At 39.0% G+C, this 144179-nt stretch overlaps 1 protein-coding gene and 1 long non-coding RNA gene across 2 annotated transcripts; one reads left to right on the forward strand and one right to left on the reverse strand.

Annotated features, from left to right (window-relative positions):
* Positions 1 to 11826: 11826 nt before the first annotated feature.
* On the forward strand, positions 11827 to 59148 carry LOC136374636 (uncharacterized). The gene is made up of 5 exons (XR_010745941.1): positions 11827 to 11970; positions 12616 to 12664; positions 41028 to 41164; positions 52824 to 53253; positions 59054 to 59148. It is a non-coding gene; the product is annotated as an uncharacterized lncRNA (long non-coding RNA).
* SLC28A3 (solute carrier family 28 member 3) lies at positions 37070 to 75569 on the reverse strand. Its single transcript, XM_066340049.1, has 18 exons — positions 75459 to 75569; positions 67860 to 67964; positions 63197 to 63279; positions 60571 to 60662; positions 59025 to 59214; positions 56965 to 57109; positions 55506 to 55619; positions 54028 to 54105; positions 49491 to 49571; positions 48396 to 48476; positions 47389 to 47514; positions 46936 to 47066; positions 46027 to 46195; positions 44314 to 44511; positions 41607 to 41688; positions 40696 to 40794; positions 38820 to 38943; positions 37070 to 37339 (listed from the first exon to the last, which is right to left on the reverse strand). The coding sequence occupies exons 1-18, from the start codon at positions 75513 to 75515 to the stop codon at positions 37237 to 37239; spliced, it is 2058 nt and encodes a 685-aa protein (XP_066196146.1). The 5' UTR covers positions 75516 to 75569; the 3' UTR covers positions 37070 to 37236.
* Positions 75570 to 144179: the final 68610 nt, after the last annotated feature.

Genomic DNA, 144179 nt, shown 5'->3' on the forward strand with positions numbered 1-144179 from the left:
ATACAACAAGAATCACACTTAAAAGATAGCCAACAGTGATACAACAAAAAACTTCAGCAAGATGCAGACTCTCTATTTTTAATTAATTAATTAATTAATTAACTGCTCAACCATTAAAAGGCTCTTTCAAAAGCTGTTATAGCTCCTGTCCAGACTCAATATGATTTGAGAAAGCTTGAAGTTCTGCTTTACTTTTACCAGAAGACTAATATATTAAGCCTTAATTTATTTCAGTGAGAAATGAGGAACAGCTTTCTGCTAAAAATATTAAACATTTCGAAAGAAAATAGTTTTATTCTCTTCCTTTTTCATGGATTACATAAATTCCAGGATTAGACTTGAATGTATTAGAAGCTAAGCAGCTATTAAGTAGTTTGTCATTGCAGTTTATTTATTTAACTTCTATGTCTACAAGAAATATGAAAAAAATCTAGACTTCATAATTTGGAAACAAGAACATTGTGCCTCCTGGCAACAGTGCATGCAAATGATAAGAACAGGCTGCCAGTGTACAATGATGACCTTGGCAGGTAATTTTTGTCTTCCTTTACAAGTAAGAGAGATTAAGAGTTTATGAATAATTGCACCTTCAGATCACGTACACCTTCTGTGACTAGAATGTGCAATAAAAAATGTAGATTAATTCCCACTTGCATAAACATACTGTATATGGGTAACTACTAAGGTATTTACTTAAGAATCATTGATTGCCTTCAACACATTTCTACTTTTAACAGTAGTCTGGCCCTCAGGGCAATCAATACTAATCAATAGTCAATACCTTGAGTGTGTGAGAACTCTCTTGTTTCGTGGCTTTTGCTAGTGTATGCCACACTCAACCTGGCTTGAAACACCAGATATGTATACAAATAGAGACAAACTGATGCTGATACATCATGTCCCTGGACACCACTCCTTCAGGTCAGAAGGAGTTTCCAAAGCTTTGTTTCCTCCTCTTCGAGCCCTAGCATCATTACACTCTAATGCCAGGCATCAGAAACCTAACAGACCTACCACTCTCCAGCTCTTATATTTTAATCTTTTCAGGGGTCATGACTGAACCCTCAGTTCAAATCAATTAATTTCCTTTATGAGCAGACCCAGCACCTTCAGCCTGGAAAGCATCATTTTCAGGTTACAAAAGTTGCCCCACCAGTAGCTTTGTTTAATTTCATTTAGTCTGGATCTCATGTTTCTGGTCTTGATTCCATAAGATTTGCTTTCAGTTGGATGGACACATAATAAGATTAAACTTTATGCAGCTACTAGCTTTGCATTAAGCTGGAGCTGCAAAACACAATTTTTTAGTAAGTATAGTGCTCAGAAAAATAACATGAGGATTTTGATTGTAGTCTGGATGCAAACTAATCCATTACTGAGGATGAGGAGAATTGGCCAAAGCAAGTCAAGATGAGCAATTGTGTAAGAGCATATTATAGTCCCTGAGGTACATCAAAGTGCACTTCTGAATATCATAGAGAACTTGTAATTACAGAGATATGAGATATTTTTCTTCTCTCGGCCTCATTTATCTAGAAAACAAATTAATATACATTTTGTTTGAGAGGTTTGCCTTATTTCACACAGTCCAGCTTTTGTTTCTGAACTTCAAAACAAAATATAGAGACAAGTTAATTCCCTCTGGTGGAGTTTAGCAGGTTTTGAGGTATGGGTCAGATTGGAAGCTTAAACAGCTAATGGTCAAAAGAAAGGCACAAGCCTTAACAGCTACAGTGTGGCAACCTCACACTGCAGCACTCAGGGCTGAGCTTCAGTATGTTTGTTTTTTGGAGAACAGGCGTTTGACCATGTGCTACTGACACAATCCTTTCAAACAAAAGGGTTTTTGCACAAATTACACAACCTTTGCCTTCAAGAAACTTGGGAGCTGAAGACCTGAAGCAAACTCTCTTTTGTACCACTTTCTTTAATTTCATGACAAGCATTTTTTAATACAGGAAAACTTTGAATGTACCTTTGTTTTGCCCATTTGCATTCAATTTCTATCAATGCCTGCCACCTCTATAGATTACACAACTAATAGTTTAGAATTCCAGAGTAGTCAATATTAATTAGGCCTTAAATTATTGTTTTAAAACAGCTTTTGTGATATGGAGGACAAGTTTTTCTGTCATCTGCTCAATATTTATTTTAAACATTTTAAACCACCTCAGAAATATTCAGTGCACAAAAACCTTTTAATGTTTGAATGGATTCAATCTTCAAGTCCAATTTAAGGCTATAAATTGCATTTACATAGTTCATTCTCCCCAAAGGGGAATGTGTTTTGCATGCGTAGCTTTTAATATATGCAAATGAAGATGAAAATACAACACACGTTGCTAATTTGGACAAAGCAGAGGTTTTAGACATTTTAACCCCAGGCTGATGATCTTCCTTTCAGTAGCTGTGTTTCACTATTAAGCAGCATGTACTTTTGTCCTCAAATAAAAAGGGTCATGTTAAGTAAACTCAGACCTCACTTTGGCTCTTAGGAATATAACAGTGCTATTATTATTATTTTATATTTTATCATAAATAAGAAAAGGCAGCATAATTTAACAGAGGGTTAGGCACTACCTTCTTTCCTTGTCGGTTTGAAACATCTGCAAGAAAAATAAAGCCAAGATCAAATACTAGTTAGTATTAGATTTGATTTTAAAAAAAACAAAAAGTTTCTTAGAGTTAACCAAAGCAGTTAACCATTTTGCCATGTTTCAAATTGGTAGAGTTTATGTGGATAAATCCATCTGTCATTTTGAAGTCACAAATCCCACTATAATTTTGAAACTATGAAGCAACTTGTACATTTGGAATGGTTGATGTTAGCAATTTGTTTTGCAAAACAGAAGAGCCTTAATATACCCTACTGCTTGGTTTTAGAAAACCTGCCTTGTGTCATACTAACAACAAATAGTGTTTGTAAGTATAAAGTATGGGCACTTGATAAGGTGTTTGATGGCCCAGTCTTAAGTGATTTGTGTTAATTTAGATGCACTTAAAAAAACAGATTCCCATTTTTTTCTCTTGGTAGCCAGTGCTAGCTTTTTAGGTCAAAGGAAACATTGGAATTATCTCCTTCCTTCTGCCTTTAACAGGTTTTTCATTGATTAAGAAGAGACACCAAATCAAAAAGTGCCTACAAGCACCTATCTGGCAGTCACATAAAGTAATTGTTGCCCAGGCATTATTGGAGAGAATTTGAAAGCAATATTTAAACCAGCTTATTTTTTTTTAAGGTTGATGTTCTCTGTCTCTTTCAGCACAACATATGTACACAAATTCAATAATCTGAAGATAAAATTATACCACTTTCTTCCTGATTTATATCTGATTAAGTCACACAGACACATAAATAAAACTTAAGATGTAAGTGGTCAAAATTTCTTGAACTGTAATTACTATTAGTATTATTATTTATTACCTGAGCACATAGTTCTAAAGTCTGAATACTCCTGCATTGCCTTGCTTCAGTTACAGGTCAGCTTTCATTTATTAGTGTCACCTCATTATATGTAATTTCAGCTTTCATTCCAAAAACTCCCTAAATGATCATGTCCCACTAAAATCAATGCATATTCACACCAAATTTATAAAAGAAAACAAATTTTTTAACAGTACACTGAGGACACAGGCTAGTACTTTGGCACAAACTTTTGTATCCTTGAATGCCCTTACACAACATTTTAAGTCCTTGCTACTGGGGCCCTTCTTGCAATGATGCTTACTCATTGGCCCTCATGGGAAACAGCTCTCATGTTTAAACACATTTCCACCCATGGCTTTGTAGGACCTCAAGTCAGCAACTATGTTCTCTTCTGGGTTTTGTCTTGGTTGGAAAGCAAGATGGGGACGACACTGATAACTTGTGCAGATATTAGCAACTTGGGGTTGTCTCAGAAAGTTAAACAGAAAGTAGATGTGCTTACCACCTGTTAGACTGTTCAGCAATGCCTGCCTTACGTCAGAGTCTACCTCCTCCAGGGAATGACATGGTGCTTTCTGAGTCTGGAGGAAATATTATCAGCAGAAACCATATTTCAATTTAAGTTTTTTGAGCTGATCAGGGCCAGCTGAGGGTTCATGCTCTGTACTCCAATCCCTTGCCCTCTGTGGAACTGTTGGTAGCTCTGAGTATGATGTGGAATTTACTGTTCATGGGCTTGGTTTTGTGGCTAGTGCAGGACTTGTGGCATACTTCTGGAGGGACCAAAGCAATTTTGTACTGCACTCCCCTTAATCAGAGAAAACATGATGGTGTCTCCCTTTTCAGCTGTGGAAAACCAGTCAAGGAAATTTGCAGTGTAGATAACAAAAAAACCCCCAAGAGTACTGGTTGGGATATAGTTAATTCTCTTGTAGCAGCTTGTACAGTGCTGTGTTCTAGATTTGTGGCCAATACAATACTGATAACACAGCTGTCTTGCCTGTCTTGCTGAACAGTGTTTTCCTGGCATCCAGGGCTTCTTTTTTTCTCCTGCTGCCACCCAGTGAGGGGGCTGGGGGCGGGCAGGATGTTGAGAGGGGACAAAACAAGGCAGATGAGCTGAGTTACCAAGGAGATACTGCACATCGTATCATGCCACAGGCAGTAATGAACAAAACAAAGAGGAGGAGGGGGTTTAGCCAACACAGGTTGGCTGTGTTTCGCTTCAGTCTGCTTGTGAGAGGTGGTCAGTGTTTTTGCACCACTCATTTTGTTTCAATGTATTTCTGTCTTCCACTCCTTCACTTAATGAACAATTTTAGCTGGATCTGAAAGGGTTTTTTGCCAATACATTTCCTTTGCTTCTCCCCCGTTCCACTGGAGGAAGAGGCAAAGTGAGAAAACAGCTGTGTGATACTTAACCGCCTGCCAGAGTTAATTCACATGATGGCAATTAATGTTTAAGGGGCTGAAGTTTCTGTTATTACTGAGAAGAGTTCACTACTAGCAGCATAAGTTATGAGAAATAAAAATGTTAAATCAATCCTTCTCATATTGAGTAATTTTATTAAATTCTGCTTTTTTCCCCTTAATTATATAGACATTATCCCTTCTTTTTCATAAATACTTGCAGTGTGAAGTGTATGAAAGTCATAGTTTGACAGACTTTAATGATTTTGATTACAATAATTTTAAAATAATGACTACAGAAAAGTCAAGGTACTCCTTCCACCCCACTTCTGGAAACATTTTCTCTGGTAATGAAAAAGACTGAGGTGTCACTGATGTTGCACAGAGATACACAGAGCATTGTAGAGGGTCCTAACTTGACAGACTGTAAGGTCAAGTGGAATGTCCTCACTGAAGAGTCAAGCAAGAGCTTTTTCTAATTCAGCTGCCCACTGGCATTTGTAAATCAGATGTTCTGATGCTTTAATAAATTTGGATGTTTTGTGATTCCTCCATGCTGACTCATAAAAGAACATGTTTCTTCTTTGGATGTGATGTGTGAGGCGCCAGAGGCCTACCCACATCTGACTGACATCAGCTGCAACCTCACTGCACCATGGAAGATTTACAAAGCTGAGCCCAAAACCTCATGCAGGGTTTAATACCTAGTCTAGAGAGCAAGCTAGCACATCTAGAGGGTCACAGAGAGGATGGACAAGGTTTTAGTTGGTAAAGAGGAAGATTTATGTCAACCATGCAGTAAATGCTCAATTTAGCCCTTTAGTAGATGTGTTTGCATTACACTATCTTGTGGGAAATTTTGCAACTGTTTAGACACAGAGAAGTGGACTTGGAAAGTACATTTAGGTCAGAAAATGTGAAGTGTTGTGAGCACATTGTCTGGCTCTGAGGAAAGTGCAACCTGGGGCTAACACACAGCACAGGATGTTCCAGCATGTCATAGGCACACATCAGAAAGATGTGTAAGGTCTCTCTACAGCTGTTGGAAAGGAGGGTTCAGCCAGGTGGAGGTCAGCCTCTTCTTCCAGGGAGCGACTGCCAGGACAAGAGGACACAGGCTTAAGCTGCATCAGGAGAACTTTAGGTTGGACATTATAAAAAAGTTCTTCACAGAGAGGGTGACTGGGCATTGGAATGGGCTACCCCAGGAGGCGGTGGTGTCACCATCCCTGGAGGTATTTAAGGAAAGACTGGATGTGGTACTCAGTGCCCTTGTCTAGATGACAAGGGAGAGCTGGGTCGTAGGTTGACGCAGTGATCCCATATATCTTTTCCAACCTAGTTAATTCTGTGGTTCTGTTTCCTCCTTCACTCCTGAGTTGAAGGACTGTTTGACTGAGGCTGGAGCTGTTCAAGGCCTTATTCAACAAGCTGTAACTAATAAGAGCATCTTTTACATTTTTAGAGCTTAAAAATATCCCATTGGAAAAAAGATGGTTACCAAGAAAATCATGCTTTCGTTCAACCTGTGCTGTCTCTCAAACTCCACTGAAAACACTGGCTGTGCTCTGAATGCCATTTGGTTCTCTGATCCCCTATGTCCTGCTGATGCAGTCGCTCTCTTTCTCTGTGCTGTAATATCAGATGGCTTCCACTCTCAGCAAAACTGCTGGCAGTCAGCCAGGAAAAGATAGCCACAGCATGAAGAAAGAGTCTTGCTCTGCTTAAAAAATGGATTTTATTGGACAAATAGCTATCAAAAGCTTGGATTTTCCTGGGAAGTGGAGTATTTTAAAGTGGTAGTTCCCTCTTTTTTTTTTTTTTTCTTTTATTTTTGCAATGTACTAAATGTTTAGTAATCTATTTTTCAGTCCCTCCTCAGTTTGCAAGTTCACTTAATAGAGCTTCACCTGCACCATGATTGTTACAAAATACTTGCATTCCAGAGAAAATAATCCCCATTTCATAAATAAACAGATACACAAAGGAGAAGCTTTCAGTCTTACAGTTCTTATAACATGGAATGAACAATGTCAATATTAATACTGGATGCAGCATAGAATAGCAGTTGAAAGAGAAGATAATCAGGGAGTGTAGAAACACTGAACCCTCAGGAGATAGCTGGAGATTTGCTCTTTGTTCTGTGTAATTTACATCCTGCAGCAAAGTTGCAGGAGCACAAGTACCAAAAGCAAATAAATTCACCAGGGAAAACTCAGTTCAGCATAAGGGCCACAGGAATTAGAAACAGCCATCAGCAATAGATATTAAAGGATAGTCTGTATTAGGGTAAAGCAAATATATTTGAGTGCAAAAGTGTGAATTTCCTGAACGTAGTCATTAAGTTCAGTTTAGCAAATATCCTCATTTCTTTCATTTGCTGACACCGCTCATCAACTGCTTTCTATTCCAGAACATGTTAAATCATTCAAAGTAAAGAAATACGACCATGAAATAAATTATTTAAGCCGGATCTTCCAAGTCTCCCACTCTTCAAAAAAGGACTTTTGTTTTCGGAGTCTCTGGACCCGGTTACTCATATTTTCAGCAGCTGCTTTCAAATCAAGGATTTAAACTAAAAAAGAGAAAACTTTTTCCCCTCCCTCTACCTTTAATTTTTTGGGTTTTTTGGGGTTTTTTTTTCAGCCAAATATTTTTTTTTCAGTGTATCAGGTTTCATTTGAAAGCTTCCAGTTGAACATTTGGAGCTTGAATAAATAAATGAAAATGCCAAGTAACTTAAAACTGCATCTAAAAAATAATGAAAGGAGCCAAATATCAGAAAACAACATGCATATTGCATTGGTATACTATAGACATAATGAGAAAGGTCTGTTAAAGGATTTTTGCTGAAATAATATGGTTCAAACAAATAACAAGCTTTCTTCCCCTAGAACTGCTTTTTCTTACTCTGCTACTATTGTATAATAACCCTGATCCAAAAACCTTAGCTCCCCATCTGACCCAGCTAAACCCCTTCTCTCCTTAAATCCCACAAATGAACCTCTTCAGTCTCCTTCTCCGGTGCTGTGCATGGACTGTAGACAACCACATCTGCATTTTCTGTTCCAGTCCCAGTACTGCAGCCAAAGTACTATGAGTTGCTTGTGGTGCTTTCAGTTTGAAAGTATATTCATAGAGTCCTGCATGTGGGAGAAAATAACACACCACAGTATTACTAACATTTTCAGAGCATTCTCAGGCATCTGCTCACAGGGATTTTTTTAAAGTGCTTTAAGTTCCTGAAATGCAGGTTGTTACAGAAATTCTGGCATTCATTGATCCATATCAAATTGTGATTTATGAAAAGTAAAACCCAAAGACACATTATTGTGGTGGAGGGACCACCATAAAATCTTCCATTTTACAGCCTTTACAGAAAAAATTGTCTCCAGTCCCAATGTAGAATATGTTGTACATTAGCATTTAAGAGAGCAGCACTGGAAGATAGAAAAGATACAATAAGTATCTGGAATGTATGCTTAGAAAATAAAGCAACCATAATAAAGCAAGGTCCATTTAAATTCAAGATAAAAGGAAATAACTTGAAGTAAACAAAAAGATAAAACCTTTAGGCAGGTCCCTGATGATATATACTTGAAAAATGACTGCTCCGATGCACATAAAAACAAAATTAATGCACTCCTTAACAGCCTCCAAGTGCCCCACATGCCTACATACACAAAGGGCTGATGTAAGAAAAGCATTAGTTGAGGAGACCATTATTTCACTGAATTATGGGAAAATAGCTGGATTGGATGTTTCCCCATATAAATTCTATACAATCTTTAATGAAGCTCTGAGTTCCATTTACTGCGCAACATTCACGGTGGTCTTGAACATGGTGACAAGCCAAGACACTTGGCATGATCCTGGTTGAGACGGTACATATCCAACATCCTGTCATCTATCTGCAAAGGCATTTCCAGAGGACTTAAATCTGTATTTCCCCATAACTGAAAACCACAACTAGATAAACTTTTTAAACAGACCTTATTTGTTGAATAATAAACACATGTATGGCTTTCCTGTATTAATTGGAGTAACAAGAATCATTACTCTTGAAGTCTATGAAGTATTTGGTTACAAAGTTTTAACTTCAAAATAGTGGCAGTTATAGTGGCAGCTTCAATGGATCGTTGGAATTATGCCAAAGAAATGTTTTAATGGACCTTAATCAATATGTTCCTAAGTTGAAGTGCAGGGCATCCAGACTGAACCCTTTCACTTTATTTCCCAGTTATACTTTAGAAAGATGCCTCCGTTACTCTGAGACAAACAGCTCCTTCTGGCCTTCTTACTTAGCAGATCTACAGATTGCTCATAGCAAAGGACTGAATGTTTTCATTCACATTGTGTAGGTCAGAACTGGTCCAAGATTTTCTTATTCTGGATCATCTGCTATCTTTTTGTCATTTTTTTCCTCATCAGGAAATATACCATAGAAAGAGGTTTAATGCATAGGGGAAAAAATTGGTAATTGTAATTGTGGCTTGAGTTTGTTTTCCTGGGGTTTTGAATTATTTGATGTCCTGATAGTTTTTTCTCTGATTTTTATTTCCACTTCATCATCCTGGTCCTATAAAAGTAATGCTCCTACTTGATTCTGCTACCTTTCTTTCACTCCTTCCACTTTGTTTCTTCCACTCACCCCTTTCTTTCTAATCCCTCCCCAAATGACAGCAGATTATTCAGTTTCTTTGGCAAGTAGAATTCAAGATGAAAGCAAAAGCAAATTACTGTAACACAAATGAATCAACCTGTGGAAATTATATCTACAGCTCACATTCTCATATTGGAGGGAAGAGGGTCAATGCGATTTTACGCCCAGCTGAAAATTTAGCACCACACAGGTACTCCCTCAACATCCATTCTCTCCTCCTCACCCTTCTCCTGTAAAATGGAGAGGCGAATCAAGGTAAGATTTGTAGGATGAGATAAGAACAGTTTAATGATTGAAAAAAAAATTGAAAATAGAATACAGTAATAATGGCAAATTAAAATAATATTAGTAAAAAAGGAAAAACCAAGTGATGCACAATGCAATTGCTCACTGCCCACTGAAGGATGCTGGACCCTGTTTCCACACCCAGATCAGATGTCGTTCCAGGTAACTCCCACCAGTTTATACACTGGGCATTACGTTCTGTGGTGTGGAATATCCCTTTGGCCAGTTGGGCTTGAAACAGGTATGTATCCATGGGCCAAGCACCGAAATAGTTGGCCATAGGTACATACGAGTTTCAAGCCTTTCTTTCTAGAGTGTTTAAGTCACTTGTCCCAGCTGTGCTCCCTCCAAGTTTCTTTTGTGTTCCTACTCATTGCCAGAGCATGAGACACTGAACAAATCCTTGACTCAGGATGAACATAACTTAGTAGAAAACCAAAACATCAGTGTATTATCTACATCACTCTCATTCTGAACCCACAACACAGCACTGTAACAGCTGCTGAGAAGAAATTAACTCTATCTCAACTGAAACCAAAACAGAAGAATGTTTATTTTTAAAGGATGACAACACTCACCAATCTGTGAACTGCACTGCCACTGAGGGTAATAACAAGCATTCATCCCCTCAGGGTTCCAGTGTGGCAAGCTGCTTGAGAGTCACTGATGATTGCCATGTCATCAACTCATCAATACAATTTTACATTACTACTGCTTCCAGTAATGATTTTTCTCTTTCAATAAAATATAACTAACCCTCTGGAAAAATTCCATTTCAAAATCCTTAGATAGACATTAGATAGACATCTCTTTACTTAAGCTTCAAAGGCTACATTGTTCAGATACTGATGTCATTCTTCGAGTTTCTTCAGGAAAAAAGAGGCAAAACCCAAAGGTTTTGTTCATTAATTTGGATGTAAATCAAGTAAGAGAATATGTTAGTTGTTTAGTCCTGTATAAGCACATATTTGCTGTGGATATTTTCAATCTCACTTCAGAGTGACCTTGGAAAGACTGCGTCAAACATCTAAGCCTATACAGTATCTGTTACATGCAATCTCCTTTCCATAATTTTTCCCTGACTGTGGCATCTCAAGAACCCATGTACAATATGTATTTTTCATTCATGTGCTTGCAGTTAAATGACAGGTAACTGAATCAATGTTTTCCACATACAGATCTACAACTTCACCATTTTACACTAACACATCACATCTCAGCTACAGTCAAACTCAAAAGTTCTCTGAAATTATTGTGACTTCTCTGACACTGTTGCATTTGGAACACTGCTGTGACTCTGTCACAGAGCAGTAGACAGGAAAACTTCTTAATTCCTGGCATGGCCTTCTCTCCCTTTTCATGGTCAGATATTAGTTACATGGACATTTAATTACATATATTTACAGCTGCTCCCCATTCAAAAATAGACTAGAAAAACAGGAGAAGGATGAAATTCAGCTGTGAGTGAGGGAAGCCAAAACCTAGGAATGACTGTGATTGGATGGTCCCAATGTGCTAATTGTCAGAAAGGCTGACCTATTCAACAGGTTTGTGAGAAGGGACTAGAAAATAGAATGCAATGTAGCTGATGGGCTCAGAAAAGCATTTTTTAAAGTGGGAAACTACAGAAACAGCACACAGCTGAGTCAGTAGGACATGAGTGGAACAAAGTCAGCTTTAATCCAGTGAAGAGGAGCAAGGAAGCAATAGTTCAAAAAAAGTGGAAATTTTAGAAAGTGGCAGAAGTTTTTAAAGTCGATGAATTTCCCATTATTGTCAGAGAATGAAGAGGTTAGAGATGAGTTTTCAATCAGTCAGAGATGATGAGGTGACAAAAGAGCAAACATGCCTCTGTGAAATTCTACACAAAATTCAGAGTGTCAGAATACTCCATTTTCACATGGAAGCTTAGAGTTTTCCAGATACAGTGCTTTAAGTAATAGGCCTATTTGGGCTCAAGAATGATTACTGCAGAAAACTCACTTGATGAAAAGTGAGTGCGCTTATTATTCTATCATCTTCTCTCAAATGTTGTGCTTGTCAGTTCTCTGATGCTTTGCAAACCTGAGCTTGGAAAACTTAAATAACAGGAAGCTCAAAGTGAGATCAGTCATTTCCACAAAGTGGTTGGCCCATGGATACATAACAGTTTCAAGCCTTTCTTTCCAGAGTGTTTCTCATCACAGTAAGTATACTCTAGCTGTGTGAAGACATACTGTGGTAGACAAAACAAAGAAACAAACAAACAAACAAACACCCATCCAGGAAGTAAAGAAGTTGACAAAATAAAAATTAATTCCAACTCTGAAAAAATTTCCAGTCATCCGTCTGTTTTAATTATTTAAAATTTAAAATTATTTTTTGGAAACTAGGTGACACAAGAACTGAAGAAAATAGCAAACAGCAAAATTAAACATATGCATCTATTAGATGTATTTCTCATTCACAATGAGAGATAGAAGAGTCAAATTTTCAATATTGATGGGTGTTATTACACATTTTTCTGGGCATGCATATTGTTTAAAATGTTGTCTGAAAGCCGGTTTTAAATTTAAGCCTTTGCCACCTTCTGTGTCAGGAAGAAGAACAGCTTTAAATAAATTGGTTGATTAGCAGCAACAAACCTGTCATATATTAGTTGTGTAACACGTAAGAATTGTGGCAGGTTGGGAAGTCCAAACACAGAACACTAACAAAAATGAGTGATGGGCTCAGCCATCATGTGGAAAATCAAAGTGTGTTCTGAAAAATCTGTCTCAGAAAATAATAGCTGCATGGAGCTATAGTACAGAGGTTTTAATTTCCCACTGCTTTGAATTTTGCTTTTCAGGTCCACTTCCAGGCTTTTATAACTGCTGTCATCTTTTACCTTTGGGCCGGTGAGAAATTTTAGATATTTCTGTGTATTCCCAGGGGAAACAGTACCAAAAATCCTATTGCGGTATGACAGTCCTGAGCTCATGAACAGTGTTAAGGTTCTTGTTTTGCAAAGGTGGCTTTGAAATTGAGTACTCCACATGTGGTCAAAGCCCTCGTTCCCCTCCCACCCCACACTGTGTGTCCCATGGCTCCTTTCTCTACACCCCCTCCCTCCTTGTGGTACCACTTTGCCCTCCTTCTTGTCCCCAGAGGGAAAGCAGTCAGCTGGGAGGCAGCAGCACACTCTGGCCTCTGAAAAGAGGGACAAGGAAACACAGAGAAGCACAGAGGAGAGAACAGAAAAGAGACAGAAAAGTATCAGAGGGAGATTGGAGAGAGGAACTGAGAAGTCCCCATTCCATGGATGCTGGGTAGAGATGTGAGCCCACTGACCTTTTGCAAGCTCTTTACCAAAAGAGTCACAGCAGATATGAAGGCCAGAAAAGAGGTTTGAAAAATCTAATAAAGGTGTCACAGACTTGAAGAAGTACCTGCCAAAACAACAAACTTCTCCAGTAGGAGAAGGCATCCACCATGGTTGGAGATGCACATTCTTCCCTGCCTCTCCACCTTCTCACTCCTCAGGGGAAGACTGAGGGTCAGAAGCTTTCACAACATATGCTACAACATAAGTCAGTGCCATTTGGATCATTACAATCTCACAGTGTAAACAGCATGCAGGGGATTTTTTAGATGTTAGTAGTAAATGATGGCTAGAAACAGCTTAAAAGCATACATATGATGGATTAGTAGTCAGAATCCTTCAGTCTGGAGATTTCAAACTTCTTTTTAATTGTAGCATTCATCTCTTGAGAGCATGTCATTACAATAAATTCCATGGCATAAAGCTTTGCATTTCTCCCAGAAATCCTGAGAATTGCTGCTTTGTCTTTGACTAAAGCTGAAATACGGGGGAATAAGAAGTACTCTCTGCCCAGAGTGGGAGGCATACCTCAGGATACTTTTGGATACTTTATTACTAATGGATGAGCTGTACGAAACCAGTCCCATGGACCACACAACTCGGGGATTGTTTCTCATTCAGTCCAGCGTGCCCCATGCCATCATTGCTGGTTGTTTACTATTCTCTAATATTATTTTCTTTCTTGACTTATTTTTATGAAAGAATCATAGGACTCCAATGCTCTGGCAGACTGAAGCAACCACAAAGCCATTTTTAAGTAGAAAAACACTGATGAGGAAGGTACATTTGGAAAAAACCTTGGCTGAGGGCAGAGACCCCCACAGCTCATAAGCCTAAACTCTGGAAAGTCTTCCTCTGACAAGCTTACCCAGGGAACACTGTTGATACACAATCAGTTTGGAAGGGCTGCAAATCCCATTCCACTACAAGACTCTGGATTTTGACCTCTCTGGCTATTCTGGCCATGTGTGCCAGGATGCAAAGTGCTTGATGATGAGCATGCAAAAGTTGCCTGTAAGTGAGACATGCTTGAAAAGCTGTCCTCAAACCCGGCTCTTCTAACATGTTCACAGCAGCAAGGCAGCTATGAGATTGGCCACTTCTATTGTTGTTGCACCCAAACTTCTTGGGAGCGGATCCCAAGTGGAGGCACAGGGCAGCTCTGGTGCCAGGGTGGTTGTAATGCCTAGGCAAGAGTGTTGATGATCTTCAGAGGTCCCTTCCAATCATCACAATTCTGCAATTCTGTGAGCTTGGTAGAAATGTGTACAGGAATAGAAACAAAGCCTGCCTCTGCAGATGTCTTTTTCCTTCTTTAGACTTTACCTGACAGGTTTTAGCTATTCAAGAACACATTGCAAGTCAGGTAGCTGAAATGAAAAAAAAAATTAACTTTATCATTAAAGATTCTTAGAGTTTATATCAGAAAAAACAGAATAGATTATGATTGCACTAACTAGAAGGGTCAGATTGGTTCATTTAGCCACTTTTTGTTAAATAATATTGTAGATGTTATATATACATATATCACATGTTAAATAATGCATTTCTAATGAGACAGAGGGCTAATATAAAGTGCAATATTTACATAAGTGTTGTTTATGTTATTTGTAATGCTTTATTAACAGACAGCGCTTGGAATTTGTTTATTGTTTTCTTTTTCATGTCCAGTCTGATGGGACATTCAGACCAATTCCATAACCTGAATTTTTTCCATAGCTGTACACAGTCTGTGGAGGTATTTTCATATACAAAATATGGACTTCAGTGGTGGGTCAGTTTTGGAGCTTGCTGTGTCTGACATGGGGCCAGCCCTTGTCTCTCCTCACTGAGGTCAAACATGCAGCTCCCCACTACCAAAACCTTGCCATATAAAAACAATGTACCATTTCCTGTGTGCTTGAGTGCTGAAGTGCTCCAACAAGAGCAGCTCCATAACTTCTGACCTTGATTCCATAAGAGCTCTAATGGTAACACTTATATTGGCTTACAGTGGAGATCTAGCACAGAGCCTTATCAGCCAGTCCTAGACCCAATGCAGTGCAGAGCTGAACAAGATAGTGCAAAATCAATATATTCTTTTACTTTTGGTAATCATCAAGCTGACTAGTTGTAAACTAAGTAAACAAAACCTCCAAATGAAATTTCTTCCCATCCTCTCACTTTAAAAACACTTAGGAAACATTTGTCTGTTCACAGTTTTTCAGCCCCACAGGCATTGCCAGTAGCATTATAAGAGACATGATGGTTCAGTCCTGGTCTAATCTAGACTTGAGCTGAAGTCCTTAACCAGGGCTAAGACTGGTTAAAAAAAGAATACCCTGTGTGGCGGTGCCTGTGTCACCAGTCTGGCCAGCCCTGGCACCACAGCAACACACTGGTCTTGGCTTGCCAGGAGTGAAGCGTGGCTGTGGCAGGAGGAACAAAAGGAGGGACTCTTGAGGAGTAGATCCAAACGAGTTTATTGGTGCTCCGGACGTGGAGTCCTCACCTCGGGACACCAGCCTCAGAGAGACCCTGAGGGTCTCTGTGCAGCAACTTTTAACAGGGGGTGTAACACAGGGGAGGGTTCAACCAGGGGCCAATGGGGCACAGTAAGGGTGTGGCTCTTAACATAAAAGACAGGTGAAACAATCATACAGGGGACAATGGGAGGGGGAGGCCTGGATCCAGCCCAATCACTCGATGCCTTCCCTGGAACTTTCTGGACACAAGGAGAGGCCCCAGAGTGACAGACAAGACCAGGAGGTTATATAACCAATGATTGACATATAACCGAGACTGGGGAAAACCACATAGGGAGGAACATGGGGGGTTACAAAAAACAAACCATTACAGAAAATCATATCTACAAATCATGAACATTAAACATAAATAAACACACCACCACATCTCCCCCTGTTTTATTAATTAAAAGGAGGAGAACTGTGTCTGGGGGCCCAAATACTCAGAATTTGGGTATAGGTTCCCAAACCATTGCTGATTGGGGGGCCAAAAAAAAAGGGCCCTGTCCTCAAAAGGGACAGGCCACTGTCCATCCTCCTCAGGTCACAGGAGTATAGACTTCATCCTCAGGTCCCTCAGGAGTATAGACTTCCTCCATCTCCATCATCTCCGGTGCTGAGGGGATCACAACGTGGCTGGCGTCAGGCGGTGTGGTAGAAACAGAAAGTAGTCTGTAAATCAGTCTCTTAATAAGTCCAAAAGCAATTAGAATGATGAGTATAATAAACAAAATCAAAAGTCCTGTTTTAATGACGGACCCAGTCCAGCTTGAAAGACCCCATTTTCCTAGAATTTGATCAAACCAGTCTCCTGCTTCTTTCTTTATTGTGCCAACCATGTCCTTGATCTTGTTGATCGACTTTCGGATGTCCTCAGCCTTGGATGATAAGTTGAAGCAACAAAGGCCCTTGAACTCCTCGGAGGAATGCTGATGTAAGAGCAGCAGATAATCTATCGCCGCCCTATTTTGGAGCGTCTCCTGCCTCGTTATTTCCTCGTCTGATAAGAGTGCTGACAAGGCATTGGAGGTTAAATTGGCTTGTTTAGCCACCCAGCACTCCAATCTGCCTAATTCACCCGTTGCTTTGGCCACCGAGACCCAGGGCAGGAAAACTGTAACAGCCGTGGCTTTGGCCCTGGACCAGTGGATAACGTCCGAATTGCAGTCCAGGTTGAGACTTGCCAAGTCCCTCTTTTGGACTGTTGCAGGTTTTGAAGTATTTTTGTAAGCCGAATCCATAATTTGGGTTTTATTGGGGGTAAACAGCCCCAACTTGCCAATTGTGCAAGGAACTCCGATCAGATGAGAGGGGATGCCTGGCCATGCCCGGTCGCCACAAATAAGGAAGACACCTTTGGGAAGGGAGAGGGGTTTAAAATCAAAGGTAATGCCATCTTCACATGGGTGATCCAGTCCACTTTTGAACAGGTAAACAGGAGTAAAAAATCTTTCCTGGCCCTCGGGCGGGGTAAAAACAAACTGCACGCAAAAGAAAGCTTTGGTAAAGCCCAGGAGTTCCAGCTCCTGTAGCTTCTCGGGGGCTGGATTTAAGCCTGGCACCCAATTGATCCAAAGGACCAGGGCGTTGGTTACAGGGAGGATGATCTTCCGGTCAAGACCGTTTTCAATAAAATTCCGCGGAGAACGACGAAAAGAACTATCGATAAGGGCACGGGCGACACGACCGGGGGCCTTACTGTTGTATTTGTTTCGCAATTGAAGGAGAGCATGGGGAAGCTCTCCCTCCTGGAAAGGGATACCCACGAGGCAGGACGACATGGGGTCTTGGACGGAGGCTTAAGACAGGCAGATGTGGTCCTGTCCCATTGCCTTTGCAAGGGTCTTCCAAAAGTTGGCCTTCGGCTGAGGAATGATCCACAAGTAGGTCAGCTGCAGGAGACTGGTGACCATTGCAGCCTGGAGGATGTATGCTGCTCTGGGGGTCTCCATCTGGCCTGGTACTGGTCTTGTCAACCTAAGAAAACTTAAAATAAACACAATTAGGGAAGAGCCACTTATGGGGGTCGGATAGGGCAAGGAAATCCTCACATTTGACTTGTCTCCTTTTTCCTCCTTCTCCAGAAGGCCACCGACACTTGTGACACCCATTTTCCAGGGGCCTTGGGGATGTAGGGCCTCACCCACTTTGAGGGGATCCACTGTAAACCGGCAGGTGTGGAGATGCAGGCATACCCACGCCCCTAGGTGACCAAATTGTGAGGTCCCTCCATTCCCGAGGTCTCCGGGTCACTGAGGAGGACCTTCGGCTTTTCTCAGAGAGCCAGTTGTCCGCTCCCTCCAAAGTGCTTGATGATCGGTGGATTCAGGGACTCAAAGGAACAGTTCAAGAAGTTCCGTAAACAAAGCCCGGGCAAGTTGCACTGAGGGAGGTTCGATCTTAAGAACCTGGTGCTGTTGACACAGGACTCTTTTCCGATTTAAAAGAATCCTTTCCACGATCGCCTGGCCTGTTGGGGAGTGGGGGATGCCTGTCTTATGTTCCACACCCCACTGCTGCAGGAAACTGCAGAATTCCCTGGACTTGTACACAGGGCCATTGTCGGTTTTCAAAGACTTTGGGAAGCCCAAGCAGGAGAAAGCCTGAATTAGATGCTTGATCGCATCAGCAGACTTCTCCCCTGTGTGGGCAGACGCGTAGACAGCACCTGAGAAAGTGTCCACAGAGACGTGCACATACTTCAACTTTCCGAACTGGGGGAAGTGTGTGACGTCCGTCTGCCACACGTCACAGCTGTTAAGTCCTCGGGGATTCACTCCCGCACTCATGGTGGGGAGGGCATGTTTTTGGCAGTTGGGACAGACGGCCACAATCGCCTTGGCCTGGTCTTGAGTCAGGCGAAAACGTTGAACCACACCTGGCACGTTCTGGTGGAAGAGCTGATGGCTGATCTTTGCTTGTTCAAAAACATTCGGCAGTGGAGCCATCTCAGCAAGGGCAGCGAGAGCATCTGCTCTCCTGTTTCCCTCTGCGATGAACCCTGGCAGATCCATGTGCGACCTGGTGTGCATCACATAAAATGGGTGCTCTCGGTGGGAGATCAGCTTGACCAATTTTGAGAGCAAGTCAAACAGTGTGATATTGGACACTTCTTGCAGAATAGATCTCTCTGCTCTGGACACTACTCCAGCTACATAGGCCAAATCAGTTACTTAGTTAAATGGTTCAAAGAACCTCTCGAAGGCCCTGATGACTGCGGCCAACTCAGCAACTTGAGACAATCCCTCAACTTCTGCAACATCTGACTCCCACTGCTGAGTTTGAGGATCCTTCCAAGTCATCACTGACTTGTGGGATCTTCCGGACATGTCTGTGAAAACAGTCAGGGCATCGAGGGGTCTTTTGCTCTGAACACTCTCTAGAGCCAATTTAAATTGAGCGTCCTGGTTAAAAATTTTATGGGCAGGCCGATGAATGGAAATTTGACCTGAGTAATTGTCCAGCGCAAACTGCAAAGTTTCATTCTCCTGAAGCAAGTGTTCCAGCATCGCCTTAGTAATTTGGCCCAATTTTAGCCCAGTTGCACATGAATGCACTCAAAATCACATCCAGCCAGTCCTCTAATCCAGACTCTAGCCTTCCAGATCAGATCTGCCATCAGTTCCTGTGGCCGCGTCATTCTTTTGGACCTTTGGTGGCTTAGAAAGACCCACTCTATTATCAAGAGAGGATCTTCTCCGCCTTGGTCCTTCCTGGGAATGGTGGGTATCTTCCCATCCCACTGGAATACCACCCCGTGGAGGTGTGGCAATTGTCCCAGGATGATGAAACGGAATGGCAGGTCAGGGTCACACCTACTGGCCTGCCTTGTGGACATGAGTGCTTGAACCCTTTCCAGGGCTTTCCTCGCCTCTGGAGTGAGTGACCTAGGGGAACTCAACCCCTCTCCCCCTTTCAATAAATTGAAGAGGGGGGCCAGGTCTTCGGTGGACAGACCCAGCCAAGGCCTCACCCAGTTTAAGGCCCCACACAGCTGATGGACATCTGCAAGAGTCTCAGTTTTGGTCTTAATATCCAATTTTTGTGGAACAATGGTCCGTTTGCCGATTTCAAGCTCTAAGTACTTCCAGGGTGACATCTTTTGAATCTTTGACTCTTGCAGCTTGAACCCTGCAGCAACCAGTGCAGTCACTGTCAAGTCAAGCGTGTGGGTCAACAGGTCGTTGGTTGGGGCACACACGAGCACATCATCCATGTAATGATGGATAATGGTCTCGTGTGCGGCTGGACGGACAGGGGACAGCAGGGAAGAGACATACCACTGGCAGATGACAGGGCTGTTCTTCATGCCTTGAGGCAAAACCTTCCAGTGGTATCTCTTCCGCGGGGCCTCTTGGTTAATGGTGGGGACCGAGAAAGCAAAGCGCGAGGCATCATCAGGGTGTAGAGGAATTTGAAAGAAACAATCTTTGATGTCTATTACAGCCAAATTCCAATCTCGGGGGAGCATGGCTGAGGAGGGCATTCCCGGTTGGAGGGAACCAATGTCTTCTAACACTTCATTAATTTTTCAGAGGTCATGGAGGAGGCGCCACCTGGTCCTATCAGACTTGAATGACGAACACCGGGAAGTTCCACGGGGAAGTGGTCTCGTCGATGTTGCCCTTTTTTAGCTGCTCCTCCATGAGCTCATTGAGCGCCTTCAATTTTTGACTTGATAGAGGCCACTGCTCCAGCCATACTGGGTCATTAGTTTTCCAATTCAGTTTTTGGATGGGGCGCCCCTCAGTGACCGCTGCCCAAAAATCCTTGGGAGTGTCGGGTGTGTCAATTGTGACCCCCCACTGGGCCATCAAGTCTCTCCCGCACAGGGGTGCCTCATAGTCCAAAACGAAAGGACGAAGGGTTGCCAATTGTCCTTTCGGCCCCTCAATTTGCACCATGCTCTTTGATTGTCGGGCCAGTTGCATACCCCCTACACCTTTGACGTGACCAGCCACACGTTGCAAAGCCCAATGTGATGGCCACAGTCTTTCAGGGAAAATTGTCACATCCTCCCCAGTGTCTAGGAGACCGTTAACCGTTGTGGTCTCCCCACCCACTGTGAGTTTACAGATTTCCTTAGGCTTGTCCTCCCCAATCGGCCTCACCGTGTTCACTTGTGGAATGGTTTCGGCATCTGCAGGAATGACCTGGGCTATAATTTGTCCTTTGGGAAGGAAGGTTGGTGGGTGTAGACAGTGCAGCCATAAAACAAAGTGCACAGGGTCGGATGTTAACAGCCCTGGAGTGACTTCAATCTCCTTTGCTGTATATTTGCAATCCCCAACAACAACAAATTTTCCCTTGATGCGATGCCACGTACCCTGTTCTTTAGACACCACTGCGGTGTGCCAGTCCTGATTCTGCAGATCGAGCGGCTCAACAAGGCTCAACCGAAATGGCTCGTATCAAGAGGTCATCATCAAGGTGGTTGATGGAGGTGGCAGAGTCAGGTGTCCTGTCGCGTCCAGTGGATCCTGGAGAGGATCTGTTGTCACAATCTGTTTAGAAGACATGTCCGGGATAATGTTATTTTCTTGTAATTGTTCCCTTTCTTCCCTTCCACCCCCCACCTCTTGGGTCGGGCCACCCGATTGTGGTCATCGCGCTGGGTGGTCCTGCGCTCGCCCCTTAGTGTTTTTGAATCCTTTGTGGATTCTTACCATCCCTCCCCTTTCCCTTCCCATCCCTGAACTCATCAAATTCCTTTTTGAGGGGACATTGTTGGCACCAATGCCCCCCTTTTCTGCACAAAGCACAGGGCCTATCAGCCTTCCCCCAAAAGAAGCGCTTCCTTTGGGCTGGAGTGTGGGAGGCTGGTGGAGCGTCTGATGTTCCGGTGTCCACAGCGGCACAGCAGGTCTCCTTCTCTGTTGGTCTCCCAATGGGCCTATTAGTGGAACTCTTTGCTCACAAACCTCGAGCATATCTTCAAGTGTGGGAGGAGGGTTCAGCGGCAACGTATGTATGGCCGCGCGACTCTTCTCGTTGGCATTCGCGAAGGCCAACTGTTCCAGAACCTCCTCCCTAGTTGCTTCTCGGTGCACTTGAAGCTCGACTGCTTTTGTGAGCCGTTCCACGAAGTGGATGAATGGTTCTGCTGGGCCCTGAAAAATCTTAGAATGGTGAGAGAGAGGACTCGCAGGCTGCATCTTTAAAAACGCTCTCTCGGCCGCCTCTGTTATTTTCTCAAGGACAGGGGATGGGATGTCTGAGGCCTGTGTCTTGGCATTTGCCCACTGACCCTCACCGCTCAGGTGGTCGAGGGTGAGTTCAACCCCTCTCTCATCCACCTCAGTTGCAGGATCTTCTAATAGACTCAGGAGGGTGTCCTTTAAAAAACGTTTCCACGATTTTTCCCAAACCCTATATTCCATGGTGTTCAGGAGACATCGGAAAAGGTATTTTAAATCAAAGGGGACAACTACACTCCCGGTTATCTGGGCATTTAATACTCCTCTGAAATATGGACTGTCACATCCGTATTCTTTGAGGGCCTTGCAGAGATCTTTTACTGCATTTTGTGAGAGGGGCTGCCAGGACGCAGTGGTGGCATTCCCACCTCTTGACTGTCGGTGTATGACTGGTGCAAGAGATGGGATTGGGTCCTGGCTTGGGTCTTCAGGTTCCAGCTCATCTTCTTCCAGGCTCCAATCGTGGGAACCGGAAGGAGGGGCGTGGGAACTGGAAGCTGGGCGTGGCTTTCGGCACTCAGGGGGAGTGGTCTGGCACTCTGATGACATCACTCAAGGGGTGGGTCGATAGGAGGGGCATGAGGGAGGAGACTGCCAAGGAGGAGGAGCTTGGGGGAAGGGCGGAGGCAAGTCTTGTGAGGAGGGAGGGGTTCCGGAGAGGAAGCGGTTGGTCGGGGAGAGAAAGGGATTAGGGGAAGAACAAGGAGAAAAGGCAGAAAAAGAGGAGAAGGAGGAGGACCTCGCCATGTGGCCTCCGCCATTTTGTGAACTGGGTCTGGGGGCACCATTTTGTGGCAACTCACCCCCAGCCAAACTAGAACGAACTCGGGGTTTATTAACTGGGTAAGATCGGGGTAGGGAAGAATCCTGAGCAGCCTGGCCAGGGCTACTGCGGGAATCCCAAGCAGCCTGGCCAGAACTGCCCGGAAGGGGGGACTTTGGCATTCTAGGGGAGCCAGGGCTGATGGATAAATACTCGCTTCCCCACTGCTCCCTTAAGGATGCCTGCCTGGGGACGAGGGGGTTTGGGACTGGGACAGGGAGAAGGGGAATTCAAACTAGCACTGAACTTGGGAGAACTGCAGCTCTGCCCTTTCTCCACTCCTCCGGCTTTCAAGAGAGCATTTTTAACTTGTTGAGGCCAAAACATAAATTTTGCTACTTTCACATCCCCTGACTGAGCCAATTCGATAAATTTAGAGCAGACAGCATTCCAAAAGGGAATGCTTCTGACGAGGTCAGAGGAGGTGTGAGGGAAGTGGAGGAAGAGCAACCAAACAAATCTCTTCAGTTCTCCTTCAGAAAACTTAGTATCACCAACTGTTAAAATTCCAACAACTTGATAAAAAAACCCTTTATGGGCAGTCGAGAGCTGTGCACCCATTGTGGCTCCATGTTATGCTTCGACTGACCCTTCAACAGAAACTGCCACAACAGAAATCTTAAATCAAAAGACAAAGCACCGAACACCTCAAAAAATGAGTCAGGCACTTAAAGTCCACGCCCTCGGGGTGTCACTCTCTAACAAAAAGCAAACAGGATCAGCAGCCAAACTCAAACCCAGAGCTACTGAACCCCCAAATCAAAATCAAACAAAACCAAAGCAAAAGAAAATTGCAACCAGAGGAAAACTTTCTGGAGAGGGTAAAGAGGGAAAGGTCTCTCCCCCCCTTTCCTCCCAGGGACCGCGCAGTCTGCCTCAAAAGGCTCACAGCTTTGAGGCTCCTCAAAAGGTGCACACCCTCCGTGGAGCTGCACACACTTACCTAAAATTCCGGTGTGCAGAGACAAAACGGCAGCTCTGGAGTTCTCCTGCCGAGGAAGACTCCTCCGGGCACTGAAGGAGCTCCCTTCCTCACCCACCAGGAGTGCACCCTATAAGGGCTGCTGCGCCTGGTGGTGCGCAGTGTGCCGATGGCTCTCTCCGGTCTGGGACAAATCCACTGACCCCTGGAGCCACTCCACAGGGTCCAGCAGTCTCTGGGCCAAACTGTGTCGGCCACTACGCTGCCACGCTGTCAGGAATTGCTCTCTGACAGCCCCACGTTGGGCACCAGCCTGCGGCAGTGCCTGTGTCACCAGTCTGGCCAGCCCTGGCACCACAGCAACACAGTGGTCTTGGCTTGCCAGGAGTGAAGCGTGGCTGTGGCAGGAGGAACAAAAGGAGGGACTCTCGAGGGGTAGATCCAAACGAGTTTATTGGTGCTCCGGATGTGGAGTCCTCACCTCGGGACACCAGCCTCAGAGAGACCCTGAGGGTCTCTGTGAGCAACTTTTAACAGGGGGTGTAACACAGGGGAGGGTTCAACCAGGGGCCAATGGGGCACAGTAAGGGTGTGGCTCTTAACATAAAAGACAGGTGAAACAATCATACAGGGGACAATGGGAGGGGGAGGCCTGGATCCAGCCCAATCACTCGATGCCTTCCCTGGAACTTTCTGGACACAAGGAGAGGCCCCAGAGTGACAAACAGGACCAGGAGGTTATATAACCAATGATTGACATATAACCGAGACTGGGGAAAACCACATAGGGAGGAACATGGGGGGTTACAAAAAACAAACCATTACAGAAAATCATATTCAACAAATCATGAACATTAAACATAAATAAACACACCACCACAACCCTGAATAATCTCACTGATTCTAGAGCAATATATGAGCTTCTTCATAAAACGCTAGTTTCAACCCACCAAGAGGCAGTGTTTTCCTGTGGTGCAAACAAAGCCCATGGGCCCACCTCTGATAATGGGAGACACCTTTGTCTCTTATACATTGCCAGCAATGGAACTGACCAATACAGATCTAGCAGTGGGCCACTAAATGTTGTCAAAAGTAGGAGATTATCTGATTGCAGTGTATGGTTTTACCAGCAGTTGAGAACTACATTTTAGAAATAATATACAAGTGTAATACATTCATACTCTTGCTTAGGAAAAAAGGCCTTGTCATATCTGTATTGTTCTCTATGTTGTACTGTTAGTGGCTGCTTAATTTGCACTGCCTTTATGGTAGCACTATCTTTATGGTAGTGCTACTATGATTATTGTTGCATGCAGCAGTGTCTGTTGTGGCCTTGATCATTACATATGTCCTTCTGTTTGCTCCATAAAAATTGAATCAAAATTTCTAATTTGTAATTTGATATACTTGTTTCCATAAAGTAGACTAAAAAGGAGGTTTATGCCTGTCCATTGTCCCTGATAAAATAATGTACTCAGAATTACATCTATTTTTTAAGAACATATTTTGCCAGAGACAGTGTCATCAGACACAACAGATCGACACAGTCTTATTTGGTCACAATCAGGAAAAAGACATCTAGTAGCAGGTGTTTAGATGTTTTGATTTTTTTCCCCATTTTTTGTGGCATTGTTGTAGTAAGCCCAGATGGAAACTAGGCACCTCAGCTTCTTTGCTCAACCCCTAACCTCTCCTTCTGCCATCCTGTTGAAATAGAGAAGACAATCAAAGTAAAGCTATAGGTTGAGATAAGAAGACCTTGATAATTGCAAATAAAGTAAAATGCAATCATAATGGTAAATAATAATCATAATAAAAAAGAGGAAAAACAAGTGACTCACAATACAATCCCTCACCAGCCACTGATGGATGTCAGACCCTATTCCCATACCCAGATCAGCTGCCCTTCCAGGTAACTCCCCCAGTTTATATACTGAGCATGATGGTCTGTGGTGTGGAATAGCCCTTGCATGAGTTCAGGCCACTTGTCCCAGTGTGCTCCCTCCCAGTTTCTTTTGTGCACGTCCTAACTGGCAGAGCATGAGACAAGAAAAAAAAGTCCTTTACTCAGATAAGCATGGCTTAGCAGAAATCCAAAACATCAGTGTGAATCTACACCATTCTTATTCTGACTCCAAGGCACAGCACTGTAACAGCTGTTGAGAAGAAACTGGCTCTGCTCTAGCTGAAACCACATCAGACATGTAAGTGCAAGAGGGTCTTCCAAGAATTCTAAGTGAGATCACTTTTACAAAGACAAGAGTGAAGGTTCCCAATGTCACCTGTTTCAGCACCTTAGGATTCAACTTTTTCTCTCTGAAATGTTTGTATTTGCAAAGAGAATCCTCAAGTGGGAGATTTCTTTTATTTTGAAAACTGGTTTCTTCCATCTCCCCCACCAAATAAACCAGGAGAAGAATTACCATTCTCTTCTGGTTTGGAAAGCATGATCAAGTTTGGTTCAATGGATGCTTTCTTTGATAGATTCATGCTTGTTAGGTAATATACTTGTTGGGGTTTTTTTTGTTGGTTTGTTTGTTTTGTTTTGTTGTTGTTGTTTTTTGTTTTTTTGTTTCCCTTGACTACCAATGCAACTAAATCAAATAATTCTCAGGTATTAGGCTAGCTCTCTCTTTGATGGCTAATGAGCAAACTACCTGACTGGATTTGTGTAGAACTATAACAAGTGTACGAGAAAAAGCATAAAGCATGAAAAGAATGCAGTTCACCAGCTGCAGCTACTTTATGTTGTTTTAGCTGGGAGTCAAAGAGATGGAAAAATACTTTTTGCCTAAGCACATGCAGGGAAATTAAACCTGACCTGAAATCTCAGACTAGGCTTTGCTGTGGTATTATTATGGCAGTTAAGTTGCTAAAGGACAAAGTGATAGCTGTGGGGAGATCTCTTATTTTTCCTATGATTGGTTTCTGGTGAAGCTAGGTCCCATAATCATTTTTGAATGGAAAATATGCATAGTACAGAGGGTATTTGACTTCAGCTGAGCTGTCTGCAAGAATGGCACAGAGCTTCAAGGATCGGTTCCTTTTTTGAAATGCCTGAGGATGATTATTCAAAAAACTGTGGAGGATGGATGTCTTCTTTGTGGTATTCCTGAACTGAAAATAGAGAAAGGACTTTTATTTTAGTGGCTCCTTTGGGAAGTAAGTGAGCCTAGTGCAGAAGCCATTTTTTTCCTGGTGTTTGCATTGTAGGATTTTGGGAGATGTTTGTACAGACCAAAGACCTTGTCTCAGAGAAGAAATAAATCTAGATGTAGCTGAAAACACCTACTGCTATTTTAGGGATTATTTAAAGAATAAGAAGGGAGTGAAGGTACCTTTTAATGCAAAACCAAATTTGGTACATTTTTAGCATCCTATTGAATCCATAAAGATCTGCAAAGGACAAGGTCTTTATAGATCATAATAGCAATGCTTAGATAAACATTTATATTTTCATAGTTACTGAAATACACTCAGAAGTGGAAAAGAATGTTCTTCCCTTTGGCATGAATATTTCGAAGGAACTCCAGGGAGCAAGCCTTATGGGAAGTAAAGCTACTTCTATTTAAAGTCTAGCATTTTCCTGTTAAAAAAAAAATAGAGAAAATACTGTGGTGGATAAGAACAACATTTTAGTTTTTTTTCCTTTTGACCATTATTTGACAAAGTCTTCTTTGGAAGCAGTCAGGGTGAGATCTCCAGGACAGAAATACACTTTTTGAAACTAGCTGAAATTATCTTTGGAGAACATGCTCTCTTTCATGTCCAAGTGAAAATGTTTTTATGAACAATTTTCCAGAAGAGCAAGCCCACCACCCATCCTGTACTGCCCTTGAGGGCTTCAGTTCATTCTGTTGACAAACACACACCAGGCTTTATAGAATGACATAAAGAAATACAAAGAAAAGCTAATGCAAGAAATCTATCTAAGCTCTCAACAGTACATTGAACCTGGCTTTGAACCCTTCAAGTTTTTTGAGAAGATTTTGTGGATCATTTCAGAAGGATAGGTGCTCATACCTTGTGTATGCCTTTCCTGAATTTCCCATTAACACAGTCATAGATCTGACAGATGAAGAACAGCACAAAGTCAGTAGCTGCTATCTCATATCGTTAGATGAAACATTTCACAGTTGGAGTAAAAGCAAAGGTGAGGCCTTCTTATTTAGGTATTGAGAATACTACACCCATCCAATCTCTTTTAAGGAGCCTTTTAAATTCTATTGAAGCTCTTGCAACTCACTGTGAGCAGGTAACTGCTCTGCAAAGTGGATTACTTTGCTGTATTTAGAAGTAAGCATTTAAGCTCTTGAACAGTGGTTCCAGTACCTCTGGAAAGCAAGGAAGGCTCATTGTTCTTCCCTCTTCCTTGTAAATAAAGAGTTTGCCAGACATTGCAACAATCAATACTCCAGAAACAAACCATTTACTTGAGTACATATCATAAGGATGTTTTGTCATTGTTTTCTCCACAACGAGCTTCCCTCTCCTTTTTCCAAGAGTACTGTTTTCTAGGACTTCTATTCAAGGTCATATCATTATTAGTATATTTGTCTTAACCCTCTTTCCCACAGTGAGATGATTCCTCCTGCTCCCCCTTACCTCTGCAAAGTAGCTGAGGAAAACTATACTGCTGCCTGGAATAAAGCACATATCTTTCTTAAACAGCATTCAAGTTGTAATATATAAGCAAATTCTTAATTGAAAGGCTTTTAAGGTGCTCAGTATGGTGGTATGCAAGCATGATAGAGTGTTTCTGCAATTTTTATAAGGTTAGTTTATTAGTATACCTATCAAATATTGTCCAGTTGGAAGAACAGTTGCTTAGGTAATTTTCCCCCATATTCTGCCACACTGTAGTTATTCCAGGGGCTTCTTTTTATGTCCTTAAACTTCTGGTGGAAAACAAAGTATCCTTGCTGGCCTGAAAAGCAAGACTAAGCTGAGTCCCAAGAAGCTAGCATAATATCTAGGAAAGTGCAGCTAGTGTGCTAAAGTGACAAAGAGTTAGAAACTATACAGATATATATTGAAATTTACAAAAACAAATTTATAAAAAGAAATACACCAAACACAAAAATCTTTAGGCATCAACATCGGCTTGCAAAAAGCCTTATCATGTCCAGCAATCCTGAAGGCAGAAGAAAAGCTGAGGTGGGCTGGTGATGGGGATTACAATAAAATAGACTTTGGCACTACTATTGCCGTTATGATTCTAGGCCATGCATATTTTTTAGAAATCTTTAGCCTCATATTACCTGCAGCTAAATAGAATGAGCAGGATACACAATGACCTTCTTCACACCTTCATCTATTTCGAGCTTTTTCAGCATCTAAATTTTATGTGTTCCATAATTCATTCTATTACTTTCTCTAAGGTTACTACAGACACTAATGCTTCACCACAACATACAATGGTGGTTAGAAAAGTAGGGGAACCAGCAGACATAATTTTAGGAAAAGATGATCTTCAGGAAAGCCTGTTTCTGGAGGAGGCGCTCTGGCAAGTGGAGCTATAAGGTGCCCAGAGTGGCTCCTTAAAAGCAAACCACCTTAGCCAAAACATATTTGCAATTTTTATGTAAAAAAAATCCTGAAAACAGGGTTAAAATAAATATTTAACACGAAATTTTGATCAACAAAAAACCACAAGTGGACCACATAATAAGTAAAAAGGCTAGATACTTGTATTCCCCCCTATTTTCTGGGGAAGAGCTTTTACTGAGTCTCTTCTGCCATCTAGTGACCCAACAAAAGAAAAATTCCAGCACCCCGTGATGGTGTATGAAATCAAAATAAAGACGATAAAAATCAGCAAGCACAGAAAGCAAGATGGGAAGAGTGTTTCTGTAAAGTCATGGAATGATCAGAGGAGAAAAGGATGAAGAGAGGGAAGCAAGATGCTTGGGAATTCAATAGTTAACCTGGGAAATGAAGCCTGACCTGAAATCTCAGTCTAGTCTCTGCTGTGGTTTTATTGTGGCAGTTAAATAGCATAAGGAGCAAAGTGAAAGTTATAGGGAGATCCCTTATTTTTCCTGTGTCTGGTTTACAGTGAAACCAGGTCTCATAATCACTTATGAATGGAAAATATACATAGTACAGAGGGTACCTTAGCTGACTTCATCTGAGCTGTCTGCAAGAATAGCACACATCTGCAAGGATATTAGTTTTTTGAAATGCCTGAGCATGATTATTCAGAAAACTGGGGAGGGTGGATGTCTTCTATGTGGTATTCCTGAACTGAAAATAGAGAAAGGCCTTTTTTTAGTGGCTCCTTTGGGATATACCTGTAATGAAGAAAGTATTCCAAACAAAGAGATCAGACACTTCAGAGATTTTACCTATGTAATAATTATTGTAACATGGTCACATAGCCAGCTAGAGGGAAATGAGAGTTTTGTAAGACAATTTCAGTCAGCAATTAATGAAACTTGGATTATTTAGGGCTATAAACAACCATGGAAGGTGGGATTGTGGGATATAACAGTAATGGTTTGGTATGGACACTAAACTTGTGTCCCTGCTGTTGCTTGAGCTAAGACGATGCAGCAGTGTGATTTTTTTCTTCGGAGAGAGGAAATAACACTGGTACAAACATATCCATAGTCTTGAACAAGAAACTAGAGCTGTTAGCTCAGGCAAAGTAGCATGCCAGTGAAGTTGTATCTGTTTTAATCGATGTATAAGAGACAGAAAGTGCGCATGTAATGTATAGTTTCTCCTTGCTTTCCAGCACAAAACCAGACAGATGGATTTCCTGAGTGCATAATCTCATACCTGCAAAAGTCCTACTCTCTCATTTTTGCTAAGAACTTTTGTTGTAACACAACTTCCAACAACACATCCATGTTATTGTTCATTTTACAGATCAGGAACAGAGATGAGCAATTTTCACAAGTGAACATGGCGTACAAAACTCATAACTGGACAAAATTCCAGGTTTATTATACTGGGTACAGGGCTATTTTCCCTAACACTGGGAGTCCAAATATTGTAATGCAATTGGTGCTGAGGTAGGAACACTTCCCTAGCAGGTGGAGAAAAAGTAAACAACGAAATTGAAATTTGATATTTCTTACCTAATTTAGTTCTGGTAACAAGCAAGATTTTGCATGTAAAAATTCAAAATTTTCTCATTTAATCTAGACAAATGTGATCCTTAGCTGCCATCTATATTCATAGTCAGGGAAAAAGCAGAATGTCATGTAGGGTGCTCCCATCTCCCTCATATTTCTAGCCACCTGACATCAAAGGCATCAATCAATACAGCAAAAATAAAATATTCACTGTGGCAACCATAGCAACATACGCATTCTGATCAATGCCTTAAGATGTAATGCACTTGTTGCTATAGTGAATCCCTATGCTGCAGAATACCATAGCAACAAGAAAATGCTTTGATTTTTTCCCTCCTCTATAAAACCATTAAGAGCAAAAGAGTGAACTGGTTTTCACCTGCCAGTTTTCTAGTTTTGTATTCTCATGTTCTAGTTTCATAGCTTCACAAAGCAAAACAGAAGCATGTGTACGGTTGTACACATACAATACACAATACTTTATTAAATTAAATACTTTCATTGGTTTCTGTGCACTGATAGACTTTAAAATCAACTTAAAGTCAAAATCAAACCCATGGAAGCAACTCCTGTCTAATGATTTACATTGTCATAAGCGTGTATGATAACTCCAGCTTCAGTGAAGGCCCACCAAGTTCAGACTGATGCAAATGGGAAGAGAATTTGATTCAGCCTCTCAAATATGAAAGTTTTGTGACTTGATGCTTGTTTTTATGTTGATACCAGAAAACAGCCTATGATTGCAGCAGACCCATTTATTTTGTGTGTCTGCTCACAGAATTGCAATGGTTCCACATGGACGAACTGTCCACAATTTTCAAACTTAGGGCTTCACACCAGCTGATCCCAGGGCAAATCCAGCTGTGCTGGTGACTGCCTAGCAGGGCTGTGCTCCCCATGCAAGGTAACTCATCCTCACAAGGACAGAGAGGTTCCCCTGCTCTGCCCTAATGCCCTCAGCACACATTTGTATTCTACAACTGCTGAAATTGAGGTTCAGATATACCTTCACACCTATATGGTACTGCTAAGCATTTAGTGCTAACTGTTCCTAGCTGAAATTAGGGAATCTGTTAGTGATCCACAGACTCAAAACTTTTGGGGAAAACGAATACACGGCACTGCATAGTGAGAAGTATACTGACCATAGCAAAAAACAGTTTCAGTCCATAGGAGAATTGGGATTAATATTCTATGTCCTTGGCATCTTGCCTCTCTCTATTCATGCCTTTTCTAAGGAACAGATGGTACCTGGTTTGGAGAACACTGTTTTGGCTCCATAACTTGCTGTGTATGAAATGCGTTTCCCATGTCCTCGTTTTGGCTGGGATAGAATTATTTCTCTTCCTAGTAGGTCCTTAAGTGCTGCGTTTTGGATTTAGGATGAAATTGATGTTGATAACACACTGATGTTTTGATTGTTAAGTAGTGCTTACCCCAAGTCAAGGACTTTAGCTTCTCACGCTGTCCCAAGAGTGAATAGGCTGGGGGAGAGCCCAAGCTTTTGGGAGAAAACAGTCCTGGTTCCAGACAGGAGGGGGTTAATTTTTGCTGTAGCCAGAACAGAGCCATAACAGAACCTGGAGGTTACTCTATACCAACTTACTATTCCATACCACCTCATTATTCGATATCACCTCAAATCACTGCTGAGGGACAGAGGAAGACAGTCTCTGCTGAGGTTCCTTTGGGTTGAGTAAGTGAGTGAGGAGTGGTAGGGTAATCCTGATATCCACACAGAGGGAAAAGTTGGGTGATTCTGGAGCAGTTGGGGCGGTGTCATTGCAGTCAGGTTGAGCTCTCTGGTGACAGCATTTTTGGATGTGAATCACTCTCCCTCTCTTTTGTACATTTTTGTCTTTACAATGCTGCTCTTACTGTTTGTTTTCTTATCTCATTGACGTCTCCAGTCAGTTGTTCTTATCTCAACCTGTGATCTTCACCTTTTGTGCCTCCAATTCCCTTCTCCAGCCACTCACAGGGGGAAGGGGGAGCCAGAGGGAAGTGAGCGATTTGTGGTGTGGTTTGGAGGGTCTCAGTGAGAGCACTGATTTGGGGAGTACCATTCCTAAACCATGACACATACAGAGTCAGAACAGCTGACACAAACTGCTTGAAAGGGTAACCATGCCCTGTGGTGTCATGCTCAGTTTATAAACTTGGGGGGAATGCTGGATGGGTGCTGCAGCCTAGGGCTTGAATGGTCAGTAGTCAGTAGATGGAAAACAATTGCCTTATTTATCACATCTTCTGTATATTTTTATTACTATCATTATTGGTATTATTATTAGTTATTATTGCCTCAAACTGTCTTTATCCCAAGATTTTTAAAAATTTTATTTATTTATTTTCTTTGAATTCTCTTCCCTGTCCCAGGTAGCAGCAGCAAGTAAGCAAGTGACTGAGTGGTGTTTAGCTGCCTACCAGATAAATCACAACATACAGTCAACTATTCACTTCTTCACAAAGGTCCATAGGTTGCAATGGCTGCTGTGATACATAGAATTGGGAAAAGTTTGTTTCTAAAATGTCCTTGTTTTTTTCCATCTACCTCTCATCTCAGCCAATTAAAATAGAAATATTCCTATTACCTGCCAGACATTCCTAATTTACATATTTCACTACTTTTCTAAACTGGGTTGAGAGAGAACTTTGTCTTACGTTAAGGGTAATTGTCATTGATGATACATGTTCTGAGTGTGATAAAGGCTATACCATAGATTTCCTGGAACTCTTGCACACAAAACTGCGTAAAAGTTTTCCTGGAATTATTACCATTGACTTTTAGTGACTAACACCCTGCAGAAGCTACAGCACAAAGCTATTAGATATGTACTGACATCCAGTGGGTAGCTTGTGAGGGTGAGAAATTGAGTCATGCCACTAATGCTTCATTCACTTGTCACCTTCATTAGTTGTAACCTGTTGTGCACTGCCATCCCAATACCTTTTAAGTCAATATTTTTTTCCAAGACCTTTGAAACAGAGCTACCTCCACATAGACTTCATCTGTAATTTATGAATTGATAAAAATGTTCACTTACATCTTTGAGTCTATAGGTATAGAGTGTGTACCGGGTTTACATGGCCAGGTTTTGGATGTGCAGGGGGAGAGGGGACCATGCTACAAGGTGGCTTCTTTGAGAAGTCACTGGAAACTTCCTCAATGTTCAATGGAGATAATACCAGCTGGCACAGAGATGGACTTGCCCCTGGTCAAAGCTGAGCCCACAAAAGACAGTGGTAGCACCTCTGTGATAACTACTCAAGAAATTGCAAAAAACCTGCTGCAGAAGAAGCAGCCAAAAGAAAATGTGAGAGGAAGTCTTCCAGGTCAGTGGAGAAGGAGGGGCTGGAGCTAGTACAAGTACAGAGCTGAGATTCCCTTGCAGCCTGTGATGCAGCCCATGGTGAGACAGCTGTGCCTCTGCAGCCCATGGAGGTTCATGAGGATGCAGAGATCCACCAGCAGCATGTGGAAAAGACCCCTCCAAGACCAAGTGGGTGCTCAAAGGAAGTTGTGACCCTGTGGGAAGCCCACATTGGAACAGGCTCCTGGCAAGACCCATGGCTCCATGGAAAGAGGAGTTGGTCCTGGAGCAGGGTCCTGGTTGGCCTGGAGGAAACTCCAGGTGGAGAGAGAAGCCCACACGGGAGCAGGTTTGCTGGCAGGACTTGTGACCCAGTTGGAGGTTTACACTGAAACAGCCTGTTTCTGAAGGGCTGCACCTTATAGAAGGGTCACATGCTGGAGCAGTTCATGAAAATCTACAACTCATGGCAGGATTCAAAAGACTCACAAAGGGGAAGTTTGTGGAAGACTGTCTGCTACAGCAGGGAACCCACAATGGAACACAGGAGGACTGCGAGGATTCCTCTTCCTGAGGAGAAAGGACAGACCAAGACAATGTGTGATGAACTGACCACAATCCCAATTCCTCATTGCTTTGAGCTGCTGAGTGGTGAGGATGGAGGTAGAGAAAATCACAGGTAAAACTGATCACAAGGCAGAGGGAGGTTGGCTACCATATTTTTAAGATTTGGTTTTGTTTCTCTGTATCCCACTCTGAATTGATCAGCAATAAATTAATCTTCCCCAAGTTGAGTCAGTTTTGCCTATGACAGTACTTGGTGAGTGATCTTTCCCCGTCCTTATCTCAAGCCATTAACCTTTCTTTTCCTCTTGCCTGTACAGCAGAGGAGTAGAAGGATAGAAACTTTGGTGGCACCTGTCATCCATCCCACCACAAGGTCAACCCATCACACATGCTAGCAAGCATTTGATTAAATCAAGTATTTGTTTTGAGGTCTGTGATGCAGATTTGTTGCTACTGGTATTGTCAGAAATGTGTTCTTGGGCACTGATAGTTCAGGGTCCAAGCTGCCAGGGTAACTCTCAGCTAGTGAAATGCACTTTTCTACTTTCATATTGAGAGAAGCACAAAGAGCTCTACACTGGGACTCCTGGCACCATCACAAGGACAGTGGGAAAATAGTCACGGGAACACATGATGGTACTTGGTAGCAATCCCCTCCTGCTGTCATTGCTTTCTGCTACACCTAAGATGTAATGTCCCATATATATTGTCTTTTGATTAAGCTGTCATCAAACTGGATGGGCAATCTCTTTGAGCAGATGTAGAGAAATATGATACATTTCAAAAATTGCCTTCCATCTAATCCAGCTACAGACGAGTCTTAGAAAGGAAAAGAAACACATCACATCTCTTCTGCAGGCTGCTACCTTCAGCTATATGAAAGGCTTTTTTAGCAGTTTATGCATGATTGTATTTATTATCCCAAGTAGTCCTTTTACCCAGCATCAAACTGTGAAATGGAAAGAGCAGCCATTTCAAAAAACGGATATTAAATACCATTTAATGGTAGGGAGTAGCAAAGAGAGTTCCAGAGATGATTTGTAAACAGAGCTTGTGGGGTGTGCTCTTCTGGAGAGCAAGAACTAATGTTTCTGATTAATTTTCCTTGAAATAATATATTACTCTATTTCAGACTCTAAACTTGATATCTAAACCTTGCTATAATCAGCATGCTGGATAAAAGTCATTGATCAAATCCATGCATTTTCTTTATCTGTCCTAATCAAGATTATCAACTTCCTTTAAAACCACTTTAAAAAAGGATGGCACGCAGTCTCCTAACCTAAGCGGATGAGGCCAAAGAAAAACACTTAACAATATAAAACCAGAGATAAAAAATCACAAGTAGTAGCAATACTGACATTCATAACTTTTCTGGGGATTAAGTTAATAAACTGATGCTTTACAGGAAACTAGCACTTTCACAGTAAGTTCAAATAAATACCCCTGGAAATAGCTGTACTGGCAGCTAGCTGTCTAAGCCAATGAACTTGGATTTCCTGGAAAAGATTATGTAGTAATTAATGGAAGACAGAAAAGTTAGTAATTGCTTTACCTGAATACACTATCTGCACAATTTTTATTTGCAGAATGTGTCAGAATTTCCCCATGTTTCTGTACTTTAGTTCTGACCTTTTTTCCCAAGCGTTTAGCATTAACAACGTAACAGGATAATAATCGCTCTCTCTCCCTCCCTCTCTCTGTCTCTGTACAAAACGTCTCAGTTTTCAAGTCCATGAAAGTTGTGAAGCTTAAAACCATAACATACTTTCTTCTTCAAGGGGATCCTGTAGAATCTCCTACATTAAGCTTGGTTGACAGGGAATGGTCATGGTATGGACCTGATTTTTCCTGCATTTGATAATGGTCAAATGCGTGTAAAAGTTCCTGGTTGGTGACTCCAGGATCAATTTTCAAAATGGTTAAAAACATAGATTTAGAATAATTAATACAGGAAACTTTACTTGGAATCTGGACAATTTCATTCATATGAGTTCACTCTAAACAGGGACCAATTTCCTGCACTCTCATTGGCAGAAGGAGGACTGGCATAGAGCGGCTAGCCCACAGTTTGGGTGCCTCAGTGGCCAAGCTGATGAGGGAGAACAGGTTTGCAGCTCAGTTCATGTGCAGCTATAGCTACCTAGGTATAGGTAGGGATATACATATATGTATATACCTGAATACGTGTATATATACGTAGTTATTGCTGAAGAAAATGCAAATTTCTGAGAAGACACATTTCTCTTCATGCTGTAAAGATTTCTTTGCCATCAAAAAAGGCAGAAATGCTATTAGAAATCAATGGCAACTCAGAATATTATTTCCAGTTCATAGCTTTCCTAAGTGGCAGCCAAATCTTCTGAATCTGGTTTTCTTCATGCCTATAGCAGTTTAATCTGGGAAATTAGTCAGTTTCAGGGTAGAAATAAAAGCAGGAGAATCAGGCTTAGAAATGTTCTTTCATTCTGATTTGTAGCAGGAGAAGAATTCTCCAAGAGATGTCTTCCATTTATCCCTGTTTAATTTATAAATAATTCCAAGCAAGTCAGAGGAATTGGCCTGGTAAGAGATGAAAAATAAAGATTGCATGAGGGAAATTCACACTCACTGGAGCAAAGGATTTTTTTAATTTTTCTTTCTTCCAAGGAACACAGTTCTTATTTATGATCTATCCTGTCAAAAAAAAATTAAAACTTAACCTAAGTGCAATGAAAAGCAGGTTGACCCAGAATTTGGCAACACATTTTCCAGGAATTCAGACTGTAGTTTCCTCCAGGAAAGATCTCCTCTGAACGATTTGCACTGGGGAAAAGAAATAAAGGAGAAATCACGTAAAACTCTTCACAGAATCACAGATTTTTGTCATGGGAATCTCTCTCTCCAGTATATGTACACATACACACACGCATACACATGGGAATACGCACTCTCTCCAAAGCAAGTTTAGATGTGTTAAAATTTTCACAAGAAACAATACACAGAGAAGACTTTCCAAACATCAGCTGAGTGCCATATCCAGATATTCTCCCTTTTTATCAGGATAATTTCTGGTTTTCTGTATAAAGTCCTCATACCTCTGGTATATCTCCCTAGATGACTGAAACGATTGAAAACTTCACTTCTCCATTCAATATTGTTACATTTTCAAAGCATCTGCTTAACATTGATTCTGCTGAAAATAGAGCAGGTTCTTGTCTTTGTAGCAACCTGATAGAGCTGAAACTAGTGTGATGAGCAAAAGTTGGAGTAATGAAGACATAAGAATGATTGAATGCACCCAGAGATGATTTTTGCTGTTCAAGTTCTATTTTCAATAACAAGGAACAAGGATAAATTAAGGGTATTTATTTCTAAAGCAATTAGTTGTGAAAATAGAAAAAACCAGCAACACTTTTGACAAATTTGAAAGGTCTTGCCATAACCTAAATACACAGATGTTGGGTTGTTTGTGAGATAGTGTTAAGTACCTCTGAATATATTCCTTATTTAGTATCAGTCCTTCTTTCTTCTCTACCCTGGATAGAGACTTCTGAAATACAATTTATCTTGAAATATTTTTCTGCTTTAAATGCATATAAAGTTTTCAATGTAAACAGGCCTCATTACTATTATCTTCAATCACATTACAGACAGAACAGGGAAGGGAGAGAAAGGCTCCTGACCTTTTTTTCAGCTATTGCTATCCTCAAACACCATGTTAACATTATATTAGTTCAAATATTTAATTTTTTCTTAGTATTTTAGATAAACTAAGAATCATTGAGTCCAACTGCTGGCCCTGCACAGCACCATCCCCGAGGGTCACACCATGTGCCTGACAGCATTGTCCAAACGCTTATTGAACTCTGTCAGGCTTGGTGCTGTGACCGTTTACCTGGGGAGCTGTTCCAGTGCCCAATCACCCTCTGGGGATAAAAACGTCTTTCTCATATCCAACCCAAACCTCTCCTGACAGCACTTCAGGCCTTTCCCTCAAGTGCTCTCATTGGTCACTGCAGAGGAGAGGTCAGTGCTGACCCTCCTCTCATGAGGAGGATTCAGCAAAAAGATATTTTGAATTGTCTGTTGGCTCTGTAGGTGTTTGTCATGCAAAAGAAAAATGCCCCAAGAAGAAGAAAAAAATTCGAGAGCACTAAAATACTGATTTTCTTAAAAGATACTAGTTCACTGAAAGCAGATGCCTAAAAAAAGCCAAATACAAAAAATAAAAATAAAATTAAGTTTTCAGAGAAGATATGAGCTCCCTAAATTTTACTCTCACATGACAGAGGGTTCTCAATACCTGGTGAAGAGATGCTGGCAACATTTAAGTAGCTCTGTGCTGTTGGCAGGGTAATCTGTTAAGCTGGAAGCATTTCCCAATAAGATGTGGCAAGGAACTTCCAGACCAGAGACAGTCAGCATTCCTGTGAAGTAAGTTACAATTTTCTTAATGAGTAATGAAGAGGAAGATAAGACTTGAGAATATGAGTCAAGGGGTCATGATCAAATACCAGGAACGATCCTGGCTGACGCAAAATCACCATTTGAGGTGGTTATGTAAAGGTACAAGGTCAAAAGCTTTGAACTGTGGGACTTCTAATCCGAATAATTTTAAAGAACTGAATTAAGGAGCAACCACAACAATTAATTTACTTTTTATATGTAGAAATTCAACTACAGCAACCTGTTACACCTAGATAATTTTGATTTTCTGTCCCTTTTAATGATATTAATATTGTGTAGTAATGCCTTTCCCATTCCTGGGTCAGGGTGTTTTCATTAACTAAAATAGAAGCCATGCTGTATTTATAGAAGTACAAGTAAAAACAGAACCTCTTATTTTGTTTTAAATTGAGCTTGCTTTGCTAGAAATTCTCTAAAATTTCCTACAAATACTAATGTCATCATTCACTGGAGTAATGGAGACACAAAAGTATGAAAGGGATAGCTCCTCCTATATGTAATGTTGTAGAACTTGGACACAATTTTAATATCTTCTCATCTTAACTGGGGTAATAGAAATTGCTTGGCTTTTCTACTTTCTACTGAGTGTAAGGAAAGCATTCGCCATGGCAGGAGTGGGTGGAATGCTATTTTCTTTCCAAAGCAGATTCTATTAGTTTGGAGAGATTTTCCCAGTGGCTGTTCACAATATTATTCTTAAGATCAGTATCGTGAAATGACACATTTTAGTAGGCTTCCTGGTTCCTTAGTTATGCAGAGTAGTGTCATGTATTAAAACATTATGGATGGCTGTGAGACTAATGTTATTTCAAGTATGCTGGTTCTGTAGCCTTCAGAAAATACTGTGGGCTTATCCTTAAAATGTGTATTCTGTTGCTGCCATGAACACAAAGGCATAGAGTGGTTTTAGTAGAAACAGACATAGTGGTTTTAGCTACAGAAAGTACCAAGATCTTTTTTCATTGTTGAAATATGAGTGCTTTTACCTTTGTCATACAATTTTGCGTATCATGTGCTCAGGAAAGAGCTGGAAAAGGGATTGATAAGTACTGAGGACAAAATTTACCTCCTGAAACATATCAATTAATTACTCTTTTGAATAATTAATTTGTTTTTTTAAATTTACTCCTTAAAATGACAGTTGCATTGTGATTCTGCACTCAGACTGAAGCTGCAATTTTGAAAATGACGATCAGCTTATGGAGTCCCATTTTAGGACCATTTCATGAGCCTAAGTGCTCTGTGGAAATAATATCCACTTATAATATTGACTTAACATTATGACAAAACAGTTGCTTAGATTCTCCCTCACTCTTTTTCTTTTACACTTTTTTATTCCACTTTTCTGTATCTTTTCCAAAATTAGTTCTCTATTCCTGTATCTAGTGCTGTGCAGGAGGGATGGCAATTCATCTATAACTTGCTTTGTTTATGGGTCATGTGTTCTAACTAAAAAACCCAAGAAAAATCTCCCCCATTAAAAACACCATACCCCCCTCCCAAACACACAGGAATAATGGAAGAACTAAAATTTTTACATCTTTTCATATTATAGTTTTCAATATCATATCTTTTGTATCATATCAACTTCTATCCTGCAAAGCACAGAAATACTTGTGTTTGAGTGAGAGGGTCAGCAGCCCAGGTGAATATGGCATGGTAGTGGTGCGCTGCCATGTGCATGCAGGGGACACCAAACCCGAGCACTGTACCTGCCACACAGGCTGTCATGAAACAGGCTGCAGTCCCTGCAATCATGGCTCTGAAAGCACTGTCAGCTATTTCCTTCTTTTTTGAGGGAGCCATGCTTGCTAGGAAGAAAAACAAAGCATATGTCAAACAGAAATGCATATAGGGAAGGTGAATCTGCCAGCTTTCACCCCCACAGGAGTAATTTCCCACCCTGCAGTTTAAACTAAGGGAAACATGGAGGGAAAATGGGACATTTTTAGTGGGTTATTTGAAAGCCAAGTGCCAAGTGTTGGCTCTCTGCGTTAAGTGGGTGGTTTATATATAAAATGATGACTTTTGTTTGCTTTGGTAGTTTGCATGTCTGTGCTGGATGATTGTGCCCTTCAGAAGAATCTGTTCCCATGTCTGGGTCTAGCTCCCCACTGCCAGCACTGCAGACCCCACTGTGGCTTCAGGGTAAAGAGGACTGCCAGCAATCTTGGCTGCCTGGTAAGGAACTTAAATGGTTTTTCAATTTTTCTTTTCCATTGAGATCTGAACACCTTTTTATTAATTCTTTCTCTCTAATCCTACTGCATACATGTATTTTTATAGGAAACGGCCGAATTCGTCTTACAAACCAGCATGCTAAGGAGCTGATCTGCTCCTCCTGAAGCTCATGGATAGTAGTAGCTCAGGCTCATGTTTGAAGGCTAAACAGGGAAAGCTATTGGAAGGGCTTGGTTCCTTCCCCTTGCCTTCAGCATCTTTCCCAGTACCTCCACATCAAAACCTGTAACCCTTCTCAGTGCCCTTCCATTCGCATTTCAATGTTAGGCCTTGGCAGAGGAGCTGCTCAGCCCTTAATGCTGCTAAGCTTCAACCCAGCCTGTTCCTTTGGATGCTTTCTTTGGGATTTGCTTGACAAATTGTCAGCGAGAGTGGTTCTTACTCAGGCCTCCTATTACCAGTCCCAGGGAGCCGAAGTTGGCAAACCCGCAGAGAGCATAGGTGGCAATGACTTCAGAGCGAACCTGAAAAGCAAAGACACATCCCCAGTGGTTTGAAACAGCTCATTGTGATTTTTAGGTCTGAAAACATGCCATTGTGTCTCTGAGCACAAAAAAAAATTGTTTTGCTTGGTTGCTGCCCAAGGTGTGGCTTTCAGAAAAGTAGACTTGCTCCACAGTGGGAAGTCACAGGCTTTTACACCCACTGCCCATGTTAGGACTCACAAGCCATGTGATGGTTTTACCTTTCATGTATATTGTTGCGCCTTTTTAAAGTGAGTACTAGTAATTAAAGACAAAAAAAAAAAATCTTATCTTACTCGTAGCAATTTAGCTGCTGTTTTCTGAAAGTATGAGTCAGAGAGTTATAACTCAATTTGTTTTTCACAGCTGGATGCCTCCATAAAACTCTTTTGAAACCTCAGGTTTCGGTATGCATTCCTGACTTCCTCATCCCCTAAAGAAACAGGGGACTCTATTCACAAAGCTGCTTTGTGCATGCTCCACCCTGGGCAAAAAAGCAAATTGGTCTCCTAGGAAGTGGGTACATGGATGTGTTCACAGGCAGAGAGGGACATTATGATTTTGGAATTCCCCTTAACAGCTTATTTCCATACTGACTTCTGCCACATTAGTTGGGTAACACCAACTAAGCCTGGACCTCAGAGCAGAGACAAGGTTGACCTTTGTCTCCATGGAGGGACCCCTCACAGAACATAAAATGACCTTAGGTGAATTCAGACAACAAATTTTGTAAGTCTTCAGACAAATGTAGTTCAAACATTTTGAGAAAGGAGGCAACATATCCTAGCAAATAGATTTTTGTCCCCCTGGCAGCTCTGAATTCCTATTTACTGGGGTTTAGGTTCAAGCTGAAAATGAGTGAGTGTTCTAGCAGGTTTCCTGTTTATTAGAAGTTCCTCTGGTTTAATTCCTCCTTTATGAACATCAATTTGTAGATACTTTCAATCAATCTGTACAAATGCAGGAAAATGTTTTTCAAGTACCCACTCTACCAGCTTTTCCTAGAAAAAGCTCTGTGTACTCTGATTTCCCTGCTTTCATTTGCACTTTCCTAGCTCTGAAAACAGGAATTAATGACTCAGGTAAGACACTTGTTTGCTCAGTCTGAGTGAGTATGTGTGTGTGGATGAATTAGAGAGCTCTGAAGCTGAAGAGAAATTAAAAATGGAAGCCAAGCACACCCTTACCTGAACTGTTGTGCCATAATTATAATGGTTACCAGCCAATTTTTACTAGCATTATGAATCAAAATTGTTTATGTTCCTCAGAGCTTTTCACCATGGACGCTAATACAGCTCTTTATAGGTATTAGAAGTGAATGTGAAGGTTCTCTATGGCATCTTATGTGGAGTGGGGGGAAGTGAAATAGAGTTCCTAGGATTTGTGTTTTAAGGCTGTATTCCATACTAAAGAAGCCCTTATTCACTCATGCAGGAATTCAGTGGCCTATTCACGTAGTAGACGGAAGCACAGCTAGAGCAGGGCACATCAAAGATCATTCCAGCCCAGGGTTTTAGTGCCAGGAATTTCAGGAACAGTGGTAATGGGTGCTCAGGCAAGGGCATGAATATTTGACAAGACCATCTGGCTTCCTACCTCCACATGTGAAATATGTTCTGTTAATCAGAAATGCAAGTGGTCAGGAATTTGGTTTTGTTTTTTAATATAAGAGGTATCTACAGTATCCCATCTGATTCAAAAAAGCTTATAACAGCTTTCTAATAATACTAAATACTAAAATACTAATACTATTTTCTAAAATACTTTTTTATTCAGGCTTTCTACAGTGTCAATCTATCTTGATTTGAGAAAGAAGGATCAATGGAGGTGTAAAGTTGGGTATCATGGTTTTCATTGCCTGTGCTCAGGACGAATTCAGCATGTGCTGTGCGTGAATGCTAGACAGTGGAGCCATCACAACCACAAAGGTCAGCTTTGATCACTGAATGACCTTGGCCCCATGCACACATGTAAGATGCCCTTAGCATTGCCCTGAGCATTTCTCAGGGCACTGTAGTAGGAGCTACACTTCTGTTGAGTAAACTGTGAATGAGAGGTGGGCAAGGCTGAAAAGCTGGATTGAGACAGACAGGTTGGACTCAGTGCAGCAAGGGACGTGTATGCCATGCAGATGTCTTTTATTACAGCTCTCTGCAAAGGGAACAATAGCCTACAGCAAAGGTGTGCCAGTAATGCCACCTGCTAGAGCCTGCTGGATGCCTCTCTTTAAGTTTAATGCTTGGACAAATCTCTGAGGATAGAAGGATCCTCAAGTTCTTCTTCATGGTTTTCTTGGGAGAGTAACTCATAGAAAAGTGCTGAGAATCAGGTAAGAAGAAACTTGCCTTGAAGACAGCCTCTGTCTTAAGTGTGGTGTCCTGAGGGACACTGCATGTTCCCCAAACCCACACCATTCTGTTTCTATGCTTGTTCAAGACAGCTAGGGCAATGACAGTCACAGCAACCACACAGAACAATGCTGCACTTCCATAATTGAACTCTGTTGCTCAAAGACACATCTTAGAGTAATATGCAACCACTATATGCCCATATTAGAAAATAAGTTGAGCTTCAACATTTAAGTATTTGATCAAATAAATCTGTAGAACAGAAAATGTTACTTACTGTCATATACTGTTTCACACCATTAATGTACATGCTTCCACCCTTTTCTCGGTTTTGAATCAGTTTTGAAAGGCGCTCATAAGCCAAAAATTCATTGAAGAAAGTTTTGTAACCTAGTAGTCCACCAACAATAAAACTGTCTTCCCAGTCTACTCCCATCATGAAAGAGAATGGCATGAAGACATAAGCACAAATATTCTGCAGAATGCATAAAGAAAAGCAGATCAAAAGATATGGTCAAAGAACAATGGCAGGCAATTAAGTTTTCTAAACTTAAAATAAGGATGGTTTTATTTTAGCAGAAAAAATTGGCCTTGAATTTTTGCTGCTATAAACTCTGGGAGAGTTTTTAATTGTAAGGCATGCTTAACTAACTTTTAAAACATTAATCCAGTCTCTAGATATAAAAAATATTGATATATATGCCTAATTTTACATCTAAAATAAAACAAAGGTTTCTGTGCCTTCTTTTCCCTCAATAATGGCTTTAAATTAGGCACAGTGTTTGCAAAGAAGAAGGAAGACTGAACTAAGAAGCTGATAAGAGAACTGAGGATTCTAATTCTTCTGCTGATTAAATCAAATGTGTTATTGAACACACTTAATTATCAGGTTATTGGACTCCAACTGGTGTAAACAAGAGAGTTGTCTCTGCATAAAAGCTGTGTATCTGACACAATTAAAGTGTACCTATTTTTTTCTTGGCATTGTAAGGTTCATGCAAATTGGAAAAGAAATCCCATATCACAGTATAGCTTGCTTCTATATGAGAGAAAATAGCTTAAACTGTGAAAAGATATAATCAAATTGTCCTTAGGGATTGTAACAGAGGTCTTTAAGCAGTTACTATTCCTGGCTGGTTTCTCTGCCAACAAAAGGTTACACGTTAGTGTCTCTCCTAAGTAAGATTGGCTGCATGCATCATGTCTGTGTGTCTCAATTCCTTGTGGACTATCTACCTGTCCAAATTTTACACCACTCAGAAGTTATGAAAATACCAACCCCTGCATAAGTATGACTAAAGCATGCATACTTGTGCCTTTCCTCAGCTGTGGTTGTCTGGGGTGCAGTCAGATATCTGTGAAAGCTCAGCAGGGTAATAACATAGTATTGATGAAGCCAAATCTGTTATGAGTGGCATATGTTATGAGTGCACAGAAGTCCTGTTTGAAACCCGTTTGCTCTGTTAAGTGATTTGGGTACAGTTTTACATTGTAACTGTATTGAGAACTAACTGATAAAGAGTAAGTCTGGTCTCAGACAAGCCCAGCCTTTCTCCAGTATCCCCATCTAAGTGAACCTAGCAAGTATTAAGGGTTTGATGGGACCTCTTGAAGCTAAAGCCACTTTTATGTTTAGTTAAAGGAGATGTTAATGGCTCAGCAAGTGTGTAACTGACAGGTGTGCTGCACTGCCAAATCAGAGAAAGCAAATGCTAGCCCACTCTGTATAAACATACACTGAGGGTTAGCAGGAACACCACAGAGGGAAACTCTATGCAGACTAATAGATACAGAAATACCTACATGACAAAAATTCTACTTCAACTGTTCAGAAATTTTTCAGAACATCCAAATAAAATATGGGTTTACATCACATTAAAACACAAAATGAGAACAAAAAACCAACTACAAACAAACCACATAAGGACTTAAATTTGAGAAAAACAAATTATGCACATATGTCAGCTCAATGAAGAACCTGAGACCATACCTCAAAGGTTAGCTGTGGATAGTCAAACAAGTCGCCCACCCAAGAAAGGGCTGAGTCAAGGAAGCTCAGCAGGGCAAGGAAGGAGACCACATTCACGGCGATGTTTGCCACCAGCCCAATGGAGGTAGAGGCACCCTGACTGGCTGCTTCCAGCAGATTCTTTGATTCACTTTGCCAATGAAGAGAAAACCAGAGTGTGAACATCTTTAAATTCAAGAACAAATAACTGAACTAAAAGGTATGTGCACTTGATTAGAATTCTAGTACAGAAGCTGTCTGTATGCTCATAGAGAAAATAATAAAGGGGAACGATGAGGTGAAGTAAACTTTTCCTGTCAATCCTCATGGCAGACACTTGAAGCATATGCTTGTGGTGCCCTGAGGATGTATTCTGGTACATTCAGGATTGGGCAAGACATGGATCAGATCTCAAAACTGTACCACTGCTAGGATTAGGCAGTGGTCACTGCTTTTCTTCCACACAGCCCTTGCAGAAAAGCTTGGGCCATTCAGGAACAGATACAAGCATTTTTCTTTGCCTGTCATTCTCAAGGGAAGTCTCCCTGCAGATGGGCAAAAAAATTTGCTGCTGTTGTTGAAATGACTGCTTTGCCTTTGCTTTTTACATGTTTCCATTTACAGATGGGAAAGCCTCCTGGCAGGTCACCTCAGGTAGGCATTTCCTTCTTTCTTTGGAGAGTTTACAATTTCATCTAGGTCCTTGGCATATGTTGGATTATAACTGGGGACACTCACCTAAATTCATAAATTAACCATTTTCAGTATTTAGTCTGTAATTAATTTATTGCTTGCACACCTACCATGTAATCCCCCTAAAATTTATATGTTGAGTTATTTTTCCAGGTATCACTTTTGCTGTAGTACTAACAGGCACCTAGATCAGCTTACCTTTTTGCCATTTTTATGCCACTCCTCAGAGTTACCAGAGGCTCTTCAGTTTCAGGCCAGAATAATTTGGAGACAGCTAATGATGCTGGTGCTGACATGACGGAAGCAGTTAGTAGGTGGGAGGGGGAAACCTAAAATTCCAGGCAACAGAAAATACTCCATGACAACCATATTATGCACAAACACATAGCAATATAATTAATTTTTCTAGTTGTTTGGATGATTTTTCTACAGGCTTTTAATGATTTTTCATTAAAAGCTCATATTGCTCATAAGGAAAAGAAGAGAATGAGCTATCAGAAGACCAAGAATTTTTGTGGCTAATTCCTTGAGAGAGAAAAAAACAAACAGTGGGAATGACTGAGGGATACTTTCAATGTGTTCTAGCTGGGCCAAATACTTGAAAGATTTCAGATAAACCTTGTATTTTTTAGTTCTCTCTCCCTGCCTTACCCCAAAAGAAATATATGCTCCTAAAACACTTCCAGCAATAGTTGAGAATCCTGCTGTCATGACTGCATGGAGTTCCGATTTGGTGATGTATGGTAAGTAGGGCCGTACCAGGAGAGGAGACTCTGTCTGGAAGTGAAAAACAAGCAAGAAATTAAGAAATCCCTAATAAAAGTTTAAAGATTTATTTTATTAAGGGCAGAAAAATTAGTGTCTGCATCATACTCTCTTAGATATCTTTGAGCAGTTAATCCTAGTGCTAACGAGTGCTCAAATTTCTATAGATTTGGTCTTTTTTATTCCAAAAAGAGAATGTCTGAAGACAATCGCAGTTGGTTTGCTCTCTCCCTGATAGCAAAATGAAACTGCCAAGAAATTCTATTCCAATTCTCAGTGACTTAGGGACAGCCACAGGTCTGAGCCACAGACAAACCTGTCAAGTGAAAGACACCCCTCTGGCATGTGTGTGAGCACATCCTGCAGGCAGTGTCATGCAAAGGAATACTTGAAATCTTGAAGCATTGTGATGTGGTGATGCACCACTGCTAAATATCATGCTAATCGTGCATTCAGGCTTGGATATTAGTTGTTGATCTTTCTACACTGCTTTTAAACTTGGGACGGGCATTGTTGTAAATGCAGGTTTAATGCATTTCCCATTAAAGTGGAAAGTTAGACGTTGTCCACTCTTTTTGTGAATAAGGCCTTACACTGCTAGCCCTGGATCTTAGTTTTCTTCATAGTCTCTCCTGCCCTTGCCTGCTTTCCGTGCCATCTTTTTATACTACTTGGCTTTTCAACTCAATAAGAATCCTGAAATTGTTATTTCTTCATAGCCAACATTTGAACATACTGCAGTTTTGGAAATCAATCATCAGACTTGCTGTAGTGGAATCCTAGCTTTGTAAGAGATTATTCTTTTAATACATGAATGCTCAATGAGCAGCATTATTTCCCAATACTCTGTAATATTGTCATATGTTAGCATGCTTTTCTGTGCTCCAACTCACCTGTCCCACAAATATGTTACCTGCAGCTACCAGAGACTCAACAGGAGTTGTCCCCATGAAGACGTGCATTACCCAACCAACCTAAGAAAAGAAAAAAAGAAACAAAAAAAAAGAAACAAAAATTGGTTTTGTCTGTTCCATGCCCTTCTTGAATTAATCATATAAATCTAAGACTTCAGAGACATGTTCCAGTACTTCCTGAGTTCATGGTTTCAGCTTAAAGGTATAGCACATTCATGTAAAGTTACATGCTAAAATAAGACACAGTAATTTAGCAAAATTGAAAGTACTCCAGGCTCCTTCTGGGCATAAAAATGTTAAACTTAATTAAACAAAACAGATATTTTCATGTGTTCTTATTACTTATCATCTTGTCCAAAAAGACTTGGACCATATGGAAGGAAAAAAAGGGAAATTTAGACTAAGGCTAAAAATGCCTCATTGCAATTTTAGCACACTAATGTCAGTTAGGTGTCACACTAATATCACACTAATGTTAGTTCATGGTGCTGTGTAACAATCCTGTGAATGTGAAGGGAAGTACTTTTAATTTAAGAATATCTTCAGATTAGGTTTAACTACCCACCATAGAGGAAGATCTTTTCCTTCATATGATAGGTTTATTGGACAGAGAGGACAGAAAGTGGACTTGATCTTATCTTAGTAGACATATATGCTGACAGAAATGAACGCTTAAGAGAGAGGTGAGGAACCTGCTTTGATCTTATCTGGGTATCTGTAATAGGAAGATATTTGTAATTGCTACTGAAATGCTTAGCAGAAATCCACTGTCTGTGGTTTAATCTCCATCCTGCACTTTGAGAAGGCAGAAGGGCAGGCAGAAGAGAAGATTTAAGCAAGTATGGCATCCAAGGGATGCTAAAGCTAGCCAGGCAAATCTAACAATTAATATGACACAAGCAATGAAACAAGGCTGAGAGAGGGAAAGCGTGTTATGTGAAGCCAATTAAGATTTTGCACACCTACCATGTAATGGTAACATTTGGAACAATTTCCAAGCTACAGTTCCTCTGCACACCTTCAAAACATTCCCCACACTAGCCAAATGGGCACCTAACTGGCAAAAATGCATACCTTTCCAATAAGCCACTGCATGAATCCAACGTGGTAAAGCATAGACATAACCGTACTGAAGAAAATCACAATTGGCAGTACCTGATTTGAAGACACAAAATCATTAAAACTTCTTGAGTGGTTACCTGTCCTTCAGGCTAATTATTCTTTGAAAAACAGAGCCAGGTTTTTGGAATTGTACTTACAGATACCAAAAACTTGCCATTAAGTTTAGACTTATGCTATAAAATTATTCACCTTCCTGTCTGTGCTGTAATTAAATAATTTTCATTTATCTACATAGTCTTCTAACACAACTGCAATTATTTGGAAGCTGTTTAGCTTAGCATAATAAACATTAGTTTATAGCCATGTTTAAATCAATTCAAACATTTACATCCTTTAAAAAGAATCTATTTAAAGATTAGGTTCACTTTTTGTATTTACTATACTTTTCTTAAAGAAAAGATTTACTTTTTGTATTTACTATATACTTAGTAAATACAAAAAGTGAATATAGGTATCTTACCGTGGGCACTGAAAAATACTTTCAACATAATTTGAAAGAATTGCATGAATGCCTAACCCACTCTCTAATGGGTTATTAAAACCACTCTCTGATTGGGTTTTCATCCTGAATAAAACTAATGTAACTTGATTCTCAAGTATATGAAGTATTCAGGACAGCACCAATTCTGTGCTGGAATATAACAAAGAAAAATTCCTCCCCCAAACCTGAAGATCCAAAATCAGTCAGACAGATTAGTTACAGCTAAAACAGTACCACTGTCATGTGAAAAGGGCGTCCTTGACCCTTAGCATAGAGAGACTTATTTGCCACTCAGTGTTTAATTTGTCTTTCAGTGTCCCAGGAAAGCCAAGACCCTTGTGCCTGATCAGTCTGTCAGCATTCCTTTAGGGGTACCTAAAGGGTATTCCTTTAAGTGAACAGTCCTGCTGGTTTGCAGGGTGGTTTGACTGTCTTATGGAAATACACCACCAGCATAAGGGGAGACCTCTCAGCAGGTCTTGCCCTATTAGAGTGTGTTACCTGCTGCCAGCTGCCAGTGTCCATAAAGGATTTACACTAATAATTTAAGGAATAACACTCTTATTAATGTAAAATTGTTACAGGTTCAGGTTCAGAGATTGTTGCTGATTGTATCTGACTGCAAAAATATACTTGAAGGAGCACACAGACAAGCTCTAATCCCCAGTATAAATATTCAGGGCACAAAGAGTCTGGTTCTTACCCAACAGGATTTCCTATGGGGGAGAAAACAGGTTCAGCCCACTGACTGATCCCAGCAGTTAAGATGGAGTCTTCCCTAACTTCCCCCTGTACTCAACTTACTTATGTACTAATTCTTTCTGTTTAAGTGGAGTTTAGTGACTCTAGTCACACATAACTTTGTTACTGGTTAGAGTAAAATGTTCTCCCTTTGCATTTAAAGATTCAGTCAAAAAGAATATAGAGCGCATTCCCTAAGGGGTGGTCCTACATCAGTAGTGGTAACTTTACATTAATATGTAAAGTTACATATGTATAAATGTCTACATTAATATTATTATTAGGCTTCTATGAAGCAATTTTGTCTAAGGAGAGGGATTTTGCCACAGTTGCTGGCTAAGTAGCAGGACATCTTCCCCTCTTTCCTTGGTTTATCAACTACAAAGTACCACCAAGTTCTCTTCCCTGCAAGTGCTTCTATGGAGCCTGGCAGTGGTGCCTCCACTCCACCCTCTATTCCATCTCCCTTAACAAGTGATGAGGAATCATCGTGGAAGAGGTTTCAAATCATGCACCAAGCATATTCCATCCATAAAGCAGCAACTGTGATTTACCCTGTATTATAATTCCTGTTAAAATGCAAATATAACCACTCAGTTTCCTCTAAGGGTATCCCCAGTTACCAGTCCACAGGGTCCGCAGTCATTTTCCCGTAACCACTAAGACTAGGAAGCTTTCATGTGTATTCACTAATTACATAATGCATTATTAATAAAATCAAGTAATAGAATGAAAAACAACAAACCACTTTGTTAGTTCTGATCCTTTCAGTACATAGACTCTGTGGCTTTCTAAAGAGAGTTGGTACTATCAACAATTTTGATAAACATTTAGAAACTCAATTTTGATTATCAGAACCTTTCACTTAAAGGACAGAGTGCAATTAACCTAATCTGTTGTGCTGTTCAACAAGTTAATATAATGCTGCTTTCTCTAGTTTTGTTCCTTGATCCTTTTCACAATTTTTGCCATGCAGTAACAGCAGACAGTTCAGTTTAGTAAAATTAGTATCTTTCTCCCCAGCCTCTTCTTTTGTTATTACTGTACAGAGCAGGAAGTTAAAATTCTTGGCTGCTCTCAACTCCCCTCCTATCTGTGGCTTTAACTTTTTCCCTATTTTTCTTCAAAGAAGGATGTTTAAGAAACATGATATTGATGTTTAAGAAACATCCCACTTTTTCATACACTCCTAAAGCTTGACCTTCAAATCAAAGCCTTTCGCAGGGAACCATAATTCTCCTGGTGTACTAAAGAAGCTACAGATTTAACAGAAGTCCAATTTCGTCCTTGGTCAAAGCAAACTTTGTCTTTTGTTGTCACCAGGACAGAAGACATAATACTAAAAGGTCTTTCCCATCTATTTAAGTACTTGGAAGTGCCTATTTACATGACCAAGTGGATTTTTTCACAACTCTGAAACTCTGCATCTACCTGCACAAATACACATTGAAAATATCTCAGTTTATGCATTCAAATTTGTTCATTTTTGACTGATTAGTGCTTCCAGAACTGTGTGCTCAAAGGCGCTGGGGGACTGGTGGGACTGGTGAGAACATATACAAGTGTGCATATGCACATATGGCATGTGTCTGCTCTGGTAATATGTCCATTTTACCTGGAAGAAAAGTAATCTGTCTCTGCATATTGCTAAGGATGCAGTATGGATACAACTGGACTGTGACAGTTTTCTGCAGACGTATCCTGTCCCTTGTCTAATCTCTCAGGAGCTAAGCACTGCCTTTTGGATGACACTTTGAAATACCTTGGGGCAAGATTTAGAGAGCTCATCACAACATTGAAAACCCCATAAAATATCTGAAAGACAGAAAAAAAAGCACTTTGGACCAGCTTAATGTCTAAATAAATGACAATCGTTTCAAGAGAGAACAGACTGGCTGTCACTCACTGTTGTTGGAAGACGGAATTCCCTGTCTAGAGGAGGAGGAGATGGAGCATGTTTTGATATTGCTGTATGCTTGCCTGCCACTCCGTCTACTATATATATGTATATATGCCTATATATATGCAGCTCTGAAAACCAACTTGTTTTCTTGTTTTTCAAGGTGAGAATAATATACTTGTTCCTGTTATCATCTTCTAGAAATTCCATGGTTTTGCTGGCTTGAACCCTAGGATAAGTCTGATGGACGTCTGCCTACACAGGAGCAAACTTCTGGCTCTCTAATCCCTGGTTATGGTTTTAGTAAGCAAAGTATTTTGCATCATTGGGGCGGGGGGCTGAGATCAAATAATTTCATCCCTGAAACATATAGGATCATGTTATTGATGAAATGCCTACATTGTTTTCCCTTCTAAGATGTTCTGACTCTTCTTAGTAGCAGACTATTTTACAGATAGCACCTTCTCTCTCAAGTAATGAAAGAGCTAAGTTTGCAGGATGTCTGGTTTGGAATATCACCTCAAGAAAAAATAAGACAAAAGGCATATAAGCCCGTGATCACATATTTGAAATATCAAAAGAATGGCATTTAAGTAAGTTCTGATACATTTATCATATTTGTTTGGGGTTTGTTTATTTGTTATTTGGGTTGGTTTGGGGTTTGGTGCTTCTTTTGCTTTGTATGTTCTTGATTCCAGCCTAAGCAGGAATTGTGGCATGAGCTATTTCTCAAAGCAAAACCAGGAAGGATGCTGGTGCAGACTAGAGAGTATAGAGCAGATAAACGGTATTCTAGCTGCCCAAAAAGGTCTCTTAAGAAAAAGATGGAAAATCTCCCTGTGATCTTATAAATTCAATAGTAATGCAATATCATGTAATTCTTCCTCCTTATGCACCTTCTAACTCTTCTCCCAGGCATGAATAAATACACATCTAGGCTCTCCATTTCTTCAGAGGGAAAGTCTGTGTAACAGTGGTCTGTACAGCACTTAAGGGTACAACAGCATAGCATGGCAGAGCACTTTTACTCATGGAGAGGTGGGGAAAATAGGCAGGAGATAGTATTTCTGTGGCCAGGTACAAATCTTTTAATCTATTCCTTGTAGAAAGATATTCCAAACTTTCGTTTACATGCAATATATGTTGTCACAATTAAAATAAATAAGCAAAATCCAACTCAGTGTATAGCAGTGAATGAAAGTGTTTCCTAATTTTCTATTCAGAATATCACATAATAAGGAATAGTTTACCTGTTGATTTCTCTGGTGACTACATAGGTATGATAAGACACACAATTTATTTTCCAGCTGTACTGTTCCTCTTAGCATTGTTTATCTGCCACATACAGCATATAACAAACATCTCACCTTAAAAGCAAAGAAATGATCGGTGTATTTGTCACCAAAAACAAACTTGGCACCTGTATCAGAGTACTCCAGAAAAGTCTAGGGACAGAAAGCAAAGTAAATTAGCCATAAGCTCTGAATACCTGTCAAAACCCAACAAAATATTGCTAGTTGTCTTGCAGAGATATGGTGATGTCCAAGAAGATTGGACTCTGATTTGTACGGGTCCTGCTGTGCCTCACTGCTAATTGTATTTGGCTGAACTGAGGGTCTCTGCTGTGCTCTGTTGAGTACCTGACACAACAGATGCCATAAGCTACACTGAAAAAAACCTTTACTTTTAAATCCCAATACGGTGGTGCATTTCTAAGCTCTATCTGACGTAAATAACAAATTATCAGCTTACAATGAATTATCCAGCTTAAAATTGAGATTTGATGGTTGAAGTAAAGGGTTTCAAAAGGTGTAGCTAAGAGCTAGCCTGAGGGAATCTTCTACTTTTAAATTTTGATCCAGTGCATTTTTATTTTTCTGATGCAAATGTATGCATTACTGATACAGTTCAAAATGGAGTTAAAATACAGTTTATAATAGCCACAGTAACTAGTTCTGACAGAATAGACTGTAAGAAATGAAAATATGAAGCTAACAAAAGGAAGCACCAGACCTGCTTCAGTCAGAGACTGAGAACCTGGTGACAAAACCCAGATGACTCTCACTGCTGCAGAATTAGACAGACATTACATCTGTGCTTTTGCTCCTGTGCAAAGACAGCATATTCTGCACTGTCTAGTTTTACATGTGCTTTTTTACCTGTGAACAACAGTTCTGAGAATAGTATCCCTGAGGTGAAAAGTCTGAATGACCTTCAGTGGGTACTCTCTGATCTATATTTTGGATATTACTTATTCATTACTTTACAGTAACAAACTTTCAAAAAACTTTGTGTCTGCAGGGATGCATGCATATAGATCCTGTCCACTTTCTAGAGATCCCTTCTGGCATGCAGATCTGGATTTTGCCACCTGTATGTAGCTGAAATAATCTTCTTGTATGTTATGAGGACTATGAAATGTCCTTGATGCCAGGAACGTTGCTGCTCTGAAGATATTTAGGGTTGTGCCCTAAACCCCAAGGCTTTGCTGCATATCGTGTTTATTGCAAAGATGATTTGGAGTTGAGCCATTTCTAAGAGTTCTTATGAGTGCCCTGGCACAACAGTAATTTGTGTTTCAAGAATGCCAATTTATAACTTAAGCCCAATGATGGCTAAGTCATTAATAAATGGGATGACTCTGGCCACTGTATTAACTGAACAAAAAATAAATGAGAAGAATGTTGAACTCAGGAAGTCAATTACCTTTCTGAGAATCCTGTTTTCTTCAAGAAAAAAAAGAATCAAGGGACAAATGGATCCTTGAACAGCCTGTTTATATAATGTAAGGCTCTCCAGACAGAAAATTTTATTAAACAAGTAAGGATTTTGCTCAATAGCTTACCTGGATCTGAATGCCTAACCAGTTAAATACATCAAAACCCACTTTGGTCCTCAGAATAAGAATCCCAAGAATAAACTGCATTCCTATTCCTGAAAATACTGGTCTCCAAGCAACCTAGGTAGACAGAAAAATAAAGAAACTAATCTTGTTATTTAAATAAATAATAGTTTACTTTGGGTTTGTTTAAATAATGTAAGGGGATTGTCTTGACTACACCGCAGGATGGGAGCAGCTGCTAGAAGAGCAGGGGGACTTGGATCTACACATGTCTGGACAGAGAATAAGGAGATTTTGCTACAGGGCTTGTCCTTGGGTAATTTCAACTTTGTTTCTATCCCCAAGCTTTAAAGACTTTTGATAGCCAAGAACTACTCAATTTTATATTGTGATTCATCATATAAAGGCAGTCATAGGAGAAACTGTGTCTGCCTATGATGAGGTCCTCTTGACTACATTGATGATTCCTGTTCTTCTGCCTCAGAAAACATCTTTGTTTTGTGAAAATTGAATCAAATCACTTACAAAAAAAAAAAGAGCTGAGCTGAGATGGCATTCTCTAATTCAATCAGATCATAATGTAATAACACAAACCAATCAGTTGTAATGAGGGCTCAAGGGAGAGCACAAAGCATTTGGAGGATGAATTCTCACCTCAGCTGGAGACAGCAGCAGTTGCAAAAGACAGGGCAAGTTCATTAGTCCTTGCTGAGAGGACTTCACCTGTTAAGAAAGTCTCAGCACTGATGGAAGATGTAAAATGTATTGGGAAAACTTGGTGACCTGGACAATGGATGTTTGATTAATGAAAGCATGCTAAGATATGTGAAGGATGCAAACAGAAGTAAAAGCTAAAGTCGTAATTGCAATGGCTGAACTATGGTATTGCCCCTTTGCAATGCCACACCAAAACAGAGTGGATATTTCTGATGGAAAATTAAAATAAATGGCATTCGAGAACCTAAAGAAGTGGGTGAGCAAAAAATGAGGACCTCAACTCACCCTTGGCTGCTTAACTTGCAGTGGGAAATAAACTTGTGAGGGGTTAAGAGCTACACAAGTCTATCATATCTCTCATTCCAGGCAATTTGTACTGATGTGATGACAGTGTCCTCAAATAAATGACTGCGATGTGCTGAGGACTATGGTGAGGCTCCTGTGGGTGAAAGCATGGAGAAGAACTGCCTATCTCAGCTTGAACTGTATCAGAGCTGGAACAGAAGATGGGCAGCAACTTCCCAAAGAGTGAGAAACAGGTGTACAGCCCCTATATGGTCCCCAACAGCAATATTATTTTCCACAGAAATTAAATACAGTGCTTCTTGGTGTCAGCCAAGCCTATATTCTTACTTTCCCACATTTTGTTACTCTTACTAGACCTGGTGCTAGGGTTGGGGAATAGCTTTTTAGACACATAATAAAAAAAAAATCCCAAAAGATCCGTCATGGAATAAATACTCACTCTGGTTGGATATTTGGAAAAGATAAGCATCAGGAGAACATACATCACAAGCCCACCAAAGGAGATTAGCTGATGGGATCCTTGTTTTGTTGTGTCAAGGATGAGCCAGCATATGATCATTATAATAAGAGTTGCACACAACACCCTAGGAAATAAAAAGCATCACGATATCCTGAAAATGATGTTTGGGATATTCCTTTCCCTTCCCATACCCACATTTACATCTGTTTGTGAATAAATTCTTTCTACAGTATATTGGGCCGTAATACTTGTGGCTCTACTCAAGCAGGAACCTGCCTATGCTGATGAGCCTCTGGCAAAATCCCTTCGTGGCTTTTGGAAGAAATGTCCTCCAAGCCAGGGTATAGAGTATGGGAAAAAAACCAAACAAACAAAAAAAAAAAACAACACGCATGAGTGACTCTTGTCTGTGTTATTTCTACTAAATGAAGTGCAATATCTTCTTTTCTTACTTCATCTTTCTTTTCCTTCCCTTCCTACCTTTATTGAATCTTTCTTTAGTTCTGGGCAAGAGAGGCTGTGGTATTTATGACCTGTACTGTGCTGTTTAGCTGGTGGACCAATGGAGCACACTACTTAGGAGCAGCCTATAAACGCCTCATTTCCTTGCAACCATTTGTAGTCTGTTCAGCTATCTCAGAAACAATGAAATGACATGTATACATCTGTATTTCAGTGTTTCTACGGTCCCACTATGAGAAGCATGTTAAGCTTACTTATTGAAGGTAATTACTGCAACAACAGACTGGAAGACAACAAAATACATCACCCCATGTACAGAGAGGAAATAAACACAGTCCTAAGTCTTTAATGGTAGTTTTGTCTAACAGTAAACTTTCACTGATTTCAGTGGTACCCAGATACATAAATTCTATCTTTAGATGGGGATTAAAAACATAGCAGGCAAACTCCATAAAATGGCTTCCCAATTGCAATGCTAAGTAACCCCTTCCACATCTGAGAGTCTTTCTGTCTCTTGCAACAAAACAGTTCAGCACCTAATCTGTGATATGTACAATTTAAGGACTGCAGCCCAGGTAATACAGCACTTACTGCCCCTGCCTTGTTCCATCTGCTCCTCAGAGCTCTCCTGTTCCTTTTGCTCCTTCTCCCAGAGAGGCTGCCAGATCATCTAATGGAAATGGCTCTATGTGACTTCTCTCTAATGTGGCTCCTGAGTAGAAGGACCACAATCTTCCTATCACCTTTTTTAACAAAAGCATTTCTAAATTTTAAGAATAATGTGGAACATTTTCCTGAACTGAGAATGACTCTTCCTTAAAACTTTGTCTCTTGGCTAGTAGGTGACCTAGCTGAAACAAAAGGTAGCTGACCAATATTGTTTTCTTTTTAACGAGATTTCATTTGCTTTTTCTTTGGTCTACAAGGCTCATTTTTCTCCTCATTTTGCCAGGGATAACTTCAATAACCCTGATCACTGCCCAGGAATACTTGAAATAAGTATCTGACAGGTCTAATCATCTACCATTTATCTACCAGATGAATCTCTACCATCCCAAATTAAGGTCATGCAACCTTATTATGACATTAAATCTGGCTGGCATGCTTTGATTCCTGAAGGTCAAGTAAAAATTACGAGGGGGATATGTGGAAAAGTAGCGTATAGATAATACACTCCAATCTTTAGCAGTTTACAAATGTTGAGCTATGGTTTTTATGAACCTAATAGCTCTGTCAACAGTGAAGCACTTTCTGGTTTGCAGAATGAATGCAAAAGCTGCAACACATGTGAACTTTTGTGAACATATTCTCTTTCTACCACAAACTTTTCTCATCTCAATTTGTGGTATTTTTCTATGCTTTCTGCCAAAACTTTTGATCCCTAGCTACTGCATTGAAATCCTGAATGTGTTTCTGATATCTGTAAACTGGTAAATAGTGCATTATTCTGTGATTTTATAGAAATATGTATGATTTATCCATCTCTCTGTTCTTATGGGGAAATTGAAATCAAACCATAGAGGTAACTTGACTAGTGCATTGTCTTTCTACATAAATAGAAAGTGATTAATATTTACCATTTTAGCCAAAACCACTGTTTTTTCAGATATTGGTCTCCATGGGAAAAGAATGCAGCAATTCTGTCTTCATACTTAGCTATTAAAAAATCCCAGCAGATGAAGAAGATGGCCATGACAGTGATGACAAAGAGTGGCAAAGCTCTCTGAAAATTCAAACTGCAGGCTGCAATAACTACTGCCAAGTATGCTGTCACAGAAACAAGAATATATATCAGTTAAGCTGGTATTTTTAAAAACAGGATCAAATTTTAAATTTTTAAGTGGTGATCAAAGTCAGGCCTGTGTTTATCTTTTCGGTACTTTTCCAACTCTCAGCCTAAATACTAAATAATTTTGCTTTTTTGGATAATGTTTTTACTTATGATATGCTCATTGATAAGAAAAGTGGCTTTCATTCTGTCAAAGCAGATTATATGCCTTTGCCAAGGTAAGTTCATATGAAACGTTAATCACTCAGAAAAATTTAACATATCTAGAAGAATTTCTTTTTCCTGTGTGAAAAGTATGAATTGTGAACAAGATTGTGAGTATTTTTCTTTTTTTTGAAAGAGGATGAGTTTATCCAATAAAACTAGAAACAAACTCTTATAAACACATGTCAATTGACTGATTGTATGACCTTAAGTAATTGTGAAGCTTAAAAGCAATTTATTTTATGAAGTAGCTATGAAATTATTTATTTGACAAGTTCACTGGTGATAAAATGCTGGCCAAAACCATATCTAGTTCTTGTACAGAATTTTGATTTTGTCTATTGCAAATAAAGAAGGACAACTAATTTTTGTAATGCAAGTTGGTTTTCATGGAATTAATGTATGAAACCCTGACGTATTCTTCGAACTCACTCACTCTCCTGAACCAGAATATGTCTGTACTATGATAAACCAAGGCAAGATGATGTTATGAGGGTAAGATATGTAGCATGCAAGCAAAACTTTTGTAACCACCTCCAAGTGAGCTGATGCCTGTCTCATAGATATTTCAAGTCTCCACAGATATCTCCATAGATATCTCAAGTTCCCAGTGTTCAAGTTGTAGTTTGTTCAAAAACAACTGGTGAAGTAGAAGGAAACAAACTAACCTACTGGCTAATTAGGAAAGGGAGAAAGAAGAATATCTCAATGATTTTGCAGTGCATACTGTCATAAGTACATGACTTAAGTTCAGTCCTATTTGGTGCCTGACAGTTTTAAGGTGATTTCATGATCTTGGACAAGTTACTGTAACTATAATTTTGGAGTCAGTTGGTAATGGAGTAGACACAAAACCTGAACTACTCTGTTATTGCAAATGTAATTGTTATTCAGACTTTAAACATGCTGGAGAAGCAGTTTAGTAAGATTTGTGCTTTTGCTATGTTTGGGAATGAGTGGAGGTTTTGCAATCTGGAATTTTTTCTGGGACTAAATTCTTAATTACTTTGAAATACTTCGTTAAAGACAGTCAAGAGTTTCTGTGTTAGACAAAGACACAGCACAGCCTATAATCTCATACAGGTAAATAAATAAGGCTTCAGCAATCCTGGGTGTAAAATATACTATACCTGTTATTAAAATTCCGTAGATGACATAATGAATTCTGGTTTTATGTTTCTTGCAAAATTCACAGGCTTCATCATATTTTTTTTCTAAATGTCTAGGAAAAAGAAATTAACAAAGAATAGAAATGTAAGATTTTGAAGAAGAAAATTGTGTTAAATTGGTCAAAATTTCTCAACTGAAGTTCACTACCTTTGGAGAAGATTAAATTTGGATCTGAAGTGCTAAATAAAAAGTGCCTTTTGAGAGAAACTTGTCTGGGTTGATGTTGGACAGGTGAAAAAGAAAATAAGGCAGATATTTAATGGGACAATCTGTCATCTACACAATGAGCCAAAGTCAGCAGGCCAGTTCTGCTGCCCTCAGAAGTACAGCTGTTCTGTGAAGACATCTGTTAACAGGGTTTGTGCAAACTGAGTAGGTAGTTGAAAGATTCAGTGTCCATTGTTAGACCCACAAAGTCTGTTAATACAGCCAGCCCAGCACTACTATGTGGAACAGTTGTGTTGCTGCAATTGTGAAGGCCTAAGGCTGCATTTGTGTGTGTGTAAAATAACCAATACCCATCTAAAACCTTACTTCAGTGTGCATAGATGTTCCCGGACTTTTTAAAATTTGGTTGTTATTACACTAATTTTTCATCTCATCATCTCAATGAAGTTAAAATTATTTGTTCTGTTTGAATGTCATGCTCTAGTATCAGTTCTTCGAGTTATATTTCACTTTCTTTGTTTTTGTTATTAAATTCAAGAGCTTGACTTCATGAGAGAGGCCAAAATTTAGGGAAATAGCAGTAAAGGAAATTAATTTAACACAGATTTCAAATGTTAAATATGGGGGTGACATGGATGTTTATCTATGGAAGTTACCGAAGCAGTGGCTAAAAAAACACAGTCATATTGTGCAAGCTGGAAAAAAAACCTACAGCTATGTCTCTGTCATCTCAGAGGCACTGCATTAAAGAGGCACGTCTCTGAAGTAGTGCTTCACATTCCCAGTCCATAGAGGCAATGTTATATTTAGAGATGCTAATTATCCAGGCTATACTTGTTTGGAAACTAAATGCAGCTGCAGTTAGATGCACACTGAAATCCAGCATGAATACCCTTCTTTTCTGCGCTCAAAGAAAATTCAATTAATTTAAAATAAATTTGAGAGAAACAAGAAATATTATTTTAAATTATGTCAGTACATAGAAGAACAGAGCAGGAACACACTCCTTTACAAATACAAAGAGTAATAGGTTCTTGGAGAAATCTTGATTGCTTTTGATACTTCAATTTCAGTTCTGGGAATTCCTGTTGCTTCACAAATTATAGTGCTCTTTTTTCCAACTTGTAAGAACATCAGGTTATCTACCCAATCTCAGCAGAAAGATTAGATACAACAGCAAAAGAAAAAAGGAGAAATGAGAGACAAATAGATGAAAAAGGCAGTTACTTTATCAAATTTATGGTTCATCCGTCACCTAAGAAAAGGAAAAAATACTATTTACTACCTTTTACTGCTACTTATGAGTCCTTTGGGATTTAGAATTGTTACTTACAGGTTACAATTTCTTGTAATTTCTTCTTTTATCTAACATCCCTCTCTCCTTTTTATTTTACTAATTTAGGCTATTATTACTTTGGTACCAGAATGCCTTAAATATTTAAACACATATATCATAAATATGCAGCTCTATTGTGAAAGGTGGCAGAAAAAATATGTTCCTTATGAAATACGGTTGATTTACTAAGGAAACATTCTTCTCTAAAAGCCAATCCTATAGGCTTGAAATGTAACTAAAGATGTTGATAAAAAAGGTTTTGCTTCAGCATATTAATGTGAAGTATTAATATATGTCAAAACTATTCTTGCTTGCATTTTGTAACTCAGAAATCAACTTTTTCTTGTGTACATACTCCAGAAGGGAATGTTAAAACTTTGCACTTGTAGTGAATCTGTGTTATCAATAGACTGATCTTTCAAAAGAGCTGTGTCTTAGACTGCAGTCTATTTAGTACTATCTGTGAAAAGAAATCAATGACACATATGAACATTTAGTATGATTAAGTATAGTTTCTTAATGTTTTTAACACCTTAAACAGGGTTTGTAATTTTCACAAAAATACCTAATCCTCAAGTAAAATGTGGATGTGTGTTTGCACTCTGTGGTCACATGGAAGTAGAGCAAATGCAATGTAAAACTTTTGCTGCATTAAAATGGCTTTTCACAGCTATTCTGTTTTTACTTTGTGCTGGAGCAAATGGCTGTGCAAACTGAAAGACACTAGTGAATCTTCAGCTTCCTGAAAGAGACCACTCTTTAAGACCTGTACATAAAAACACTGCTCTAGAAATACATTGTACAAGAAGTTATTGTACAAGAAGAAAAAATATTGCTCCTTTAATTTGCAAGGCTTTAGAAGGACAGTTACACAATCACAGATGCAATTTGTAAAGTACAATAATTTTAACTGCGTAGTGTTTCTCTATTACAAAAATTGCTAGGCAATGCAAAAGTCTGTGTAGCATAGGGGTATTGCAGTGAAATTTAGACCTGTCACTCCAGAAGCGTAAATACTAGCAGCTTTTTGCTTAGGCCAGGATGAAATGACAGGAAGATTTACTCATGCAAAAACACATTACCCTCTCAAGCGTGGTTGCTCATCCTTTACAGAGTCACGTTTGTTTTCAGGCAGATCACTCTCAATATTGATGTATTCATCTCCCTGGAAAGCAGATCAGTGCCAAGGTTGTTAGAGGGGTTTAAGCTTCTCAAGTAAGGTGCAAAAAACCATCCCCACTGGCAGATGGCTGAAGCAGTCTCCAGACTTTCCTGTCTGCACTGCATGCATGGCTCCAGCTCTCCTGTCTGATCAGTGTTTAGGTCACCTGAGGACTGAGGAGTTTTCCAAGCCATCCACACCATTTTAAAAAGGGAAATAAAAGGGGGGACACCCAGTGTTACTGAGAGCTGAAGAGGGCAGGGCCTCACAGACAGTGCTACTGCATACAGTTAAAAAGGGGAAGCCATGAATTAGCCAACTTTGCCCAACACCTCCTGTAGACAGCCCCTGGTTTTGTCACTTCTCTCTTTACAAAACTTTAATATGATGGAACTTTTGTATATGGAAACAGGTTAAACTGGGCAAGGCTCAGTGTTTTAAAGATTTAACTAAGCCAGTAACTTTATTCTTAAGAAAAATTGTTACTTGAGTCCACATAAGTATGGCACTGTCGAAGCTTTTGTACGACTACAGGCTGCCCTGCACCCCGTCTGAGGACTGCCTTGAGGCAGCCAGGAAGGGCACAGCCCCTCAAAGCTGCTCAGCACACCCTTGGGGGCTGCCATGCCCACCCCCTGCACCACTTTCCCCGCCTCACTCCTATGGGGCACAAGGAAGGAGCTTGTCCCACGGCTACTTACCTCCATGCCCATGGTGGGGCCTGTGGAGAAGCCAGGGCCCAGGGCAGGCAACCACTGTGTTCAAGGACAGCAGGGTACCTGCATGTGGCCTCACGCCTCTCTCTCGGAGCACCGTGCCAGGTGCTGTGACCAGCTGACTGGCCTGCAGCGTCTGCCCATGGCCGGGGCAAAGACACACAGTTTTTACCTGGCCCGGCCGACATGTCCTACCCTCTTCAGAGCAGCCCACAGCCCTCAGCCACTTTGGGAGCAGTGACAATCAGCAGGTGAGTTTACCTTTTGCTATTCTGTCATGTTTGTTTATGCCAAGTCAATTCCCCAGTGTGCTGTGGAAAGCAAGGCCTACTACAGACCTTGCATTCACCATGCCCATACAATCTGTCTGTCTGTCCTGCTGCAGGTGCTGCCAGAAGCCCTGGAAACCTCTCATTTACTTGCCAGGGAGAGACTTGAACCACAGAATCATAAGAATGGATTGGGTTAGAAGGGACCTTAAAGATCATTAAAAATCATTGAGTTCCAACCCCCTGCCATGGGCAGGGACACCTCCCACCATACCAGGGAGGTAGGCTCATCCAGTCTGGCATTGAATACTTACAGGAATGGGGCATCCACAACTTTTCTGGGCAAATTATTCCAGGGTCTCATCATCCTCAGAGTAAAAAATTTCTTCCTAATATCTGATCTAAGCTTACCCTTTTTCCATTTAAATTTTCCATTTCCATTCCTTGTCCTATGACTACATGCCCCTGTAAAAAGTTGCTCTTCCTTATTTTTTTTGTAAGCCCCCTTAAAGTGCACAAAGACCACAGTGGGATCCTTGAAGCTTCTTATCTCTTTCAGCCTGTCAAGTGTCTTCAGACTTCATTGATCTCAAAGGCAAAACTGCATACAGTTTTGGCCAAGACCAGAGGAGTATATACATGGAAGCTGCTGTTCACTCTCCTAGGGAAGGCTCAGCATAAAACCACCAGGAGTCTCTTGGTCCTCTGGCTGCAGTTTTGGAGTAGAGTGCTGTGTAGCTCTGTGGAGCTGCACTGCAACATATGATGGCAACTTCACTAAACTCAATTTCTTTGCCTCTTTGGTCTTGACTGTGAAATAAAGCAAACCTGAAAAATGCCTACTATTACTTTTGGTAACCGGTAGTACTCCCCTCAGTGGCTGTACGAGGTAGGCTTCTTATTTGAGGGACAGGACAATGAGTGGTGATAATATGCAAATATCATTTATTCCTGAACCTAAATTTGGAATATACTGCATACCAGTGCTTCTCACAAATTTTTTAGCCTACATTATAAATCAGGAGAGTCGCAGTCCTGCAGATGGAAGTGCCGTGCTTTCACATTTGCAGGCAGCTAACTCCCTTTGACACTCCCAATCAACTCCTGATTCACGGCTTGAAGCTCATGTCCTACAGATACTGCTTTCACCCCCACCACCATTCCCACTGCCACCACTTCATGCACTGCCTAGGGCAGGCCATGCTCTTCTATCTCTTTTCCCCATGCCACAACATACTCTCTGTGCCTGGATTACTCACAGCTTGAACTCTGGCTCTCTGAATTTTTGAAATATATGGTTCATCTTGAGTATATAACGTATTTTTGCTTTTGAGTATTTAAATTACAAAAGCATCAACCTACACATTTTCACATTGTTTACAATGTATTTAAATATGCTCAGAATATTATTATGTCACTCTTTCATTATCACAAATGCTTTCCTACAATGATATTAAAAGGTGAGAAAATCTGAAATCAAAGATAACTTTGTTTGAAAGGGTGAAAATACAAAAGGAAATTGGAGAATGGATGCAAACCACATTTTTTTTTTTTTCATGGCCAAACATGACACTAGGTCTGGCTCATGGGCAGTGTTGGCCCTTGCTGAGAGATACCTATGGGCTGTGTGGACATGTGGGCTTTTGCCAGCAAAGGGAGACACTGCTAAGATCACACTGTAAAAACCCTCAAAAAAAATTCTTATACCTCAGTCACAGTGTGCCTGAGAAATTGTTGGTGTGAATATACACATCTCTGACACTCTTGCACCAAACAGTGGCAGAATGTTTTCAGATTAACCTTTTCAGTGGGAAATTGGTTTCTCTGATGAAAATCAAGCTTTCATAGATGCCATTACTTTGCCCCAATCTTTTACAGTTTCAATCAGTTCTGAAAGTCTTTTTTTTTTTTTTTTTTCCCTTAAAATCTCCTTTTTGATAGCTTTTTTTGAAGATGAAGGTATAGGCACCATCTACCACCTTTCTCTCCTAGGAACTCAGATTCCAATCTAGTTCCCAGGAGTGGAACAATCAGGACAATCTAAGTGATTCTTTCCATTGCTATATATCTGGAATTAATTCAGCTTTGAGAGCAGAAACATTAGTTTGTGGCATGCCTTTGCTGCCTCTGATCATATCCAAGAAAACAACAGAAGACAGAGGTGAGGACCCACTGCATCAAGTATTTCTTATGTGCTGCTTTGAGTACCATTACCAAACTTGACAAGTAGATATGATTACAACAGAATTTTTAGAGTAGCAAGTAATTTCTGGAGTGAGGATGTGAAAATATTAATACCTGACAATGGTAAAATACCTGTGGATTTTTTTAACCTGACTCACATCTTTTCATAGTGGGATACTCACTATGTGGGCTCAAATAAACATACAGTCAAAAAGAAGTCAAAATGAATATGTTTATTAGTATAATAATCTGTATTGTGCTCTCTTCTTTGGTCAGCTTTACACAGGACCTGTTGCCTCAAGTTTGTGTTTGTCCGAATTTTTTTCTATTTAGGATATTTATTTAATAATTAAAAATGAATTATTAGATATTTAGCAATATGAATTCTTTGACTGAAATATTGTATTTCTAAAACTAATTATTACAGATTCTCTTTTTTCACCTTCATGAGAAAATGCTTCTATGTCAACACTTTGTTATGAGGGAGGCTGAGAATTAATTCATGCTTGTAATAATATTTTATATAAAGTGCTGAAAGTTAAATATAGTAGATATATGAAGCACCCCTTTTGTAAAATTCAGACTGAAAAACCTAAAACTCAGGGAGAGACTTCATTTGCATTTGAAGGGACAGAGCAAAGTTCAGATCCAAGGGGGGAGACTTCATTTGCACTTGAAGGCACAGGGCGAAATAACATTTTTTCTTGGAACGAGACAAGAAGCGATCATCGCGATCATCGATCATCGTTGTCTGACCAAACACCCACACCACCTGGACATCATCGCCCGGCCGGAGGGAAAGACAAAAGGACTTCAGTAAATAACTATGCAATGCAAAAGATAACACTGTATCGGACGGGCTGAAAAGATTTACATCCTGGGTCTAGCCTGAGGGCAGAAAAACTGTATAAAAATCTAAGCTCCAGCAGAAATTTCTTGTGAACAAGGGGAGGACTGTCCGCTGGTCCGACCTTGTTCACCAGGTGCCAACTCCCGGGCTTGGAGTCTTCAATTTTTTTGATTTAGTTTGGTGGTGGGCCTTTTATTTCTTTGTAACGGAATTGACTTTAATAAATTTCTTTATATAAAACAATTCGGCTATTTTGCCTATAACAACTTCATCCAGTCTTCCTTCTGACTGCCATTTCTGATGCCTGTTTGTATCTTGTATGAAGTCATTATGACATTGGAATACTTTTTTTCTGAACCCTACACATGTCATTGTTTTTTCTTTAATGTATTTTTGAGAACAGAACTCACTTCCCTGCCTGTTTACACATTTTAAATTATATTCAGATTTTGTTAGAATATCTGTCTTAGATATACTATTACATTGCTGACATTTACTTTGAGGTTTACTAATTTTCATAAAGTTCTTTGGAAGGAAAAAAAAAAGAAAAGAAAAAAAACATACCTGATTAGTATGCACTGTTTTCTTGTTTTGCAAATTCTTGATTCTCTGCAAATTGTCTCCAAGGCCTTTCAGATTTCTATCATCCACACCACTGTCGCCGTCATTCTAGGACCAGAAATTATATTGGTGCAAATCAGAAGCTGAAAGCCTCTCTAGTGTACAGTAAGAACAGATTTATAATCTGGTGCCTGGGCTACCTTAAAGCAACTGAATAAGTGACAGGAAATGGCATCAAGCTGCACCATGAAAGGTTTAGATTAGATATTGGGAAAAAATTCTTTGCTGAAAGAGTGGTCAGGCATTGCAATAGGCTGACTGGGGAAGTGATAGAATTACCATGCCAGACGTGTTCCAAAAACCTGGTACTCTTTGGGACATGGTTAATTGGTGAAGATGGTGGTGCTAGATTAATGGTTGGACTCAATGATCTTACAAGTCTTTTACTATCTAAACGATTCTATAATTCTCTGTGTCGCTTTACTAGAACAGGGAGCCCAAAACTTGGTGTGCAAAGCTTGGCTGTTTAAGTCCCTGCACTATTGCACAAAGGCGCCTTGGTCATGGATGGTGCTCAACTAATGTGAATCTAATCTTTTCTTGATTAAACTCACATCCCTCCCATGGTGAATTGTGCAGCTTGTTGTCTCAGGAGTGCTTCAACAAGTTTTTAAAAACCCTGGTCTTCTCCTCACCAAGGGCAAAATGGACTATCTGGGGCCTTCCCCCATTGTTAAAACCTTTTCACCAGTATTTATGTTCCTTACACACATGAAGTAAATGTGAATATGTACTTGTATTGCTCTTAGAATACAACACTCAGCTTATCTTTGAAGAGAGGGGTTAGCTTTTAGTTTTTATGCTGAGATGTACCTTTTATCAGAGAGATGAAGACAGACATAAGCAGCCCAACTATTTATATTTTTTTTTTTTAAGTAAATCCCGAATCTCAGTTTTCTTGTTTCTTAATGTTATGAAGATTAAGTTATTGCTTTTTAAGGGTCCTAGAATATCTGGTTCTTGGTTTGGTAATAAAGCTGCTTAAACAAAATTTTAGATAACTTACATCTGCAATTGCTGTGAATGTCTTGTATTTCAGTGGTTTCTTATAGCAGCAACTACAGTGCGGTCATTTCACTGGGCTTTATTGCATGAAGTATCTCATTATTTATATGGTTATAAACCCAGTAAATTAGTATTTACAATGAAAACAATCACTTTCACATGAACAATGCAGAATAAGTTGAATCATAGCGAATTATGATAGAGACAGGAATAAGCAGTACTACTAGAAATAAATTGAATTTTGCCTTTTGGCAGTAAAGTGACCTTAGAAGCAACTAGAATAATGCTCAATAACATATTTCCTTAATATAATTTGCCTCTGAACTTCACAAAAAATAAGTTTCAGTCAAAGTGTTTCTGTAACTTTGTGTGTGTCTGGGAGAAGCAAGAGGAGTCACAAGAAGATGTTTATGCAAGTGCTGTGGCCTTGATACATCATTTTCCTTGCTTCTAAGCAAAGAATATATTTTCCTTCCCTTAAGAGAAGTATTTCTTTTTCAGAAACACTTGTCACTCATTTGCCTTCTAAACATGCCATCACAGGAGTTTGTTGCAGCTACCTCCACAGTCAGCAACAACCACTAAACACTTCATACAATAAAAAAGAAAAAAAAAAAAGAAAAAAAAAAAAAAAAGCAGATATTAACTGTAGCATTGAGATATAATACAATAAAAATACTATAAAGGACAGCATAGTGAAATCAATGCAGTCCAGTTCTGTAATTCACATGCGCACACACGCACACGCTCCTGCAAATGTTGTCTTTGAAGATTTCTGTACTTGTTGCTGAGGAAGAAAAAGCAGAGTTTTCCCAGAACTTTCATCAGTAAATTTGTCGAAAGCAATAAGTATGCAAGTTGCTGTCCATGAAATACACAAGTAAAGAATAATCTGCGCTGGAAGAAACCTCTAGAAGTCACTTTGGTGATACAAGTGCAATAATTGCATAACAGTTTCATTTATAGAGTAACTAAAATATATGAGTGTATGAGTAATATAACAAAACCAGTAAAAGCATCACATATTTACTGTAACTCAGCAGTCCATGCTGCATTTATACACTCCTATCCTTTTCTGCGAATAAAAAGTTGTTATTTCTACTGATCATATCACATTTCTGGATTATTACTGATTCAGTAGAAACTGGTTAATTACTGTTAATAACAAGTTTACTTTAGTAAGACTTCTGTTGACTAGAACAGTCTTTGAATGAGGGCCACGAAGCTGAGTGATTTTCTAATTTCCCAGCTGATTTTTAAGTACTGTCTCTTCATTCTCCCCTTTATAGATTCTTTTTGTTTGTTTTGTGAAAATACATTATTTAACCCTACTGCCTGAAGAAAAAAAATTAATTTCTAATAAGAACAGAAATATTCGAGTGACAAATAAAACTGCTTATTCCCTTTTCCTCCTTACTTAATGTCTGAGGTGCTGAAGGAGGTCCTCAATAAAATATCAGCCTGTGCTTATCACCTACTATTGCTGATTGCTATGTAAGCAACTCAGCATAGGCAGAAAACTTCTACCTCATTAACTCAATATCCTTTTCCAGCTCCCTGTAAACGTCTGGAGAACAAAACAGTGCAGGAGAAAATGGAAGTTTAATCCTTAGGGACTACAGTTAGCAAAGTCCTGTTACAAGCACATGCCAGTCCAGCAATATGTTAAGTCACTTCTGAACCTACTCGACCTCCAGGTGACATGAGAGAGCAGGAAATTCACAGCGAAACTTGGACGAAAAATTCCCTCCGCTTGAGGGCACACTTAAGGATTACAGAATTGGTCCATCTATTTTGAATGCTTGTTATATGAAAAATGTTTAGAAGTTGTGCAACTGCTTCACAAACTGTTTTACCTTAACTGATTGGAATTCAACGCCTTTACAATGTTTGATTAAATGACATAGCTGTCTCAACGGTGTAAGTGAAATGTTCTTTCAATATTTGTTAAGACACCAACTATTGTTGCAGGACTACTTTCATTGATGTTCCCTGCCATCTCCTTGATTTTGAAGGAGGACGGATTTCGCAAAGAGCTAATGACTTCTATTGTGCTTTTAACAACAGCAGACACTCTGGAGTAGATGGTGTTACACTCAAGCAACTTAAGAGAGGAAAACACGCTGGCCAATACTGCAGCTGCTTAAACTGTTTATTGTTCAAGGGTGGGTCCTTGTGTTGGAGATTAGAATCTGGATACTCCAGGAATTTAGTAGAAAACAGACACTTCAAAAGCAAATAGTTCAAGTTATAATGTCGGATTCTGTCGCATCTCATTTGCCCAGCAGACGTGAAGCCATCTAGTTTACAGTTCAAAACTTGCTTTTCTTTAAATATTCAGTGCACCTGAACACCATTCATCTAGGTTTTCCCTCATGTACTATCTTTTGCTAGCCAGTGCCATGATTCTGAAGGAGTCTAAATGCATTTTAAATACTGAGGAAGAATTTCTGTAAATTCATAATCACAGCACACATAAATACCCGTCAAATTACAAAACTCAGTGTACAAGGCAGGAAGGAAGAATGTTCATTATCCACGTACTAAACTAGAGTAAATGAGCTGTAGAAACAAGAGATAAGAAACAGGTTCTGCTAGATTTAAATTTAGCAGGCTATGTCTTCAGGGGCTGTTTTGAAAAGGACTGTAAATAACACTCCCCACCTCTGAGTACATTGTTGTTTTCCTAAAAAAATTAGGTTGCTAGGGCAGGATAGCCGGATAGTATCCTGAAATGTAGGGGTTTTTATTAAAAAAAAAAAATACCAAACAAACAATTATGGCTTTGGTAAGCAAGTCTTGAAAATGTGGAAAAGGATTGCATAATTTTCCGTCTGGATCTCGTTAAGTAATGCAGAGCAACACCACCTTAATTTCCAGTGGTGCTCATAAAACACAAAATCTTAATAGCATCTATAGCCTTAACTAACCAACCAGACAAGAGTATACCTAGGGATCTGTGCAAAATGGCAATGAACAGAAATGGCATTTTTTAAGATATGTTTTGAACTTGTTTGAATGAAATGGAGTATAAATATTGCATGCATTATGGCAATACCAATGTCCTATGCACTATGAGTAAAGGGCAGAATTTTAAGGGGGATCCTTCCCCAAGTCAGCTTCTTAAGAGCATGGTGTACTCTGCTACAGAAACAGGTAAAGGCTGTTTAATGCATCATAACACTAGGAATAGGAGGCCAGTGAACAATATATATTTATTAGCTATTGCCTTCCCTTTGCATTGTATTTATTTTATGTTTGCCTCTGTGCTGCTTTTAAATGTAGGGTAGTTTTTTCATCCCACCTACCGTTCCTTTTAAAGCTACAGCTTTTATCATTCCTTATTGAGTAACTGTGACTTATGTTTAATGTTATCAGAGATCTGAATCATTAGAACTGATTTGATAAAATTTTTGCCTCTTTAATAAAGGCAAGCAAGCTAGGCAAAGTCAGTCTCAGTTTTAGGGTAATTGTAGTGAAACAGGGTTTCTGAGCAGGAAATTGTGGGCAAATGTAGTAGTCCTCCAGCCAGCCAGTGCCATGTATAAGAAATTAACTGAACCACCTTGAAGGCACGAGACACAGTCATGTTTCTACACATTATGTATGACATTATTGTAACTATAGATACACAATCTGTTTTGCTGGTACATAGACACTTAGCAGAAACAATTTTCTGAATTGGGGATAATGATTTAAGTTCCTTAAACAACATGACATTTTTAAGATGAAAAAGAATTAACGACCTGAATGTCTCATTATAAACAGTGCAGCAATCTGCTGGTTCTAGCTATGAGGCAGCATCCAAAGCAGGTAACTTTGGCATGTAGGTCTTAACAACAGCGTTGGATTTTTTTGAGGTAAATACTTTATAACTGAAGCATAGGAGCATGGTAGGGAAGACTGGCAGTATGGGTAAAGAAAGCTTTGTACCTTCTTTAAACCAATAGAAAAAGTTCACTCATTTTAATACCCAAATGGCTGTTGGTAATTGAGAGGTTCCTAATATCAAAAAGAAAGAGACAAAGAGAGAAACAGCAGAGGTGTACAATTGGGGTTTATTGTCTGTTTTCTTTTGAGACCATTTTGATCTGTTAATAAGGGGAAAGTTGCTTCTGTGTCTCACAGGTACAGGCATTATCAGAAGGCAATAATGCTGCAGGAATTGCAATTGCAACGCTATGTTTAAGTGGAAACGGCATAGTGTGCAAAAGAAGTAGCTGGTATTTTGGAGACTCAGCATTTTTAAAAATGCAATTAATGGTATTAATATAAATGCGTGCTACATGGATGCACGTCCTATCTGAAAGTTAACATAGGTGTACTACTGAGGGTGTACTACAGTATCATTGAAAATGGTGATGCATGAAATGCTTCTGTGATGCAATGAAAATCCTATCACGGTACAGATGGATGTGTGTTTATGAATCAATAGCAACTGAGAAATCGAGATGAGCTCCTAGTTATCTCCCTTTAACCATCCCTGTGACAAATCAAAAAGCAGACTGCTCTATACTACAGCTTCTTAATCCTTTTAAGAGTACCTTTGCAATAGAAAGTACAATGCTTCTCATTCTTGACTTAATAAAGGTCTGGTAAGATCCTTCATCCATCACTTGTTAGCCTTGAGCTGCTTTGTATTACATTGAGAGCTGTTTTACTAACGTAGGTACTTTATAAAACAAATTACCTAACTCAAATTTACTTTGTCCCTCTCTTACTTTATCCTTACGTGCATTAATCAAGTGGTTCAGGTGCATCTGAAGGTACCTACGGATACTTAAAATGGTATCTACATGGATACTTTAAATGGTTTCAATTACACCTTTTCCAGAGCACTTTTATATTGTGTGGTTGAGATAAGATACTTATTGCTTAATACACAAAGACACATTTATTTTGAAGGAATTTAAGTGTTCACTCTTTGTGTAAGAAACCCTTTAAACACATGAAATAGTGGGAAATTATGAGATTGTTTGCTTTTCAGTGGCTTTTACTGTGAAGTGATTTGTTTATATACAGAATTTTACCTATGTCTTCCTGTGTCTTGTTTTCTCCAGGGAGTGACTTACATATTGAAACAGAGATAGACAGTGTAAAAGTAAATAAAAGGCCCGGGTAAGCTGTCTGCGTAAGGCAGAGGGTTAATCTGGGTCACTCTACTGTGTTCCACAGATCTCTGCGGTAAAAGGTGATTTTCAGCTTTATGCCATTCTAGCGAGTTCAACACCGAGCTTTTGCAACTAGGGACTCCAATCCTTTTTGAGTTTGTAAGCTCAAGACTTAGGAAGCTGATAGAACTAATTTAGGCACATATTTTGCGTGAAAAAAGACAGGATGAAACCTCTTATCTCGCTCACTTGAACTGAGGGAGACTCAAGTTCAAATCGCTTATCTCTCTGCTCCGAAGCACAGATGTGTTGAGGGTGTTCTGATTACCCAGGAGAAAGCCCTAACAACCCAGCTATCATGTTTTCAGAGTTACCACTCTTGCCTGCATTCCGCAAATATTCCCTGATGGGCTTGTCTGTCCCTATAGGGCAATGAATAAATATACAGAGCGGTTGAATGTCGCTGATGTTATGTAATAGTCCACAAGCTTAGCATCTACAAAGACCCTTCTGTATTACTAGGACAGTGTCGGCAGATATCTGCTACCAACTTCCTTCTAGCTGAGATCAGATGCAGCGTTAAGAACCGCAGACTGCAAAGGCGAGCAAGGGGCTGCTTTATTAACATAGCGTTTTTCAGAGCATTTCACAGCCACTGTCTCTCCCCGACCTATTCTACTTTCGGCAACAAGTACAGTGAGCCAGCCCGATTGCGGGTCCGCAAGTTTCTCTTTGTGTCTGCTCTAATTCCAATGGAAGCACAGGGATGCTGGGCGCTGAGAAACAGTAACTAACCACTTTTTTGGGGAGTTTGTGCTTCCATTTATGAAATCTACTTTTGTTGTTTGTTTGTTTTTTAAACTGCTGTTATTACTTTATGCCTAGAAAATGCAAAACATTCTTGGCTGGCTCTTTATCTTCCGGTGTGTTCTTCTCGAGAGCAGAAGACAACTGCACTTACTTTCTGCATGGAAGAATGTTATGCCCCACTACAATTACATTATTACATTGTTACTTTCTCATATTATTGAAATACATTGCTATGGTGAGTTATATGTCTGCTGCATGCTGACTTTCCCTTTAACAGAACTATAAATTACCTATCTTCAGGAAAACCCAGCAACTGATACAGCAGATGGGAGTCAGTTGCGACATCCATCAGCCTACGAAATATTACAAAGTCAGGACACTTTTCAAAGTTAGCTGCATACCACTGAGTAGAGCATACTTCTAAATAATTAGTAAATTGTGCTCAGTATTTTTACAAGAGCCGTGTACTTTGGCAGGGTATCAGCACGTTGAATGTTGTAAACTACCTGAAGGTAGAGCGCAGAAAATGCTTTTTCTTTGTTCGGGATCTGAATTCAACACTGTTCAGTTTTTAAGTCCTTCCTCTTCCCTAGAAAGCAAAGGAAATCACGCTTACCTGGAAGGCCAAATTGTGCACTCCTGAGTGATCACGGTTGGTCTCCGTCAGCTCCATTTGCCTGGTAGGGAGTTTTGGGCGAATATTAGAAGCTATTTCCAGCAAAGGGCAGAATCACCAGGACCTGGTTAATCCATCCACGGGACCGGTATCACTTGAAGTCAAGTTGGCTGGAGGCCTTCTCAGGTTACTCTCACTCCCACTTAGCTCCACCTTCTCACTTGGCTAGCGCTGCCCTTTTTGGCCAGCATGGTGACCTGGCTCTAGAGACAAGAATGGGAGATGCCTGCCGGTCCAAGAAACATATTTTACCCAGTATATCTCTGGGTGGTCCTAAAGGCAAGCGTGTACTTACGTGATTTCTGTGTTTCTTCACTTGCATAGGAGAAAATCTTCCACTTAGAGATTTTGAGAGGCCGACACGTATTTTGTCCTTTTTTTATGGGTATTCTGAAAGTCATTATTTTTGTGATAATATTGTAGCTTTATTTTCGTAGTAGTTGGAGACTTCACCTAGCAGGAGAAAAAATGAGAATGTGAACAACACTCAAAACTCTGACAAGTGCTGGTTAAGCCACTTTCAGGTGACATCCTGTATTTCATGGCACAGATTCTTTTAGTTATCTCTCCACAGATTATACAGATTATAAACTGAAGAGTTTTTATTATACTTTTCAGGCTTGCTATTTGCAGTATTGCAAATAGATGTTCTTAAAACTATCAATTTGGTCTCTTAACCATGTTTTTTGTTGACTGTGGAGTTTGTGTATATAGCTTGTTCTGTACGTCCTGAAAATAGCACTATTACAGACACCAGTGTCAGGCAGGATTTGTGTGAATATAAATTTTGCCATTAAGAACAGCAAAAGTCACAGTGTTCTATTTCTTGGAAATTCGGCAAAGTATATTTATGAATTCATTAGCTGCCTACATAATAACTTTTTACACGCAGATGGAATATGTCATGAGTTATGCCTCACCCTGTGAAAGGCAAAAAACGATGCCCTGTTTTACGTACAAAAGCAGACTGGATTGGCATGACTGAATATATTATTTGAAATAATGAGCAATTACATGAAAAATAAGATGATGCATCTTTCTGAGTAATCTTCCAACTGTTTTATTAGTGTTATAAATCATACTGTTGCAGTATGTGCTTTCTGAATATTATAACTATTGCTCAAAAAGGACTAGCTGAGTTTTGGTGGTTTGGTGTTTTGGGGGACTTTTTTTGACAAGGAGTGCAGGATTTTTAATGATTTTTAGGTTTGCAGTGTTCCAAATATTTTCGGTGACCCAGGTTTTGAAATCAGCTTGTTTTTTGGTAATTGTATTTGTCCTGTGAGTAGAGGAAATTTCCCGGCTAATTACTTCTCTCTGAACAATAATCTTCAGCAAGAAATAACTGTAAATATTTTTAACAAGTTTTTATAAAACTGCCTGCTGATTTTTGCATACTGCAGCTGCTTTCCCTTACTTTCTTCCTTCTCTCCTCTTTCCAATTTTGAACATGCTTTTACTGCAAGAATGTAGAGGAAACAAGCCAGTGAGTAATTTTCAAATCCAGTCCATACAATCTTAAAATCTGTAATCTGCATTTGCAGATTTTTTTTACAAAAAAGGAAGAAAGTTGTTCCCTCGTAACAATTACAAGACACAAAAGTTTTCTGCTACTGCTCCTTGTCTTCTGGCAACCCAATGGATAATTTTTAAAACTGTTTTTCTCATTAAAAAAAATCTCAGAATAACACTGACAATAACTTCAGTGTAGTTTCCTCCTTCAAATTATATTTTATCTTGGAAAACTCACAGGATGTTTAAAAGAAAAATACCACACCTCCAAGACAAATCTTGATCTAACTATAAAAACCATGAAATATTGCCATTTCTCACTGAACAGAGGATTATATATTTAAAGAAAATGGGTAACTCACTGATATTTTTTTACATGATCCATCAGAATTATATTGAATGTTTGATTTACAACAAACTCTTCGTCTTTTTGGTTAAACACTACTTGAAGATGTGTTATTTTATATCAAGACCTGTTATGTGTCTGAGGAATGTTGCATCCCATCATTTCAACTGATAACAAGCCTGGATGTCTGTTTTCCTCTTATGTGATTCCTTTGGCTGTGAGCAGAAAGCATTAAAGAACCACATCCTTAAATTTTAAGGTACTTTTACAACAGTAGATTAATTGTTATGTTGAAACAAATATGTTTTTACCAAAATTCTACTGACTAAGAGCACAGAAAAAAATCTACAATAATCTTAAGAGTTGTTTCAAAAGAACAGTGATAAGAAACTTTATGTTGCATTTCACTATTTCTGCATAAGCTCAGGAATCTCTTTGTTTTATTTAGAGGAAGACCAATCAAAAGGCCTAATCTTCCTAATGAATTTCACATAAAAATGAGATTTAGATTTTTCCTTGTGTGAATAATACATGGAGAACGTTTATTTTCATTTGAAGGAATAAATTGCCTGGGTGCTTCTCGCTTCTATTTTTAATGGTAGAGGTTTATGAATTTACTAAAAGAATGCTGCTTTTTCAGTTTGCAGACCTGAGAAACTAGGGAAGAAAAGCATTTTATTGTATTGAAACAACAATCTGGAAAAGCAGAAACTACTTTTCATATACAGACTAAGTAAAATTTAATGTTAACGTGTTAGGTATTTTTACAATACTATGTAGAGCCTGACACAGTGAACTGTTATTTAATTGTATCTATAACTAAAAAAGTAGAAAATATAACTAGCTATACTAAAATATAACTAACTATAACTAAAAAGTAGAAAATAAACTTTTGTAATTAATGTTCTTTTAAAAGTTTTAAGTAAAACTAAGTACAGCTATTTTCTTGAATTCTTTCCTCAAAACATATGAGAAGTGATTTTAGTCATTCCCCAGAAATTTTTAAAGGAAGTAGAATGTTATTACACTCTCAGAGTGTTTTTCCTTGTATTCTAATGCAGATGAAGGAAACAAGAAGTCTTGTTACTAGGAGAGATTTCAGCTAAGCTTTTTGCTTAGAGATCTGAGTGGCAAAGAAACAGAATGCTGTGTCAAGTAAAATAAAATATTTTGTTAGCAAATTAAACCTTCCCACTGCTATATAACTCTGGCATGAAATCCTAATCACATGGTAAAGCATTCAGAACCTCTTTGTTCCTCAAGTAACAGAACAGCAATGCTCAATTTTCTCTGAAATTGGCACACAGACTGGTGAAAGCTAGAACGTTGTTTTGTGTAATATAAAAATATTAACCAACAGCACAGCTTACTGTACACCCAGCAGGCAAATATATAGCAATGAGATTCTTAATAATTTGCTAGGTGCATAGAGAAGACGAGCAGGAGTATGAAGAAATGAGTAAGGTATCTAAAAAGAGTAAAGTCATTCTGTTGTGGGGTTTTTTTTAATTGTTGAACTGCGAGAAGCAACTTCATAGTTAGAACCTGTAAATTCAAATTTGAAAATTCAAAATTTTTATGTCCTTAACTGATCCTATTCATTATGTATAGTTTTGTTAATATTATTCTGCGGTGATTTCAAGAACATTTTAATTAAAATTTTCAAAGGCATTGAGATTATTAAATCTCAGTTTTTCATACATGCCCTGAGTAAATTGTGCTTCAGAGGAAAGGTGAATGAAAAAAAACTCATGATTACCATTGACAAATAGTTGGCAAGTAGAAGATTGTTTTACATTTTGCTATATATCCTAATATTTATGTAGCCAGTCCTGTTTATCCCTCTTCTGACTTCTCTGAGTGAAAGATGCCTTCCATATTTGAAAAGGGATGGGCCAAAAATTTATTTTTGGTTCATGTCTATAACCTACAAGCTTCAGGGTGTTTGCAGTATTGCCTATTCAGCTTTTAGAAAAATTTTCATACCAATGTGAAAGATAAACTATAACCCTCCACATCACCTTGAGAATAAAAGGTGAAGGGCAAAAAGTACTGTCTTGGGGAAAACAAGCACAATTTTAATGTGTGTAAAATTGTCCCTCAATACATACTTTTCTTGGAAACTGTAACTTTGGGACTTTTTTTATCAAAGGGGAATTTCTCCTCCAAATTCTCAGGTACTGCTCTTATATTTTTAACGGAAAAGCAGACAGTGAAAAGTTCTTTGTAAGATAAAAACAGTTAAAAAAATCAGAATTATGTCAAGTTTGATCACATGTTAACACAAACCCCCAGATCTCCATTTTTAAAAACCGTTTATGTTCGTACAAAGTGACTGTAAATGAGGTGGCTGAGTGGCTAGGCGCTGCCTCCATTTCTCCCAGGTTCCGCGCTGAGTTGTTTTTGTTTCTTGCTAATCTTGCCCAGTAAATCTCCAGCTCTTACTGTGACTTGCAGCTCTCCCTCTGAGATCTTTTGAAATCAGTATGAATTTGAGCAGACCTATTATCTTCCTTGTTTATCTTGTGGTTTTTTTTTTTTTTTTTTTTTTTGTTTTTTGTTTTTTTTTTTTTTTCACTTCCTCGTTTTTCTGTGACAGTAGAAATGAAACGTTTTCATACTTCTCAGTTGAACTAAAGTTGCCCCTTCACAGGATGGAAACACGGCAAAGGAAGTGCATGTTTAACAAAAGCAGTGAATTGGGGAGAAAAGACTTCTCAGAGGAAAGTCAAGGACCTTGAGAGCTATTGTGTTATACCTTGTGGCAAATACCCGCGTAAAGTTGTGGGTTTTTTTTTTTTTTTTTTTTTTTTTTTTTTTTTTTTTTTTTTAAAGGAATTCTGGGCACGTGTTTGTTTTTACTTTGCAATAATTTTGCCTTTCTGCAAAATTTCTGTTCAGTGGGATGAAATGCTACAGTGAGTCAACAACACGGCAAATCACTGATGTTGAGAAAACTAGACCTCTGAGTGGAAAGTGAATTGCAGGTACCATTACTTGTTGTAGTTCCTGCAAAGGCAGGTGTGACCAACCCTGTTGGGAAATTACTAGTGATTTAAGGAAATAATAATGATATAACGAAGAAATTAAAATTCTTTCTGTAATTGTAGCTGTAGTCCAGCTGGCATTTGCAAGTACTGTGTATGCAAAGGTGTGTCTCTGGGTGTACCTGCAGTGCTTCACGGGGATTTCCCAGCTTGTTTCTGTACAGATGAGAGTAGGACTCATCTGTGACAAATTACTTCACTGAATTCCTAGCTTGCTTTGTCTCGAAGCAGCTACCTATTTGACACTGGATGTCCTCAAGTGCTGGATTCTCAGAGCTGCCAGGTGTTACCCTGGCAATCCCCATTGGAGGCTGAGACAAGTAGGTAGATGTTGCGTGCACACTGAGATGTGTCGATGGTTATCCTGGGTGGAGAAACTGAGTAATCCTGGGAGCTCCTCCAGGCTAAGATGTGCATAGATAAGAGAATTTGAATAACGACTAGAAACTATGTTCCTGCATATGTAGGAATAGTAAGGTGGAATAGTCTTTTGTCCACTGCCAAGATAACTAAATTGTGTTTTGTAGGTACTTAAAATTAGCCCGTAGCAGTTTTTTTATGCCCTTATTAGGGTAGTTATCCTGTTTATAGGACTAGAGTCCTAGCAGGATCAGTAGGGTTGTAAAAATTTATCTCAGTTACACAATGCAGGAGTCTGATCTAGTCCGGTGAAGATGCCTGCACCATCTGCCTAGGGACAGACAGTCCTGTTTGAAAAATTTGGTTCTCCACAAAAGAATTACCTTATCAGTGCAGAAGATCACAGGAAAACATTTTTGTAACTAGCAAAAGCTACAAAAATGTGAATGTGTGTACAGGTCAGAGAGTATTCTTCCTAAAACAAAACAATCTGGTATGATCACAGAATCAGCAGTTTAGAAGAGACCTTCAAGATCATGTAAAGGTATAAACCAACATAAATTATTACTGTTTGTTTAAAAGTGAGGTAAGACTCTGGTAAGTTGGTGGTTTGGGGTTTTTTTCTTCAGTCTTCGTTGTGTATTTAGTTGTTGCTGTTACGATCGAAACAATGCTACTAACTTACTTCTTGAACTATATTTTACGTAAGTAAATAGAGATATCCTGCCAGTGCAGTATAAGCTTGAGTACAGTACCGATTTTCAAGCTCTAGCAGCACAAATTAACTTATGATAAAGAATTTCAAAAGGACTAAAAGGAGGACAGATCAGAAATATAAAGTTATGAAAGTATTTAGACATCTGTCTACAAGAAAAGCTATACTCATGACACAAAACTTATTCTTCTGTGTGATTATTGCTTTCTTTGCACACTTAATAGTGTTTCTGGAGCTTGGAACTGCAAGTGGATAATTATAAGCAGGAGCTTAAACCATTCAGTGGGAATCCTCAAAAAATTCTGTACTTACATTCCTTACATTTAGTGATAAATCACTCATTGTTATTTGGATCCGGAGTAATTTACTGTGAATATGCAGTGTTCAGTGTAGCTCCCTGTGGAGACACTCATTATGCAGACAACAAAGATTTCCAGCTGTAAAAATGGCAACCAACGCAGTTTATAGAGCTGGAACCATCGCAGTGGGGTTGAACATTTTTACACAGAACTGTATGCTCACTTGCAGTCAGTTACTTAGATTTGAAAAGCAGCAGCACTGATGAGAGGTTTAACCTTGAAGTCTCTGTAAGACTCTCTTAACTGACACTGGAAGTTCAGCAAATTTCTATTTTTGGAGTTATGCTGTAATTTACAGCACCTCTGGCGTCAGGGGCTTCTTACAAACACAAATCAAGCCGTAGAAGGTGGAGGATGCATGCTACTCTGAGTACCTTTAATTCAGTGTACTAGTACTAGAAGTACTTTCATCTAGGACAGATAGCAAGGCCTATCCAAGAGCATGAAACGCTATAGAATACTAGCTCCTTTTGGGCAAATTTCTTATTCATTAACTTTTACTTTTCGTTTGCCTGTCTGTTTGTTTTGATTGAGATTTATTTGGGCTTTTTGCTTGTGTGATGCTGATATTTCCTCTGAGAGAACGGCAACTCTACTACTCATACACTTCCACTAATACTACTTTAATTACATACATAAATTTTGATAGAATGGATGACTTGGAAGCAGGGCGAGCATAAGCTGAGGTTTTGAATTAATATTCCACAGGTCTACAGCAAGAACAAATCTTCCAAAATGAGACCAGTATGGAGGATAAAGTCTAGAAGACAAATGAGGTTGAATTCTAAGTTACTGTGCTGAATCTCTCCCTCATACTGGTTCCCTAGGCGCACTAGAGATGATACAGCATCTCTCTGCTTGATGCAATGGGAACACCCAGCATGATTCTATTAGAGGTCATTTCTCGAGTCCTGAATGCAATTTGAAAGAAACAGAAGCATGAAAACCTTATACAAGAAAGAATCCTACCCTTTGAATATCAAAAAGTTGGTTCGTTGAAATACTTGAATATGATTAAGCACCCTTTTTATATTTTTTTGTATCTGTGTATTTTGCATTTATTGACCAGATGCAGAAGTCGAAGTAAAATATGCTTCAGAATAGAAAATAGATTTCCTGAGTTTTGAAATACTACACCAACCAACGTGTGCACTCGGTTTGAACTCCAGGGTATTTTTCGAAATTGCTGCCTCCAGGGGAGGGAAAAGCACGATTTAAAATGATCTTTTGAATTTTTAATGGATACTTAGAAGTTCAAGCCTTTGCAGCAACTGAGAAGCGTTAAGGGAAGAGGTCAACAGTGGCTAAATATCACTCTTAACATACCACTGTTAACACAGCTAAAGCTGTTATCACCCTGATAACTTTCAGGGAGGACTTGGCTTAGAGAACAATAAAGGGACCTCTGAGTTGCCCCAACATCATAGCAGAGTTGCCCAGACCAGTTTTTCCAGATGAAATCTACTCAGTGCCGGAGTCTGGAGGTGTTTGTGCTCTTTGTCATCCCAGCAAGACCATTTCACCCACCCCCTGCACTGTTTACTTTGTCTGGTAATCGGTCAAACTCATCTTGCAAGATAGTCAGCCTGGAATTACGACTAAGAGTATGTGCTCTAAGCATAGTTTAGTATAAGGAGTTGCAATCTCCCACTCCTCATTAAGAAATTCGGGTATTCATTCAAGATGTAAGAGATGCAAAACTACATATTGTCTGTCAAGGCAAAGGGCTTAACAGGGCATAAGTAGATTTGGACAACCAGTACCATAAGTTATTCCTCTTTTTGCCAGTGGATCCTGTGTTTGTGCAACTAATCTGTTAGTGGAAAGTTCATATTTGCAGTCTCATTTTTACAAATGAGTTTGCATTTGTTTGACTGTGTGTAAAAAATTTCCAAAGCTCATTATAATATTTCTGTACTGCAGGCTGTATGTACTGCAGATTCATTAGTACACTTTCAACTAAATATTTCCTGACCTAGTGACCTTTTGAATTTTTTAAAATATACTGCTTGATAGAATAACCTGTTCATAAAACCAACACAACATAACCGAAATACGTTTTTTCATTATGTAGCTGACAGAAAAAAGTAATCTATCTCACTTCACTCTATCACTAGTGTAATTTTTCTTTCAGCTTTTTCAACAACAGAGTGCTCTCTAGCAGATTTATGTGACCTAGATCCAAAGATTGATGACACACAACAATGTTGTTGCAGAAGAATTGGCTACTCTTTTTTATCTCCTACTTTTTTATCTATTCTTGTTTATCTAGTTTGAAATAAAAACACTTTTGAACTTTGGTGATACATATCTTCTACATAGAGGATCCTCTTCACTTCAGTGTTCTTATTCCCCATATAGTTCTTTGAATTTTGGCAGACCTCATATAGGTGTCCTTAAATTCCACGTGTTTCATTCTACATAGATCTGTGGGACTCATGAATGTTACTGGTGAAATAAATGGGAGCTTTATAAGAAGTAGGTGAGAGTGTACCTTGAAGAAAGTCAAACTCTGATCCTTCCAGGATCCGTTTCCAAACATTTGTTGTATACCCAAATGCAACACGGTAGAGGGAGTCAGGCATATTCAGTATGTATGAGGAGTCAAAGCTAGCTTAAAAGTGGTGAAGGGGAAAAGAATTTGTTTACCATTGGACTAAAAAGTACATAATTAGCTTAAAAGCAGGAAGGAATTGAAACCTGAGGGCAAGATGTTCTAGTTAATTATGGAACCGGGTGCAGAGCATAATGAGAGAAAAGAGATTGCAGAAAACTAGCAATTGCCAGTTGAATAGTGAATGCCACATGGGGAGAAAAAAGTAAATAGCTTGTCACATCTGTCTTTAACCACTGAAAAAGTACTTGCTACTTCATTTTCTGATTCTTGCCTCCTTTTGTGGACTTCTTTCACATTAAACAGGTTGTCCATTTGCACTCTCTGGAGTTGCTAACTACCATCCAAGTCAGACCCTCTATCAGAAAAGTTGACTCTTCTGGCCATGCCTAATCAGTAAGAGAAACAGACACATCTGTTTCTGACTAACTAGCCAAGTTCTCTAAGGACAGCTGTAATTATTTGTGATGGATTATTAATTTTACAAAGCTTTACACTTAAGTGCTTTAAAGTATATTTGAAAATTCCACTGGAAGCAAATCGCCTTGCAGAACTGTCTTGCACCAAATGTATGTAAGATTAATTGTTAAGCAGCACCAAACCACGCTGTGCGGGAATCGTATTACAGTCCTTGTAGTGATTGATTTGTAAAACTGTGAAGGGTTAGGTGCACTTCCTGACCTTTTCTTTCTTGGAAAGGGGAAACAAGCTCTAATAAATTTTGTAATTTTAAGCAGAGGAGTAACATTTGTTGGTAGCCGAAATACAATATATGTGTGGTGTTCTCTAGATAGGCCACACACCAGAGACTGTCAGAGCAGGAAGTCTCTGTTTATCCTAAAGTGACAGTGTTAGCAAGCTCTGGTCTTTTGAGCTGTCTTTCGGGTCTGAATTGCGAATGTAAGCATTATTTGTTCTATTTCTCGTACTAGATTATTCATACATATACCCTGATTCCCTGGCGAAATAACGGAAAAAAAGTATCTGGTCCATGCATGCTGATAGATGCATTCTTTAGTGTACATTCATATTTTTCCTGCCAAGAGTCAAAGTTTGACTTGAAAGACAGTCCTAGATTCCCCGGCTGCTTGTGAGAACTCCCAGATAAAGAGGTCATTCTTGGTCCCAGATCCTCTGTGGAGACCCAGGAACAGCCAAACTCCCAGCCTACAGCCTCTGGTGGCACTGAAATCCCACATTCTGTTTTGCTGTGGTGTCTGTACTACTTGGATTAACTGATTAACCTCTTTTAAACACTTATATTAAATCACTCCTATCTTGTTTATATCTAGCCTTTCTAAATAAGGATTTAATCTCTTTGTCAATATAAGGATCTGAAAGCTCAACTATGGCCAGTAGTACTAATTACTATCATACTGAAAATGAATACACAAGAATAATTAACCCACTGCTGTTTATAAAATTATATTCTTGTTAAGAGTCTTGAATTCCATTTAGATACATTGATTATCTGATTATCTTCTGATGTCACATTCAGGTTTTTAGTCTTCACCTTTATGGCATATGTAATATTCAAACTATGTATTCTGTTTAATATCTGCTATGTTTTTACCTTGCTTGTTCCATATAGTCATGTTTCCGCTTTAATCTACAGCTTTATTTATTGTAGAACATAAGTTCAGTTGGCTTTCCTAATCTTCTAATTTCACTATTTCTTTTATCTCTTTCTCTGTCTTTCAGGTTCCTACAACCTGCCCGGTAGCTTCCCAAGGTTCAAGAAGCTGCACAATTTCTGTTCACCATCAGTCTCCTTCAAGCATCTCTGAAGACAGTTTAATCAGAAAACATTCCTGTTCCTGCTTTTTGTACTGATTGTTGTTGTTTGAACCCAATTCCCTCAAAACTTTTATTCACATTATTCATATAGTAAGTTACAGAGTGAAAATTAATATGTTCAGAAGACACACTTTTTTTTTTTTAATGACTGTGAAGGACTCTTTGTACATTACCTGCTTAAAATAATAAACCATGAAAAATTGAAGTATAAATATTTTTAATGAGAAGCCACCTGCTCCCTCCATTTTTATGAATCAGCTGTCTCACAAGATTAATAAGAATAAAACTCAGTAAGGGTTTCTCTTTTTCACTGGAAATCACAAATTTTAAAAAACTACATACATTCCATTAGATTTTGTTGAAATTGAGCAGCAAGATAAAGAGGGGAAAAGGGTTTGATGCCAGTGTGTCAGAGGGCCAGGCAGGCATTGTGGTGTCACGTCCCAGTAGGAAAAAAGAACGGATAAGGCCCAGGAGCTGCTTCCTGCCTTTGAGTGGGCACTGCCATGGGTGTGCCTAGTGGGCTGGGAGATCCTTCTGGACATTGTAGAGTGTTGTTGCGCTGTGTTCAGTGAATTGACAGAGACACCCACATTAATTGCAGTCCATGAGGGTGCCACCAGTGATCCCATATCTTTAAGTGCGCCCTCTCCTGAAGCTCTTGTCAGCGCACCTAAGTTCTGAGCCAAGAGAAAACATAAATCTAATTTTGAGGCATTCCAGGAAATGGAATAGGCAGTACAGCTACAGAAGCCCAGACATGGGGAGAATGATTTCCCACCCTTGCTACACTTTTTAGACTCTAATGCATCTGTGTTGTCCCCAGGAGGATGGGTATGCATTGACCTGTACATTTAGATTTGTTAACCGTTTGGCATTGTACCAGAGACAAGTGTATGAGCATCCACTGCCAATGGCTGCCGTGTGTTAACACGCTCATCTCCCTGCGCGGATCTAGATGGAAGACTCTGCCCTGCAAACAGGTCTGTTGGACACTTGATGGCAGTGTTTGCTCTGGGTTCTTCTACCGGTGACTCCATTATCTCTGTGAAATGCAGTCTCCAGAGAGCTGTAGGCATTTTGGGAAGGGGATGCAGGACGGAATGGAGTCACAGAAGAGGAGTGGAAGGACAATAAATATGATTTAGTCTCTTCAGTCCTAATTCCACGTCTGTCAAAAACTATTTTCTTTAACGATTTCGTTTTCCTAGTTGACTTTCTGCCTTGGGAGCTCTCACTGACCCTGTTTGTTCGATCTCAGGACAAAAGTTATGTAAATAGATTTGAAATCTATCACAGTGCAGCTAATAACATTGATCTGGTTTCTATTGATTAAAAGTGAAGGTAGGATTGTTATGACAGCATCAGCTTCCAATAAATCTTGTCTTCAGGGGACTACAATTCTTCTGCAGTGGCTGGAGTACTTGTCAACTTGCAGGTACTGTAGAATATATCTAAACAGGTGAGTAGGTGAGAACAGTCCCCAGGTGTAATGAGCATCCTCCTACACAGATTCCTGCTGATTCACCGCTGGTGATACTTATGGAATCGGTTATCTGAGAGTGGCTAGCCTGTACAGATGACCAAACCAATCCCCTGCTAATGCTGCGCAGAAATGGCAGAGGTAGAAAGGTGTCGAGAAATCTCTGGGAGGAGCTGGCAAGTGCACCCCATTCAATAAAATGATTATGCTGAACAGGAATGTACAAACCACTTTACCACATATATACCAGTACCTAATTCCCCTTCTCTGTTTTCAAATTTGTATCAAACCTACCTTATTATCAAATGAAATTTGTGTAAATGCCTGTGTTTGAGTTTAGTTTTGGTTTTGTCTAGTCTTTTTTGTTTTCTGTATGTGTGAACAGCAGATTAAAGTGGTACCACTAGTAAAAGTTATATGCTGATACTCCAGTAAAATTGGGCAATTAAGGGTTCAAGGTAGATATTTGCTTTCGTTAATACCATCAGTTTTTTACAGTTAATTAGAACAAAAATATATTTTAAGATACCACTTCTCCCAGTTTCAGTTCTGCTTTCCCTGCTTATTTCAGAGGAGTGAATCTGTTGGTCTCATGTGATAGTTTTTACAGTATGCAATAAATTCGTGTTGTATTATGGCTTTCTTCACAATGCTCAAAACTCTGGATTTTTGTCCTAAAAAATGACATTGGGATTTTAAACTAGAAAATAACTCCCTCAAATGCTAAGAGAGGTCTTTAGTTGATATAAAGCAGTATATATTTAGTATTGCTTGCTTTTGCAAACCTGATCAATTTAGTAATTGATAATAATTTTAGTGATGAGGCTGGGGATTTTCATGTCCAGTTGGGTCATCCTTTCATATGTTTTCATTTGAAAAGCAATGAATAGAATTTTTCTCTTACTATGTGGGAAGTTCAGTCTCCTTCTGCTAGTTGTTTTTATCAAGCTGAATTATTCCTCATCCCCTTGAAATTCTTGGTAATAAATTAATAATTTATGCTAAGTGAAGCAGTACTGCTGGGAGCTAGCAGTTGAGCTAATCAGAATTCAAAAGTTTCAGAGCCCATTGAAAACATTTGCTGAAATCACTATGGCTCCAAGAGATATTAAGATGTGTGTGTGTGTGCACGCACGCATGTGTTTGGAGAGAGAGGAAAGCTTTGGCCCCTTTTCTGTTTCCCAAAGGAATGACTAGCAATTGCTGGATTTAGGAAGGAAGCAATGCACTGAGTAATCTTGCTCAGAACATTCTGGCAACTGAAATTCCCCTCCATGGAAATTTCAAATAATATTCTCTTCTCTTTGGAAAAAGAAAATCAAATTTCCAACATTTTCAGTGGGATGAAGAATTTTAGGACCTTTAGTTAGCAGTGATTAAAATAATTTATTTAGGGTATAGTTGTAGAGGTCTTATTATTTCCTTTGGGAATACACATTCTGGACTTAATGACTTGGCTATGAGTCTCCCAGGGAGAATCTAGCTGTTCTAAAACCTACAGCTGAGGCTCTCTCTAGCTCTGGATAGCTAGTAGGAACATGATACCATCCTACAACTGCAGTCCATGATAGTTTCAGTACTTTCTCTGAACTACCTGGTAGAGTCCAGAGAGGATACAGCCATGCCTGTTTTGTTGGACTCTGTTTGTGAAATATTTCAGTTTCCACAGAGTACAGTTAAAAAAATTATATGAAAAGCTATTTCCCTTGGAAACTCCTAGCCAACTCTTTTCCATAGAGAGGTCAATACTTGGGATACTGGAAGGACAACACAGAAACAGTGGTTGCTGTTGTCTCCCAAGGCACCACTTCTGGAGAGTGCATTATTTCTTCATACTGGAACTGTAATGACAATGGCTATTGTGAGACAAACCCATATAATTTATTAAGACCCATTATATATTTATACCCTGGTATCTCATGTAATCTTTTCTTGTTGAACTCCCAAGTGAGTCTATGTAGCCAAGCCCCTGTTGCCCTGGGTTGCATGGGTTGTTACAGGTCCTGAGCTGTGCATTCCAAGGTACTGATGCATTCCAAGAGTGAGCTGTAAAAACCGCGATAGCTGTGTAATGTATTTGCTGTGGGTGACAGGAATATTTTTGTAAAATACAGTCTTTTTTTAAATTTAGTCAGCTTCTCCACTTTCAAGTAAAACAGGAACTCGCCCCTCAGCTCTGATCTCCCCAGCCCTTTAATACTCCAAATCACAGAAAATACAAAGCTGCTCACTGAGAAAAAGATGTAATTGCTCTAGTGAATAAAGCGTTAGGTACCAGCAGATGGTGATCCAGACTATGTAATATTATTTGCTGCTTCACCTAAACAGGAAAAGACCATAGCAATTTTATGGTAAAAGAGATTTTTGGAGGGACTGTCCCATTATCATCTTGAGGACACAGATATTAATTGCTTCATTTGAAAAGACATCCACTATATGCAGCTCCCAGTAATTTAAACTAAAAATGCAAAAGTCACTCATAAGAAATGGCTGCAAGTTTTTAAATGTCTTGAATAACTTAATTTACTCGAACCCAGATTCTCTTTAGTGCTTCTAGGAAATACAGAAATAATAACAGAAATAAATAATTGAACACACACCGCCCAAACAATAGAACAAAGAACAAGCAAACCAACCAAAGCAGAAACAATTCAGAGAATAGAGGCTAGAACTTCTGCAGTGCAAATATCAGTCCTGAGCTAGTTCCTTGCTTTCCCAGTTTGACAAATGGAAAATAATCTACAGATTTAGAATTCTAGGGGCTTGGCTTTGGGTTGCAAATTTTTGTGAGTGCTATGTTTTGTTTGTTTGTTTGTTTGTTTGTTTTAATTTTTATTTTTTAATTTTTATTTTGTGGTGGTTTTTGTTTGTTTGTTTGTTTTTTGCTTTTTGTTTTTTAATTTGTGGTGGTGATGCTGTTTTGAGTTTTGGAGTTTATGTGTGTTGGGTTCTAGTTTTGGGGTTTGGTTTGGGGGTTTTTTTAGCTTTAGAATTTGCACAGAGGACCTAAACCAGCAGCCAGAAAGCAGAAAGCTTTGTCTCCCTTGTCAATTAAAAACTGGTTTGGATGAGCAGAGAAGAGTTGTATTCTTGCAACACCCACTCACCTGTTCATCAGCACATCTATACAAAAGGCAAGAGCAGAGCTTTTCTCCATATACAGTTGTCACTTGCTAAAGGTACCCTTAGTAGTCTGGTTAATTTAGTTTTAATAGATTCCCTTAATCTTAGATGTTAACGGAGCTGCAATGTTGTTGAAATGGTCTAAATGTCTCACCTAAATGTTGAGTTAAAATATTGATCTGAAGCTTGACCAGGATTTTAAACCACATATAATTCAAGAGAAGTTCATCCTAGACTTTTTTTAACTTCAGAGTGATCATTTTTCTAACTTTACAGTGATCATTTAAAATTCTAATCTGAGTTTTGTTTCCATTCTACATCCAGAGCAATTATCTTGATTGCTTGATTTTGATTGATACTCAGCTGTATATTTTAATGATAACAGTTAAGCAATATTGAAGGTAAATATAAGTTTTCTCTACAGTCATCTGCCCCATACAGCATTGTAAATTTTGATAATAAAAGTGTTGATATGTTTGATCTTCATAGTGTAATTTCAAAAACGAGTTCTTGAAGCAGTGCTCAGTCACAATGAAACTCATATATGCAATCAACAATGAAATTCATAAAGACATCAACAATGGCATTTGCTCTTGACTTGAACTTCAGGAGAAAGCTTTTAGAGTGTTGAGTCACAAGAATATAAAAATCAAAGCAATGTGCCCTTTACTCTCTTATGAGATTCTTCTAACTCTGATGATTGTGACTCTGGTCCCAGTGATTTCACTGTGTTTAATTGCCATGGGCTTACCTAAGAAATAAGGCAATGTTTTGTATGAGCAAGGTTGTTGCAACTTTTCCTAAAATTAGTAGGGATTTCCTGTAAATGGTACCCTGCTCTTTCCTATAGATTCCATAGCTTCATTGACACACAGAGATCATCTCTCCCCTTTTTGTTCTATGAAATTTCCTTTGCTCCTATATAAGCAGATCTCTTCAAAACCTAGGAAGCATGAATCCTCTTAAAATAAGTAAGAAAAAACCCCAAAATACCAAATCAAAAAACTCCAACCAAAACAGGCTGGAACAAGATTTTCTCAAACTATGAGTTCATGAGATGTCATTTTGGTTTGTGGTACTTATATTTGGATCCAAAAAGCTGCACTACTATGATAAAACATACTAAAGTAGTATAAATTTACTTTCCCCTCCCGAAGTGGTTTTAATGTATTTTGTTTGTGGTATTGCAGGCAAATTTTATGTTTGCAGGCAAACATAATTTTCCATAAATTTCTATTGGATATGGGATTGTTTGCTGTGGTTATTTTGATAAAAATGCAATTTTATATCTCCACCCAATTCAGATCAAATTCATAATATCTATTCATTGCGTAGTTTAAAGCTCCACTATTACTGACTCTTAAACTGCATTTTATTTTATTGACAGATGTTCCCTTTTGAGTGCAGCAGCATCAGCTGAAGATGTTATTGTTTGCTCCCTCTGGGTATCTTTCTTGGATGGTTTGAAATTTCCTCTTCCCACTATTGTGGCTTGTTAAACTGGTCCTGGAATACTGCCTAATTCAGATCCTGCAAAGTAAACTAAGTTAATTCAAACTATTACATGAACTGTTGAAATTTATGCAGCTGGTTTGCTGGCAGCTAAGTAGGAATCATTCACACACCCTTGGGTGGCAACCTCCAGCAAAAAAGCAGTTGCTAGCTTATTTTTGGGGTGTGGAAAAAGAAATCTTTAAGTAGCACATCTGTGAAAAGCAAAGGTCTCTATGAAGTTTTTGTCTTTAATTGAAAGACTTATCACCTCATTAAAAACAAATTGTAAGTGAGCTAAATGCTGAACCAGTATGAAATAAGGTGGTAACTTCTATAATTGTAGTTAGGAGGACATCAGATTGTTCTTGAAGGAGGGACTGTTTAGTGTTCTTCTGGTATACTCTATGAGAGTACTATGAAGAGCCTACCTGATGCCACTTAAAATTCAGAATTCAAATCCATGAATATGAACATCTGGAAGTCAAAGGTGTGGTGCAGGACCAAAATATAAACCCTAGAGCTGTAGGCGCTTCTCTTATTTTATAGTATGTAATGGCATTGTATTTCAGAGCAGTGCTCCAGAAAATCTGTAACCTGAACAAGCCAATAGGAAATGGCTGAAAGCAGGGATGTGGTGAAATTTTATCCTTTTGAAGAGGGGCTGAGGGCTTGGCTGGGGCTATCTTAGTATGTTAGACCACCCTCAGTGCTTGATCTTAAAGCACTCCTCCATATAGACTGGTTTGCTGGTACAGGTATTCAACCTGTGTTCCTCAACTTTTTGCATGTCTCCAGAAAGTTCTTTTCTCGTGTGCACATATCGTGATTGGGTAGAAAGTATGAAATTACTTGGACCAAAAAGAGGTAGCTTACTGTTCAAGCAGGTAGGAGATAGGAATGCCAGTTCATATTCCTAGTTTTCTCTTTATCTTTTATGATGCTGTATAAGAGGGTTGGTTGAGTGTTTTCCTAATTTGAGTTCCAACAGAGGAGGCTCCCAAACTGATTCTCTGCTGCTTACATTATTTGCTGGCTTATTGCAAAAAATTGAGGTGGCCTCTTTTGGCTACATTTTGAGAGAAAGCAGTTAACAAACTTTGGTCAGAGTCTGTGTGTAAGAAATGTACTTGCAAGATTCAACTGGACAGTACTTATCAAAGAACCCTTTCTTGTATGCTTTTGTGGCAGTTAGACAATCCTGGTCTAGTTTAGAAACAGAACCAATAATGTCTTACAAAATTTCAGGTCAAACAGGAGAGTTAATATACCTTTCCTAGCCTCATTTTTGCATCTGAATGGAAATTCAGATGTGGATGCATTTACCCCAGATTCTGGCTATAAATCCTGTTTAAGCACATCTGTAAGATTGGTACCCCAACAAGGAGTTCTGATTTTATACTAGTGTTATGCACATTCAGCTGAGCAAGATGAGAAAAAATGGTGTAGGTATCTTGTCCCAAAGACATATTTGCAGCCAGAATGTATGTTGTACTCTTTTACTCTTCCCCCATCCCCCATGAAGAGTCTGACATGACTTTAAAATCTTTCGTTTCCTTGCTTCATATTTATTTGCTTTTTTTGAGTTGGAGGTTTTCTATACCTACACCTGCTCTGCTCCCTTAAGAAACATTAAAACACTGTATTAAAGTTCTGAATTTGAATGAATGGTTGCCATGAATTTCAAAGTGGGAGACAAATACAGTATAGCCTTAAAATACATTATTGTAAAAATGTAATCAGTAGAAATGTGGAGAGGTTACTGATAAACCATCACAGAAAAAAGAAAGAATGCATGTAAAATCTAAGGTATGTATAAATAATAGGAATAGAACTGTATTTCAAATATTAATAGATTATTGCCATCAATAAACAAGGGTATCAATCTCAGATACTTACTATAAATTACATCCATTAAGTCTTTCTTTCTCAAGCACATAAATCCGTACAATCAGAGCATGTATCAGTTTTTAAATCCATAAATATATTATGTAGCAGTTCTCTTTGAGGAGATAATGCTTTGTTCAATATTCTGTTAAAATGTCTCAAATGAAGTAAATGGGCTTCTAGAGTCTTATTTATGGAGGCTCAAGAGAGCAGAACATAAAACATCCAAGTAAAAACACTTGCAAGCTCGCAGAGCACAGCATCATATTCTTCTATCCAAACTGAGGAACTAACTGAATTTCTAGACTCATGCAACTTGCTGGTGTCTGAGACAATCCTGACTATGTCAGAAATTTCATCCTGTCAGAAAAAAGAAAAATATAGAAATGTTAAGAAAAGGAAAAATTTTTTTTCTTTTTTTGGTATTCTTTTGATGTATCCTAGTAGCTGATATAGAAAGACAAGATCAAGATGGCATAGATTTAATTTTATATTCACACAGCAGATAGGGCTTCTCCCTCCTCCAAAGTGGCAGAACTGATAGCTCAGCTGAAGCGCATCTACACCAATGCACACAGCACAGACAACAAACAGGAGGACCTGGAAGTCATTGGCATAGTTGCCATCATAGAAATAGTGTAGGATAACTTGCAGAACTGAAGTGCTGCAGTAATGCTTCTGAAGGGATAGATAATGACTGAGAATTGGTAGGGTAGCCCATTTGTCAGGGAGTATTTTGATATTCTAGAGCTTAATCATAGTAACAGTAAGGTCTAGTGTTTATGGATAAGAATCAAGGGGAAGGCCAACAAAGCAGATATCCTACTGGGAGTTTGTTAGAAACCATCCAACCAGAATGAAGAGGTAGATTAAATATTCTGTAACCAGGTGGGAGTCTTGCAGTTGCTGGCCCTTGTTCATTGTGGGTGACTTCAACTCACTAGATGTCTGCCAGAAACAGACAGAAACTACAGATCAGAGAGGATGCAGTCTAGGAGGTTCTGTGAGTGTGTGGAAGATACCTTTCTGATGCAGCTTGTGAGGGAGCCAGCCAGGTAAGATGCTCCATTCCACCTGCTGTTGTTACTAGACTGGTGGGTGATGTGGTGGCCAGCTCAGACCAGCAACCCCAAATGAGTTTTTGATTCTCAGAGAAGGAGAGAGGTCAGAAAACACACTGCCTTGGACTTCTGGAGGGCACATTTTGGTCTGTCCAGGATGGTGGCCAAAAGAATCCCTTAATAGCAAAGGGTTCCAGAAAGACTGGACGTTCTTCAAAAAGAAAATTTTACAGGCAAAAGGGCACACTTGTCCCCATGTGCTGAAAGATGAGATGGTGGAGAAGTAAACTGGTTTAAAAGAGTAGAAATCTTTCATAGGAACTCAGGAGAAAAGAGAGGATTTACTAGCTTTGGAAGAAGGGGCAGGAACTCAGGAGAACTACAAGGATATTGTTAGGTGGTACAGGGAGTGTCCTGGTTTGGAATAAATTAGAGAAGAATCTCTAAAAGGAGTCCCCTAAACCAAAACCTCCATCACCCCTCCCCACCCCCAAGCCCTGGGTTCAGGAAGGAAAATACCTTGGAGGAAAAGTGGAAAAAACCGGTTTATTGACAATGAAAATGAACACTCCCCAACACCGAAAGTGGGAAAGGAACCGCGTTACTGTAGGGGGAAGGGTACTCAGCTTCTCTTGCAGACCCAGGACTTCTCCAGTTTCTCAGGTCAGGTCAGGTCTGGAGCCGGTTCAAACCTTGGGAGGGGAGGGGGGAAGGAAGGAAAAAAACCAAACAGAAGCAGCGAAAAGCCAGTGGCAGAGGCAGCAGGAGAGAGAGAGAGGGAGAGCGAGCAAGAGAGAGAGAGAGACAGAGAGACAGAGAAAGAGAAACATCAGAAAACAACAGCAGGCCAAGCAAGGCAGCCAAGCCAGAAAGCGAAGCAGAAACAGCCGCAGCAGCAGCAGAGAGCGAGAGAGAGAGAGAGAGAGAGAGCCAGCAGCAAAAAGAGCAGGCCCCCGCCAGAGAGGGTGGGGCAGCCGCCAGACACAACAATGTGTTCCAGGATATGGGATATATGGGATAGGAGACAGGTCAACCCAGAACAGGGAGCAAGTTAGAAGGTAAAAGCCCAGCTAGAAATTGATTTGGCCAGTGCTGTAAGAGATTACAAAAAATGTTTTTACAAATACATTAGAATGGAAGGAGGACCAAGGGGAATCTAAATCCTTTGTTGGATGCTGGGGGAGACATTGCAGCAAAGAGTGAGGAAAAGACTGGGGTACTTCATGCTTTTGTATCAGTCTTTAATAGTCAGGCCAATTTTCCTCAGAGTACTCAGCCCTCTGAGCTGGAAGATAGAAACAAGGAGCAGAGTGAATTCCCCGTAATCCAGGAGGACACAGTTAGTGACCTGCTGCTTTACTTAGAAGCACACAGGTCTATGGGGCCAGATGGGATCCACCCAAGGGTGCAGAGTAAGCCATCAGAAGAGCTCACCAAGCCACTTTCAATCATTTACTGGCAGCTCTGGCTAAAAAGGAAGGTCTCAGGTGACTGGAAGTTAGCAAATATGACATTCATCTATAAGAAGTAACAGAATGAGAACCCAGGGAACTGCAGGCCTGTAGGTGTGACCTCCAGCCCAGGGAAGGTCATAGAGCTGATCATCCTTAGTGCTATCACAGAGCACATGCAGGCCAATGAGAAAATCAGGCCCAGTCACCTGGGGTTTGTGAAAGGCAGGTCCTGATTGACCAAGCTGGTTGCCTTTTATGGCAAGTGACCTGCTCAGTGGATGTCTAAACGGTTGTGGTTATTGTCTGCTTGGACTTTATTAAAGCCTTTTGTCATGGGAATGGTATTCTCCAATTTAGTGTTTCTGCACAACCACAACCTCCTTCCCCTTCCTGCCCGCCCCCCCCCTCATCTGGAGGCACCAAAGGCAGAGATCATGGGTTGAGATTAGAGCAATTTACTGGAAACAGCAATGTGGTAAGAGAACGAACAGTAACTCAATAATAGTAATAGTAACAGTATCAACAATACTAATGACAAAATATAAAAGAAAAGAAAGGATTTACAGAGAAAGCCTGCAACTCTAACCTATTTTAGCAGGTGGCATCCCCCACCAGGTTTTCCAGACCAGAAGGAATCCCTACTCCCCAGAAGAGTACCGTTTCTCCCCACCCCTTACAATGAGGTAGTATAGAATAACCTCCCTCGTTGTTTGTGCAAAAATTAACCATATCCTGGTTAGAACCAGGACATCTTTGGCAGCATTCCTCTGGAGAAAGTGTCTGTTCAGGTTTTGGACAGGTACAATCTTGGATGGGTTAGGACAAGAGGAAATGGTCTCTTGCCTTATGCCAGGGGAGGTTTAGATTGGATATTAGGAAATATTTCTTCAAGGAAAGAGTTGAGTTTTTGAACAGGCTGCCCAGGAACATAGTTGAGTCACTATTTCTGCAGGTATTTATAATATGTTTAGATGTGGCACTCAGGTACATGGTTTAGTGGTGGGTTTGGCAGCACTACAACAGTTCAACTGTAATCTTAGAGACATTTTCTAAGCTATATGATCCTATGATTCTGTAAATCAGTAGCTGAGAAGATGGAATGAAGATGCATTTTCACTGTTAATGCTTGGTGTTGTGTGAGTAGTAGAGGTTACACCAGTTCTGCTGTAAATGTGACATTAAGATATACACTACCCACAACACAGTGAAGGGAGCTAGGAAATAGTTGAGCAGAGCACAAGATACTAATGCAATGCACAGTGGATTTTCTAAACAGTTCCTTTTCTTAATGTAGGTCTATAAAATGCAGTCTTTCTTTGTTTTTTTTCATTCATAATAGATAAGAAATGCACAGTAATTATGCACTTCCTTCCTGTATTTGTGAATATTACATCAAGTATTTTGCTTTCTGTGGTAATAACATCAGGATTTCCAGCAAGGAGATGGTCAAATGCAAGCTCCCGTTGAAAGGCCTGCAGCAGTTTTTTGGGAACTAACTGACAGGTTACATAGTTAAGTGTTTCTCTGGCTAAATATTACCACTTTTGTGGTTGTGTCTGGCTGTGTGGCAAACAAACAAAAAAATCTATTTAAATACGAGGTTATTTTTCTACCAGGTTTGTTTCTTGCTCTGATTTGCTGCATAGTTGCTTGTGTTGGAAATGCACATGGGGTAGTCTTGGAACAAAACTATTAGGCAGGTGTCTGGAATGGGGAAGAAGGAGGAAACCAGTCACCTAAGGTGGTTTACTCACTCCAGCAAAATATGTAATCTTGCTTTAAGAGCTGGGAGAACACACAAGAACACAACCTCATTGCTGGGATCATCTCCAAAATGACCAACTGTGTTGCAAGGGAGCTAATTTTTCATTTGTCTCCCCTAATAATTTCATAATGACACTAAACAGTATTGACTGTTCCTATATGCCATATTCGCTATATAGAAAATGCAATGTTGCTATAAGTATAAAAACTCATAGTAATGTAGAATCATAGAATGGTTTGGGTTGGAAGGAACCTTTAAGGATCATGTAGTCCAGCTTCAACATATTTCTCTAAACCATGTTTTTCAAAGCCTCATACAGTTTCACCTTGTACACTTCCAGGGATGAGATATCCACAACTACTCTGGGCAACCTGTTATAGTGTCTCACCACATTCATCATAAAAAAATTTTTTTTCCTTATATCTAATCTAAACCTACCTCCTTCATCTTAAAGCCATTTCTCCTTGTCCTGTTTTTACAGGCAGGCTTTAGTAAAAATTCTCTCTCTGTCTTCCGTATAAGCATCGTTATTGAAAAACTTTTCCAGGCTTGCAGATTTGAGCCTGATCTGTAACAATGGGAAGGACTTCATCCGCCCTCAGGCTCTCTCTAAAGACTCAGGGGCTTGAGAGATGGGAGAAAAGAGATCACTATTGAAACTGGGGGAACATTTATTTGAGTATGAATCACATCTGAGTTTACAATGAGTGTTTTTTCCCTCTGCATTGACCTACTGTTAGAACTGGAGCAGTAAAGTCCCCTACATTCCTGGCCTGGCTTGCCTGGGGGTGGGCAGAGCATTCATGGGGGACCCCCAGCTTCCAGCAGCTCAGAGAGGAGAAATTGTCCCCTGCACCGTGTTCATGTCAGTTGTTGCCATCTCTCCTGTCTTACTTTTTAGGGAGGTTATATTTTCTCTGATCATCTTTTTCAGGCCAATGTACTTGTTGAAGCCCTTCCTAATACTTTTTTTCACATCCACTGCCAAATCCAGCTCCAGTTGTGCTTTTGTGATCCCATTTGTAGACACCCAGGCACCATCCCTGTATTATTCCCAGCATACATGCCACTGATTCCAATGCATGTGCATTTATTTCATATACTTTGATTAGGAGGGTCTTCCCATGCCTTTCCCCTACCCTCCTTGCCTAATTTCTTATGCATGGGAAAGAGGGCTTGTTTACTCTAAGGAAAAAGTCCTCAAAGATTCTGAACAGATGTCAGCTCTGTTTACTCTGCTTGTCATCCTTTACCCTCAAGAGGAGGTTCCCAAAGGGTCGCATTCACTAATTCATAAACCAACTGTTTATATCAAGTTTGTGTCAAGCAAAAAAATAATTCATCTGCAAGTTTGGATAACATAAATAAAACATGATTTTGCAGAGAAAATTATGGGCAATCCTGATTAGATGGTCTGGGTTTTTTTTTTGCCTTGAGATATGCAATTTCTTGCAGTCATTTTACATTCTGTGGACATAGTGTAAATTTCACCAAGCTTCAGCAATGGTGACTGGATATCTGACTGTAAAATTGCCCAGTGGGCTTTTGCAACCATATAATTGACCTGGATCATATCTCAGTTGTGGTAAAATTTTGATGATGCTGGATTCATTCAGGAACTTATGTGGCTTTTGTCTGCCTTACATAAATCCATGAAATTTATTGATGCCATGTAGGATAAATTCTGATTAATTTTTTAGGTTTTACATTTCTTGTTGCTCACCATATACACTTCCACCTCTAAAGCATGTCCTGAGTTTATTCTCATTCACAGTTATTAGTTGGACTTGGTCATCTAGGTGCTAAAACAAATAAAGAAACAAACAAAACACTGGTAGGTCCACCTCACTTATTTTGAACCTCTGAAAAGATTTGAAGAACACTAATTCAAACCAAGGACTGTGTATTACTTCCACAGTACAGAGGACCAAATGCTTACTATGTGGAACACAAAACATGGAGAATTATTCATAAGAAACCAGCAGCGGTCTGTTATGTCTAGATTTGGAGAAAAATTATAATGAGAAATGAGTGGTAGTGAAGAGCTCTGGTGTTGAACTCCACTTATAGTTGTAGAGCTGTCACTTGGCATCAATAAATACATGGCATCAGTGTATTTTATGGATTTATGTGAAGCAGATGAAATCAATGTAAGTTCCTGAAGGAATCCAGCGTCAATGAACTTTTATCACCATATGTCTGTGGATGGCAAAAATGTTAGATTTAGGATGAGGCAAATTTTCCAAAAGAGGCAAAATATTTGCAGATTTTAATTTTTTGGGTGAATTTTCCTACCTCTGATTTTCTCCAGTTGTAGAAGTTCAAAAGCCCAAAACTGAAAGAGGTATGAACAACCACATAATAGGAACAACTAATCTTTAAAATGGATATGATTTCAGGCATTTATTTGACTGTTTTAATACTACCATCTTGCAAACAGTATTCCATTTTCTTATATATTGAAGAGAGAAAACATCCCTCACTGTTATGTTACTTCTGTAAATGAATACTAGGAAAAATGACTGAATAATGGAGGAATTTTAGAAATATAGAACTTGTGTGAGAGAAATATCAAGCCTCTACTTGCACAGAAATCCCGATTGTCTATCATCACAAGATACAGATAAATTGTACTCATGTCTTTGCAGATATATCACTTTACATTCCATAATATCAGTTTAATTTGATCTGAGAATGCTAACAGGATATGAGTAGCCCATAATCTGTAAAGCAAGACCTTAACACAATGCTTTAGAAATCACGTACGACAAAACCCTCTCTATTTAGGAGGTTAATATGAAATATGGATAGGTGTAGCTGTCTTCTTACAATACCTGGAACATAACATATCAAGCTGTAAACTGTATCTATATGTAAAAAGAATTGAAAACTTGGTGACACCTTGCTGTGGACTCATGAGAACTGAATTAAATGAAAGATGAGAGGAAAAGCTAGAAATCTAGCCTGTGTTTGTACAAAACCTTCCAGCTGCTCTAATTTTCCTTCATTACTGAACATCTGTGTAAAAATCTCCTGTTTTTTTTAGAAAGAATGTGTTTCTAGATTTGGCATGTAGATATCCTGAAGCCTTAATTCTTAATTTCAAGATGTTAACTATTATGCCATTGAAATGGTTGTATTTGTAATGACAGCTTTAATGACTCAGGGCATAGATATCCTAAATATTTTACTTTTAGAAGTAAAAATTTCTGTTATACCTTCATTAGACAGGGAAAGCAAAGAGACTTCTACATAAAGCATTTGTAATAAAGTAATACACCTTGCCTAATTTCAAGGTACTTCAATAAGCCAAAGGAAAACACTATTTTGAAACTGTACTAGGCAAAGGGTCCAGTATTTGAGTCGGGTGGATTGAAGCAGCTGGAGCAGTTCCCACTGCTGAATCTTTTCAGTTCACAGCTCAGTACCATTTCTTTGATTACACAAACCTGTAATTTCTAGTGATTTCATTGCTGTTGTCTGAGAAGTGGTGGTCGTCTTTAGAATAAAGATGGAAAGTAGGAAGGTTCTGCAACACCATGGCTTAGGCTTTTCCAGCCCATGGAACTGAGCTGTAAAGGGTACCTTGCAGTCCTATGGTCTTTCTTTGGTCTTGCAGAACAAAGTCTTGATCTCTCTTCCCATCCTGTAGCACTGTAAATCACAGAATGATTTCCACAGAGTGGAAAGGGGGAAAGCTAATCTGAAAAATAATTAAATAAGTGATTTTGATGTCTTTACTCTTTGCCAGCATCAGAGTATCTCCTTAAAGGCAACTTTAATCTATGGCATCCTTGTTATATCCATTCAGAAAAGATTTAGCTACAATCACCATCAGCAGAAGATTAATTTAAAACAACACAGAGCTTCAAATCAGGTATGGAACTAAATGCACATTGATTGAATGAGAAAAGCAGCTCATCAGTGCTTCAAATGTTCTGTAAGGATAACGTGCTGGCTAAACAGTTTACTCCCCTTTTCTCTGGCAAAGATTTCATACTTTGATTTCAGAAGATTTTGAGATAGCCTGAATATGGTATTGTTTCTGGCAGGCAAAGGTCAGCGGGAAGTGGACTTTGAATATTAAGATATTCTGGAATTGCACCTAGTGAAAATATACAAGCTTATGCTTAGATTGGAATGAATGAAAATCTAGGGCTCACTGAAAGGCTATTATGTTTGCAGATATGTTTCATGCAGCATGGTGCTGTTATTCTTGAAATTTTATCTGTGCCCAGTTTTATTAATTGAAGGGTGACTTACTAATGCACAAATGCTGGTCGTTCAGCTCACTGATCCTGAAATGTCCTTGTATCTCAGGAAAGAATAGAAGGATTTCTGAATTTGGAATCAATCCAGTTCTGCAGGTGTACATTAATTATGATTTAATTCATCTTTCAAATACATAATGCAAGCTCTTTAACAAAGCATTTCCTTAATAACCACATTAGAAATTGAACCTCATACATCAATCAAAGCCATACTCTGGTTAATTTTTACTACCTGTGAATCAATAGAGAAAATGATAGGATAGTAAAATATTTTAAACATTGAAAGTTAATGTTTTAAGTAAAGAATTATTTTGACACAGTCTTAATTTGTAGAGTGATCTGCATATATTCAACACATTATCACCAAAAGGCAATTAGATACCAGTGGGAAAAAAAAAGTCCCATTGAATATTACTGAAAACAGATATTAATTTCTCTTACATTAATTTGCAAAGAAAGTCAAAGTAACATCTAATACATGAAAGTTAAAATATATTCTCTCACACTGTAAAAGTATTTATGATTTGGATAGGAATCCTAGTATCAGCCAAGGACAGGGTTAATTTTCCACAGAGAGTGGAGCTGGTGGCATGAAGGCATGTCTGCATTGGTACTCTGGATTGTTATTCTGTATCACCTCATGTCTTTTCTGGGGAAGAAGTAGGGGATTCTGGTTTTTGGGAAAAAGTGGGTTGTGGCATCAGCTGGAAAAAAAAAGGTGCCAGGCAGGAAGGTCATTGCCATTTTGTTCCTTTTCCTAGGGAGCAGTCGCTAATGGAGTAGTGGGGTGGCTCTGACAGCAGTCACATCACAGGTTGGACTCAAAGAGCATTTTTCATATAATCACCTTCTTTTACACACTGAAGTTACTAGAATTGTTGCTGTTACTGTGTATTTTCTGACTTCATTGTTGTTTCCAGTAAACTGTTTTTGTCTCAGCTTAGGATATTTGCTTTTTGTCTCTCTCACCTGAGGGACAGGAAGGATTTGAGGAGCTGCATGGGGTTTAATTTCCAGCTAGGGTTAAGCCACACAATAACTCCTCTCAATTTCTCAAGCATGAGAAGAATATATCTCCAATGTGGTTAATGGGAAAACAAATGGATTTGACTGGCTTGTAATTTTACCACTTAGAAAACAGAATGGTTTGACTCTTTATTAGTGCAGATTGATGCAGCTCCAATAGAGCCTGTGATTGGCACCAGTTGGGGGCCTAATCCATACACTTCTGTAACAAGTAGGAGTTGGTATTCAGAGAGCCTCTCTATTATTAGCGCTGCACTACCCCAGTGTGAATGAGAGGGGAATGAACTATGTGAGCCTGATGTCTCCTACTCTTCTAGCTCTTGAGATCTAAAAATTGGAAAATAAAAGCGCTTTTTTCTTATAGTTGAAGGGATAAAAGGGTATTTGCCTAGTTTTAAAACTAGGCAAATGTTCACTACATGGCTGCTCCCAATGAAGGCCTTCTCTGTGTTTTTCTTTAAATTTGGAAGAGTAACCTATAAATCTCAGCTAGACAGAGTAGTGAGGAGGGTCTCTGCTGCATTAGTGTGAAAATTACAGAGCTGTAATTTCCTCATAAGTTAGATTTTTTGTGGCTGTGTTGTTTTATTTTTTTGCCCAGAGGAAAACTAAGGGACAAGGTTTGTTATCGTTCCTAACCAATAAAAGATTAGTTCAACAGTTCTTCCATTTGAATAGGAAATTGCTTTTTGGGTAAATACAGAGATGAGTCAGGCAAAGAAATCATGAGATTTCTGCAATGCATTATTTTACCATATGGAAATAAGTTAGGTTGAAACAGCTGAGGCCAGCCAAGTTCATTCTTGTACTCTACAGAATACACTCAAAACAAAAACCCTCTTCCTTTCTTTTATCCTACTTTATTTTTTTTAAATCTTGTTGTTCTTTTGCTTCTGTTTTGTGTAGAGAAGTATACAAAGCTTAGCCTGGGTGTACAAGGTATCTTCATGTTTTGAGTTTTGGAAATTTTCCATTTGCACATAAAGACAATTTTCCTCAGGCTGCCTTTTCACATGCTTCTAATGTACTTTTCTTAGGTGACACCTAAATCCTTCAAATGTACGTAAACAACTTCTAAACTAGTTCCAAGGTCAGTGTGAGGAATAATTGAATATAAGTCCTAATTTCTATGTTTTACACAAGCAACATTCCTTTGTTTTTTCAACAGCTGCCCAACACAGTCACATGCATTCAGCACGAAAACAGAAGGAATGTATATGCTGGTTAATCAAAGCAATGACATCTTGTTCTGGGTTGGCCTGCCTCCTATCCCATATATCCATCCCATATCTTGGATACATTGTTATGTCTCACAGCTGAATCCCTCCCTCTTGGGCGGGTGCCTGCAGCTTTTTTTTCTTTCTTTCTTTCCTGTTTCGGCTCTTCTTTGCTAGCTTGGCTGCCTTTGCCTTGACTTCGCTTCGCTTTGCTTTGCTCTCCAGCTGCCCCTGCCGCCGTTTTTTTTCCCTCCACTGCTTCTGTTTGTTTTTTTTTTCCCTTCCTTCCTTCTTTCCCCCCCCTCCCCACCCAAGGTTTGAACCGGCTCTGGACCTGACCTGACCTGGGAAGTTGGAGAAGTCCCGGGGCTTTCAACAGATGTGTCAGCACCCTCCTCGTCACAGTAACCTGTCTTTTCTCACCATTCAGTGTTGGGGAGTGTATTTTTGTCAATAAATCGTTTTTTCCACTTTTCCTCCAAGGTATTTTCCTTCCCGAACCCAGGGCTGGGGGGGAAGGGGTGGTGGAGGTTTTGGTTTAGGGGACTCCTTTTGGAGGTTCTTCCCTAATTTATTCCAAAGCAGGACATTTCTTGATAAACAGGACCTCAAATAATAAATTGATTAGAATAGAAACAAATGGGCAGAGTCTTAACTGAACCCTGTAAAGACCAGAATACTACATTCTATATGAGAGACATTAGATATATGAGAGACATTTGATTTCATTTTATACTTCAGCAGCAGAATTTCTGTAACCACAATTGCAATGTACAAAATAGCACACATATGCCAAAAAAAAAGATGCACTTTTGTTTAGAAAACTTCCTGAAACTTTTGTTTAGAAAACTTCCTGAAATATGGGAAAACATTGTAATCAAGGTCCAGTGGTGTTGTGTAGCCCATTCGCTTGTTGATAGTCCTGAGCATAGTTGAATGTGTATTTATAATCCCTTGCATTTCACAGCCTTTATGCCATAAACACATAACTAAAATATCCTGCAGCATGGCATTTTAATATAGTATTTTTTTGCTGATAAAAGATGGAGAAAAATTTATTTCCAAAAGTGGAAGCCTTAGTCATTGCCAAACATGCCAACATTTTCTGTAAAGGTATGTTGGTGAAGTTCAGTTCCCACAGTTATGGGCACACAGTTCTTTTACTCTTAAATAGAAGACTGAACCTTTTCCTCATCTGAGAGTTCAGGTAAACAGTGACAACAGTTAGCTCCCAGGGTTAACAAGAGCAAGAGCTTCCAAAACTTGCCTGAGCTAGCAAACTCGGAAGATGAGTGTGTCAATTAGATGTATGGGAGAAATGAAGAAGGATTCAATTCTGTGGTACTCTAAGAATAATGCATAGATGACCAAGATGTATGCAGTAGGGTTAACCAGTTCCTGCAACAGACTAGGACTGAACTTTAGTTTTCTTGGTGCTGATTATTAATAATTCTGGAGTTTGATAAGTAGAAACCAAACCTTTAGAAGAGGATGTATTTTTACTTTACACAACGTTCACACTGGGTTTTCTGATGGGAAGAAAATGTGTCAAAAATGACAGCCAAAACCTGAGCCCATGCTAGAAATGAAAAATATGTTTGGGATCCCTGAAAGACCTCGATACCTTGATGTTGTGTTGGTCTCTGTGAATTAAAACTGGCTTGGAAATTCTTCTGTATTAAGAGTCACACTTATACTTCCAGAATAGAGATACAGAATTGTGAAATGTTTTGGGTTGGAAGGAACTTTAATGATCATCTAGTCCAAGCCCCGAAGCCATGGGCAAGGACCTCTTCCACTAGACTGGGTTGTTCAAGGCCCCATCCAACCTAGCTTTGAATATTGCCAGGGATGGGACATCCACAGTTTCTCTGGACAACCCACTCCAATGCCTCAACCACTCTCACAAAAAATATTTTTTTCCTAATGTCCTGGTTTGGAGTAAATTAGGGAAGAACCTCCAAAAGGAGTCCCCTAAACCAAACCTCCACCACCCCTTCCTCCCCCCAGCCCTGGGTTCTGGAAGGAAAATACCTTGGAGGAAAGTGGAAAAACTGGTTTATTGACAAAAAATACACTCCCCAACACCGAATAGTGGGAAAAGACGGGTTACTGTGATGAGGAGGGTGCTGACGCGTCTGTTGCAAGCCCCGGGACTTCTCCAACTTCTCAGGTCAGGTCAGGTCCGGAGCCGGTTCAAACCTTGGGCGGGGGGGAGGAGGGAGGGGAGAAAGGAAGGAGGGAAAAAAAACCCAAACAGAAGCAGCGGGGGGGGAAGAAAAACGGCGACAGGGGCAGCCGGAGAGCAGAGCGAAGCAAAGCGAAGCGAAGAAGGCAAAAGCAGCCGAGCCAGCTGAAGCAAGAGCTGAAAACAGCCAAGCAAGAAAAAAAGAGAGAAGGAACTGCAGGCTCCCGCCCAAGAGGGCGGGGTTCAGCTGCGAGACATAACAACATATCCAAGATATGGGATGGATATATGGGATAGGAGACAGCTCAACCCAGAACACCTAATATCTATTATAATCTCTGATTTTTTAGTTTAAAACTGTCCAACCCTATCTTATTTATTGTGTATAAAGTTCCTCTACCTCTTTTATTTCTAAACTCTACTTAACTGATGAAAACTGCAGTGAGGGCTTCCTGGAGCCATCTCCAGGCTGAAAAACTCCAGCTGTCAGTCTTTCCTTGAAAAGATGGGGTCCATGGTTTGCATGCAAGAAGCCAAGCCAATTTATAGATTGCAGAACTTAGTATATATACCTTTTCAGCTATAGCTAAGATTAACAACAATCTCATTTCTTAGTAACATTGCTAAATCATAGCCTTGTACACACCTGCACAGGCATGTACAGTCTTGCATGGTTTGTTCAAAACAAAACATACCCAAGCACACTGTCGTCTCTTCCTCCTTCAGGATTCTACCTTAACTTGCTAGGGCTTATGGTAGGGCTTGGGCCCACCAAAGCTAGCACATCCAATTCTGTCATGAGTTCAGCAGTCCTCTGAGTCCTGCTTTCTGGCTATATTCCCACATTCCCTTGGAGGAGAGGTGCTCCAGCCATCTAAACCTCTTAGTGATGTCAGGCTGATGTCCTTCCTCTACTGAGACCCCAGAGCTGGATGCAGGGTTCCAGGTGGGATCTCACCAGGGCAGAGCAGAGGGGCAGAATCCCCTCCCTTCACCTACTGCCCATGGTGCTTCAGATGCAACCCAGGATGAGGTTGATCTGGGCTGCAAATGCACATTGCCAGCTCATATTTGGTTTTTCATCCATCAGTACACCCAGGTCCTTCTTCATGAAGGACTTATCCCCTATAAAACATATAGACATATCTCCTATATAGATATATACTATATAAACCCCTTGAATTAGCCAGATATAATTGTGTTGTAAGCATATGCCAGAGACTGTTTGACATGATTACTCTTTTGCTTATTTCTGTACCTAGTGTGAGACTAAATCTTAGAGTAATACAGCTTTTTTATTTTGGGAGGAAACCAGTAGTTTTTAAAGTAGTTTTCCCTAACTGTCAAAAAACCCTTCCTTGACAGCTCCTCAGGTGAAGCTGAGCTGAACAGGGAGAGAGTGTTACCTGCTGCCTCTCTGAAGGCACAAATGTGGGACAGCCTCACACCACATCACTGGAAGAACACAGACTCTGATCCAATGTTAGGCAAATGTTTGAAGCCACTGCAATAAAAAAGGATTAAGCAAACTAGTATTAATAACAACTCTACCTTCCACAGAAAAAAAGGAAAGTCAGTGAATCAGGTTCAATATCTACTAGTTTACTCCTTAGAAGGTTATCACTCTCCTAAAGCATGAAGGGACTTGATGTGTGGTTTATACAGAGCCAACTGCATCTGATATATTTCTTCATATTGTGAGGTGTCAAGAAACCTCAGGATGCTGTCATTACCAGATGAAAACACTTGTCAGTCTTTTCACAGCTGGAAATCCATTTTTATTTTGCATACTGCTATTTATCTGTATTATTTGCACAGCCTGTTACACTACTTCGGAGTAGTATGAATAGTATGTATGTAATAGTAGTATGAAAAGTATGAATACTTTTGCTAACTCTGTAACATCTCCTAATGAACACAATACAGCCAGAGATACCATACATATCATGTGTATTGGTCAACTGTCTTTTTTTCCCCCCAGGAATAATGCCTCCTTGCACACTAGCCTTTGACTGGAGGTCAGCCACCTCCAAACACAAAACCTGCTCTTGTGGTGGTCTTGTGGTGCTCCTGTCTTTACCCAAGTGGAGCAAATCAATGCTCTTGACCTGCAAGGCCAGTTAAATTATCATATGAAACCTTGCTGAATCTGCAAGTCTCTGAATTGTATTGAATTCATGAAAACCAAAGGGAATTCCCATAACAGCTTGTCTGTTGTAAGAGATCCTAGCTAAAAAGTTTTGGAGTAATATTATTAGTTGATAATGCATAGGAGATGAAATAAGTACATCACTGTGTAACTCTCTGTAATTTAGAGGCAATATTATAAGTGTAAAATTGCCATTTTCAGACTTCAAAGGAGATTCTCCAAGGACACTGGTGGGATTTAGGAGGCCAATCATGGTTAGATTTTTGACAGAAATTAAACTTCTTAGGCTCAGATGCCTATTAAAAATATAATTACCAATATAATTCCTACTGATGTTGAACAGCATCTTCCCATACTAGGCTTCTAAATACTATGTATGTTGGTAGGAACCTTTTTCTGTAGCTGCAGAAGTGCACAATTAACAGGCACAATACCTCTCTATGTTAGATCACTCATTCATTTCATCCTCATCATCATCACTTGATCGCTGATAAAATGCCAAGTCCCAAGCTGTGACTGTCTCCCTCCTGCAAATGAATGCCAACTACATCCATTGTTAAATAAGGAAAGACTGAAAGTATTCAAGCTTCTTGTTATTTGCAGTACTTTTTTAGAATTACTGACTGTTGAGACTGCCTGTAATTTTTACCTTTAGCAACTAGTCATAAATCGTAAGGATTGATTATCTTTCTGCACTGATTTGTCTCACCCATGGCAGTTCTATTTCTAGAGCAGGTCTGAGATATATTTATATGGGAAAAAGCTCACCTCATTTCCTTAGTAGGTAAAGGTGATTTCAGTTGCAATTAAGTTCACCGTAGTTCATATACGCAAGGTTTAATACAGTGTTAATGCTGAACAAAACAGTATGCTAAAGAAGCAGGACTATTATTTTCTGCTTTTTCAGATCATTGGAGTTTTTTTGAATTTGAATTTCATCATCTTGAGAGGTGTCTGGGATGACTTTTTGTTGGAATACATTGTAAATCTGATTAACTGCCAGTGACAAAAAAAGCCTAAAGAATGAGAACCTGCAAGAAGTGTGCATACCATTCTTTTGAGCGTCTGTATTTCATGATTTATTTCAATTGTATGTTTCTCTCGCTCTGCAATTAGTTACTGTGATTTTTCTCTATTACTTAAACTGATTAATTTCTACTTTTTGCCTGAAAAGAGATTTTTTAAATTGTTTTGTTCTTTCACTATGGTTTCTCCTGGGCTTATTGTTCCCATTCCATTTAGTTTATAGCAACCACTGTCTATAATAGTGGCCTCAGATTTCTAGAAGCTATTACTCTCTTATAGACAGGACACTTCATTGATTGTTCTGAACATAACATGTTTCAGCAACAAGATTGATGGACATGAAATCCCAAGATGACAAATTGATGAGGCTTTTTAGCTCAGGGGTTGTGTAGCTCTGTGATTTTTTTAATATACAATTTGAAAACCTTGATAGAGTTAATGATTAAAAAATTAGGCAAGAAAAGACATTTAGAGTTGAACACAGGTTTAGACCCTTTTCTTTGTAGGAATTGTCTCAAACATCTGCTTTGGAGTATAAGTACATCTTACTATTTTGCAGAAGAAAGAGGACCAAGTTACTGCAGAAGTGTACTGACATGGTCCCTTCTTCCACACCATGAAGAAAAGCATTTCTTTTGACAGAAACACCATGTTTCTATTGACAGAACTGTCGGACCTTACCTGCTTTTCAAGTCAAAAGGAAAATAGTAGAAGGTAGTGGAAGCTTTTGAAATGGGAGATCCTCAGAAATCAAGCTCCCCATTTTATTTTCTAAGGCTGAAAAGATATTGGCAGGCAGAATAGGACATCACTTTTGCTTCCTTGAAATTATTTGCTGTGTAGAACCCTGGTCTATGTTTAAACAGAAACTCTCAAACAAGGTTCAGAGTCACATACTGAGAGTCCATCACCTTCCTGCTGTAGTGGGGAGGTGGCAGACAGCATCCAATCCAAACAAGTGCATCATCTCTTGTTCAGTGGAGGAAAACATTTTACTTCTATGTTTTATTGAGTTCTTTAGGGCTGTGGATGAAGGAGTAGGGCATCTGTATGGCAAATTCAATATGGACCTACTGCAAAAATAGCCAACAAGCAACAAAGCATAAAGGAAAATCAAGATCTCTTTTCAAGAGAAAAGTGCATGCTGATGAGTATGGAAAACAATAGCACAGGAATATATAGTGGCTTATTTTCATCTGCGTGTAACAGTAGTTTCATCATTTTCTACTATAGTCTTGGTCAGGTGTTAAGAAAGCATGCAAGTGGTTAAAACATGAAAGGGTGTTTTTTCTAGCAGATGTAGAAAACACATCTTACCATAGAAAGGGAATAAATAAGAGGTGCTGCATGCATGCATGTGTAAAATGATTAGTGAAGCAAATTAGATCAGGATTCAAGATGATATGATTTCTCTATCAAAACCTGAGCTATTCAGTTTTACAGGAAAGTTTAAAATTCCTAACTGATAAAGGCTGTACTTTTCCAGAGCAGTAGTACATTGAGCCATGGAATTCATCATCACAGCAAGTAATCAAGAACAATAATCTAGCAAGTGTAAAATGAAAATAGGTGGTTACAGTCTCCAAATTAAGAGTTATTACAGGCACTTTGAAAGGAATAGGTTTCTTAGAAAAAGACTCTAGAAGTTAAGCTGAATACTAGCTATTGGAACTTAGATGAATACAGTTGTACAGGACTTTTGTCCTACTTTCACTCCTGTAACACTCTTATTCATTCTTCTGGAGCATCTAGTGCTGGTCAGACTGAGAAATGGAAAGATCGATTAGAGGACTGAAGATATCATTGTAGAACAATTCTTACCTTTTAACAATTATATTCCAACTCTCTGCTTACATGTAAATACCCTGGTCAATATAATTTAGATTGCTTCATTCCTGCACTTTCCCTACTGTGTTTTTAGACTTGGAAGTAATTTTATTCACTGTTTTGTAAAATGCAAATAATGTAATTGTGAGTGGTGGTAATAACTATATTGGAAACAAACTCCGTATTAAACTGGCCAATACATAGTGGACTGTAAATTTGTAATACAGCTACTGTAGCAGAATTTTGTATTTTATATGCCTACGAGTACTAAAAAGCCAACCCTAGCAGGTATAAACAAGTCATACTACAAAAGCAGTAATTTTACTACATCAGCTAACAAGCAGCAGCAGAAGACTACAGATTTATATTTGCATTTTCCTACAGGCTTATAATGAAGAGACACAGAAAGAGTAAGTTCTTTTGGCCTTTGTTACTGCTGCAAGACAGAGAAAAGTGGTCTCTGTAATATAACTGTGTAATCAATAATAAGAAGACAAAAAAGTGTATCTAAGCAAACATCTCCACCTTTCTAGTCTACAGAGCTTACAAATTCAGTCACAAAAAAGCATTAAAACTCTTCCCAGCTGGACCTGTCTCAGATGAACACACACTCCTTCACATCAGCAGTTATCCTAAATAGCAAAGTTGTAATTTAGTAGAATGTGCAACATGTAAGGGAAAGACCCTGAAGCCATTTGAGCTAAAAGTCTAGAATCTCTGTAATTTCTTCTCTCATGGCACCCTGTGCAATCAGTGTCCTGTTGTGCAAAGCCATGTCTGAATGATTAATACAAAAGCATCTGAGCTCCCAAAAATTTACATTTAAAGAGAGGATGTTGTTGATTGAGGAGAATGATATAGCACTCTGTCGAGATGTATCCCTAATGTTATGCTCTCTATGTATGAAATATGCCTGTCTTCTATCTAAGAACCCAGAAGTCCTCCAGCACACATCACTGTGACAACATTTATAAGTGAGACAATACATACTACATGAGGGTTTTAGTTTAGCATTGTGCTATGTATTAAAGGGGAGGGAGTTGCTTTAAAAAATGAAAAACAATGTAGTGATCTGTGAGATTAAGCTGCCAGATCTAAAATGCCTGAGCTGTATAGTGCACAAGACAAAAACTGACATTTTTATTTTCCTGCAGATCCTTGAAAACTAAATGCACAACAGATGCAAACAAGCAGGGCGCCTGAACACCATTTTTGGGTCACAGTGTAAGACCATTTAAAGCTCTGCAATGCAATAGGCAGAGAGCTCTTAATTATACAAATAATCAGAAGTCACTTACATATAAGCAGAGTTGCTAAGTCTTGTCTGTAACATAATTTTCCTTCAAATGTATTTTCTCATCACCATTTAGAAGATATTGAGTAGGGCTCTGGAGGGCTGTGTTTATCCTGTAGATGAGCCAATGTCCCAGAATCACAGAAACATAGAACTGGGCTGCAAGGGACCTTAAAAATCATCAAGCTCCAACACTTCTGCTGAGAGCAGGGCACTGTCTACTAGACCAGGTTGCTCAGAGCCCCATCCAGCCTGGTCTTCAACACCTCCAGGGATGGGGCATCCACAACCTCTCTGGGCAACCTGTTCCTCTGCCTCATCACCTTCACTTCAAAGAATTTCTTCCTAATGTCCAATCTAAACCTACCCTTTTCCAACTTAAAGTATTTCCCCCTTTTGTTCTCATTACAAGCCCTTGTGAAAAGTCCCTCTGCAGCCTTCTTGTAAGACCATTTTAGGTACTGGAAGGCTCCTATAATATCTCTTTGGAACCTTTTCTTCTGTTGTCTGAACAGCCTGTCTTAATAGGAGAGATCTTCCAGCCCTATGATCAACATAGTGGCTCTCCTCTGGACTCCTTCCAACAGGTACATATCTTTCTTTATCACCAGTCTAGAGAGATTCTCAAGAAGAGCAGAGTAGAGGGGGAGAATCACCTCCCTCAATCTGCTGCTCATGCATTTTTTGATGCAGCCCAGGATACAGTTGGCCTTCTGGAATGCAAGGATGCAGACCTCAGTCATATTAAGCTTTTTTCTGCAAACATTCCTCCAGTCTTTCACCCCAGAGATAGTCTGGATCCGTTCTCCACTAAGCTTGTATCTGTGTTTGGGATTGCCCTGACCCATGTGCAGTAATATTACAGTAAACTATGAACTTTGTGCAAGTATGTACTCTCATACAGTAGATGGTTAAAGAAGAGTGTAAAAACCAAAGTTTTTACTGAAGAGTTCTGTTGCCATATGCCACAGTGTTTGGAATGTTGTCTGTGTTTAGGGCACTCAAGAAGATGATCTTTACTCAAGGTCAGTATGTACACTCATTAGGCAGCAGTCCAGCTTTTCCTTACTACTAAGCTATGTGAGTTATTGCATGTGGTTATTAGTACAAGGAGTGAGTTCTCTCACATCTTTACTGATTTAATTTTGTCCTAAATGCATTGAAGCCAGAGGCAACAATTTCCTTTCCAATCTTTTTGCAATGGGCAGGACTTGGTAAGGCGAATTATGCTTCTGAAAGTTTAAAGCCTTATACACTATTCCTAGTTCCTTTTCTGCTTATTGTATTTCTGAGAAATGATTCAAGAAAGAGCAAAAGGAGGTTGGGGATTCAAAAGCACTTTTTTTTAATGAAACATTCAAAGCTACAGAGATCCTAAGCATTTGGAAAGAAAATTTCTTCACTACTGACTTTGTATCTTAGGCCAAAACAAGTATTATTTATATTTATATCTGATTAATACAAAGACCACAAAGTACTTCCCAGGAAGTCTAGAGTCTGTTTTGTAATGTCATGATACTTAAAATCTGCATGTGAGCACACAGAATAACTTTTGAAATATAAATGGATTTTTAGAGGAAGTCTGAACTGAGGATTGGGACGCCACTGTTCAGTGGAAAGACTGAGCCCATAGGTTTTATACCTCTCATACATTATGTCAGGGCCTGGAAACATCATGCCTCTCCAGGAGTTTTGGCCAATGGGACCTGAGACCAGCTCCTAGGACGACTGTTTTCCCTTAGTGCCAGGGCCTTCCAGACGCCCTGCAAGGAGGCAGTGGCCAAAGCCTCTCCTGTCCCCTGGGCTTGCCTTTCAGCCATGCCTTGGGCTGGGGCTGCCCTTTTGCTCCCTAGCTGGTGTGGTGGGACAGCCCTGGCTGCTGGCTCTGTCCCGCCCTTCAGGGAACCCCCACAGCTGATGGTCTCCAGGGGACAGCCAGTAAATCCCACATGAAATGACAGTGCTGATCACCTACCACTCCTTGACAAACCCCATACTGGTGCTATTTGGAAGACAAGAGCTTCCCTGCCAGCAGCAGTGCATGGATCCGGCAGGCCCTGCCTGAACAATAAAGACCAATCAACTTCACCATCTTTCAGCTTTGCATACTGGAAGAAGGGCATCTTCCAGAAAAGCTGCAGTGAGAGGTCGACTTACGAGGATAAAGCTCCAATCTGCAATTCTACAGGAAGAACAAAAACAAAATTAGTGTTCCAGGTTGATGCTCCAGGTTTCAAACATCTATTTAACATCCACATGGAGTTAACCTTGAAGTTCTTGTGGAAGTTAGCACCGGTGCAAAGCATCTCTGCAGGCAAGTTAAAAGGCCTTCCAGAATTAATCAGGAGTAAATTTGTAAATCAGCCCCACAGGGTGATTTGCCATTTTTGTATAAACATTTTGGCTTTATGAAAAGGAAGGACATGCAGAGCACCTCTGTGCTGCTGTTGTTCTCCCAGCAATCCATAAAGGCCCAACCCCAGAATTAGATTACTAGATGCTCAGTTCACTAATCCACTAGCTATTACACCTGCATTCCAGGGTTTTTGTAAGAAATTCTACAGCTGAACCTTTTATATGTTTCTTGAAACAATGACATCCTTCAGCTCTGTCTTCTTCCCTTGAAATTGGCAGGAAAGTTTTCCCATGAGATATGCCCCCTCTAGAAGAAATATGGGTAACCTTGGGTATGGGTAACCTTGGGTATGGGGAACTTAGAAGTTTTTATGAATGGTGGCACTGTGTGTGATGATGGAATTCTGCTAACATTGCAACTGAATGTTCCAGCGCCAGCTGTGTCCCTCTTTGCTCCTAGATCTTCCAAAATGTTCCTTAGATTTTATGAACAATGTCATAGGAAATGTGTTTTCAGGTATGTTGGTTTCTCAGTAGGTATTTCCCCACACAGATGGTTGATATGATGTCTTAGACACAGATATCAACTTGTGGTGAGAGAATTACAAATCCTATTGCTAACCTATTGGCAAAAGAGTGTAGTGCTCAGGTTTTTTCCCCTCAGATATCAGGTGTAGGTCATAACATTAATTTGTCAGCTTTTTCTTTGTAAGAATATATCTGCAGTTTCTTCTGGACATTGTAGAGTATATAAAGGGTGATATTGTTTTGAATTTTAAAATTCTGCTGTGATTCTGATAGTGTATAGGGTTAAAATTAAAACTTATTTCTGCAGCTGCAAAGCTGGGGAATAGAACCTCAGCTTCACTGCAACCAGGATGTTGCTTTCATGCTATTGTTTTAACCAAATTAAGTATAACTTCTCCTGGGTAATCGGGGGAGGAGGGAGGATGAGGATGATTTGTACTTAGATACATAGGCCTTAGAAATAAAGCTATTCTCTACTAGGTCGGGTGAAACTGTACCTAATCATCATATGATAGATGGTAGAATTGTAACAATTGTTGGTAGCTGAATGTGATTATTACCTTAAACCAGAATCGTGAGAATCACAAGGGAAGATATTTACCAAAATTCATGTTTGGGTGTATATGATAGAACAATGGGGGTCTTGATGATTAACATAGAGTTGTATAACAAAAGGGTATAAGACTGTACACTTTTTGAGCCCTTGTTGGAGTTGGATTTGGGTCTGTACCCCGACTCCCAGAGCTCTTCAATAAAGCACCACATGTAATCATTGCATGATTATGTGTTTCCTATGCTAACAATTCCTTACTCACATACATTGTTTTTGATGTCTGAAGTGGAATAATTGCCTATTACTAACAGTCTGACATAACTCATTCCTCATCAATAAATTTTTCTTCTCCTGAAATGTATTTTTGTGGTTGAAAGGTAAAAACATTAATAATCAGAAGCCTGCATAAAACATGCCTTCCTGCAAACTGATTACTCTGATTGATTTCCTAAACTGCAATGCCCTATTTCTCTTCTCTGGGGGGACAACAAATAGGAAAGGTCCTGAGAAACTGAGTAGATCTTGATTTCATCAAAGAAAGGCTATAGGGAAATTTTTGACACAAAATTATCAGAGGAAATGAATAATTATGTCTGATAAGTAAGCTTAGGAAAACATGAAGCCATCTCAGCTTCATGCTATTTTTTTCGGAAGTGTATTTGTTTATGTGACATTCATTCCATCTGTGTATCTAATCATATCTCAAGTCACCTTTGAAGGGGGGATTAAGTAAACAGTGATTTGGATAAAACATTTGTCTTCCTTTGCAATGGATTTATTGATTTTAATTAAATAAAATAATTAATAATTAAATAAAATAATAGTTGATTTTGTTGGCCCTTACTCACAAGTTTTGACTGCAGGTTACAGGAGGACATGGACTGGTGCATTTAGAAAGTACTTCAGTACCACAGTAGAGAACAACACCAAAACACAGTCATACTGTGCCACCATTTTACCAGAACAAGTTGCATGTATGTTGGTGAACCACTGGGATTTTTCTTTTTTGTCAGGAAGCAGAATTTTATAAATATCCTTGGGCACTTGCAGGGTGGGATACTGAGTACCATGTACCAGTACCATGACAGAGCTTAGGATCCTTCCTAGTTCATTACGTGACAGACCAAAAGTCTTCACACTCACCTATGAAAGAATCATTAACAAGATATTTTAACAAAAATAGAACATGAAATAAAATGAAGACATCATGAGTCACCAAAAAGTTTCAATATAGCTACTGCAGAAACAGATATACTCTCCAATACCTCATTTATTTTTACACTAAAATCTCTATAAGTAGCATTGAAACAATAGTGACATTCGCACTTAAAAACTGAATTCAGACTTTACTTTTGCCACAATTTTATTTTCATATAGTTTTTTCAAAAGTGAGGAATTCAGTATTTTGAGTAATATGACTTCTCTAGGCATACAGAGACTTGAAAACACACTCTCTAAAGCAATACTGAAATATCGGAAGTTTGTGTATTTTGGCCAGATAGGGTTGATTTTTTTACAGTAGCTTGGAGGGGACACGTCCTGAGGGTGCATGACCAGGACCCAGATATCATTCTATAGCACCTCACATAGTTTCTGAGGTCAGGGTGAGGTGGGTCTCTGCCTCTGGGGAAGAAGGGCAAGGGCTTCCAGTAGAAAGAACATGCAAGGCAGGCAAGAGGCTGTTGTTCATTATGTTCAGGGTCTGTGGCGACCATTCTTGTATGGTGAATGATCCTCTTTTTGCATACTTTTAAAATTAACATTGTTGCTGTTAGTGTTTGTTTTCTTATCTAACTGCTATCTCCAGTAAATTGTTCTAATCTTAATCTGCGATCTTCACCTTCTGTGCTTCCAATTCGTAACTCCGCCCTGCCCCAGCAGGGAAAGGAGAGGGTGAGAAAGTGGCTATGGTTTGGCAGGGTCTCAGTGGGGGCAGTGAGTTGGAGAATACCATTGATAAACTGCGACAGTTCTAATAAATCAGAACTTCCTGAAAGCAGGGCCAGTTATGGAGGGGTGCCACTTTGTGGTTAACCACATTGTACTCTGAGTGCTAGGATATGGATGTTCATTAACCAGATGAACATGAGGACCTCCAAGATGCCGCCACAGAAGACTACTGAAACTAGTACAAATTAACCACACCCATGCTGTGCTGCAGAGTCTTACCTGCAAACCCCACCCACAAAACTTACCAAGCCAAAACAGACCACAGCAGTCCTTTGCTTTTTCGGCTTTTGTAAAATTGAAGAATTGCCCTTCAATCTTGCTGTTGAACATTTCAAAGGCAGCAGCTCCACACTTACAGTTAGTTTCAGGAAAAGCAGTGCATTTGAAATTGTGAATTCAATCATATACCTGATACTATTTTATACAGAAGGTACATCCTCTGTTTTATTTTTCTGTCTGTACTGCAAAACTCATTAGAGTCAAAAGGTAAATACTTTCTATCTACAGAGGATCCTTTTTCAAAGTTAGAAGCAAATGATACATATTCTTCAAGAGGCATGATTTCATAGCTAAATTTTTCCACGACCTTTGTTGAAAAGGAAATGGTTTCCATTTGGGAACACTGAAAACATTAGCAGACTTAGGAACTGCTGAGACCTGAGAGCTGAGGACTGTTTTCTCGCTCAGTCATGTTGATTATGCCAGTGTATGATGCTTAGAGACCTAGTCAATATGTCTCAGGTTGTCTTCATTCAGATTGATGTGGCAACATTTATTGTTTATTGTCCTAAATATCCCCCAGGTCACTCTGCTTACAAGTAGTGAAATATCCTAATTTTTCCTTAGTGATAGAAAACCTAATCAGAGAGTATCTTTGTGTGGGCGTGGATGAGGAGAGATAAGACAGCAAAATCCTGAGAGCATTAAATGCACTGAGAGATTTGGAGGTACCTGATGCAGTCTGACAAATTGCCATATAACTAGTTGAGGGGGATACTAAAAGCTGTGGTTTGCTCTACTTTATCTATTGCAGAGCCATTGTCGTTTTGAGTTTCTAAAAAATAGCAGTCAAAATGGTTTAGTTTTGTCTTTATTCTTGGATACAGAATCCTCAGCCAGCTTTCAAAGGAGCCCAGTATATTTGGAAATGTGTTAGCATCCTTGAATGAAGACCTTCCATCTACCAATAGTTTTAAAAGCTACATCTTTCCCCAGGGATTTAAACTCTATTCATGCATCACTGTATATGGTAGCACATATATTTTAATACATAGGAATTACACTAGAAGACAAAACCATCATACCATATCATAGCATATACCTTATCCTCAAGCAAGCTCAGCAAGCATACACTTGGCATAAAACTTACCTTTCATTTTGGAACAGGAGTAGGGAAAAATCAAGGTAAATGAGGGAATGGGCATTTGATGATATAAAATTTGATATGACACCATTTCTTTCAGCAACAACAAAGGAATATTTTAAATTACTTAATAATTAAAAATTACAGTTAATTAATTGCAGTTGTAAAAAAAAAAAAGACAAAAAAGTCATATGGATAATCTTTACTAATTCTGAATACCTTAAAGCATCTATGGCTCACACGTACCTCGCAAAAAAGTGATTGGATGGTTTGCATCGCACTAATTTTCAGTATTTGTCTTTTTCTCCTTGCCTTTGAATGATTTTCTCCTTGAAGTTCAGTAAGTTATTGGTAAATATTGGAAAAAAAAATCAGAAAATCCCTTTTTTTCTCCATTGGAATATCTTACTTTTGTGTCTAGAGGCAGATTAAAATTCTGGGAAACATGAAACTGTAGACATTAGTTCTGCAGACTTTGTACTTGAAGTGGAACAGTTTCCATTCCACAGAATTTTGATGGATTAGAAGCACTCATACACATGCCATTGAAATGCCACTGACAAATGCTGGAAATGAATGGAATGTGTTGTAGCAATATCTGCGATGTTATCAACAAACAACTGAGTGGAGTTTTTCAGAGCTTACAGTTCTGAGGTCAAAAACTTCTGGATAAAATGAGGCATGTCCCTATCAGTTGAAGGGTTTTTTAAAGAAGTGAGAGAAACAGACATGGAATTCTTCAGGCTTTGGTATTTTTTTTCTATAATAATCACTAAAAGGTGAATTTATCAGAATATTTTTGTAATGCAAGACCATTGCAATACATATCTAAGTTCTGAAAAAGCTGAAATCCCTATTCCATTTAATTTGGAAGTGCAAATATTCAAGAGGAAATTCTTCTAGCACATTCATTCATGTGGAAGCAGTGAATAAAATTGGAGACAGGCTGGGAAGACACCTTATTGGAGAATACCTGAAAAATAATACAGAGTTCCTAGGGTCTGCTAATAAAAAGGTTCTTAATTTTATGGGTCAAATACTGATTATTAACTGCAGATTACCAAAAAAAGATATTATCTATCATAAACACAATAGAAAAATTAAATAGGAGCTTTCTCTAACAAATTATCTTGGAGACAGAATATAGAAAATTTTGGCTTTAAACTGAAAATCATTTATCAGGAATACTAAGCAAGTTTCGTTTTCATGGTCACAGTGCCTCATTGTTCAAATCACAGGCCTTAGGTTCTCATGGAAGTTTGGTGATTTTTGTGCTTGTTTGGTTGGGATTTTTTAAAGTAACAGCCTCAGGTCAGTTGAGATGTAAATTCATGTGAATTCTAGAACATCAGTGTGTTGGCAAGAGATTAATGTAGAAAGGATCATTGTTCTCGCAACACTACTAAACCTAATTATTTCAGGGAATATTCATAGAATAAATAATAGGAAAGGTGAGAATAACTGTTTTCTAGTTTGTTCAAGTGGCAAATCTGTCTACATGGATGATAGCTTCCTAAAAGCCCTTTGACAATGAACCAATCTCATGAAATACCGAAACACCACTACGCATTAAAATGAGACCTTTCTGATTTTAAATGCATTTAGGAGACACTTAAAATGCACTGACCTTTTCTGAATTTTACATAGAGAAATCAATATTTCTATTCTACACAGTTTAGTAATGTAGGTCCCCAAAAGAGTGATTTGTTATGGGGGGTTTTTTGTTACATCAGGTTTTGTCACATACAAGAAAACTGGCAGGGCTGAACTGGATGACTCCACTAAAAGCTTGTTTATATACCCTTAAGGAAACATCTGCTGCCAGAGATGCCCATTGCTTTTATTAACTGCAGAGTGTAAACTTTGAACTGCACCAGGCTGACTGTCCTGGCACCCCTGCTATATAATCAGGTGGCCTTGGAGTTCTTGCTTCCAGATAACATTACTTACCAAAAAATTGGCAAAAAATCTTCATGGCCATTTCAAGCCAGGGTGCCTACTGAGTTGCTATCAGCAAGGGTCAGGAGGAGATTTCTGGATTCCAGGAGAAATCAATCTTCCAAGTCATGCTTTAGTAACCAGTTTTTCAAACTACCTTCATCCCAGACTGGCTAGAATGTAGGGAAGTGCTTGTCAGAATCCAGACCTCTGCACAAGTAGGAATGGCCAGAAGTCACTCTCATTAAATGTCACATAAGACCAAGATTTTTTTACCTATCATGTTTCTTATTATGCGTCCAAGATGTGACTTCACTCCTTGTTCAGTTTTAGGGTGTGTGTCGCCATTCATTGCCGTAAGTCAGTTCCCATACTGTTTCGCTGCCTCCACCAACCTCCAACCAGTGACGCTCCCTTATGTGTACCACTATTATATTCCTTACCCTTATGAGGATTCAGTACTATAGCTGGTTTGCAGCATACAACACCAGTTGTACAGGCAACATGCTAGTTTTTTGACTGATAGCCAGAGAAGGCTACACTGAAGGCAGATGTCTGTAAAAGCATGTGTAATTTCGAAAATAGCTTTTAATCAGGGGATTGGGGAAGTTTGGCATCTTATATTTAGGCGGGGTACATTATTGATGACATTATTTTGGTATCAATGGAATTACTAAAGCAATTATAAAAGCTCAATATATCTTCATAAGAGTCTGTTCTCACTACTGAACAAAAGAGTTGCCTCAGTCCATAAGGAATGAAAAGGGTTAATGACATTACCCAGTCAGCTTCTTCATTTTTGATGGATAACTTTTGTCTTTCAGCAATTTGAAGCAATTCATTTCCTTCAGTTGAACACTTATATAAGCATATATATAAGCATATATGTGTTGTTATTATTATAAAGGATTTGACAATGATATTTAAATGAAAGCTATATATCCTGGTTTTTTCCACAAAGCTGTGCCATCCTTACATAGCACCAATGTGCCACATAGAGCCACAGAAGCTTAGGAAATCAGAAAATTTTACATCAGCAAGTGCTGATTTAAATCCTCATGGATTCAACCTTTTTACTTTTACTTACAACTGTGACTCTTTTTGGCAGACTTTGTAATGATTTTTCATGAAGCTGAGAAGAATACAAATAAAATTTTCATTTACCATCCACACTGTGCAAAGTTTATAGATATAGATAGATAAATACTTCATGTTCTCAACTTACAGAAATGTGATAGAATTTGAACAGTTCAGAAATCCAATAAACATGACTTCTTTCTGTACTGAAGATCAGAAATCCTCCCTTGAGTTTCAGTATCTTATCTGATTTTTCTTTTTGGAATTTTTAATCTGGAAGATGGAAGTCAAACACTAGGATAATTTCTGTGGCCTAGGAGTAAAGCAGCTAAGCATTTAATCTGTTCAAAGTTGTTTTAACATTTGCCATTAGAATTTTTGGCAAATATTTTCTGATCTTTTCAAGAATGTTCGCGTTTCAGTTAGAACTACAAAAATGCAGGAGTACTTGAAAAAATACCAGCCAAAGCATTTAGATTTAGTGATTGTGAAGTCGCTTGCATACTTTAAAACCTGAAGGAATCCAGAGTGGATTATATTGCTTTTAGACCTCGAGCTGCATCTCCTACAAGGAATTTTCTGTGGGGGTTCCTGGCATCATCACAGCCATCAGAGTGAAGAATATTCAACAACAGCCATCTCACAAACTGCTGTGGGGGTCTGGCTTAGTCTGTGGGATAACATTTATTGAAGTGAAAAACAACGGGTTGCTAAAAGTAGATTTCCCTTATCTGCCTTGCTCTCATCCCAAATCATTTTATAGTGCAGTTAAACTGTAATTCTGAGGGGTTGTAAATGTCTTAAAAATTCCTCTGCCTTCCTTTCCGTCTTAGCCTCTAGCTTTATGCTTTACATTAGCATGGGATGGTAAACAATTTTATCTATTTATTCTGTTTAATATGTGAGCTTTCATATACACAGACGCCTTTTGACAATAAGAATGTGGCTATTTAGCTTGTTGTTACAATGAATTCACATATATGTTTTTAAATATTTTTGAAGGAGGGGGATGTTGATTGGTGTAGGAAAATAAGGCTAGGGATTGTTTCTGTAGCTGCTGCTGCAAATTAATATGTTTATCCTGAACTAAAAAATTAAACTGATCAGATAAAATGAATGGAATTTTTGCCAGAATGAAGTTTAGTGTTATTCTCCTAAGTGAACACCTTCCTGCTCCATAAGGACTACAGGTCTTAATCCAATGCTTCAATAATTGTTTAACAATTTTATATGCTATTTCCATTTCTTTTGGAACAATTGCACTCTGCTTTGGATCTGGTTAGAGCAGTTTGCTGTTATTTATGATAGAGCAATCATCTGGTCTGTCTTGTCTGTCTGTCATGAGCTGCTCTTGCCTTTTTTCCAGCATTGGCTTTAGACAAAGAGGATGGGGAATGGGAGCAGAGGTTGGATATGGACACAACAGCCACAATCCAGTAATAATTAGACGGTGTGATCCTGGTGATTCAGAGCCCAGGTGAGGCTGTCCTCCTGCAGGGCCCAGGGCTGTGTGAGAATAGGAGGTGGAAACTATATGGCTTCCCTCTCCTCCCCTTGCACAGGATGCAGTTTGGGGACAGACAAAACAGTGACTCATTACTGCTATTCCTTTTTTTTTTTTTTTTCCTTTTCTGATGTCAGTAGTTCAGATGAGACTCAGAATTAGATGTAGTTGTAAGATGAGGACCAGGAATTGCTAAACCCTGTTTCTGGTCTATCAATGGCATTTGCTGTATATGTACACATAAAATGCCATGTGTATGGACATGGAAAGAGAAAAGACTGACAGCTGGACATGCAGTGACAGCAGTCTGCTTTAAATCTCATCAATATCTCACCAAGGCTAATGAAATCATTATAAAAGTCAAGTGAGTGAGAATCAAATCAGACAGCATAAAGAACAGTTTACAGCATGAGCTGAGAGTTCAAATCTATGTCAAAATGTTCTTACACTCTGAACAAACCCTGAAGTCTCACAAAATAGAGGGTTCAATGGTAAAAGACAAGGCAACCAAGCATCTGCGAGGAAATCATATCAAAACCTGTAATATCTCACTCTTTGCATTAAACAGAAATATTTAAAACAAGGACATTCCCAGTTACTAGTTCACACCTTGACAGTTGACAAAATGTGACACAACCCCCTCTTCAATAAAGCAATTGAAAAGTGAAAAGTTAAAAAAGACTGTGAAATAAAGTAGACTTTGAAGATTTACAATATAAACACTGGCCACTGTTGGAACTACAAAGAAATTAAAACTGCTCTCTGAGATTACTTTATTCCTCCTCTAAGTTCTCTTCATTTTACACACAGCTGACTTCCTATATCTGTTAACTGAGAGCACCTACAGTACAATTACTTTATTTTTGTGTTGTATAGAAAATTCTGTGTGCTTCAAGTTCATGTTTGCTCCATTTTGCCCAATGTCATAGACTACATATTTTTTTTCATATTCTGTCTCACACTGGTGTTTTGGTAGAGGAGAAATATCTGCTTCCCTTGTGCCCTTATCTCGCTTGATCCACAGTCTCTGAAGGAGCAGAACAGACTGATGTGAAGTTATGACAGCAAGAAATGTGGCTTCTTGGTATTTATGATTTAGAAATTGCTAAATACTGCAGTTTCTGGTACCTTGCTGGAGCATTGATCTATTAACAGACAGTGTTTGGAGAAAAATTGCTGGAGTTGCCTATTAATAAGTAGATAAAATGCAAATCCAGTTTGTACTAATAAGGCTTTTCAAAATGCTTGTAAAGGAACACCCCTCTGGCAGTGTGGGTAAAAATATTAGAAGTTAGTATGATTTACAAACTTTCTTTGTATCTAAACATAAACTCTAGACCACCCAGAGTAATTGAATAGTCAACAGCTTTGAAAATTAGGCTATGTAGATTGTAGACTGGTACCTAACCATGGAGCTGCAAGTTCCTGAAAATTTTGGATCTTTTGCATTTAAAATTTGTAACATCTGTTTTAATGTAATATTTTAGTATTGGCTTGAAAGTTTCTTCTATGGTCACACTTTATCTATTCAGCCTGTGTCTTATTTCATCTAGTATGTCAATTAAGCAAGAGGAAATAGCTTGAATATTTTATAAAGTAATAAACTGACATAAACTGCTCATAAACTAATATGTTGCTCTAAGTAATCTTTCTTCATCCTTCAGCACTGAAAGTATGCAACTTCATTTGACATTAGGTTTTCACCAGCTCCCTAAATCCAACATAGATGGTAGCTCTTGGAAAAATAGGATTTCTTTATTTTTCATAGATAGGTCTTAGATTTTTGAGAAATAACATAAAATAATAGGAACAAATATAGTTGGTAGCTGAGTCTAAACAAAGACATGGTACATTCTACTCCTCCGGAAAATGTGTTATGGGCAAAAACTATGGAAATTTCTTCATCCTGTTAAATTCATTGATATGATACAGGCTAAAAGAATCTTTAGCCAATATAGCTAAAAGTGATACAAACTGAGCCTAAATTTTTATACATACAAGATATAATATTGAATTGCTGAGTTCACCTTTAAAGTAAATGATATTGCTTTGAGAGGATAATTCTCTTCATAGTTTACATGATCAACAAAAACCTTAGGACTTGTCTTCAGTATGTCTGAAATTACCTGCTATAGTGCCCAGAAATTGCACTTGAACTATGCCCAAATTAAAAATTAATCCTCTCTCTTCTGTTCTTTTCTTTTGCCTCCTTCCCTGATGAGGGACAAGGAAACATTAAGTAGAAAGCAGTGCTGGAACTTTCAAGATCAAGGGATAATCTTGATGGAGATCTTAAATGGTGAAAGGTTTGCCAGTGGTTCAGAAGATCCCAGATGAAAAGCAATTTTTATAAAGTGAGATAGACATTGATACAAGTTCAAAGATAATACATGAGTGTTTTCATAGTCATTTGCCTTGAAATCAATATTCTTGATTTAATTTTCAAGATGGATTGTACCCTAGGGATGAAATGCAGAGTGCTTTTGAGTTCACCTCAAGATTCTGCACTCGTTCAGTATGGATGTATTGTAAAAAGCCAAAATGAGTCCTTCTTGTGAAGGCCAGACTTAACTTGGCCTGCTGTGGTCTTCCAGATGAAATACAACCTATTATAGACACTCAGGTTTGAATGTAACTCATTTGGCTTTGAGCAAATTCTCAGCATGAATTTCTGCTTTATGCTGTGTCAGAAGGAAGGAGTTCAGCTGGAGACATTACCCATTTTTGCCTTTTCTTAGTGCTTGAGAGAGCAAAGATGATAATTTTCAGAAAGAGTGATGAACTATCTTTACGTTCATTATCTCGATTTAAGGTCTGAGAAAAGCTTGAAGACTTTCTATAAATTCCTTTTTTTAGGACAAAAGGCAAAGATTAAGGGAAGAGAGGGGAGAAACAATTTAAATATCTTGCTTGTGGTTTGGGTATCCATCTCAGTAAAATTTCTTTTCTAATGACTCTTTTTGGAGCTTCACAGAAGTTTGATTGCTTGAAACATAAGCAATCAAATTCATTATTTTTACTTGCATTGCCTTGAAATATGACCAGAGACTAGACTCAAGGAAAAAACATGAAGCTGAGTCAAGGGAGGTTTAGGCTGGATAGCAGGAGAAAGTTTTCTACCCAGAGGGTGGTTGGGCACTGGAACAGCTCCCTGGGGAAGTGGTCACAGCACCAAGCCTGACAGAGGTCAAGAAGTGTTTGGATGATGCTCTTTGGCACACAGTGTGATGGGGATGGCACTGTGCAGAGCCAGGAGTTGTTGGACTCAATGATCAAACTCAGCAAATTCTGTGATTCAACAATTCTACAAATTGTTATTTATTATCTACAAGGTTAATTTTAACACACTTCCTCACTGTTCCTGCCCTTAGCATGTTTTCAGAATATAAACAATTCCTTAGAATAACTTTATTTAATAAATTAAATTGCTCTTCTATTTTAAAAGGTCTGCACGCAGCTTCCCTTCTTCCACCAGCCTTTTTTGACTTGTTTATGGACCTCTTAGACATGGGGCTTTTCTCATCCTAAGGAAAAATATTTTTCTTCAAATGTCTCCAGAACATTTTGACAGCAGATCACTGACACTCTTGGAAAAGAGGGAGCACCTGAAGGTTAAGAATTCTCAGAATTCAGAAGGAAAACTTTTCCCTTCATTCACCACCCACAGTTGCACCACTCCCAAGGTCTGCAGGGATTAACCAGTCAGAGGTTATCCAGAATCCCTTCCAGCAGCATGAAGCCATAGAGGAAACTCCATCCTGTTTTAAAGGGAAAAGAGAGTGATAATCTCCAAAGTTAGTCATTGCTTTAGGAGACACTTCAGATATTCACAGCTGTTGCATTTCTTATGAAAACCAGATGCAACAGCTAACAGTTTAGTGAATCCCTGTGCATCTGGTAATCTAATGCTGGGGTTAGCCCTTCTGGATTGCAGGAGCACAGCCATGTAGTAAGAAATTGCTCTAATTTCCTCCCTGCTCAAATGTGATGCATACTGTTAATCATCTCCAAGACTGGCTAAAATCAAAAAGATATGTCCAGGAAAAAGATGCTTTGGTTGGATCCCAGAACCAGGCCGTGGTCTTTTCTCTTTCAGGCTACTTAACAGAATTTCTGTGTTTTGTCATGGGCTTTTTTTGTCATCCATTCCTGTAAGAACTGGTTTTTGTTAAGATAATGGAATTTTGTTAAGATAATGGAATTTGACCTCTGTTTCTGTTATTTGTGTCATTTAGTTCTGAAAGTAGGAACATTTTCATCCTGTGATAAGTTACTGCCTTTGTCCAGGTGGAGCTTCCATCACCATATGTTCGGACCTCTTCTGTACCTGATTTTGTCACATGCTCTTCTAGTCAGTGAAGGCTCTTGCATGATTTCATTGTAAGAGATCACAGATTAATGGATTACCTGAACCTCACAGAATAACATCATTTTTTTCATTTATTGGTAGCTAAAACAGGAAGGGATTACAAAACCCTGAAGAATGTGAAAAGAAGACCACATAGCAGCCTGAAGGCTTTAAAAATACTTCCTGATGGTTTTTAATGCTTTATTTAATAATAGACCATCCTCTTCTGAAGAAGACCTGTACTAGTATTTTTTAAGCTCCATGTGGGAGTGTATCCCAGGATGTGAAGACACTAGCGATTCTATTGTGTAGAACAATGTGAAAAGTAATTTTAGCAGCCCTGGCTGCTTTACTCTAGACACAATAAATGAATAATTCCTATAATCTAGTGCTGTATATTTTCTTCTAATCTGGCATGTCTGACTGTAAGAAAATCATATTATACCAAAAATGTTGAAGTAACAGTGGATTCAGCTGAAGTATAATTAAAAAATAGCAGCTTAGGTCTAGTATGAATAGGTAGAAATGAAATATGTACTTATGCACATAAATACGTGCCATTTTAGATACATAAGAACATGCAAATATAAACTCATACCTTCTATAAATAAGTTTGTAATTCACTGAAGCTTTATATTTTGATAGCATTACGGATTTACAGGTTGTTATTAGGATATTTTGCAGTGAATGATTTCTCAGTCGTAGGTATTTTGGGCCTGCTCTAAGGAAAGACCCATCTTCAGAGGCTCAAATTGAAACATATTTTTACAGAGAGCTCCTTACAGTCTTTTGTATAATACAGGCTTTCCATCAGTTCGACTATAATGTGTTATATATTTTTGTGCTGTGATCAATGAGAGGTTGATAGAATGAAAGGAAATAACTAAATATCTGTTACACATTTGCATTTCAGGTGGAAGCATGAAAATAAACCTTCATTTTTCATATTTCACCCTGTGTACTGAGCACCAAGTTCTACATATATTGTAGTCTTCTATATCTTAAAAATGCAACTCTGCTATTTCTTCTTATTCCAGGTCTGATTGTAATTTCATGCTGCTCTAAATTAGGTGTTGCCCATTAAAATGAAGGATCTGATCCTATTCTCACTGTGTGTAATCTGAAGGAAGTCTTGCAGATCAACAGGGCAACTTTGAATTTTCATAAATGAACTATAACCAGAGCCAGCTCCAACTGCTTGTGTATAAAAAGATTATATAAATGACATCACATTCAAGTCTCTATTATTTGTTCTTTCTTGGGAAAATAATTTATGTTTGCTTTTAAATAGGATCAGAAATTGAATAACAGTCAGTTATCTTAAGCAATTAGCTGAAGGCTGACGGAATAATCATTGCTTGAAGAGCTTCCCAGCTGATACTTACAATTTATTCATTCATTTATTTATTTATTTTCAGATTTTGCATACATCCTGTTTCCACAGAGAAATTCTGATATGGGCTAAAGTTGACACCACCACCAATAATTAGAACCCTGAATACAACCCTTTCATTTTGAGAGAAAGATAAATGAAAAATTATGTGGCCATTAATGAAAAAAAAACACAATAAAACCACAGAATAACATAGTTGTAAAAGACCTCAAGAAAATATCTGGATTTCCCATGAAAATGTCCACATTTTCATGGGAAAGGGAAACTAGCTGAGATTATCTAGCATCCTCCAAAGTTGCATCTTGATAATCTACAGTGATGAAGTCCCTGGAGAAGTTGTTCTAATGAAGGATTGTTCTCACTGTAAAAAATGTCTTTCTTATGTCAACAAAATGTCTTCTTGTACCTTTTGCCCCATGTCTTCACCACGTGACTCCTTGTGATGTGAGAACATCTATATTCTTTGTAGCCACCTTCCAAGTACTGAAATACTGTGATGATGCCATTGGAATTCTGGAAGCTGAAAATTTCAGGCTTTTTGTGCTAAAAGGCACTGACATTCAAGCAAGTACTACATTTGACTTGAGGCCTTGGAACAGGCTTCTGTTCCAAATTGAGTGATAGTACTGAGATTGTGGGTGTGTAGTTTGAAAAGAATTGTGTGAAATCACAGGGTGAAAAATTAGAGTTTAAGATTTTAGTATATATAATATATAGGGCAAGATGGAGACTTTAGGGTGGAGGTTAGTTGTTCTTTTTTCACCTTCCTTCTCCTTCATGGGTTTGGGTGGTTTTCTGTAATTGGTTAATTCTGATTCTGTAACTGGTTAGTTACTGGGTTTAAAGTAAAAATAATTTAGTTGGCATTTCACAATTGGACAGATTGTCCTTGAAAAGACCTTGTAGATATAGAGAGGAACTCCATTTTGCATGCTGTTAACTAGAGGTACTGCAGAACTCACGGCTTGTGAGGCTGTAATACAGATAAGAATTAATAAACATCTAAATCCGACTGCAAACTTTGTCTCTCGTTCTATTAATCCCGACTTTGGCAGAGAAAGAAGCCAGAACACTCACAATGCCCTTTCTGATCCTTCTCATCTTCAGGGATAAAAGGCCTAGCTCCTTCTGCCTTTCCTCAGAAGGGAGGTTCTGCAGCCCCTTGTTCATTTTTGTGCCTTCCTTGCATTGTGAGGACCAGAAGGAGACGCGATGCTTCAGGTGCTGCCCGGCCAGCTCTGTTCAAGTGTGATGAGCAGAGCTCTGTCCCTCTGCCTGCCGTGCTCCTGCAGCTGCGGCCCAGGGTCTGATTTGCCTGCACAGCTGCAGGGTCACACCAGTGACTCAAGCGATTGTCCCCTGAACTTCCGTGTCCCTTTCAGCAAGGCTGCTCCCACACACGCAGGTCACGGGCTGTGCTGGGCCCTTTGGTGATGTCACCCCAGGTGCAGGACTGTGCACTTGTCTCTGCTGCACCTCGTGCTGTTCTTGCCAGCCCCAGCTTTCCAGCCTGTCAAGGTCTCTTTGTAAGATAGCATTGTTTAGAATATCTGTGAAGATGTGGAACATTAATTCCTGAGGAGCTCCCCTTGCGACAGGCTGCCAGCCTGAGTGAAAACCATTGATTTTGCCCCTATTAGTGTGCCCTGCAAAGCAATTTCTTACCCATTTCAGAGACTACTCACCCGGTTTTGCCAGTTTTTCTAGGAGACGTGTGTCTGTTCTTACTTCAGCTTATATTCTAACAGCTGAAAGAACTATGAATAGAGATTCAAAATCCTGATTGTTGTATGAACTGTGCTCACTCCCAAATTACCACGTCCAGTGCATCATCCTAATAACTGCATAAACATATTTTCCTCTATATGAGAAAATAATTTTCTTCACTTTTAAATCAGAATTCCTACCCTGACATTTTCAGAATTTTGCAAAACTGAAGTCAACTTTATTGGAGAGAGGGGATTGTGTTTGCTATGAAAATCTTCACTCATAGTTATTTTGAAATGGTCTCTCTGAGAAGGGTTCTTTAGCTTTTCTGTGTAGGACTGCACTCATTCTGTCCAGTTTTGAGGTTGCTGGATAGTGGTAGGTACTTCCAGCAGGCAGTGGATATACTGTGTTTTAGCAGACCTTGGAAAGATTTGCTTCTGCTGAAGAACTCAGCTTCACTCAGAGCCTAGATCTGAACAGAATCCTTCATTTGCTTGATTAAACAGGTTACCTGCTGTCACTCTTTAGTCTGGGTATTTTGACTAAATCATCATGGTTTAATTAAATTATTCATGGTCCAACACTTTGGTAGAAGCATAACTGATAAATTAATATCAGGGAGTGCCACCTTTCTAATCTGCATTTAGCAAAAATCATCTACTACTAAAAGCGTCCTTTGCTAAGTCTAAGTCCACACATATTCAAGGTTCTATCCCATGATTTTCTGTTTATTTTTGTAATCAATATCTATCTTTCAATACAAACTTCTAGTTTTCCTCTGTTTGTTGATTTTTAAGAGGAAGCGATACTAGAATCACTAGGATTAGGTAGAAGTAAGTCTCCAGAATTTTTAATTTATTTGTGCTCCTATGCATTTTTAGTAAATGCATAGTGAATTGTAGATGATTGTTCATTGGTCAGTGAAAGCAGGTATGTGAGGTAGCAGCCATGTGAATACCACAGTCTCCATGGATTCTATATATGATTGACACTCAAAATCAGAACAGTTTCTTAAATTGAAACATTTCAATGTAAAAAATAACAAAGTTATTAACTGATAATATATATTTAAAAACAGATCTGAAAGTCTATAGTAGTAATTTTAGAGTGATTTTAGTAATTTTAGTAATTTTAATCAAAAAAATTCAAACTAACCAATGAATCAACCAATCAAGCAAAAAAAAGCCAAGTGAACTTATGCAAAAATATATATTTTTGCAAACTATGCAGCATTTGTTTACTCAACTGTATCTAGCTATAAAGTGATTACTTTCTTTATCCCTTCATTACTAGAATGAGCTGAAGCTATTTTCAACTTTCACAGGGGAAATATTCTAGATAATTAAAATATATGCTTTCCATTGTCTTATCACTTTGTAGCTGCTGACAGTCTTAATGAAATGTATCGAGCTGATGAATGGACAACATTCTCTTTGAATAGATAAGGCAATGCTGTTCAATTCTCAGCCATCTTCTCCTTAATTCCCTGGAATGCCATTATTTGTCTTCTAAAATGAACTATCTGAACAAATGCATGTGACTTGCCAGAAAACTATTATTTTCTGAATCTCCAGCATAGATATTTTAAATATATACAGTTAATCTAATAATAGCAAGTTATGTGAGATAAATAATGTGACGGAGATTGGGTTTTGTGAGAACCAAGAAGGTGGCAGGAACAAAATCTCTGTTTGCATTTGTACTGTTCTCTAAATCTCTTTAATTTTGGTAAATGATTGACTACCTGCGTCATGACTAACAGAAATGGCATTTATTAATGTGCATTTACCTAGACATGTTCAGACTGAAAACCTCAAAAATAAGTGAAGACAGCAGGATAAAATAACATCTGTTGTCTCATGGAAATTATTGGTATTTCTTAAAATTATAGGAACCTCTAAATGTTATATACAGCAACAGGTCATAAGGGGTAGAAGTTGCATTTCAGTCTGTGTATCTGATTTATGGAGTTTAGCAAAATATCACTTGGGATATTCTATTACTAGGGACAATCTCTATAATATTACTTCAAAATTTTGCTTATAATTTTGAAAGACATGGGTGTGACTTGTTTTTATGTCACTTGAAGAAGAAAAGGATAATCTATTTTCTGCTAACAAGAAGAGAAGAAATGAAAAAACTTAGTGTTTAAGAGATATTCAGATTAATTTACAAAGTCAACACTATTGTAGTGTAAGGCCTGATGATTAAACATAAATAACCTCCTACCTAAAATATGTTGTTCTGGGACACAATTCATAAAATTGTTAAGTGAATTAAGGAAAGGACTTGACCATGTGATGAGCTGGCTTTTAAAATGCAGCATTTTACTCAAATTCCTGTAAGATTCATTGGCTATCAGCAATGTAGTTAAACAGATACAACATACAAGAGTGCTATCCAGTCATATCTCCATTTTACGAGATGGTGAAGCACACGAAGTCAGGCTCTACTGTCCAAAAAACTCCTATAACCTCCTCTAACAATGCTGGAGATATTTTTAATTGCTGTTCATCAATTCACAAAAAAATGCAGCATGTTTTCCTAGTCTAAGTACTGGCTCTAGTATTTTTTTTTTACTTATGCCATCACTTATTTGTTGGATTTAAAACTATTGATTGACACGGGAAAGAATATAGCATTTTTATTAAAGTAAATTATTTTCAGTGAACATGAAAGGACTGACAGATGTAGACACAGTATCTGCAGCCCAGGACAGTGACAGGCAAGAGGTTTCACACTTAATTTATTTTTTTTTGTTCTCAGGTAGAAAGATTTAAAAAAATATATCCTAATAAATGGAATTAATTTTTCATTATTCCAGCATTCTTTGTTTTCTAAAGGACTTGAACCTTTTTTTATCCAAATTTTGTTGGCAGAAAAAAAACATTCCTTGAAAAATTCAGGCAGAGTATGTATGTACTAGTAACAAAAAATATCCTTTAAGTCAGAATTCCAGTTGGATTTGTGTCTCACATAGACTTGACTTTTTAAATTAACATTCGGGTTACAACTGCTGCTTTTGTAAAGATATGGAATCTGTAATGTGGATTTTTTGGCATCTAGTGACATTTGAGTTTATGTTAATCTCTTTTCCTCATCTGAGATGACACCGAATTCACTACACTGAGCTAAAAAGTCACTTACTAAACCTAACCAAAAAGCCATTTGTTTTCCCAGAACTTAAAAGAGCAGTGATTCCTTCCTTTGACTGAAACTATCTATTCATTGGTTCAAATATGATGGTTTATGGGAAAGACTCGGCAGACTGCTGATCACTCTGATATTGAGATCAGCAGGGCATGGCTGTTTAATCCTTGTCTTCAGGAAAATTGGGAAAAAGAAAGGAAACCAATATTCAGTCTAAAATGCAGTTGGTGGTACTGCTTTTATGGTAGTTATTCTACTAGATTCTCACAATCTTTTGTGGTGGTTATGAGAGGGGGGCAGATCCATTAACTTAATGAATTGTGTCTGTAATACTGTGCCTAATTCTACAGTAAATGAAAACAAAATCTAGACCTTAAGGTAGAGCACAGTACTTATCTCTTACTAGGAAAATAATATGTTGAGTACAAGTGTGGCAAAAGAATCCCTCTGAGAATTTTTATTGATTCTGTATCAATTCAAAGTTTTCTAAATCGGCAAAGTTGTCTGTGATAATGTATTGAAAATACAACATGAGAGTATTAATTGAATTTCAGTCATGTAAAGGTGAAAGTAACTCCACAAATAGATGCAGTCTTTTGAACATCACTAAACTGCTGTGAAAGAATTGAATGCAAAAATAACAAAAATGTTTTAATATTCTTTAGGGAGAAAAAACCTTATAATATTGGGACTCTCTGTGGATTACTGCCATTAAAGGCAATAACCCAAATTTAGCGCTACAACAAATTGACCTACAGGTATTGAAAAAGTAATATTTTGCAGTTAGAACTGCGCAAGAAAGCTCTGGCAGAACAATTTGCCAATGAATTTAAATCATCTGTTAAAAAGATGTTTTTTTGCTGCTCTTGAGGAAGTTTCAGGGAATATATTCTGGAGGAACACTGCAAACTGCTTTGTCATTTTTGGGGAAAAATATTTGAAGTTTTGGTTTTGTTTTGCTTTTTTTAAGCATCTTCTCTTGTAAGCAATGTTATGGTTCACATAAAGAGATTCCCTGGCTGCTCACTTGTGAGGCTGTTGCTGTCTGGTCTCATGGTATTGGACAGGTTTTTTAAAACTTGGTTTTGACTGTAAGTCTGTTTGACTTTTTGTCTTGAATTTTTGAGCACACTGGCTGGATGATTTAGTCCACTTGTTTCATATCCCAGATGCAGAGGCTTTGACACTCAGATCACTCAGTGACAGAAATAGAGCATCTGACCCATTCTCACCCTGGACATGACTTTTCTGTAGGAGCTAGTCTTGACTAATCATTCGTCTCTTCAAGGAGATAAAAAGGCAAAGGCAAACAAATACTCATTTTACAATAAACTATTTGGGGAAATAATAATATTTAGAACAGGGTAATGTAAAAGTTTGTCATTCTTGCTGGCTGTCTTCTCAATATCTGTGTAAAAGCTGCACTCCCCTTACTTGAATACAATTTTTACTGCAAATCGCGATTCTTTTTCCTGTGTAGCTACTTTCCTTCTACACTTCCTATGAAAACATGGACTTTCTCCTCTCTTGGTTCAGACTGCGTTGGGGTTTTTTTAATTACTGCCCCAATGTGAGTACTTGTGTGAGTACAGTGTGAGTACATGAAAGAAGCATGTAGCATCTCAGGTGTCATATTTCTGCCCCAATCTGTATACTTATGCTATTTTTGGGACGTTGGGTAGATCTCATTTCCCTTAAGATATCATTTTCCTAGACTGAGGTAAGTATATATATTTTTTAAAGTACAGTTCATCAGTTCTGACTGATGATTGACATAGGCATCAAATGCTAAAAGGTGAAGTATGAAGGCTCTGTGTACAGAAGCTAGTTACAAAAAAAATCATCATCTTCATATTAGAACTAATCCAGTCCTTCATCTGGCCTTTGACATGAATTTGACTAATTTCCCCTAGAAGTACCTGTTTCCTGTTCTTGACTGTAAAGGGAGGCTGTCTGGTGACATTGTATTTGATGCCTAATGTGTTTAGATTTCAAGAGAGTAAAATTTTTCTGCAATACTTTATTTTGCAGATATATTCCTTAATATGCAGAATTTTTCTGTTTCTTTCCCAGCTGAAAGGTCTTTCAAATCCCCCAAATCTTTGTGAAGTAGAGTTGTTACCATCTCTCTGCCTTTTTTTCTTGCATACAGTGGGTTACAGGCAGGTTGTAGTGCTACTGACAGTCACAACAAAATGGGCAAAAATAAAATCAGAATGTCAGTCACATTATCAGGATTACACATACATTACCACCTGCAATCAGTAGTTCACATCCTGATGAGACTGAGAGGTATTTTGCATTGACTGAAGTTCACTCAACTCAGAATTGAATACAAGTGAGTACTTCGTAAAAAATAAAAATATCATAACCTGGATTTATAGGTGGGAAGTTCAAGGTAAATAGTATTTTCTGACTGTTTTTTAGTTTTCCCTTTTTTTTGTCTCCCTGCCTTTCTGTCCTTTCAGTGGCTGTCCTCCTTTCCACCTGTTTGCCTTTAACACATTTTAGTCAACTTAAGAGCCTTGCAGAGATTATCGATTTTGTCCAAGAGTACCTGAAATTGACACATTATATATTCAAAATCATCGCCTATGTAAGACTGTGAAATGGAGTCAGGCACTAAATAGGCAACTAGTATGCCACATAGATATTCTTGTGTGAAAGGAACATGTCCATATGGGTTTTGTATTACTTTGTTGATAATGCTTTAATGGGAAGAGATGAAGGTGCATGGTATCGAGAACAAAAGGGAGAATATATGGAGATTGGGACCATGGGTTTCTAGGATTCCCTAATGCTCAAGAATTTATCCTCTAGATTTCTCTGCTTTAGTGCAGATTACCACAAATACCACCAAACTTAAACCCAACGGGTAAACTGGCACAAAAACATAGTAAAAAATCACCTATAGCAGGTATACTTGCGATTAATAAAGTAAATAAATATATAAAAAATATATAGAAATACATATATAGATAACACCAGCCATTGCAAACTAATATCAGCGATCAATAATGTAGTATCAGTCAATAGTATGGTAGCACTAATATGATAGCAGCAATCATTGAACAGCAATCATTAATAGCAACTACCAATTAGGTATATATTTTTACAAGTTACTATGAACTTTTCATTATTGAAGCAATTTATCAAAAGTGTAATACCAGATATGATAGATTATTTACATGGATTTATAATATCAATATCAAGGGAATCAGATAGGTTTTAGAAAGGGACAGAGCACCCCAAAGCGAGGGCCAAATTAATCCCAGAGGTGAACCCAGCCATCCCAGAAATAAGAGCACAAACCAAACCCACCCCAAATGTGGGTCCAAAAAGGGGGCCAAGTGAGATTACAAGCTGTCTCACTTCAAAGGTGATTTGTGGTACAGAGTCTGGAGTGACAACCCAAGACCTCACAGAAAGTTTATGTGGAGCATTCAATTTGCTTAGAAAAGAAAGCGTAAGTGTGGCAAGGTGTGCTCCCAGGAAGAGACTCAGCTGAGTAGAAATTAGGCTTGTTTTCTATTAGAGACATAAAATGGCATAGGATATCGTTGATTTGTACAGCCAACAGATGCTGCAATTTCTGTTTTTCAACTGATGATGGGGTTTTCTGTTCTTCCAGAGAAATTTCTGTTTTTCTTAGACTGTTTCCCACTTCTTGAATGATAAGGTGTGATTTTGGTTCCTTGTATTTGACTTATTGGTAGTATCTCACGATATCTCTGCTTTCTGGGTATACCAACAGTATTTCTGAGAGACCGTTTTCAAGGACGGTACTGATTCATAAGCTTAGTTCCCAGGTTCATAGCTTCCAAGCTGGCATTTTCCATCAGTATTCTCCAGAAGACATTTTCTGTTTAGCTTCTTTTTCCCCTCTAGCCAGGCTGTCCTCCAGGCAGCTCACATTACTGGTGGATCTAAGCAGAAGTCTTGTTGTCAGTCTGACAATTACAGCTTCTCAGAGTTCGAGTTTGGTTTGTCAGATGTTTCTTTGGTATCACATTAATTCCAACTGCTATCTTAAATATATATTTTAATTTGGTCTCTATTCTGTACCACATGTTGTTTTTCAGCACTGTAACATTTTCAGAGAAAACAACAAAAAATTACAGCATTCCAGAATGGTAAAGTGGAGATTGTTTTAATTAAAAGTCACTTTTTTTCGTATGGGAACAGGCTGTGGAAATAGATCAGAGAACACAGAGGATTTTAGGCTAAGTCTAGCATGAATATTTTGGAAGATTATGACAAATTATCTACTTTTTTGTCACACATAATGCAAATTTGTGTTTTTCAAAGGCTTGAGATTTTCAGGGTAGTATATGTCTATTCAGCTATTATGTAAAGATTAGAAGTATACCAAGTAAAAACGGAGGCAGGAGATACACTGTGGAGAAATAAGTACTAATCAGTCTTCAGAACTCACTGCATATAGCAAATGCTACTTCACAGAATCACACAACACTTAAGTTTGGAAGGCACACCTAGATTTCTTCTAAGATGACTGCTCAAAACAGGATCAGCAAGAGCAGTTTGATCAGAGCCATGTCTAGTCTGGCATTGAATAACTTTAAGGATGGAAATAATATAACCTCCATGGAAAATATGTTCCAGTCTTAGACCACACTCCCAGCAAAGAAGGTGGGTTTTATGATTAAATGGAATTTCATCTATCTCAATTCCTTTTGTCTCCATTGCAAAGAGGTTGACTCCATCTGCTTTGCTTATACCTCTGCAGTATTTAGAGCTATTGAAAAGATCCACCTGAGACATTTCTTTTCCCAAGGCCAAACAGTCCCCACTTTCTCAGCCTTTCCTTGTGTGAAGGATGCTGCAATATCCTAGAATCCTTTAAGACTCTTTGGTAGAATTGGTCCAGTATGTCTGTCTCTTGTAGGGAGTGCACAACTGGACACATTACTCCAAATGTGAGGGAACGGATGACACCCCTCAAACTGCTGGTGATGCTCCCCATAAAGCTGGAGGTTCTTGGATTTCTTTTCACAAAAGCACATTTTTACCTTATGCTCATCAGATTTATATTCTCCCAAATTTATATCACATGCAAACTTGCTGATGACATACTCTATCCTATCACCCAGGCCATCCAAGACTGATAGAATATTGAAGAATTTAAAATTGCCATATTTTTAAACCAATGAGTCCAGTGAGTATGACAACATGGAAAAACATTTTCTGTGTCGCTGCATCAAAATATTTAGATGGGAGATAGCTTTTTCATATTTATTTATTTAACTTGGGGTTTAGAACTGAAGTAAAGTAGCATAAGGGGAAATAGTGTATCCATGACCTCAAAAATCAGGACTTTTCATGTTTAATGACAAATCACAGAATTACTGAATCAATAAGGTTGCAAGAAACCTCTAAGATCATCCAGTCCAACTCTTAATGAAGCACCACTGTGTTCAACATTTAACATATCCATAGGTGTGACATCCACTGCCTTTTGAACACTGCCAGGGATGCTGATTCTCTGACTTCCATAGGCAGCCTGTTCCAATTTCTTCTTATCCATGAAGAAATATTTCCTAATATCCAATCTAAACCTCTCCTGGTGCAACGTAAGGCCATTTCCTCTTGTCCTGTCATTTGTTACCTGGGAGAAGTACACTACCTCCAGGTAATTGCAGAGAATGATAAGGTTCACCCTGACCCTCCTTTTCTCCAGCTGCTCCTCAGAAGACTAGAGATCCCTTCACCAGCTCCATTATCCATCTCTGGGCATGTTCCAGCATCTCCATGTCTTTCTTGTAGTGGGTGAGGGGCCCAAAACTGATTTCATGTGTAGTCTCACTGGTGCCAAGGATAGGGGGATGATCCCTTCCATAGTTCAGTTGGCCACACCATTGTTGATTAAAAAATGATGTTATTTTGAAACAGTAGTATTAATTGTGGGAATAATTGTGAAAAGTGAGAGAGTTACATTTCACTTTTGTGCTTATCCTATACCTTGTCATAATAGCAAGAAGTTACAGAAGTCCTTGTGTTAGAGAGAAAAAAGATCCCTTCAATATACTTCCTCCTCCTCCCTTCCTAGTCTTGACAGACTGTTCTTTTTTCTAGAATTATTCACCTTCCTGTTGTGCTCTATGTTTGCAACACTGACGTGGCCACAGCAGGAAGATGTCAATTCCACATCTCACAACCACATTGATATTTTTCCTCTGGTTCTGGACTTACACATCTTGAAGTGCCTATAAATGTCACCATGCAAGCAGAGAGCAGCTCATACCCAGGGTTAGATGCTGCACAGCAGTCAGCGCAGTAATGCTTAGAAGCACAATTCACAGATCACTGATATTATGCTAACAGACAATTCTGCAAGTTAAATTTTATGTGTCTCAGACACAAGCATATGACCATGTTTCTTGCTTTTCTTTCATTTCAGAATATGTAATTTTTGGCAGAATTAATAAGAACCCAAATCAGTAAAGGAGAAATTAATGATCGGACAGAGGTTTAGGGTATGTTTTAGAGCAACTACCCTGAGGGTGAAGCCAATTTGTAGAGAAACTCATCTAGTGAGGTCTAATGTTGTTTACCTCTGAGTGTTTTGGTATGTAGAAGACAATGAAATCAATTGCTGTGAAGTCAAAGGACTTACAAGAATTATAAGATCAATTGTGTTATGAAGAATAATAAACATGGGAACTAAGGCTGAGGAATATTTGGTTCTGTTGTCTCAAAGAAGACCTAAAAGATCTTTGTAACATCAAAGAGTAGTGTTATTCTGTACTTTTAGCATACTCAAATTAGTTTATGGATTAGCTAAGTAGCCATTTTTTGAAATAAGATTTCATGCAAATTATGACATACAGAACATGCTGCCCTAGTATTTGTGGTGAGGACACCATGATATGGTAATTATGGAGCACTCCAAAAAGATTGGACCACACTGAGAAAATACACAGAGCTACTGGTGAAAAAAGCCCCCAAAACAGAGCTACCTGTGTTCTTTAGAAATGTGTAAGATGTTCGGAAAATCCTTAAAGATTACTTGGTGGTGCTGACCTGTTGAGAAGATGGACACGGCCATTTAAACACATCAGCAAACAGCCCAGAAAAGGTGGCTGGGCAGAGAACAGTTAGAGAACTGCAAGAGTCAGGCTATGAGAATTGTGTATGCATTAGACATGCACTCATATGTGCTGATATGTAGTTTCTGATAAATGTGAAATGAAGGGTTAGTGCTGTGTTGCAATACCAGCAGGCATGCTTGTACCTATTGCTGAGAAGGCATCAATGAGTCAATAAGCACACGACTGTGTTGTAGAATTTTGTGCATGAATGGAAGCAGTTGAAGCAAGAGGATTCTTGGCCTGTGTCAGTCAGAAAGGAAGATGTTCAAAAAAAAGTGCCCAGGAGGAGAGCTAATATTGCTCATTGTCCAAATAACACCCACTCACATCAGAATGTCTACATCCAACCCTCCTTTTGTGAAGCTTTTCACTGCATCACAGTCATGTTTTTCAGACTTCTGCTCTCTGCAACCTGAAAACTGATGAATCACAAAATAACCAGAAAGGTCCTTTCCCACAGAAAGTGAAGCAGAGCCTCCCTAGAGATCCTTGTGTTGAAAGCAATTGTTCAGCATTGTTTTCCCTAAAGTCCTTGCTCTTTCTGCAGAGCTAGAAAAGAATATATTCTTTTTGAAAGAGCCAAAGAAAATAATGAAGCATATGGGGGGTTTATTTGCAGTGTTAAATTTTAAAATATCTTCTATGCATTATATATTATTTTAGTATAGAGGCAAAATTATGACTATATTAAGTCAGATTTTATTATTAGAATATTCTTACTTTCTTTTTGAGATTACAGATTCCTTTTTTAATCAACTATCCATAAATATTGACAAGTACTGTGCTAAAGCTAGAAAATTTCATTGTTACAGTGTTGATTTTTTCTTTAGAGCTGCTGAAATTTCAGTGTTCCTTACGACTTTAATGTCAGTAAAAATTAAACAGAGTCTATGTACTACTTTCTTACTTTCAGTGTAGTGTTCTAAAGATCATTAAAAATACTGCATTATTTATGTGGTTGTATAATAAAATCACAATTACCATGCACTTGTGGTATTGGGCTAAATTGAAATGTTGAACATAATAATACATTCATTCACTAGAAAGGATCAATGACTAGTCTCACGCTTAACATTGAGCATCTTACTGATCTGCATGATTAAACAATTGTTAATTTCCCTACTGCCTCTGGTCTGGAAGATGAATCTCTTTATTAACTTTCTAAAAATAAGTTTCCATTACGGAAACAGCTTAGTATTTTATTAGAAATGGGCCTGTTTGTGCATCTAATATTTTATCTTCTCAGTTTTCATCTCAAGACATTGCATTAATTGGTATGTAACATAAGATATGAAGGGTTCTCAGTCTGAAAAATGATGGATCGCATCAGAAAGATTCAGGGAAAGAGAGAAGAGAAATTCAGATGGATGAATCTGTTACTGGCAAATCATATCTGTGTTTTTGGTGTGTTTTGTATGTGAGAGAACAGCTACTAGCATGTATAAGATGACATTTCGTCATATACCATTTGGTAGTCCCATTTGAAAAGATTTTTGAGGAAAAAAGGCATATTTCTAGCTTGGTGTTATCTTGCTGTGGTAGCCAAAGGTCCCAGTCTGAATCTGGGACCTAAGATGTGAAGCTGTAGGAATAAAATTCTCCCATTTGTGAAGTGGTGCAGTCCAAAGGAACTGAAAAAGACGTAACTTTCCATCTCCAACTGGAGATGGA

The sequence above is a fragment of the Sylvia atricapilla genome, chromosome Z, assembly GCF_009819655.1.
Source record: "Sylvia atricapilla isolate bSylAtr1 chromosome Z, bSylAtr1.pri, whole genome shotgun sequence".
Lineage (NCBI taxonomy): Eukaryota > Metazoa > Chordata > Aves > Passeriformes > Sylviidae > Sylvia > Sylvia atricapilla.

Coding starts and splice junctions, on each gene's coding strand:
- SLC28A3 (XM_066340049.1), bottom strand. CDS start 75,515: ATGGAGCTGACGGAGACCAACCGTGATCACTCAGGAGTGCACAATTTG. Junction 59,215..60,570: donor CTACGGAATTTTAATAACAG/GTATAGTATATT, acceptor TTTCTGTGACAG/CATACTTGGCAGTAGTTATT. Junction 49,572..54,027: donor ATCATTTCTTTGCTTTTAAG/GTGAGATGTTTG, acceptor TCTTCAAATCAG/GTACTGCCAATTGTGATTTT.